We start from the raw sequence: 144,179 nt of genomic DNA on the forward strand, positions 1-144,179 counted from the left end.
ACTCTGCTTTACATATTTTTACCTCTTAAGTAAGTATCTTCCTTTGAAATGCTTCCCATTCAGCTCTTTAAAAATTTCACATGCATCACTTTTCCTAGGACATACATTAAAATAATCATAATGAAAAAAATGGATTCTTTTTTTGCCTTCTAACTGATTTTATTAACCAATGTTTTGGCAGCAGTTATGCCTTTCATTTCTTTTCATGATCTATCTTGCTACTTTGGCAGTCTGATCTCCAGTAGCCCTGACTGAAAGGTAACAAAGAGGCAATGACATTACATATCCTCCTTTTCAAATATTACTACTACTACTATTTCTAGAGCCCTACCAGACGTACGCAGCACTGTACAGAGTCACAACAGAGATAGTCCCTGCTTGAAAGAGCTTACAATCTAAACAGACAGACAGGGGAAATGGTTAATCAGCTGGCTAGGATGTATTGTATTCATTTATTTTGATTTTTCACCTGCTGGATCAGGGGTGTCCAACCTGTGGCCCAAGGGCCGCATGCGGCCCCGTGAAGTATTTTGTGTGGCCCAGGTCGAGGGCGATGCAGTGTTTACCTCTGCTGCCCCCGAGTGTTTACCATCTTGCTGGCTCCCTCCTCTGTCTTGCTGCAGCGTTTGTGCGGCCCCAGAAACATTTTTAAAGCCAGGGAAGCCAAAAGGTTGGACATCCCTGTACTAGATCATCCATATGATACTTCTGGTGAGATAATACACGGTTTCAATTATTTGCGTTTTTTAGCTTGCTGGCTCCTCCCCCTGAATTACATCAGCTTGTATAGAGAAATCGCTGATTCCAAGCGTTTACAGAGAAAATTGCTGATTCCCAGCACTTTCTTCACCGTGTTTTGCCTCTCCTTCAGGAACAGGCCAGGTCTCCCACCATGTTATTCACAGTTTCACCATATTTACAATGGTTTTTAATAGAAAACAGTGAATAACATGTGAAAAAGTTATTCATGGATTTTCTGTATTTGTGGGTCTGTTAATCCCCTATCACAGCGAATACCAAGGGAGAAGTGTAGTACATAAAAGCATCACAATATACATTTAAAATATAGCAACAAATATAATTCTATGACATAATTATTTTGTAGAACACCAGATCATAAAAACCAGATTCATCATTACAGAACATTAACTGGTGGTTACTCTGTAAAGGTCATGAAAATTTTATGTTTTTAATATCATTTTTGTAATTCACATATCACATCATCAATGTTTCTTCTTCTTTTTTTGTTTTGTTTTGTCTTAACCTAAGCTACACATTAGGAAATAATTTCACAAGCACACTATAAACGAGAGTAACCTCTCACACCAGTCAAAATAACCTTTTGCTTTAATCTGGTGTTTCTTTAGGGCACATTGACTTAAGCTATGATTTTCCTATAGTAGACTAGGCTGTTCATATTACATTTTTATAAACATGGCTTTTTAGAAAAGTGCTATTATTCCTATAGAAATGAATTTAATTTATTTACCCTCCCTCCTTTTTCAAAAGCGTAGTGTGGTTTTTAGCACCGGCATAGAATTCCTATGAGCATAGGAGCTGTTACCGCTACAGCTGGGACTAAAAACCGTCCTACACTTTTGTAGAATAAAAAAGGGGGGGATTAGTCATTGGGATTTATTAAGCACTTTTATGAAAAGATTCACTCAAGGTGGAGTATAGCAGGTACAGTATACCATTAAACTTACATTACATACCAGCTGTGAATATTTGGATCCAGTTGATAGTGTTTTGGAGAGATACATCTGCTCCTCTCCTTGCCAAGCGTGCCCCTTGCCTTCCCCCATACATTTTGGGCACTCTGACATCACTACCGGGACCTTTGCCTAGGAAGTGACGTCAAAGGGAGCCGACACCAACGTGGATAGCATACTGCTCATGCCAGAGAAGTTTAAAAGATACGGGTAAAGGGAAGGGGGCATGCATGTAGCAGGGGAGGGGGGCACAGCCCTGGGCACCGCTCACCCTTACTATGCTACTGTATGCATTGCTCATGACATCAGCACACAGTACGGGATCCTTTTACTAAACTGCAGTAAGCACTAATGCACGCTTACTGCAGCTTAAAATAGCGTACCACAGGCATCCTATGATAATTTTTAAATGTGTGTACTTAACTAGGCACTAACCCTCCCTTTTACAAAACCGCACAAGCACTTTCTCTCTAACTGTTATTGGTTTTATCTTTTTATATCCCCAATTTTATTGTAAACTGTTTAGACGTTTCTGATAGATGGTATTTCAAAAACTAGATAAACTTGAAACTTAAGAGGTTAAATAATGAATGGGAATAAAGTTTGTGGACTCAAAAGAATGCGGGGTTGTGAGCTGAGCAGAGCTTAGTCAGAATAACAGAAGTGGATATATACTCTCCACAAGTCCAGAAGGGAGAAGAAATGGTGGAGATAAAAGAGCTAGCTTGCTGAAAAAGAGTCTAGAATCTGAGTTTCCACTATATGGAGTCATGTCTGTGCATTATACCGTACTCATATGAGAGGTAGTTCCCATATTAGTCACTGGCTGACACAGAGCTCTTTTTAGAGCTCGTATGCTGTGTACCAACATAGGTGTATCACTGGTAGCAGGGCCAGATTAAAGGATAGGCCTAGTAGGCAAGTGCCTCAGGCCCAAAAACATCAGGGGGGCCTGCCAGTGTGGTGCTATGACCAGGGCCAATGTTAAGGGAGGACAAACAGTGCAGCTATCCTGGGCTCCGCAGCTCCAGGGGACCCCGCTGTACAGGCATCTCCTCCCCTTGTCGAGCCATCTCTCTTCCTTCCCCTCATCTTCGTGGCACTTTTCCAAACAAGTTTTCTCTCTCAGAGAGGCCCTGATAAGGCAGCTATTCTCATTAGTTTCACGTGCACAGCTGATCTGAAGCTTCTCCTCTGAAATGATTTGGCAGAAACCGGAAGTTGCGTCAGAGGAGAAGCTTTGGGGCAGCCGCATGCAACTAGTGAGAATGGCTTCCCTGTCAGGGCCATCTGAGAAAAAGAACTTTGGTTTTGGAAAGTGTCTGCATAGGTGAGGGGAAGAGCGGGAGATGGCCCGATAAGGGGAAGAGGTTGAGTGGTGCTTTATGTGTCATGTGCGGAGAAAGAAGGGACAGACGCTGAATGGAAGTGAGGGGATGAGAGAGGGGGACAGATGCTGAATGGAAGTGGGGGGTGAGAGAAGGGGACAGATTCTGAATGGAAATGGGGGGTGAGAGAGGGGGACAGACACTGAATGGAAGGGGGTGAGAGAGGGGAGCAGATGCTGGAAGGAAGTGGGGAGGAGAGAGAGAAAAAAGGGCACAAGCTGGATTGAGGGAAGAGGATAGAGTTAGATACTGGAAGGAGTGAGGGGAAAGAGGTGGCATTATAACATTCTTAGTCTTGTTAACCAAGATGATGAAGGGAATGGAACTCCTCTAGTATGAGGAAAGACTAAAAAGGTTAGGGCTCTTCAGCTTGGAAAAGAGATGGCTGAGGGGGAAATATGATTGAAGTCTTCAAAATACTGTGTGACATAGAACAGGTACAAGTGGATCGATTTTTCACTCTGTCAAAAATTACAAAGACTAGGGGACACTCGATGAAGTTACAAGGAAATACTTTTAAAACTAATAGGAGGAATTTATTTTCACTCAGAGAATAGTTAACCTGTGGAATGCATGGCCAGATGTGTTGGTAAGAGCAGATAGTGTAACTAGTTTTAAGAAAGGGTTGGACAAGTTCCTGGAGGAAAAGTCCACAGTCTGTTATTGAGAAAGACATGGGGGAAGCCACTGCTTGCCCTGGATCGGTAGCATGGAATATTGCTACTCCTTGAGTTTTGGCCAGGTACTAGTGACCTGGATTGGCTACCGTGAGAATGGGCTACTGGGCTTGATGGACCATTGGTCTGACCCAGTAAGGCTGAAAATCTCTTCCTCTAGGAAGGAAAGGGGGATTTGTTCAGAAATGTTTGGGGGTTGCATGGAAGAAAAATTGTACACTGGCACTGGTATGGTAATCTTTGTTGTTTGTTTTGAATTTTAAAATAAAAGAAAAAAAGAAATGAAGTGGAAATAAAGAAGTAAATAAGAAAACAGGCAAATAAATGGGAGCGGGGCAGGGGGACCCAGTGTACTTGTGTGCCTAGTGGCCCTTGAAGAATTAATCCTTCTCTGCCAATATGTTTCTTCTCTTGAAGAAACATATTGGCAACCCTTGGGAGCAGAGAGCTCAGAGCAGAAGACCAGCTAGGCTAGGCTCAAGGCAAGCAGCCTTTGGAAGCAGCTCAGGTAGAAGAAAAGGTCCTGTGGAGGCACTTTCAGTGTCTGAGGGCTGAGAAGAGCAGAGGCAGCCTTCTAGAGGGAGCCCTGATTCTGGTGGTCGCCGAGCCCTGTTGAGGGCTAGTAATCTGGACCCCAAGAGGAAACTATCGTAGAAGTTTCTCTTGAAGGAGAGGAAGGCTACCGGAATGCGGATCAGCACTAGTAGCCCAATGTAGGTGCCAGGCCGCTGGGGTGTGATTGGCACCAGTGATCCAACAAGGGAGAAGGCTCCCCAGAGACTAGCGGCAGTGGTGGAGTGCTCTTGGGAGGGCCAGGGCTCTCAGAGCTAAGGGATAACCACCAAGAGGCTGCCATAGAGTCAGGCCCCATCTACCCCCTAAGTGAGGTTACCAGACGTCCGGGAAAACCTGGACATGTCCTCTTTTTAGAGGACTATCCAGGGTCCTGGACGGACTTTCTAAATCTCGGCAGTTTGTCCAAGTTTTGAAAAGCCCCAATGAGCTCCAGATGCATCTGGAGGGCATCTGAGCATGTGCGGATGACGTCAAACACATTTGCCCATGCTCCAGGCCATCCAGATGCGGCTGGAGCTTGTCAGGGAAGAAGAGAGGAGGTTTGTGGGGGCAGGGCTGGAGGCTGAATTGGGGGGGGGGGGGGGCTGGGGCAGAATGGAGCAGAGCTGAAGGTGCAACAGGGTAGGTCCATGGGTCCAAATTTTTGCGGCCAGAAAAATGGTAACGCTAACGCTACCCCGTAAGAGCTTCCAAGGATTGAGTGAGAACTTGGGGACTGGGTGAGGGTGACTTGGAAAGGGAAGGAGGGATCTAAGCTAAGAAGCTTGGGAGGAACTTACACCTATAGTGTTAGCAGTCAGGACTGAAAGAGGCTAAAAAGGTTTTTGGAACTGCTGAATTTGAACTGAGAGTTAAAGGTTCAAGAGACTACAAACCAAAGGTTTTAATATCTGAATAGTATATAAATGCTGTTGAATTAACCGCACTAGTATTGGTTTAAGTGTGAGAGTATTGGGATTGCTATTCCTGACAATTTGTTCTATGATTAGGCCTATGTACATAATTCAAATAAATCAGTTTAATTTATAGCCAACCTTTTTCACAGAAGGTTTATGAAGAGAAGAAGGTGAGCCCACCCACTAACACTTTTTATCCCCAGGTGGAAGCATCGAGCACTAACCATTTTTTGGTTGTTGAGTGGATTCTTTTCTACATGTAAAGCATGTTTTATACACGGAAAATGCTTTGTAAAACAGTTTTCTTTGTGGTGAGACCTGGCATGGAATCTTGCCAGCATGAGGTATTGCTGTCTGCCAAGGACGTAGCAAGAGGCTTGGCTTGTCATCCAAGCTATGTTCTGTGATTCATGATAGCTATTTTGGCTTCAGTGGTTAGTGACATTTAGAATAAAAGTCTACATGCTTTATATACAGCTCCAAATGGGTATTTGGCATGTGACGACTGACCTTTTGCATTTAAGGGTTGAATAGTACAGGCCCTAGATGTTGTGCTTTGAACATTCAGATTGGAAAAGTATCTAGTGTTATGGCATTGTAGGCTGATGATATTGGGGAGGACAGCAATGAACATAATAGGCTGGACTCAGTAAAGGCACCCAAATATGGGTGCCATAAAAAATTGGCTGCCAGGACTATTTTATAAAGGACGCTCTGGGATGAGTGCTCTATATAGAATACCATTGAGCACGGAATTCCATGCCCAGCTTTGGGCACAAGGACTTACACCAACCAAATTCTGGTATGCTAGTTGGGTGTACATTCAAGGTATGGTTACCAGACCCCTCTGCTACAAAATCCGCACCCTCAGGAAGCCCAAGGGTCCATAGCCCAAACTCTCATAGGATCATTATCAACACCCCAACACTGCCGTTTCTCAATCTGCATGTGCATCCCTTAAACTTTTTAAAACCTTCATACTCCGCAAGCTTTTCTTCAATTTCCTCATTTGCATAGCCTCACCTTACCGCATGGATGCCACATCTAACCCCTTTCCCAACAGTCTCACCACCACAATAACCCATCATGCTTTGCAGCACAGACAGCAACTCACAGGAACAATCTAGACTGCCAGAACCTGACATCCCTGAAATCGATGGCATCTCAACCACATCAGCAGCTGCTAGCCTTGGTCTCGTCTCAGCAGCACTCTGACGACCCTTAGCTGGAGTCTTCTGCTTTCCTTTATGAAGAGCCGCTGCACTCTCAGGATCAGGACCCTGCACTCTAACAGCATCATGTGAGGCTTTAGCAATATTGGGGCCCTGGATTTTCCTCTACTGCCTGACTCCAGTTTTCTGGGCCTCTGCCAAAGATCTCCTTTTTCTTGTACTCCTATTACCCCTGCAATCCTCCTAGGCACCATAAAACAAAAATCCAAAACTCTTCTAATCCCCCAACAGCTCCACACAGATAATAATAATAAAATTATTAATAATAATAATAAAAAAAAATAGAGTTACCAGATTTTACTTGCATAAAAACCAGACCCATAAACCCACCCCAGCCCATCCAGGCTCACGCCATCCAGCCCACACCACAGCCCAGCCTTGCCCCGCCCCCCTCAGCCTGTTCTCGTCGGTCAGTCAGGCATGTTTGAATGTGATACAATGACATCATGCGCACGTGCGCGTGACATCACCACACTGTATTCGCGCATGCGGGGGTGTGTGTGTGTGTAAGTGAAGACACATGCGCGGTGGGGGGAGGAGTGGGAAGGAGCGGGGGCAGAGAAGAGGGCAAAGGAGGGGCACTACCACCCCGGGCATGTCTCACCCTCGCAGCGACACTCACTGCAGCAGAATACCTTTGCTGTTCTGGAGTCTGAAAAGAAGTGGTTTCAGGCTCTTCCTCTAGAAATTAAGCCTTGATCATCTGTACTTTTACACCCTTATGCAACAGCCTATTTACACACATATGCGAGCCATGTAGCTGCAAAAAAAAAAAAGACTATGAAATTACCCACAAAATACTGTCCTCTATTTATGGTCAAATCCATTAAATATATATGTTTGCTATAAAAGTGCTTTAAATATTATTTCATATATTTTTTGTAATCCACTTAGAATTGCAAGAGATGGGTAGAGTATAATTTGATTTAAGTAGTTAAATTTAAACATTATCCCCCAAATGGCCCTGAGGTTTACTTCTTAGGAGGAGAGAGAATAGCCGCACATGATAATAAAACACTGCTTCAAAAATATATATGCCATTGTACAAAAGTCACTTTATAGTTAAATGTTGTTTTTGGCTCAGGACACAGTAGAGCTTACATATTATTAAATAAATCAAAACCAAAGTGCACCTGTAATTTCTCTATTGACACTAGATCACACTGTCACCGGAGAAAACCCCAGTGAATTAGTGATTGTCATGTTGCCATGATCTGACTCTTGTTTGGATTTTGCTCTAATTTGATTACTTTACCCTGACCTACTCGCATGAAGAACCTAAACTAACATAGACCAGGTTGCATGTGCTTTGTAAATTCCTGTGGCCTAGCAGCAGTATCTTCTGAGTGGGGAAGCAAAGTGGGAGTGAGGTGGTGGTCCAAAATTCAACAAGTGTCATTAATTTTGCAAACAATTCAAGATCTAGTTGTATGTGCTTATCGGCACACAGAATATGTATTGGATAGATTTTCTTCCAACAGCGATTACAGAAATAACAACTGGTAGATTAATTTTGTTAGTTACAGCACACTACCCTAATAGCATACAATTATATCCTTTATGTCTTCATTATCTACTTTGGGGCTGAGTTATTAAGGCTTTCCTCCCATTTGGGGATAATTTGAAAAGGCATTTCTGTGTCATTGAAATACACATTTATAAAACTATTTGAGGTATAGAAGCCTAAACTTAATGCATGCAAGATGTATGCATGTAAGTTCATCCTACTTGGTTGGATGCTCTCCTGGAGATGGGGTTTTGGTAGAGTTTGCACTTACGAGGGGCTGCTGAAAAGTTCTCAGCCCAACCAACAAAATTGGATCAGTCTTCATTTCTGAAATTGAATGTCCTCTTTCCAAATAGTGCAAAGAACGTGTTTTTCTGTTCATTTCCCATGTCATTGCAAATGACAACCCATCCCTAGTTGTGTTTCTCTATCAGAATGTCCATATGCCCTTTTTTTGATCGTGCCCTTCAAAGACACATTCATTCTAAAAAGCTATGCACTCCCGAGTGACTATTGGCTTTTCCCCACATTCTGTTTTAAAAAACATTATAACAGTACCTCTTTTTTGAACATTAGCATCAGCAGCCTAGATCTATCCTGGTTAAGATGGAGTCCATCTTTTTGGAATAGGCTCATCCTTCCTCAGAATGTTCCCAGCTCTTAACAAATGTAAATCCCTCTTCCCTGCACCATTGTCTCATTCATTCTGGAGTTCTGCCTGCCTACTGGGTCCTGCATGTGGAACAGGAAGCATTTGTAAGAATGCTACTCTACAAGTTCTGCATTTCAACCTTCTACCTAAGAGCCTAAATGTGACTTTCAGAACCTTGCGCCCACTTTTTCCTATGTCATTGGTACTCATATGTTCTAACACACCTGGCTCCTCCTCAGCACTATCTAAATATATCTAGATGCATATATACACCCAATTTTTAATAACTATTTTTTGACATGCAAAATAAGCATTAGCCCCAAGTCTATAAATAGTGCTTTTAGTTGCTTGCACAAATTTGGGCATGCATCCAATTTGCATGTGCAACTTAATTGAATAATAAGCCAATTAGGGCCGATTGACTTCTTAGCAAAAAATTATTAGTGTTAAATTTGCATGCATAAATTTAACCTGTTCTGAGCTCCCGGGAAGATGGGATAGAAATCGACTTAAATAAATACATACAGTGGGATTTGGGTGGATAAGTGTAGTAGTTACAATAGGATATGGGCCTGGATCCCCTTCTCTATAGTTCACTGCACAAACCACTAGGCTACTCCAGGAACCTGCTTGCTCTTTATTAGGACTGACCATAACTTCTGAAGCTATCAGACAGTCAGGTATGTACTGTTTCATTCACATTTTTGAGAGGTGAGAGAGGGTCAGTGACCACTGGAAGAACATGTGTGTGGGGAGTGTCTTGCCTTCATCCCTTTAGTGGTCATCTTGTCAGTTTGGGCATCTTCATGGCACTTATTCGTTGTTAAAACAGGTCTAGCTCCAAACTAGAGAATGACATGGGGACAAATTTTTCCCGTACCCACGGAAACTCATTTTCCTGTCCCGTCCCCATGAGTTATTTTCCTGATCCCATTCCCGCAAGCTCTGTCCTCATCGTAAAGGGGATGGAACTCATAAAGAAGATGGAACTCCTCTCGTATGAGAAAAGACTAAAACGGTTAGTGCTCTTCAGCTTGGAAAATAGACTGCTGAAGAGAGATATGATTGAAGTCTACAAAATCCTGAGTGGAGTAGAACGGGTACAAGTGGATCGATTTTCACTCTGTCAAAAATTACAAAGATTACGGGACATTCAAAGTTACAGAGAAATAATTTTAAAACCAACAGGAGGAATTTTTTTTCACTCAGAGAATAGTTAAGCTCTGGAACGCTTTGCCAGAGGTTGTGGTAAGAGTGGATAACGTAGCTGGTTTTAAGAAAGGTTTGGACAATTTCCTGGAGGAAAAGCCCATAGTCTGTTATTGAGAAAGACATGGGGGAAGCCACTCCTTGCCCTGGATCGGTAGCATGGAATGTTGCTACTTTCTTGAGTTTGTCCAGGTACTAGGAACCTGGATTGGCCACTGTGAGAATGGGCTACTGGGCTTATCTGCACAAGCCTCACACACTTTAAAATCATAAGTGTTCGAGGCTTGTGTGGTTAAGGCAGAGCTTACAGGAATGGGGCAGGGACAGCGACAAAACTCACAGGGACGGGATGGGGAAATTGAGTTCCTCCAGGGATGGGGACAAATTTGTTCTCATGTCATTTTCTACTCCAAACATCCACATTGTGCCCTGGAATATTTTCTAAAATGATCAATTATTGCAGAAAAATGTCCAAATCATAAACACACCTTAGTCCTACTCAAAACCATGCCTCCAACACACCCCCTTCAGATTTAGACACACTGCAGACAACCACCATAGAAATCCATCTAGAAAAGAGAATTTGAAGATTTTGATGATTAAAAACATCCTTCTGCCCCTTTATACTACTTTTTGGACTTTTTCCAAAATGAGCCCCTCACTTGTTTACTATATAACACTGGAGGAAGGTATCACTTTCAAAAGATAATAAAAAATGCATTGTTAGTCCAATAAAAAAAAGATATCAACTTCTTTTCTTTTTTGTTCTATTTTATTTCTATTTGAATGTTTTAATGAGTATCTATTGAGAAGTTTCATTTGAATTGTGCCAACATCATAATATCTGTGTTATATGAATGTTTTTCCTTGCTGCCTATTATGGTATCATTCATATTCTGCTGACATTTACGAGTACCATATTTCTTTCATATGATTGTTTTATAATGCTGTTAAATGTTTATATTTCTGATACCAACGTTTCTAGGATCAAGGCTAATTAATTACTGGGTGATTAAATACATCAGAAAATAAATATAACCCACTGGTCTTTTGACATTTTTGGGTAGTCTGAGAAATTTTACACACAAATGAATAAGTTTTACATTTGACAAATCAGCTGTCACGGAAATGCGATGTAAAGCGGAGGTTAGATGCCGCCAACTTTGAATGAATCTCTGTGGAGCGCAGTATGAATTCAACTTGATAGTAAGTTTTTTTAAATACTTTCCTGTATTAGCGACTTTTATATCAATATGTATACCTTTTAGGCTTTTTTATGGCAATTCCTTTTGGTGTGCCTAAGGGATTCTAAAGCTTATCACCCAGAGAGTGGTGGAGAGCTGGAACGCTCTTCCGGAACCTGTTGTAGGGGAAAACACCCTCCAGGGTTTCAAGACTAAGCTGAACAAGTTCCAGCTAAACTGGGATGTACACAGGTGAGGCTGGACTCATTTTAGAGCACTGGTCTTTGACCTGGGGACCGCCGCATGAGCCGACTGCTGGGCATGATGGACCACTGGTCTGGCAATTCTTATGTTTTTATGTTGCTGGGAGCCTCGACCCTGAAGAAAAAGTTTTGAAACATGATCGTGTCGGTGGAGGCGCTCCTTCAGCATTATTTATAAAAGGTAAGCCTACTGTTTAAATATATTTATAAGGATATTTTCACACAGATAAATTTAAAAAGGATAAAAATGATGATTTAAAACTCAGATCCGCTGAAGATATGGCTCATGCCATGTGGGCATGATCACAAGCATCCAAGAGGTAATACGAGCCTATTGAAGATCCTACAAAACTTGATTATTATGATATGCACTGGGTTATATTTATTTTCTGATATATTTCTGATACTACATCATGTTAGTCCTATTACTAGGATTCAATTTGCCATTTCCCTCATTGATTGTACTGTATTTATGCTTGGATTTGGCTATTTTACTAGTGCTATGCGACTAACAAAATTGCATGTTTTATGCCAACTAAACCTGCTATACACCATCTTGAGTGAATCTGTTCATAAAGGCATTTAATAAATCCATAAATAAATAAAATATCTAACTACTCTCCTCAATATGTCCTCTGTGAAAGCGACACATTGCTTAGTAAGGAATCTTAAGGGTCATTACACTTGCAATTACATTTAGTCGGCATTTAATTTGATTTAAGGAAGATCTATTTAACTGTCAGAACGATTACACCATAAAATCTACTGCTCAATGAAATGGTATATGAAGCATCATTAGCCAAATTCAAGAAATAACAAGGATAGTTTATTAGTACCAGATGTATTAAATGAATGTATTATACAATATGTGATGTCTGGTTGCAAAATCAACCCAAAAAAGACTACATAAGTTGGATAAAGTTGAACCAAATCCTTAGATAAGAGGATATTAGGATAAAACCTACTGGGTAAACTCTCCAATCCTGCAGAGGAATAGGTGGAATAAATAAGCCTTTATTTCTGTTCGTTACGGAATCCCAAGAAGGCTAATCAGTAATCACATGCAACATACCTCAGTATTATGGGGTAAGGCAGGGCACACTGACTTCTGCCCCTGGGTCCTGTGTAGGGATACCAATGTCTTAAGGAGGCATTCCCATGTTAACTCTATATTCGCCAGCTAGCGTGCACTAAGTATAATAAACTAAATTCACTGGGGATGGGCTCAAGGCTCAAGATAATTAAAATCCCTCAATAAAACACTGAATACCTTTACAGAAATGGGGGAAAAAAAGAGAGCAATAACTGAAGAACTTTGTATACCAATGCCAAAAATATGGGGAACAGGACTCTGGCCCTAAAAGCTGTGATGGAAGAGATTGATTTAGTTTTAGTGGCAATCACAGAGATGTGGCTCAAGGAGAACCATGAGAGGGATATCATTATACCAGGCTATATTCTTTTCAGGAAAAAAAAGGGAAGGGGGAAAAGGGTGGAGGAATGGCATTACATGTTAAAGATTAATATTAAGTGACAGAATTACTGGACTTAAAGGGTAAGGAAGAGGCACTGTGGGTTAATCTAGAAAGAGCAAATGGAAAATGTATTTAAATTGGTGTGATATACAGGTTTCCTTCTTAGATAGTAGAAGTAGACTGAGACTTAATTGAAGCTATTCATAAGATTGCAATGAAAGGAGGTGATATTAATAGTTGATTTCAATATGATGGATATACGTAGATTGGGATGTCCCTGTTGCAAGTTCATCTAGAAGTAAAGAGATCTTGGATTTTCTACAGGGAGATCTCTTCTAGCAGCTGGTGAGGGGAGCCATACTGGACCTGATGTTCACAAATGGGAAGTGTGTTTCTGATATTTCAGCTAGGGATCATTTGGCATATAGTGATCAACGGTAGAAATTAAAATGTGTTGAGAGGATTTATTTGAAATTGAAGGTTTTAAACTTTAAACTAATTTTGCCAACATGGCTAATGCCTAGAGAAGCTGCTAGCTGGGAAAGTAGAAAAGCAGTGATAAAAATTGAAAGGAGCTATTTTAGGGGCAACAAGCCTTTTTGTTAGAGAAGCAAACAAAAGTAAGAGAAAAAGAAGGCTGCTTTGGATCTTAAAAGAAGTAGCTGAAAAGGTAAGGGAAAATAGCCTTCCCCTCCCCAGTACATCTTGGGAGTTGGGAGAGCCATAACTCTTCTGACCTCCAACCACCAATTTTTTGGGGGGCCATGACCCCTAGGGCCACTCCCATTCCGATGTCAATGGGCCACATAGAGGGGCATAATAAAAAAATATGTCTAAGTCCATTTGGGGCCTAAGTCACTAGTCACCCAAAGTTGGACTTGTAAAAAGTTCATTCTCGAAAAATATGTCCAAAATATTTCTTTTTTCGAGAATAGTCTACTTCAACGTCCAGCCGTTTGATCATCCAGACCGCTAAGTCATCTATCTTTATACTCCATTCTCGTCCAAAAATTCATTCAAGTCAAAAAACGCCTAGAACAAGACTTTTTGGACTTGGGTGGGGTCAGCAAAGTAATGGACAGGATACCCAGACATGGCAACAGAGTAGTGGGGCACCTTAAAGGGCACTGCTTCACAAAAAGGGTGCCACATAAACATCTCAGCACAACTCTTATAGGTCATGGTGAGTCTCCTAAAACCTACTAGACCCACATGTCTACTACCCCAATAGGCCAAAACAAAAAGAAACTGCAGACGAGCATACAAGATGAAGGCTCTGAGAGACCTTTGGCCAGCGATTATTTTCAGGCTATACAGGCTTATGTTCATTTCTGTTTGCAGTTTAATTTGATACCTTACAAATTAGGGACCCCTGATGAAGGTGTGTTAACCGAAACATGGACCGTGTCATGTTTCCTGGTTTGTAAAAAGGTGGTGATATTAATCGCAATAAATAATTATTTCAATAAACATAGCCTGCATCTTGTACGCTTGTCTGTAGTTTCTTTTTGTTTCGGTTTGTGCTGTTTCACTGCAGACTCTGTTGGATTGTCTTTTTTGTTTTTAGCTTTGGATTTACAACTCCAATAGTCCTTATGGCTGCAGGTGGCACCTATCTGGCAGTACAATAGGGTTTTGGGAGTTGCACATGTTTCACCATGAATGCAGTGGTTAGAGTGGCTTATGGGCTCACTAGCCCATTCCCCAAACTACTTAAGCCACCTCTGTGCAGCTCTACTAGGCTTTCCTATGCCAGGTGCTGATGGTCTGAAAGCGAGTATGTACCTTTTTATTTTTATAGTATTGTCTGTGTGTGTGTGTGTGTGGGGGGGGGGGGGGTGGTCAGTGATCACTGGGGGAGTGTGTGTGTGGGGTCTGTACTTTGTGTCTGAAGTGGTTGTCTGGTCACTTTGGATACTTTCTGGGCATTTAGACCTGTTTTTAGATTACCTAAGTCACTACATACAAGTTCCGTCTAGGCAGTCTCGTTAAACTTTCAGTTATACTTGCAGTACGACTAAGTCTAGGTCAGCCCACATCCCACTCCTAAAATGTCCCTTTCAGCTCTGAGTGTACAGTGGCACTGAAAAGGCCTAAGCTGTTTTTAGATACGTCTAAAACCCATTTCGATTATTGGCACTTGGACGACCTGTCTTTTTGATCGTCCAAGTGCCGATTTCAGCAGGATTTTAGACATATTTCTGTTTCAATTATGAACCCCATAGCCTTTATCTGCTATAATTTTCTTTGTTTCTGTAATGCATTAGTTGGTAAACACTGCTATGTCCATGACACAATCTTTACTGAGGGAGATATAAGGGGGTATCCCTTGACAGAAAGTAATGATTTGGAGAGACTGATCCATATCTTAATGAACCTGGAAAATGTAATAGGGCAAAATGACAAAGAGTAACATACTACCTGGACTGGATGGTATACCTCAGAGTACTGAAAAAACTCAAAAAAGAAAATTCTGATTTAGTATCACTAATTTGTAACCTATCATTAAAATAGTTTATGGTACCTGAAGATTGGAGGGTGACTAATGTAATGCCAATTTTTAAGAGGGTGTCCAGGATTGATCCAACAAACTACAGACCAGTATACGTTAAGCAAAATGTTAGAAATTATTATTAAGAACAATTCAGATTTATCGAGGCTTGTACAGCTGAGGACAGAGCTTGCAGGGACAGAACTCATGGCGGTGGAGATAGATCCCACTAGAACATGGACATATTTGTCCCCATGTCATTTTCTAATCCAAGGGGCTTCAGCCAGCGGGGGTCCAGAAGCCAGAGGGAAACCTGCTCTGTCAGCCCAGGAGTATCAAGCGGTGATTTTGCAGCCTGATGCTCCTGGGCTGCTGAAATAATGCCGGTTGCAAAGTGATTCTCAAGCAATGTTACTCCCTTAAAAATAAGACTCATCAACCTTAGAGAGGAAGAGATAATGGTTACTGTGGATGAGAAGATTAGATGTGCCATTTGGCCTTTATTTGCCATCATGTTTCTAACCTGCGGAACTAAAATACTGAACTGCTGAATCCCATGAGAAATCAAGATGAAGTAAAAGGTGATCTTTTAACACAACTTGACCGCTTCCCCCTAAGACTTGGCTTAGAAAGAGCAAGATATGAAGAACCTTTAAAAATAGGGGTTACACACTAGAATAGATTTCCAAGGTCGATGAGAAAATGCTTGCAATCAGAGATTATTAAAAGCATGATAAACATGGGTAAACTTTTTAAGAGGTTCTGAACCCTACCTTTCTTTAAAAAAAAAATCTTTATTGATTTTCATATATCAACAGTGCAATACATAAGTATATAAACATATAATAAATCAAGAAAAGCACATTCATCTTACAGACATACATGAGCACCCACCCATCTAATAACTAGTCAACAAAAACATAAATACATAGATTTTTTTGATAACCTTTCCCTATTTAAAGTAGTAACGTAATCCCACTCTCCTCCCACCCACCTTTAAGAAAAAATAATTGCAACTATATCCTTGAGTAAATGGTAGAACTCAATTATCACAGAGATTGCAGAAAATCAATATCTAAGTTTATCATCTCTCTGTTTCATGTTGGCACACATTTCTAAGTACTACGTCAATACTGTGCAATCCAGCTATTTAAAAGAAAGGTTAAAATTTAATAAGTTTACATCATCTTTATTTATTTTTAAATGTATTTAACCAGATGATAAATTAGTGCTACCTAATAAAGAAAAGCATATATGATTTTGCAGATTTCAGATGAAGTATTTTAATAAAGTGATAATCTTTGTATCTTTTTGATAGCAGTAGTCTGTACAGCATAGGCAAATGCCTGTAGACTTTGTAACCTAACAATATACAGTGATTGACAATTCCACATATCAAATGTGATCTGTTAACTTGGACCTAATTCACTTCTAGACAAATTTTAAATATCTCATGTGGAAAATTCCCATGCTTCAAAGTCATTCTAAATTGAGTGTCAGAATCATAGGAGGAGAGAATCAGACCATGTCCACTTGGAGCAATTCTATAAAGGTTTTTAAAATGTATAAAATTATTCTAGTGATATGCATAAAAGTACATACAGTACTTTTAATCTAATCTAATAATCCTTTTCTATACTGCATAACCCAAAAGTTCAATGCGGTTTACAAAAATTTAAGAACCATACAAAAATAAAAATGAATTAATTAACAAGATACGTCTTAAGTTGCTTTCTAAAATGATGACTTAGAACTTAGTAATAGGGGTTTCAGTTCCCTATCCCAAAGAGCTGCCTGGTAAAAGAACAAAAGATAATGGTATTTTTTGTAACAACATCCTTTTATTGATGGAAAATTGAAAAAGCCATCAGTATTTTGCGAATGTTTAGATTGAATAATGAAAAATGATTCAAAAAGATAAGTGGGAGTCATGCCAAAGAGAACTTTGTAGCAAAAACTCCCAAACTTAAATTTAGCATGTGCCTCAATTGGCAACCAATGAAGCATTCTATAAAAGGGGCTTACATGATCAAATGCTGCTCCGACGCTCATAGAATTCCTATGAGTGTTGGAGCAGCTTTGGAGCATTTGGTGCTCCGGGCTGCAGTAGAAACCTTTTCCGTAGCTTATAAAAGAGGACCTTATACACCTCACTCATCATTCCAATTACTAGATTATTTATAAAGAAAAGTTAAATAGAATGAAAAGCAAAAATTAAAAAATCAAAAATATTAAAATTAAACATCCATGAAGGTAACGGTTGATGACAGTTTAAGAACTTGTTGGCAGGGGAGGAAAGAATGACAATATTCAAGTTTGCATGTTGGAGGGAATGAAAAGACCATAAACTGAGGAAGACCTGTGACAGAATTAGACAGGCTCAGATGAGCAGGATTTGTGTTGCTTATCTACTTAGAAGTTTTCTTTCTGTTTTTATGCTTTCCACCAACTAGCTCAATTCAAAAACAGCGCTGATACAGATCTAGCTTTATTGCTGTTATCACATATAATTCCAGGAATGTTAGCTAAAACAAAACTTCTGTTGCATTTGGCCTTGGTCTCTTATGAAGGCCATTTAAAAATCAGTATGCCAAAATAATCGCTACCTGTACTGCTTGCGTGGAAGATTGGGTAATAGAACCAATTTAGACAGCTTAGGCAAACAAACTTTGCAAAGTCAGCACATTTCTATAACTTTCAAACAAATGCTTCATAAAATCTTCATACCTTGAAAATAAATATTTTTTTGGAAAGATATAACAGGATTTCAATAACAACATGCGTACAACAAGGTATGGAGGTGTTAGGAGCTGTCCTTGAGCTGGGGGGGGGGTCTGACCTGACCCCCCTCTGACCTTCCTTTGGGGACTTTGGTGGGATGGTGAGTCAGAAGGGGGGGGGGCTTGGATCTTCAGTGTGGTGGTGTGTCAGGGGGAGCCTGGATGCATTAAAATATGCTGCGCCAGGAGAGTGGGCATTCCTCCTGCCATGGATTTTTGTGGGAGAGGGCCGCGATCTTCAGGGTGTGTGGAGGAGTGTGTGTGGGGGGGGTCTGGATGTACTAAAATGTGCTGAGGCAGGTGGGAGTGTGCATCTCTTCTGTCAAGGATCTTAGCAGAGGGAGGGGGGTACGATTTTCGGGTGGGCATGCCCTTCTGGCATTCCAGAGCGTGGGAGCTGTAACAGAAAAGATTGATGATCGATGCATGCTAAGCTGTCGTAATGATGGGATATGTAAGAGGTGTTGGGTGTTAGATCTCAGGGTTCTAGCCTTGGTATAGCGGATCAGGAGTCTGTTTAAGAATTCTGGAAGATTTGTGTTAATAGTAGAATTCTGTATGTAATTCTGTGTGTTACTGGCAGCCAGTGAGCTTTTATTAAGTGGAGTGACAGCAAACCTCCATGAAAATCATTTAAGAACATAAGAAGTGCCTATGCTGGGTCAAACCAGAGGTCCATTGTGCCAAGCAGTCCGCTCGCGCGGTGGTCCAACAGGTCCAGGACCTGTGTAATAGTCCTCTATCTATACCCCTCTATCCCCTTTTCCTTCAGAAAATTGTCGTGGGGAGTGGCCTAAGGAAGATGGCCGCGGGTGTCTGGAGCTAGACGCCACGGACGCCCCAGGACTGCTGTTTCCTCTATGGTGAAACGAAAGTCTAAGCTTCGGGTTTTCCCCGATGAATCCTCACAAGCAGCAACGGGCCCGATGGACGCCTTCCTTCAGCGAGGGACGCCAACGCAGCCGGAGGCTTTCTCGGCTGGGAGAGACACGCTGGCTGAAGCGTTGCAGCTCTCCCTCGAGGCAACATCACTGACCCCGGAAGAGCGGAGTCCTCCGAGTCGCCCGGGGGCGTTTGACCTACCGACGGAAGAGCTAAGTCCTCCGAGTTGTTCGGGGGCGTTTGACCAGTCGGCGGTGGAGGAAATGCCCCAGGGTGTTTGCTCTCCAGACATGCTGAGATCGGGAATCGGCTCAGTAGGAGGAGGGGTGAAGCCAAAATTATTATCATCTGTGCATTCGGAGGAGATGGGACAGAAACTGCCTCAGGATTTCCTGACACTGACTTCATCGCCTGCTGAAGTTCCAGGTACTTTTTCTTCAGAAGTTCTGGGTGCTGAACTGATACCAATGCAGAGGCCCAAGGTTTTCAATATGGAGACAATCTGGGAAGCAATATCCAGTTTGCAAATCTCTTTGGGAACTCAAATGCAGCAAGTTGCCACACGTTATACCTCTGTTGTGTCCGAAAATTTGGAAATGAAGAATAGGATATCTAGCGTTGAAAATAAAGTGGATGGACATGAAACTAGAATAAAAACAGTGGAGTCCCAGGCTTCGGTCTGGGTAAAAGACAGTGGAAACCTTAATTTTAAGGTGGAAATGTTGGAAAATATGACTAGAAGAAGTAATCTTCGGATTATCAACTTTCCAAAATTACCACTTATTTCAGCGCAGGATACATTTAAAAAGTACTTGAAAGAAGTTTTGAAAGTTCCCGAAACCTCCTATCCGCCTCTCACTAAAATATATTATTTACCAACTAGAGTATCTGTTCAAAAACCAAACCAGCAGAATTTGTCTGCTGATAGTTTGGATTTGACAAATTTCCTGGAGAGGTCAGGTGAAGAGATACCGGCAACTGCCACGCTGCTTGTACAATTTGCTATAGATGCTGACAGGGAATGGATGCTTAAATTGTTTTTTAAGTTTAAAGATGTACCATTTATGACTAAAATAGTGAGAATGTATCCAGATGTGTCACGAATGACCCAAAAGAGAAGAAAACAATTTCTTATTTTGAGACCAAGGGTTCTGCAGTTAGGTGCGACGTTTGTACTCAGATGTACCCTGTAAATGTGTAATGACCTATCAAGGGAATAGATATATTTTCTTTGAACCTCAGCAGTTGACAAAATTTATTTCTGCTAAAGAGCAAACTTAAATTCTTGAGAAAATTTCTGTCTCAACCTGCTCAAGTATAAAGTTTTTTTTTGGTTATGTTCTCTCCCGCTACCATTTTCATTTTTCTTGGTAATTATTTGATAAAGATTTTAGCAAAGTTAAAGCTTTCTCCCCCAAGGATTGAGGTCTAATGATACAAACCAGTAAAATTTATTTTGGGTTTAATGTTTTTACCGTATGAGAAAGAAAATTTTGCTTTGTTCTTGTATTTTACTTGTAAATGTTCGTTATTACCTATTGTCTTATTTTACTCTTTGAACTGGTGTTGTATTATTTTCTTGTTTTGACTAATATTATGTCAATACCATAAAATGAAAATAAAGATTAAAAAAAAAAAAGAAAAAAAGAAAATTGTCCAATCCTTTCTTGAACCCTATTACCGTACTCTGTCCTATCACGCCCTCTGGAAGCTCATGCCAGGAGTCCACCATCCGCTGGGTGAAGAAAAACTTCCTAGCATTGGTTTTGAATCTGTCCCCTTTCAGCTTTTCAGAAAGCCCTCTCGTTCTTGTAGTTTTCGAAAGTTTGAAGAATCTGTCCCTCTCCACTTTCTCTAAGCCCTTCATGATCTTGTAAGTCTCTATCATATCCCCTCTAATCCTCCTCTTTTCCAGGAAAGAGAGCCCCAGTTTCTCCAGTCTCTCCGTGTATGAAAGGTTTTCCATACCTTTTATCAAATGTGTCGCTCTCCTCTGAACCCTCTCGAGTATCGCCATATCCTTCTTAAGGTATGGCGACCAATATTGAACGCAGTACTCCAAATGCGGGCGCACCATCGCCCGATACAACGGCAGGATAACTTCTTTCGTTCTGGTTGTAATACCCTTCTTGATTATACCTAGCATTCTATTTGCTCTCTTAGCGGCCGTCGTGCACTGTGCTGACGGCTTCATTGTCTTGTCCACTATTACCCCCAAGTCCCTTTCTTGGGTACTCTCAGTCAATAACATCCCTCCCATCGTATAGCTGTACCTCGGGTTTCTGCTTCCCACATGCAATACTTTACATTTCTCTACATTGAACTTCATCTGCCATCTCGTCACCCACTCCCCTAGCTTATTCAGGTCCCTTTGTAATTCCTTGCAGTCCTCTTTAGTCCGAGCAGCACTAAATAGTTTGGTATCGTCTGCAAATTTTATTATTTCGCACTTCGTCCCTGTTCCTATATCATTTATAAATATATTGAATAGCAGCAGTCCGAGCACCGACCCTTGCGGAACACCACTCGTGACCCTCTTCCAGTCCGAGTAGTGGCCTTTTACTCCTACCCTCTTCTTCCTCCCCGCCAACCAATTTCTGATCCATCTGTGTAAGTCTCCTTCCACAGCAAACAAATCAAAACTGCAGGCTTTATACACAGTACAGGCAAATTTTATTATGACAAATCGATCTTAACTGAAAACCTTTTGTCAGCCTAGAGGCCTCTGGGAGATTATATCAATCTAACTCTGGCATGGGAATGCAGATAGACTCTGTGTGCAGGGAAACTGTTTTAAGTAGCCCTGATTGATATATTTTAAGTTTCAAGTAGCCCTGATTGAATCATGGCTAGCTAAATGAACCTGGGACCTGGCGTTTGTCAGTACGCCTTTCACTTAACCCCTACCACCTAATATTGTGGGGGCCACTTTCAAACTGACACCTTTTACCAGGCAAGGGACCCATCCGGCCCAAAGCTCCGCCTACTGGTGGGGCCTAAGGCGCCTGGGCCAATCAGAATAGGCCCGGGAGCCTTAGGTTCCTCCTGGGGGCGGGGCCTTGGGCACATGGTCGGGTTGGGCCCGTGTGCCTCAGGCCCCGCCCCCAGGTGGGACCTAAGGCTCCTGGGCCTATTCTGATTGGCCCAGGCACCTTAGGCCCCACCAGTAGGCAGAGCTTTGGGACGGATGGGCCAATCCGGCCTCATTCCGTCGTTGGCTGCCTGCCGGACAGGCGGGTTTGGCTCCTGTCTGTCCGGCCAACTACAGAAAGGTACAGGGAAGGGGGGTGGGGGTGTCGTGGGGGTCGACCAGGGGGGTCGCGGGTCGGCTGGGGGGGCGGTCGGAGGTTCTTGGGGGAGCGGTCATTGGGGGGAGGGGGGTTTGCGTCAAGGGCAGGAAGGCCTGGGATCCCTCCTGCCCGTAATGTAGTGCGGGGTGGGGTTAGGGGGTCACCGTGGCCAGGAGGGTTTGGGCTCCCTCCTGGCCCAAAAAACTAGTGGGGGGGGGGGGTCGCCAGGGCCAGGAGGACTTGGGCTCCCTCCTGGCCCGATATTGTCGGGGAGTTGGGGAATCGGCGGGGCAAGAGGGCTTGGGCTCCTTTTTGCCCCGATCGTGTCGGGGAGTCGGGGAGGCAAGAAGGCTTGAGCTCCCTCTTGCCCCGATCGTGTCGGGGAGTCGGCGGTCCTTCGGGGTGGGGGTGCGGGTGCGTGCGAGCGGTCCTGCGGGGGGTGAATCGGACGTCGGGGGGGGAACTATGTAAAAAAAATTTTGTACATCGTGCTCACGCGTATACCGCGCAAGGGTATGCACGGTTTGTAAAAACACGTATAACGCGCGCGTTATATGCGTGAAAATACGGTAGTTCCGCTATATCCTCCTTTAGTTCTTTCAGAACCCTTGGGTGGATTCCGTCCGGGCCTGGCGATTTGTCAGTTTTTAATTTTTCTAACTGCCTGCGTACGTCTTCAAGGCTTACTTCCATGGATGTTAGTTTATCTGTTTGGGCTCCTTTGAAGATTTGCTCAGATTCCGGTATGTTGGATGTTTCCTCTTTTGTAAACCACTCTGCTATGTGATTTTGTATTTTTTGGTATTGTTTCCCCTGTTTTATTCTGTCCTCTTTTTGTAAATACAGACGAAAAGAATATGTTTAGTCTTTCCGCCACTTCTTTCTCCTCTTTCACCACTCCCTTCCTGTCTCCATTATCCAGCGGTCCCACCTCCTCCCTAGCTGGCTGCTTCCCTTTAATGTATCTGAAGAACAGTTTGAAATTTCATGCTTCCTTGGCTAGCCTTTCTTCATATTCTCTTTTGGCTTTTCTAATCACACGGTGACATTCTTTTTGATGCTTCCTGTGTTCTTTCTAGTTCTCCTCAGTTTTGCCCTTTTTCCATTTCCTGAATGAATTCTTCTTATCCCCTATCGCTCTCTTCACTTCTTTGGTTCTTTTGTTCGATTCTTTTTGCATCCTTTCCTGAATCTCGGTATATGTAGATTTTGCGCCTCGATCACCATGTCCTAGAATAAAGACCAGGCTTGCTCTACAGTCTGCCATTTATTTGAGGTATTCCTAAGTTTCTTCCTTACCATTACTCTCATCGCTTTGTAGTTTCCTTTCATGCACACTTGTTGGAAACATTAATCACTGTTTCAGAATCAGCCAAAAAATCGGCCCATAGCAACTATGTATTGTGCATCTAGCCTTAGTCCCTTGCTGCTGCCTGTTACTGCTACTATTGTCCCAGGATCTAGTATGTTTTTTGCTGCCACAGCAACTGCTGCTTACAGGCAGGCTGAGAAGTCAAGAAAGTGATACAAAACAATGAGAATACACATACCGCATGACCCATTTTGGAACCTTATCTACTCCTGCACACAGTTAAACTTTCCAATGTGTCCCAGCCTCCAAAGGATGTGTATATTACAGGTGATTGCACACATCAGAGTTTAACTGCTCTGAAGGCTAGAGGTTCTGTGATGGGCCATACAGCACAGAAACAGAAAAATTACGGTAGATAAAGACCATATGGCCTATCTAGTCTGCCTATCCATGCAGTCTACTATACCTTCCTCATTCTTAGAGATGCAATGAACTTGTTTCAAGCTTTTTTTTAAATTTAACACTCAACACCCTGTGACGGGGAAGCTAGATATTGGGGAGTCCCTGGACATCATGTACCTGGACTTTAGCAAAGCATTTGATAGCGTACCACACCGCAGGTTGCTGAACAAGATGAGTTCTATAGGATTAGGTGACACATTGACGAAATGGGTTGGGAACTGGCTTGGAGGTAGGCTTCAAAGGGTGGTGGTGAACGGCACACCCTCTAAAATGACGGAGGTGATCAGTGGAGTGCCACAGGGCTCGGTCTTGGGCCCAATCCTATTCAACATCTTTATAAGGGACTTGGCAGAAGGGCTTAGGGGTAAAATAACATTATTCGCCGATGACGCCAAACTAAGTAATGTAGTGGGCAAATGCACAATAGATGATGTTTCAATGCCCGACAACATGATGCACGACCTACTCCTACTGGAGCGCTGGTCTAGGTCCTGGCAACTCAGCTTCAATGCCAAAAAATGCAAAGTTATGCACCTGGGCAGCCAAAATCCATGCAAGACTTACACCCTAAATGGCGAGATCCTTACAAGAACTGAAGCAGAACGTGACCTAGGGGTGATCGTCAGTGAGGACATGAAGGCTGCCAATCAAGTGGAGCAAGCTTCATCCAAAGCAAGACAAGTCATGGGTTGCATACGCAGAGGCTTCGTCAGCCGAAAGCCAGAAGTCATTATGCCATTGTATAGATCCATGGTGAGGCCCCACCTGGAATACTGTGTGCAGTTCTGGAGACCGCATTATCGTAAGGATGTGCTGAGACTGGAGTCGGTTCAGAGAATGGCCACTCGGATGGTCTCAGGACTCAAGGATCTCCCATACGAGGAACGGTTAAACAAATTGCAGCTATACTCACTCGAGGAGCGCAGAGAGAGGGGGGACATGATCGAGACGTTCAAGTATCTCTCGGGCCACATAGAGACGGAGGAAGATATCTTCCTCTTCAAGGGTCCCACGACAACAAGAGGGCATCCGTGGAAAATTAGGGGAGGAAACTACGAGCTGACACCAGGAAATTCTTTTTCACAGAAAGGGTGGTTGATCGCTGGAATAGTCTTCCACTACATGTGATCGAGGCCAGCAGCGTGCCTGATTTTAAGGCCAGATGGGATCGTCACGTGGGATCTATTCACAGGGCAAAAGAAGAGGAGGGATCTATTCACAGGGCAATGGTAGGGGAGGGACATTAGGGTGGGCAGACTGGATGGGCCTTGGCCCTTATCTGCCGTCTATTTCTATGTTTCTATGTTTCTATGTTGTAGACTGCATCTCTTTGTTTTCAATAAAATGGTGGAAACAATTATAAAAAAATAAAATTGTAGAACACATAGACAAACATAATTTAATGAGACAGAGTCAGCATGGATTCAGCCAAAGGAGATCTTGCCTCACCGATGTAGTGTATCTAGATTTTCAGAAAGTGTTTGACAAAGTTCATGAGAGGCTCCTGAGAAAATTAAAGAATCATAGGATAGGTGGCAAAGTTCCATTGTAGATTAGGAATTGGTTATTGGATAAAAAACAGAGGGTAGGGTTAAATGGTCAATTTTCTCAATGGAGGAGAGTAAACATTGGAGTGATGCAGGGATTTGTACTGGGACCAGAGCTATTTAACTTATTTATAAATGATCTGGAAATTGGAACGATGAGTGAGATGATTAAATTTGCAGATGACACTAAACTGTTCAAAGTTGTTAAAACACATGCAGAATGTGAAAAATTGCAGGCAGACCTTAAGAAATTAGAAGACTGGGCATCCAAGTGGCAGATGAATTTTAATGTGGACAAATGCAAGTGATGCATATTGGGAAGAATAACCCAAATCACAGTTACCAGATGCTAGGGTCCATCTTGGGGGTTAGCGCCCAAGAAAAGGATCTGGGTGTCATTGTAGACAATACGATGAAACCTATCGCTTAATGTGTGGCGGCGGCCAAAAAAGCAAACAAGATGCTAGGAATTATTTAAGAACGGGATGGTTAACAAGACTAAGAATGTTATAATGCCTCTGTATCGCTCCATGGTGTGACCTCACCTGGAGTATTACGTTCAATTCTGGTCTCCTTATCTCAAGAAAGATAAGCGACCAAGATGATAAAGGGAATGGAACTCCTCTCATATGAGGAAAGACTAAGATGGATAGGGCTCTTCAGCTTGGAAAAGAGACGGCTGAGGGGAGATATGATGAAGTCTACAAATTCCTGAGTGGAGTAGAATGGGTAAAAGTGGATCGATTTTTCACTCCATCAAAAATTACAAAGAATAGGGGACACTCGATGAAGTTACAGGGAAATACTTTTAAAACCGAGGAAATTTTTTCACTCAGAATAGTTAAGCTCTGGAACGTGTTGCCAGAGGATGTGGTAAGAGTGGATAGCATAGCTGGTTTTAAGAAAGGTTTGGACAAGTTCCTGAAGGAAAAGTCCATAGTTTGTTGAGAAAGACATGGGGGAAGCCACTGCTTGCCCTGTATTGGTAGCATGGAATGTTGCTACTCTGGGATTTTGCCAGGAACTAGTGACCTGGATTGGTCACCATGAGAAAGGGCTACTGGGCTTGATGGACCCATTAAGGCTATTCTTATGTTCTTTTGCAGAAGGAACTGTAGCAGGGAGGGAGGTGCTGGGCTGCCTGGATGTGGAGAGATCTAATTGAAGTTGGAGCTATAAGCGGAAGGAATGATGTACCACATTGGGGTGAGGGAGCAGGAATAAGGGAAGATCTTGGATCTCATGGGTAGTAGGGGAAGGGATGGTGGAATGCTGGAGATGGGGTAGAATGGGGAGATGTTAAACATAGGGGGTGGGGGTGAGAATAGATTGGCAGGGAGGAGAATTGGTTGATCAGGGAGAGATATTGGGGGGGTCACGTGATACTCTCAACCTAAGCAGACATGCTTGCTCACCTCTCCCGACCCCACAGCTTGCAACTTGGCATTTTGCCGGCCATACTTTTGTTTTGGATATTTAATTTGGTATCGTATGCTGGTGCAATTCGTGGGCTGCTGGCTCGTATCTTTTTTCAGCTTGGTCCCCAAGGTATGCCGGCTTGAACTTCCAAATTAGCCAAGCTACCGAGAGGCCCTACTACACCCGCAAAGATGGTGGCGTTGACTCTTCCTGCTCGAGCGCTCCCAGATCCGACGGTCACGCTGCAGACAGAGGCGATAGAAGAACATAAGAAACACCTTACCGCCATCCTAGATGATAAGCTGACCTGACTCCAGACCACTGTGGATGGCATAAAAGACACCCTGGAGCAGCAGGCTACCTGGCTTCAGCAGGTAGAGGAGCGGGTGTCTGCTCAGGAGGACCGAACGGGAGCGCTGGAAGCTAGGGCCTTAACTTTGGAAGAGAAATATCGGAGGATGGAGGACCGGGCCGTTGAGAGAAACGCGTCTTCTTAGCTCCGCGGAAACTAAGAAACTGGGGACCGCGCGCCCTTGTCGGGCGGGAAGGCACTCGCGCGTGCGCGGTGCGGCCTGCCAGAACTTTCCAAGTTCTTAGAGTGCAATCACTCTAAAATTGTCCATACCGGGGCTCCGTCGGTGCCGTCACCCATCAGTCAAGAATATGCTGCCTGCTTGTCCTGGGATAAAAATTGCTTTGAATATTGATTCCTTAAGCTTTTAATATATTCTAAACAGTCATGTAGCCCAGTTCTGTGACAGGTGAATTACTCGTCTTCGGGGAACATGTATTTATATTTAAGAATATTTTCTCAAATGTTTTTCTTGGCAAAATGCATCTAGTTCAGTGAGTCACTAGTTACAATGAACTTCCTAAATCTCTTCATTTGCTCTTTTTCCACTTTCCTAATATTCTTAATATGTGGAGTTCAGAACTGCATACCATGATCTAGTTGTGGTATAGCAAATGCTTTACATAATGGCTACTTTTATCATCACTTGATTTCACCTTATTCTCACTTACAGGCTTTAATAACTTGTTGTCCACTACAATTTCCAACTGTTTACCTGTGTTAGCAGAAAATAATGTTTAACCTCATGAAAGCTCAACTCTTAAGTTTTCAGTATGTACTGTAATAATATAATACGTATCCAAGAGTAAAACAGAAATCATATGATGTTGCTCTAAGTTCTTATATTACAGATCTGCTTTAAAATTCTATTCTGAATTCTCGTTCACACGTATTACATAACTTGAATGATAATTCTGGGTTCACAGACATTCTAGAGTATACTGTATATGGAAGAACAATAGACTGCAATAAACTGATCTGTGGAAATGAGGCCATACTGTTTTTTTCAATTTGTTCCATTGCTGGTTGAAAGCATTATCCTTTAACAATATGGCACATATTTTAAAAATCAAAGCCCTGACAAAAGAGGGTTACTTTAGTCGTTGAAGAACCACTGTGTTTAATAAATCAGCTTCTTGTATCGTCTGATTTTCATCTATTAGTTCTAGGTTTGGGAATGTAGTCACAAGAACAAAATCTTCTGTAGCAAATTCAGGCCGTGATTCAATAATAAACTGCCGAATATCCATAATCCTAATAAAAAAAAAAAGTAAAATCAACATATGGAATAAAAGAGAAGAATCAACTTATGTAGTACGGAATTTAAAAAATGCTCCAAAATACGCAGTATTGACATTCGGAAATAAGGCTCTGAATTTGTTATGATCTGATTGGTTTGGGGGGGCAGTGTTATAAAATAAGATAAGAGGTCTGACCATTGTTTTATCATAAAAAGAATTACACATGTAGAACCACAGTGGACTATATACTTCCTAATGTGCAGAATGGAATATTTTATTACGTATGTTATATAACCTCTCTCTGAAACAATCAATATGGATTACCTATTAATTAATGAAAAGCCAAAACAGAATATGCTAATAAAAAAGAAAAATCAGGTGTCAAAAATTTAAATATATTAATCTAGACAACATGGCATTTTTTTAAAAGCAAAAAAGTCTTTTTCATCATACTCCCAGGGAGAACATTGTAAAGCTAAGGCATTTTTATAGCACAGAACTACTGGCAGCAGCAAACTATGAGATAAACAGATTATAAATTTCAACTTTTTCAAACATTGTAAACCACAGAACTGATATAGTAAAGTGTCATATGACATGTAGACGCTGTTTTACATACATATTCAGATGCTAATAAAATATAAATGAAAAATCATATGTGGTAATGCATGTATATTAGTGTACAGAAACTAAAAAAAACCCCACCTAAAAAACCTGAAACACAGAAAAGTGAAAGCAGATAAAGACCATATGGCCTATCTAGTCTGCCTATCCATGTCACTGACTATCCCTTCCTCGCTCCCTTAGAGATCCAATGTATTTATCCCAAGCTTCCTTGAATCCAGATACATTTTTCATTTTCACCACCTGCATTGGGAGGCCATTCCACACATTCACTACCTTTTCTGTGAAAAAGTATTTTCTGATTTACTTCTTAGAATATCCTCTTTCCGTTTCATCCTATGCCTCCTCATTCTAGAGCTTTCTTTCAGTTCAAAGAAACTCTTCTCATGTACATTTATGCCATGTAGGTATTTAAATGTCTCTATCGTAATGCCACTATTGGGCATTTCCTCCAAAGTAGACATATTGAGATCTTTAAGTCTCTCCTCATACGCTTTATGATGAAGACACTAACCATTTTAGTAACCTTCCTCTGGACCGACTCCATTCTGTTTTATATCTTTTTCAAGGTGCAGTCTTCAGATGTACATAATATACAGGGGCATTATTTCCTCATTTTTCCTACTGGTCATTCCTCTCCCTATGCACCCAAGCATCCTAGCTTTTGCTGTCGCCTTTTCTATCTGTTTGGCCACTTTAAGATCATCACTTACGATCATACCTAAGTCCCACTCCTCTTTTGTGCATAGAAGTTCTTCACCCCCTGAGCTGTACTGTTCCCTCGGGTTTTTGCATTATAATTATAACCTGCATTTCTTAGCATTAAATTTTAGCTGCCAAATTTCTGACTATTCAAGTTTTGCCAGGTCCTTCCTCATGTTATCCACCCCATGAGGGATGTCTACTCTATTGAAGATTTTAGTATCATCTGTAAAGAGGCAAACCTTACCAAACAGCCTTTCAGCAATATCACAAAAATGTTAAAAAGAATAGTACCAAGAACTGAATACTGTGGCACACCACTGGTAACATCCGTTTCCTCAAAGTGAGCCCCGTTTACCATTACCCTCTGTCACCTTTCACTCAACCAGTTCCTATCACTTTGGGGCTCATATCGAGAGCACTCAGTTTATTAGACACCTGTCTAATAAACTGAGTTTATTAGACACAGTGTCAAAGGCTTTGCTAAAATCTAGCACCCTCCCTCTATCCAACTCTCTGCTCACTCAAAAAAATTGATCAGATATGGCCGATAAGACTTGCCTCTAATGAAACTATTTCCCGAAGGTGTAGGTAACTGTTTGGCATTAATGTGTAAGGGAGTTACCATAAAGGAATGTTATTTTACTGGTAACCCCAGTTATTAGGTTTTATTGTAAAAAATAAGACCTAAATAACATGTCTTAATGATAAGATCACATTTATATCTATGTCCCTAAGTTACAACATTTTATGTTGGGGTTTTTAAAAAATTCTTTATTCATTTTTAAAACTTTCAATACGTGCAACATAAGATACAATCACTTTACACTTTAACATCACTTAATATTCCATCAAAATCTAATTCACATCAAATACCGTATTTTCACGCATATAACACGCGCGTTATATGCGTTTTTACCTACCGCGCATACCCCTCGCGCGTTATACGCGTGAGCGCGGTATACAAAAATTTTTTTACATAGTTCCCACCCCGCCCGACGCCCGATTCACCCCCCCCAGCAGGACCGCTCGCACCCCCACCCCGAACGACCGCTCGCACGCGCTCCCACCCGCACCCGCATCCACGATCGGAGTAAGAGGGAGCCCAAGCCCTCTTGCCCGGCCGACTCCCCAACTCAAGTTTCAAGTTTCAAGTTTAATACGTTTTTGATGAATCGCTTCTTCTAAATTCGAAGCGATGTACAATATAATAAAATTACAATATAAAAACAAAATCATAAAAGATACTACTAACAAGGTTAAAAAACAAATTTGACAAGACTGGAGACAAAAGGAAAATAAGGGGATGAAGTTACATGTTAAATACAGTAGAATGTACATATAGGGAAGGCACATAAGGGGGGTATAATGATAATAATTTTAAAAAGATAAAATTTGATAAAAGAGTAAAAATCGGAAATAAGACTCGAAAGATTAAATTTATGAGATTCTCATAATTTTTAAAGAGACACTTAGGAGCTAGTTAGTTTATAAATGCGTCATTGAACAGGAATGTTTTTAGTTTACATTTAAATTTTTCTAAGTTAGTTTCTTCCCTTAGAAAGATCGGTAAAGAATTCCATGTCTGAGGTGCAGTGACTGAAAAAATAAACTGACGACGTGTATTAATTATTTTTAGCGATGGAATCGTTAGAAGATGTTGTTCGGCAGATCTTAAAGTTCTATTAGCTGTATAAGGGATTAACAGTTTGTGAATGAAAGCTGGTGTTTTGTAAAGAAGTGATTTAAAGGTGATCAAACTGAGTTTATATATTATTCGATGACCCACCGGAAGCCAATGGGCTTCCTTAAGGAGCGGCGTTACGTGATCAAATTTTTTTGCTTTAAAGATAAGTTTAATGGATGTATTTTGTATTATCTGTAAGCGTTTTATTTCCTTTTGTGCTATACCTTTGAACAGGGCATTACAGTAATCTATCTTTGAAATGACAAGTGAATGAATGAGGATGTTTAGAGAATTGGCATTAAGGAACTGAGATACAGAGCGGATTTGTCGAAGCCGGAAGAATGAAGACTTTATAACATTACTAATATGGTCGTGGAAGGAAAGAGAGTGATCGAAAATAACTCCAAGTATTTTAATATTGTTGACCTCTAGTAAAGGATGACCCTTAATAGAGATTGGGAGGCTTAGTTTGGGGTTGTCCTTCCAGGGAAAAAGTAGTACATTGGATTTCGTGATATTCAATGCAAGTTTATTATTGTTTAACCAGTTATGTATTTGATCTAATTTTGTGTTGATTACTGATATGTCAGAAGGATTATTGGTATCGATGGGATGCAGAAGTTGGATATCGTCGGCATAAGCGAAAACATTAAAGCCGATAGATTGACATAAAGTCAACAGAGGTGCAAGAAATATATTGAATAGCAGTGGAGAAAGTATAGAACCTTGAGGGACACCATTTGTAGAGGGGAAAGTTTTGGAAGTAGAATTATTGAAAAAAACAGATGAAGAACGATCAGAAAAATAAGAGTGAAACCAAGATAGAACTTGGTCAGTGATACCAATTGACTGGAGCCTAGATAGTAATAGCTCGTGATCAATTGTATCGAAAGCCGACGAAAGATCCAAAGAGACTAAGAGAACTGATTGATGATGATCTAGAAAGTAGTGAATAATGGTAGTCATGCCTATTAGTGAATGTTCTGTAGAATGATGCTGCCTAAAGCCAGTCTGATTGGGGTGAAGAATATTAGTTTTTTCGATGAAATCTGAAATCTGGTTAAACACCACCTTCTCAGTTAGTTTAGATAAAAATGGAATATTGGCTATAGGTCTGTAGTTCGACATATCTTCAGGACTAATTTTATGGTTTTTAATGATTGGATGAATGATTGAGTGTTTCCAAACCGTAGGAATGATACCTTTTTTTAGACTGTCACTAACCAGGGTAAGAATTGCTGGTCCGAAAATCTTAAAGAATCGCTTAAGAAGGAAGGGAGGAATAGAGTCAGTTTGGGAACCTTTTAAATTAATAGTTTTTAAAGTAGCTTCAATCTCTGCTAAAGTAGGAATATTAAACAAAGAACATTTTGAAGAAAAAAACTCCCCGACAATATCGGGCCAGGAGGGAGCCCAAACCCTCCTGGCCACGGCGACCCCCTACCCCCACCCCGCACTACATTACGGGCAGGAGGGATCCCAGGCCCTCCTGCCCTCGACGCAAACCCCCCTCCCTCCAACGACCGCCCCCCCCCAAGAACCTCCGACTGCCCCCCCAGCCGACCCGTGACCCCCCTGGCCGACCCCCACGACACCCCCACCCCCCTTCCCCGTACCTTTGGTAGTTGGCCGGACGGGAGCCAAACCCGCCTGTCCGGCAGACAGCCAACGACGGAATGAGGCCCAACCCGACCATGTGCCTCAGGCCGCGCCCCCAGGTGGGACCTAAGGCTCCAGGGCCTATTCTGATTGGCCCACGCGCCTTAGGCCCCACCAGTAGGGCGCGGGGAGGCGGGGCAGTGCACGGAAAGTCAGGGAGGGTGAACGGAGAGTCGGGACAGCGCACGGAGAGGCGGGGCAGTGCACGGAAAGTCAGGGAGGGTGAACGGATAGTCGGGACAGCGCACGGAGAGTCGGGGAGGGCGAAAGGAGAGTCGGGGTGGCCAGAGGAGAGTCGGGGCGGGCGAAAGGACAGTCGGGCTGCATGCGCGGTATACCCGTGAGCGCGGTATACAAAAGTTTTTGTACATAAATTTGTGGTTTCTGCGCGCTATACCCGTGTGCACGTTTTACACGGGTGCGCGTTATCTGCGTGAAAATACGGTATCCCTCCCCACCTTATACCCAACAATTGTTCTTAAAAATAAGAAAACAAAGTATACCCATCCCCCATCCCCCATCCCGGACATGTATGAACAAAGGGAAAAAATAATATTCATTCTGTACAATATTTTGTTAATGGCTCCAAACATCCCTAAATTTCTTAAAATACCCCTGCTGTATGGCTATTACCCGCTCCATTTTAAAGATTTGGCATTACGAATTCCACCAAAAATTATAATTCAGCCGATCCCAATTTTTCCAGTTTTTCATAATCTGCTGTATGGCAACCCCTGTCATAATAAGCAAAAATATATTATTATCAGAAGAGATTTGACTCTTAGCTCTCATTGCAGTACCAAATAACATAGTGTCATAAGATAATGCCACTGGATTTTCCAGCAGATTGTTCACTTGGCCCCAAATGGATTTCCAAAAGTGAAGTATCAATGGACAATAGAATAATAAATGATCTAATGTTCCAGCTCCGAGATGACAGTGCCAGCATCTATCAGACTTAGAGCTATCTAGTTTCTGTAAACGAACTAGGGTCTAAACTGCTCTATGTAACAAAAAAAACCAAGTTTGTCTCATAGATGCCGACGCCATACATCTCATCCTCCAAGCCCAAATTCGTGGCCATTGAGACGCAGTAATTTGATGCTTTATCTCAATGCTCCAAATGTCACGCAGACCAGTCTTGGTCATTTTATGTTTTTTAATGCACATAGGGGGGTCTTTTACTAAAGCGCGCTAGCCGATTTAGTACGTGCTAATATTTAGCGCATACTAAATCAGCTAACGTGCCTTAGTAAAAGACCCCCATAATTTGTTGCCATCTAGGCAACTGGAATATTTTTGTATCCCATTACATCAGAACAGCTTTCATGTTAACATGAACTGAAATCATTTGCACATTTAAAATGTGCTAAACACTTGCGATAGCATAGACATTTAGGCCCGGATTCTGTATAGGACGCCCAGGAGGGGCGTCCTATACAGAATTGGGTCTACACCGGCCTAAAATAAACCCGATTCTGTAACTGGCGTCCATTTTACAAGAGATCTCCCTGCTGCGATAGGTATAGCGGCCGCCGTAGTTTCCCTCTCTCATGGCTGTTGGGTAGGCACAGGTCCTGCAGGGCTGAGTGCTATCTCGCTCCCGAGCGCCGAGACTTTCCTCTGACTCGGCGTTGCCGGATCGCCCCAAGGTGAAGATGTAAAAAAGCTCAAAATCATCTCCTGCCTTCCCGGGGTAAGCTCACTCTGCTGGGCTGTAGCAGCTGCTCTTCCCCTTCTTTTAGGCATAGTGTATTAAGCAATAACCCTGAAATTTGAGGAAACAGTTTCGGCAGGAGAACTTATTGTGAGCATCCTCACTACACCGCGGCCATCTTGCTTCTCCAGGTTCCACTCATTCTTGATGCACTGACATTTTAATAAAGAAGATCTCCTAAATTCCTAATTTTCAGGCCACATAAGACAGCCCAGCCACCAGAAATTCTGACCCAGAAATTTAATGCCAGGGCCATAACCGGTGACCAGCATTGACTTTCTGGTATATTTTCAGGCAAGTTTGACATAGCCAGCAAAATCGATATTCATCAGCTGACCTACCAAGCTATAGCAGCCAAAGATAGATCTGTTATTTAGCTGGGTCTATCTGGCCATTAACTTACCAGTCAGCCAATGAACATTGGCGCTGACTGGCTGGTGACTGAGATATTCAGTAGGAAATAGCCAGCTATCTCCCACTGAATATTAGCGCTTAGCCTGCTAAATAGCACTGAATATCAGACGGGTTGTCTTTAAGTGATCCTTTCTGATACATGGTAAAGAAAGAAACATCTGCTTCTGTTAACATTGGAAGTTATTTTACTCTCTTGCTGAACAGGCAGTCTTGATGCTTGGCTCCTTTCTTCATTTCACCAAATCAGTTTAGTTAGAACTGTAACAGCACTAGTGGTACCAGATAAAGAATGTGGCTTCCAAGTACCGTGGAAATGCTTGTGTTTGTCTCTAGTACCATTTGTTTTTTTGTGCTAACACTATGGCATCCTTAGGCTTTTCTTTTCAGAACCTACTGTTTTCTAATGCTTAGAAAATCCCTTTTTGGATGCCCATAATATTTGGTGCCATGAAGGACAACTTCCTTCATTCCTCCATTCTGGAGTCTTCCACTATCCTACGGTGGATATCTGGGCAAGTCACTGCATGAGAGGTTTTTTTCTGTTTAATGGAGGTGACTTCATATCAAGCCTACTTATGACTTTAGGAGCTGACAACAGAAATCCATTTGATTCTAAATGTTTGCTTACCATTGCTACTTTCTCCTCAATCTGGCATGGTGAAATGGCATGCCTGACTCAGAGCTAGGACAACTCTCTTAGACTCATTACTTACTCTATGAGACATTTTAGCCCATGCTAAAGAATATCATATGATGGATCCCAAAACATTAAAATAGTATATGCCTTTTTACTACTGCTATTCATGTAACATCTCTGTAAATGTAACAACACTATAATATGTATCATCGCTGTAAATGTACAGTCTCTTCTATTGTTAACCGCATTGAACTTCCATGGTATTGCGGTATACAAGAATAAAGTTATTATTATTATTATTATTATTATTATCATGGAAATATACTCATATTCCTCCTACATTATGAATATCTTTTAAAACTACTTGTGGGTTTTTCTTCCAATACAAATACAGAAGGGATAAAATTGAATTCCATTTTGAAGGCAGGAGAGGAAGAAGATAGAAAACAGAAAAGTGAAGAGAGCTTATTTTTAAACTTTGCAGAGGTGGGTAGACAAGAAATTGAGTGGAAGAAGCAGCAAACAAAAAGGTTCCCTCTAAGCTGAGCAGGTGTCCTCCAGCTGCATTGCTACCACTAGGGGGTGGAATATTTTCAGTCGCTAAGGACAGGTATGTTCCCTGGAGTCCTGCAGAACTTGCCTGTCCCTCACAATTGAAAAATGTGACAGTAAAACAGCACCCTCTATTGGTGAGACTGTGGGTGGAGGACTCCTGCTCAGCTTAGAGGGAACAGTTATCCAAATGTTGGTACAGACAAAAAGTAACGGAAGCAACTCACACAGGAGCTGCTTTGATGAGAGCTCCTGTGCATATCCAGAAATTTTCTAGTGGTCTCTCAGCTCTGCAGAGCTACCCACTTTCAGCAGATGATATCAGTTACAAAAGGAAATATAAGATAAATATATTATTATAATTTCACAAATTTAGTCAATGAGCTCCAAACTTTATTAAATACAGCACTAAGTCCCTTACACTCTGCATTAATTCTTTCATATCTGTACGTAGTGCATACGTTCACCTACCAAAAAGTGTAACTTATTCTATCATGGTTCTTCCAATTACTTGTGATCAATTGCATGGCTACACCTGTCATGATCATAAATAGACGACTCTTATATTTATCTAGAGTGGGTTTTATATGTAAAATTGTTCCACAAATTATAGCCTCAAATGATAGTTGAATATCTGAATCCAAAATTAGATTTATTTGTCCCCAGATTGACTTCCAAAATATAAATATAAACGGACAAAAATATAGCAGATGATCCAAAGTCCCTATATCAATATGACAAATGCCAGCATCTATTAGACTTAGAACTACTTATTTTATTTAATCGAACTGGGGTCCAGAATATCCTATGTAACAAAAATATCCATGGGGGGGGTTGGAGGGAGGGGAATAAATATTGATGGGGACATTTGGGTAACTTTATTCTTTATTTATAATATATATTATGTTATATTATGTTATTATTATATATAAAATAACTATAAATCTTGAATGTTGTATATGTTACCTGTACAGATATTAGTGTAATTTATGTAATACCTACTGTTTGTTCAATTGTATGACACTATTTTAGTTTAAAAATCAATAAATTTAAAAAACAGATGATATCAGTTACTCATGTGGTTGATTTCAACCTGGCTGTTGACAGAGGAATATATGGAATTAAACTTGCACATGTGCCCTGGGGTCTCTCTATGTCAAAGGGAAAGAGGTTCTGGCAAGGCACAAACTAAACTTAAAGAACATTACTATATGGGAACATTAGCAACCAATCAAACTACAGGGACATATATCAGAACAAGAAATAGATGATGATGACCTGCTGTTTCACAAGCATGCCTCAAGTATGGCATTTTCTCTTTACATGTACCTACCTGTGAGTAAGATTAAATCTCTGTATTAAACGACTCCCATCTGCTAGTCTTATTAGAATTTTAGTTGTGGGAACGAATTCATCAACCATAACCTCTGCATTAAGAAATGGCTTGTGCTCTTCTTCTGGAGAGGAAGGTGTACTGACAATTTCAGGGGTCAGACTGCCAAAAAAGAATTAAATCCAATTACAAGGATGAAAAATACTTCAAAAACAAATTATGGATTTATGTACCAGTAAAATACTTATATTTTTGCAAACTACGAACCTGAGGCCCCAGTAAGGTGTGGCATCACAGACAATTGTTAAATTTGCTAAGAATTTGCAGGTTTGTTATGCATACAATAGCATATCTGTACCAGAGGTATATTCATTACCTTGGGCCTTAAGAATTGCAAGGATGCCTAGTTTTCATGATTCCTACAATAAATATTCATCACACAGTGGAGCAGTTTCAAGAAAGGGTGCCAAAAATATGGGCACTAAGCACCAATTCTATAATGTTAATTGGACACAAAATTGCTGTTATAGAATAGAGCATATAAATAAATTGGAGAAATAAACTATAATAATAAATTCACCAATCTGAAATAATGTTAAAATAAAGTGAATTGAATAATATATTACTTAATTAAATAAAGCATACTAAAATTTGAATTAGAGTGCTCAGTGTGATATCTTATTCAAAACCAGCAGGTTTGTAGAATAAAGATGGATTGTGGCTACATCATTGCACTCACCTACCTACCAACCCTTAAGCTCTTGTTAAATCTGGACTATTATAGTTAACTTGTACAAATAAAACAATGTAAAAAGTACTTAGCTGAATCCAGATGAAGATGATTGTCAAATGAAAGGTACAAAGTCCAAGATCAATAAACACGTCTTCTCAAAATGGAAATAGAAGTATGCATCCTTTTAACTGTTGTAGGTGCTGACAATCGTGCAATGAGTTACTCCAAATTTATGTTGCTGGTTTTGATGCAATAATAAAATAAAAGTGAGGCCCCAAGACAAAAAAAACTGCTAGAACATAACAAAAGTCACCATATAACCAAAACTCCTCAACGTGAAATGGTAAAATATCCAAAATTTCCTCAACACCGATCGTGTTTCACCAAGAGTTGCTTCATCAGGAGGAAAAAATGAAAACTTCGGATCTCCTAATAGAGGGAACATGCCACCAGAGAATCTCAACGCAGAGATTCATCTTCATCTGGATTCAGCTAAGTACTTTTTACATTGTTTTATTTGTACAAGTTAACTATAATAGTCCAGATTTAACAAGAGCTTAAGAGTTGGTAGATAGGTGAGTGCAATGATGTAGCCACAATCCATCTTTATTCTACAAACCTGCTGGTTTTGAATAAGATATCACACTGAGCACTCTAATTCAAATTTTAGTATGCTTTATTTAATTAAGTAATATATTATTCAATTCACTTTATTTTAAATAGAATAGAGCATGTCAGCATACGCATGCCTACAAGCACTGACACTATAAATGCAGGCATTTAAAGTTGCAAGTTCTACTCATAAATGTTAGTATTCTATAACTCAGACAAGATATGCCCCTGAACTATTCATGCATATACCCTCTTGTAGTTGTATGCTATAGCACTTGGGCACCAAATTTATTGAATAGTGCCTAGATGCAGTTATGTGCATAGCAACAAATTAGTACCAATCAGAAGCAATAAATGCCACTTAAGGGCTATTGGTACTTAAGGCCAATTGGTGCCTAATTTAACAATTAAGGGCTAAATACACTAAAGCAGTGTTTCCCAACCTGTTGTACACGTACCCCAGGGGGTAAGTGGGCCGTCTGTTGGGAGTACGCGGGCTGGCTGCCACCTGGGTTCTCTCCCTGCCTGCCCCCCCTTGAAGCCAACCCTGCCACCAAACATGCTCCATTTCCTGTTGCAACAGGGACGGGCAAGGTGCGTGCAACTGCATGAAGCCAGCCCACAAGCCTTCCCCTGAAGCCAATTCTGATGTCGGAGAGAAGGTTCCAGGCCAGCCAATATGCCTGGCTCATCCCTGTTGCTGCTGTGGTGGTGGTGGGGGAGGTGGAGTGGGGATGGAGCGTGTCAGGTGGCGGGGTCGGCTTCGGTGGTGGGGCATAAGAACATAAGAAGTTGCCTCCGCTGGGTCAGACCAGAGGTCCATCGCGCCCAGCAGTCCGCTCCCGCGGCGGCCCATCAGGTCCATGACCTGTAAGGTGACTGGCGTCTAAGTCCTTTTAATCCCCTTAGCCTTATCTCTACCTCTATCTGTATCCCAATCCTTCCTTGAAGCCCGGTAGGATACTTTGTCCTATTACAACCTCTGGAAGCACAGGGAGGAATCTGCGGTGGCGATGACTTCAGCGGGGGGACAGGCAAGGAGAAAGGAAGAAAAAGTTGGGGGGGGGGGGGAATAGAGTGTGTCAGATGGCAGGGTCGGCTTCAGGGGTGGGACAGGGAGACAGGGAGAAATCAGTGGCTTCAGTGAAGGGGAGGGGTGGCAAGCAGGGAGAGAGGCCCAGCAAGAAGAGGAAGCTGATCTTCGGGCACCGGCACCAACGCACAGGACATGCCGGTGCCCAGATGACAGTAAGCAGCGGCGGGGGGGTGCCCAAACGCGGCGGGTGGGGGCCCGATCGCGGCGGGGGGGGGGTGCAGTTCACGGGGGGGGGAGGGTGCCGGATCGCAGGTGTGGCCTTCGGGGGGAGCAATGCCGGTTCTCGTGGGGGGGATGGGGGGGGAACGTATCAAAGCGAGTTTCCATTATTTCCTATGGGGAAACTCGCTTTGATAAACGAGCATTTTGGATTACGAGAATGCTCCTGGAACGGATTATGCTCGTAATCCAAGGTACCACTGTATTTGTCTATTTTCCTATAATTGTTACCGAGGTGACATTGCATATTTTAAAGTCATCTGCCTTGACCTCTTTGAAAACCCCCCGAATATAAATGAGAATTAACATTTTCTCTGCGTACAATGTGCTTTGTGTTTTTGTGTGCTTTGTGTTTTTTTTTAATTTTGTGGTTACCATTATGTATTAATAAGATTATATTGTGTATATGAAAATGGATAGAAGAAATTGGATTACAATTAGTACTATTATAATGGGGATGGAGTCTGAAGCGGAGTTTGGGCGGGTCTGGGGTGGAGCTTGGTTGGGGGTACTCAGTTGGTATTTGTTAGTCTTGGCTTAAAAAGGTTGAGAAACGCTGCACTACAGATACCGACTCGATCGCTGTTGGCCGATTCTCCAGCAGCGATCGATGTGCTATCAAGTTTGCATGCAAATGATTTTTAAGCAGGTACAACCGATCAATCACTCAGTGAGCGACTGCCAAATGCGCAGAGCCTTAACAGCAGTGACAGGGGAAGCAGCCTTCTGTCACTGCTGTTAGGGCTTTTTTTTTTTATTAATGGCACAGATGTGTGTGTGTGTGTTACACACGCACAATCTGTTCTATTAAAAAAAAAAGAAAAAAGCCCCCTCCCCCTGTGCCAGGCACACCCCAGCTACCATCCCCCCCATGAATCATAAAAAAAGGCAGGAGAGATGCCCATTCCCTCCTGCCACCGGATAACCCCCCCACCCCAAACCTCCCCCGTATCTTTTTAAAACATTGGAAGCAGGAAGCACGCTCTCTGGATCCAACTCCCCTAAGCAGCAGGAGAGTCGCCCATGCTCTCCTGCCACCATGCAACCCCCTCCCCATGCCTCCGACAACTCCCCTCTTACCTTATTTTCAGATGGATGGCTGGAGAGATGCCTACTCCCTCTGGCCAGCTGGCCCGCCTCTTCAAAATGGTGGGCCTTCCCCTCCCCAGTGCATCTTGGGGCTCTGATTGGCTCAGGTTGTTTAAGGCCCCTCCAATGGGTGTGGCCTTATGCACCTGGGCCTGAGTCTTAGGCTCCTCCCCAAATATCCGATTGGGCATCTCTTCCGATGCCGAGAGGAGTTGAGGGGGTATTGTTTGGCAGTGGGAAACATTGAGCATCTCTCCTGCTGCCGAGAGGAGTTGGGGGGTGTTGTTTGGTTGGTGTTGTGTTTTTTTCATTTATTCTGCGCATGTGCCCATCACTGTAACCAGCGATGGGCACATGCAAATTTAGCAAGTTTTTGCTACTCTCCGCAACCTCATTTGCATGAGCATTTTTTGGAGAATGCTTTTTCACAATTGCTTTTTTACAATTGCTACTATAACGTCTGCGATAGCAGCTTGTCGGGTTTTTAGCGGTTTTTAAAAAATCTGGCCCTAGCTTTTTCTGCTGAACAATGGCTGAGATCTCATTCTTCCTTCACCCAGGGGCTATGAATGCTGTCTCATCAGCAGATAACTAGGAAATAGAAGCCAAATCTGCATGAGAGTACTTGCCACATAGCATTTTTCAGTGCATTACCATGTCTTCAATACCTGTTATATACTGCTGTAACATTCAAACCTGATAAAGCATGGAATAGAATGGTAACAAGGCACAAGTAAAACAATTAGATGTGTTTAGAGCAAGTGAGAATAAAAGGAAGTGATGAGAAAGCAAGAAGATTGGCTGGAGATATCTTATAAAAAATTGTTCAGTTTCAAAAGGTTATTTATGATCTTGCATAAATATCACATAATGTAGCTATAACACACACTATCACAGAGGATTAATAATAAACTGGCATGACTATAAAATGGAAATGATGAAATTCTAATGAGATGGTCTAGAATAAAACGTACTCTTCAATTTTTACCTTCCAAGTTTTTGTCCTTCTCCACTAAATGCTTTGCATTTCAATTTAGGCTTTATATACTCCTGATCCTGATGGTCTTCCATATCTAAGTTAACCTGACCATGATGGACCAATCGCTGAAGTTCCAAAGGGATTTCTCTTCATGGTAAAAATAAAATAAATCATTTTTTAAGTAAATTATTCCCATCTTTACTTCAGCAAACAAGAAGCTTATGATCTACAGTAAGCAAATTTTTAATAGAAATTTTAAAACAGTTATATCATTTTCATCTTATTTCCTTTTTTTTACACTGCAATTTGTTTATTTTTCCAAACTGCCTTCCAGCTAGGTTCATATAAACCTTGTAATTAATTGACAAAGAGAAATCACTCAAATAGTTTCTCTTTGAAAATTAGCTTCAATTTGCCCCTGATATTTCTGTAGGCAAACAACTGGGGTCAAAATAGTATATATCGAAAGATTAGGTTCTTACCTGGATAATCTTGTTTCTTTTAATATACACAGGAGTCTGTACATTATGAGGTGATCAATCCATGCTCGTGAACCATCTGCAGAAGGTGTCAATCACATCTTTCAGCTCCTCCTCCTTCACCAGTGGAGTATAGCTTCCTCTTCAGTTTGTACCAAAGCAATCAAGCTCCACTTTAACAGAAGAAAAGAGAAGGACGGGCATATAGAACTTCCCCCAAAATAACATTCATTTCTGTTCTGCTCTGTAACTCATGAAAAATAATAATTATTAGCATGAACTTGAAACACAGATCTCGAGATCTCGGAGAGAACGAGAGCCAGAAGGCCTTGAGCATGCGCAGATGCTCAAGGCCCAGCCCAGGCAAGAGGCGGGAGATTTCTTTCAGTCACACAACCGGCAGATGGGGTAAGGAGCATGTTTGGGAGGAAGGGCGCCAGGACGGACTAGGACAGAATAAGGGTGGAGTCAGAAGTTATCTGAGCACTACAGATGCCAGTGCCTTGATAACTAACTGGGCATACTGAATTGCATATAATGCTGTCCTAACTACACCTGGTTAGCTATTTGGGTAAAGCACCATACTTGTGTAACTTCCAGGTGCCGCCAAATATGTGGATAGTCAATGCTAGAACCCAGAGAGGGGCTGGCACTGAATATTTGGGGCTAATTTAGTGAGTGTGGTCAGCGTTTAAACAAACATTGACTGTTGCTAGCTGAATATTGCCCTGCAAGGTCCTCGTAATTAAAACAATAACATTTCAACAACCTATAACAACTGTGCTCTATTCTCTACTAGCACTAACCTTTTGGAATCTTCTGCCAGAAGTAAACGTCAGTTTATAGTTTTACAAGGAAAGCTGCTGCATTTCAGGTAAGAGATATGCACTGAGTCATCCTGTCAACAATAAGCAAGGTAGGGGCTTAATCGAATAGGAAAGGAAATGCATCAGAGTTTTGTAAGCCGCCATGGAATCAGGGCAGATCTTGAAAAAGTAATAATAATACAAAAATTCTAACCTAAGGGTCTGTATGTCAGGATTCCCATTTGCTTGCTTTTTTGAAGGTGGGGTGGGGGTAGGGGAGCAATTCAGAGAAGAGGGATTCTTTAATTAGAATTGTTCAGAGTTCAAAACAAATGAGTTCAAATTCCACTGCATTTTTTTTTTAACTGCAATTCTGTACTTAAAGAGCTAGATTCAGTAAATGGCGCACAAAAATAGGTGCCAAAAAAAATCAGCACTTAATGCTATTCTATAATGGGAACTCAAAATAAGCACACATAACAGAATAGCATTAAGTGCCAATTTTGGCATCCAAATTTGAGTGCCAAGACTTACGTCTACTGAAACAAAGTGTAATTCCAGGTGCCAATTTGGGTGCACATACCCAGTGTTGTAGAACACTTTGTGCAATTTTAGAAATGCTCCTGGCCTGCCCATGCACCTCCCATGGCCATACTCCCTTTTGGGACGTGCACTATAGGATTTAAGGAAACCTTGTTATAGATTAGCACACAGCAAGATAATAATAATAGCTTTATTTATATCCCGTCATACCTTTCAGTTCAAGATGGTTACAACATGAAAGGCTGCAGGAATGCAGCGAAGTTACATCATGAACATGAAGCAGGAGTAAACAAACAGGCGTGAAACATAATTACCGTATTTTCACACATATAACGCGCGCGTTATACACGATTTTACAAACCGAGCATAACCATGCGTGTTATATGTGTGAGCGCGTTATACAATTTTTTTTTTCATTGCGATCCGGCATCCCCCCTGCGAACCGGCATCCTCCCCCCCCGCTCGCGTCACCCCCCCTCCCCCACGATCCTACATCCCCCCCCAGCACCACAAAGACATCGCTTACCCGATTGGGCACCGGCACCAGCACCAATGCACAGGACGTGCCAGTGCCCGAAGATCCTCCCTCTTCCCTGTGCTGGGCTGGGCTGGGCTTTGAGCATGCTCAAAGCCTTCTGGTCTCGCTCTCTCTGAGATTCTGAATCTGAGAATCTCGGAGAGAGCGAGACCAGAAGACTTTGAGTATGCGCAAATGCTCAAAGCCCAGCCCAGCCCAGCACAGGGAAGAGGGAGGATCTCCTTCGCACCGCCCAGCCCAGCCCAGGCGAGGGAGGATCTTCGGGCACTGGCACTGGCACGTCCTGTGCATTGGTACTGGTGCCGGTGCCCAATCAGGTAAGCGATGTCTTTGCGGTGCTGGGGGGGATGTAGGATCGCGGGGGGGAGGATGCTGGTTCGCAGGCCAGAAGAGGAAGTAAGCGGGGGTGGCGGAAGAGGTTTTAGCAGCATGCGCGGTATACGCGTGTGCGTGCTATATAAAAATTTTTTACAGAAATGCTTTGTTCCCGCGCTATACGCGTATGCGTGTTATACACGTATGCGCGTTATATGCATGAAAATACGGTATATATATCAGAAGGCAAGCGCATGCATGTAGACATAGAGGAAATTGTTTGAGGAAGTTTAAACGAATTTGTCAAATAAATGAGTTTTAGTGACAATTAGCACTCAATTATTGGCACTAATTGACTCATTAGCCAATTTAGTTAAGTGCACATCCTGGATTGTTGCCCAAATACTGGCACCCAAATTTGGGCAACATATAGAATCTGGAAGAAAATGTACATATATTTCATGCTCTATCCATATTTTTTCAATATATATGGAAGTTAGTAATAAATGTTGCACCCTATCAATAAAGGGGAAACAATCACTGAGGTCAGCTGGTTGAAGTCCAAACAACAAGATAGAAGTGTAATAAATTATGAAAATGGATTTAGATTTCTATCAATCAGTCTGGTTCATATTACGGATATGAGAACAGGCAGTTGTCAGCATTAACATTCAGCATTACATTGTGTTGGCATATCCAGAATGTCAGCAAAGGCTTATGGGATATTATATTAACCAATCAGACACTTGGGAATGTCTGAAGAGAGACTGAATGGCCCCTATTTTACATATCTTAAAGCCCAATGCTTTCAAACAAAATGATAAAGACAGGTGCTTAGGTATAACAAAAACTCAGACAGGATGGCTCTATCCATAAGGGTCACACCTCCTTGTCAATTGAGGGCCACTTTTTCAAACAAATACCAAATTGTGATGCAGAAAGATACTGAACAATACTAGAAATTCAAGAGACTGGCTTCAGCCCCCTGGGTCTCTTCTATCTCGTTTCTACAAACCCACCCATTCAGACACATGCATCATTCAAATTCAAATCTATAGAGATAACTAAAACCCTTACACTTCTCCTCCACTTCACACTTTCACATGTACTCATTCAGACACACAGGACATCCATTCATAAATATCCTTCCTGCTCCCCAGATCCAGATCAGCCATTTTCAGGCAGGTATATTTGTTCCTTATACAAACACAAAAGCAGGTCTGTAACCAAATTTTTTTTCTGTACATCTGTATTAAGCCTATTTGTATATACAGTATATAATATACTTTTTCAAAATCATTCCTGGCTATTGTCTCATTATTTTACTTCCCATTGCCTCCTAGGCCTGAACCTGGGACTTAAGAAAACACTAGGCAACCCTCCCCCGTCCCCGTCCCCCCAAAAAAAAAAAAAAAGATTACAGTAATTTGAAATTTTGTGTTTTATGAAGATTTCATTCCTTAAAATACCTGGAGGTTGTATAGTCAGATAACTTCACCTATCCCATACTCACTGTAGCAGGTGTTCTCAGGACAGCAAGCATGTACTCTCATATATGGGTGACATCATCCATAGTCAAAAAGTATATTATTATGTTAAAACTTTAAGACATCCCATATCTATCCATCTATCCATCACCCAAATCTTGTCGTTATACAAGATTTTTTGATCAAACGTTTGCATTCCAGGCTAGTAAAATGAATACATGGTGGAGCACTCTAATTCCTCAAGCTCAATCTTATCATTCTTTTAGACAAGTATTGAAAACCTATTTGTTTGATAAATGTATATCTTGATTGTTTAGTATGGTATTTATGACATGTATATGATTTGCTGACTGTCCAGCTTTTTGTTGATGTGAACTGCCTAGAACTCATTGGTATGGCGATATACAAAAATAAAGTTTATTATTACCATGTGCATGCTGGTGCCTTCCCGTCCAACGTCACTTCATAGGACCTGCAGTTCACTAAGATAGCTGAGAAGCCAACTAGGGGAGGTGGGAGGGTTGTGAGAATATATGCCTGCTATCCTCAGAGAACACCTGCTACAGGTGAGTAACTTTGCTGTATGGAATAGGTGAAGTTATCTGACTATACAACCTCCAGCTATTTTAAGGAATGAAATCTAAAAGCTAAAATAGCTCCCCCTTATTTTCAGTTCCTGAACCAGTTGTTCCAAGAAGCAGTCATTTATGGCACCTAGGAATTTTACCTCCTTAGCACTCCCTGATGTAATATTTGTCTAGTCAATGTTGGGGTAATTGAAATCACGGTTTATTATAAACAGTGACATACCTCTAAATATAGAAACAGGAACCTAGTCAACTCCCACGAAAAATTGAAATCACCCATTATTATACTGTTGCTCAATTTGCCAGTTTTCTTAATCTCTGAAAACATTTCTTCATCTGTCTGCTCATTCTGTCCCGGGGTATGGTAGTATAACCCTACCTGTATATTCTTTCCTCTCAAAGGTCGTCTTGGAATTTCATCTGAACCAGTCTATAGTTCCCCCTGCCTTCTTTCTAAGATCACATTCTCACCTTGGTGAAGCTGCACTCCACACATTGGACTGTAAACGTGCTCTAGCTTACTACTTGGATCAGACAAAACTTCATGAAATTTCCACTCAACTGTTCCTGTCATTTGATCTTAACAGACTAGGAAATCCTTTCACCAGGAGAACTATCTCCTCATGGCTGGTGGACTGTTATCTCCTTTTGCTATGCTTGGGCTGGGCTGACTCTTGAAAGCTGTGTTACTGCACATAAAGTTCAAGCAATGGCGACTTCAGTAGCTCATTTAAGTTCCACTCCCATCAAGGACATCTGTAAAGCAGCCACCTGGTCCTCAATTCACACTTTCACATGCCACTATTGTTTAGAGAATCATTCCAGATGGGATAGTCGGTTTGGCCAAGCAGATCGTCAAAATTTATTCTCCACTTAAGATGCCAACTTCCTTCCAACCCTTTTGGTTTCATCAGGCTTATGGTAGTTCAATAACCCTCTTCTCAGAGACATGATCCTGGCAGCTAGGGAGTCATATGCATAGAAAAGACTGCCCGAGTCATTATGTGAGGTTCCATCTCTTACATTATTCAAATCCAAGCTAAAAGCCCACTTTTTTGAGGCTGCTTTTGACTCCCATTCACCGTAAAATTACCTATATCTTTCCTATCATTCTCTCTGCAAGGAACTCCCCTACCCCTATATGTCCTGTCTGTCTCTCCAAAGTAGTTTGCAAGCTCTTCAGAGCAGGGACCATCTGTTACATGTCAAATGTACAGCACTGTGTACGCCTTTCAGCGCTACAGAAATGTTATATAGTAGTTAATAGTAGTAGTAGTGGGCAGAGCTACAGCCAGCCAGAAGGCACCATTCAGAGGCAGAAAGGGACAGGACTACAGGCAGCAAGAGAGGTGGGGGCAGCAGAGGATGACTAGAAGCAGGAAAAGGATGGTATCCAGTACAGAGGAATATCAATGTAAAAAACAAAAGTCTGCAAGTATAAAGCACAACATATTCTGAAGATATTTGAGATTGTTTCTAATATTGTAGCCAGTGAAATATTTATAGCAAACACCATATAGCAAAATATGTAAATGGCAGTTATCAAAACAATCTCAATAACTGTCTGCAACTTTCCATAAGCTTACCCTCTTTTAATGGATTCCAGAAATTGAGAATTCCTTGGGTCTGTGTAAGATCTCAACTCTCCATCATCTAGACTGAAACCATTTTTCCAAAGCTTAAGAACAATTTGAACCTATTGGAAGAAAATAGGCTAATATAAAGACATATTATAAATATATGGTAACCGCAAAACCTTTGAGGTTTCCCATTCACCAATGAAGGAGAAATATTATTTCTGTATATTACTTACATTCAGATAGCACAATGGAGCTAACTATACTTACTAAGGTGGCATTGTCACATTAATAGTTAACATGTACTAACTATTTCCATGTTAATTGTAAGGCATAATCCCCACAGATTCACTAGCCTTCTCCACCCAATTTAACATTATTTTCTGATTAAATCCCACTGGCTCCCAATTAACCACTGTATTACCTTCAAAGGTTTACTTTTAGTATTCAAAACCCTTTCTACTAATGAACCTCAATTTGCGTACAGCACTTCGCGTTCTCTCCGGTCTACTAATCAAAAGCTCATAGTAGTCCCCTCTTTGAAAGTTATTGGAACACGACAACATAATATATTTTCAGTGATGGCACCGCAGCCTCAGCATTTAAGAGAGGAAAACAACTTGAGTCGTTTTAAAAGTAATTTAAAAAGTTTTCTTTTTAAAGACGCTTTTAATCTTTAAATTATGCCTAAATCTTATATTAGTTTTCTTCTTTGATTGCACTTTTCCCTCCCTATCGTTTTCTCCATATATGGTTCTCCTCTGTACTTCCCTCTTACCTTCTGTATTAGTCGGTCTGTAAGTCTATTTGTCTAACCCATTATTTTAAATTTTAAATTGTATGTTTAAATATATGTTTATACTTTTATCAATTTTGTACCTCGCTTAGCAAAACTAAATAAGCGATTCATCAAACTACCAATGTATGCTAATTAAATTTTCTATGTAATTAAAAATTGTGATCGTGATTAATCAAAAGACGGGTCCAGCACCTCCTCCTTCAACTTCCCCCGCCACCCTCTCGGCTGTCCGGCAGTTCTCCCTCTCTGGCTGTTTTCTAAACTTGCCTGGGTCATAGGCAGTATCTGCAATGCAAGCATACTTCCTCCGCTTGCCCCGATAGCCTTCCTACAGCCACATCCCACTCTCTTGGAAATAGGAAGTTACATCAGAGGTAGCAGGAAGGCTCCCAGGGTTGGCCTAGGAAGCCTCCTTGTATTGTAGATGCTGCCCATGACTCATGCCAAGAATAACGGCCAGAAGAGTAGAGGGAAGCAGAGAGATGTCAGACCTCTGGGAGAAGGGGGGGGGGGGGTCAGAGGTACAGTTAATTTTTTTTAAAATTTGAGATTGATCATGACTAAACATTTTAATCATCCAACAGTCCTAATTAATTACCTCATTAACAGTTCAGGCAGCTTAACAAATATGCCTCTTAATAAAGTTAAAGAAAACAAAAGACTAGGTTCTTATCTTTGCTAATCTTCTTTCTTGTAAATCCAAACTATTCCTGGACAAGTGAGTTATGCATCTGTAGTCGCTAGACAGCTTGTAGGTAGCATCATTTGCATATTATTTTTGGTCCTTCCTCTCCTACTTTAGGACTGCCCCCAGGACTCCAGTGCGTGCAAAAGCAGACAATAAGACATGTAGAGGACATAGAGAAAAGAAAGAGGTACAGGGACACTCCCCGACAAATAAGTCTAATCTGCTCATAATATGAAAGGCATAAGAACCATAAACAATTGAAACAGGTCATTTCCTTTAGATTGAGCCATGTAGTCTCTATAAAATAAAGTCAGAGTTTTTTTAAGATGATTGTTAAATTAAACTTAATGATTTTTAACATATAATTCGTTCTTTGTTCTAGAGACTTCACCTCCAGCTTTAAATCGTAATTGTTTGTCGGTTCCCTGAAGCAGTACCGAAACGTGGCACGTCGGAACCAGCCATTTATTCAAAGCTAAGTTCTAACACCTTTTGAATTATTAAATTACTTGAAAGAAGCTCTGGCATAGCTGTAGTGGCTAGCAATGTAATAACAAACGTATGCAACCTGGAGTAACTTTGCATTGAACACTGCAATGATTGGGTGGTGAGGCGGAGAGATTAGCCTTCATGTCTCTGAGCAGAGTTCTATTCGGATATGCAAACTGATTAATATTGAATTGAAATCCATGCCGATTATATATATTTTTTATATGTAGTGACTTTTTTGATCATCATCTCTAAGCTTTCACATAGGCAGCCACAGTTAACTTCTTCTTGTTGAGGAGACGAGTAGCAATCACGACAGAAGAATAGCCTCTTCAGACTAAAGTCACGTACTCAATAACCAGGCTATAAGACCAAAACGATCTGGATCCTGAACTGCAAATCAGGCCCTGCGTGAGCATATGAGGATGACAGGGGGCGGAGTCCAAAAACAGGCCCCAAGGAGCCTTAGGAAGATCTGGAGAGAAAGATTAAGAGCAAGGTAAAAACAACAGTCTAAAAACAACTTAAAACACAAGCTTAAAATAATAATATAAAAGTAGAGAGAGCAGTGCAGAGTGAGCAGTGCTTCAGGTGCAGAGTGGACCTGATGGAAGAATGCAGTCGGCCCTGATCCTGGACATGCTTCCATGGAGCTACGCAGCCTGCGCTCAAGCCCACTCTCCAGGGAACAGTCCCTAAGCCCTGATTTAAAAAGTGCAGGCTATCCAGAGGGTGCATTACCAGGCAGCCAACCCCTTGAAAACAGATTTTCAACAAAGTCTGTGATCTTCCGCAGTGAGAGCTGTACTCGCAGCACGCAAAGTTGCAAAGCGTGACCAAAATGACTGCGTTTAAATAAAAATAAACATGAGCAGATGAGACAAACTCCTACTGTCAAGCTTATAGGAATGCACCTGGAATCCTGGGGGCAGTCCTGAGGTAGGAGGGGAGGGACTGAAAACGTTATGTAAATGATGCTACCTACAAGCTGTCTAGCGACTATAGATGCAAAACCCACTTGTTCAGGAATAGAGCTGGATTGTATAAAAACAATTTATGTTTTGCATCTTAACAGATCATTATACTACAGTGTAATAAGTCAGTATCTTAAAAGCAAAAAAAGCAGATAGAAAGTGCAATAATATTGTAAAACAAGGGAGAAGGGATAGTGCAAATGAACACTGTTTTTTGTTGGTTTTGCACTTTCTCAAATTCCCCAGAAAGATGGAATGGTTCAAGGACACTGACTAATATCAGCTGAGCTACAAAGGGATTACCAACTCAACGGCCTTGAGACAAACTACTGCTCTTGAAATGAACAATTAGCCTTGACTATATAATCAATAGCATGGCTCAATGCAGCAAAAATAAAAGAGAAAACAGAAAATACACAAGTTAGAACAGCATTAGCACAAGGTTAAAGTATGAAGTAATGCATTTTAATTTATATAAATTTGGATTTAAAAGTACTAATTTTAAAAGCAGTTTTAAAATCAGATACTTTTAAAAGCAGTTTTGAAATCTTTTGGGCACAAAGTACCCACTGAACTGCAAGTGGATTTTGATAAGGAAAATACTTCACAGACTTTCTCTTTGAAAATTCAGGTGGTATGCAAAATGGGCCTGATTCTGTATAGTCAAACAAAGCAGAAGCAAACAAGGCATGCAAATGGGATAGAGGAGAATAAGCTCTTTATTAAGTAGAAATGGGACAATACTGGCAGTGTTTCAGCAAAAACCTTCATCATGAGTCCAAACACAAACAATAAATCCCTTTACAGGGTTCTAGACTGGAAATAAGAGCTAAGTGTGAAAATTAAGCTCATTCAGAGCAGAAAAAGTAGAATATACTCTCAAACTGACGTTTTTGATCTCTTTTTTTTGTGGACCTGTTTCTGTATAGTACAATCAAAGTTGACTGCACAAATCTGTATGCATTGCTGATTTGCATGCACAACTTGTTTAAAAACTAATCAGTGCTGATAATTAGCTATTAATAACTCATTAATTGGCACTACTTAGAAGTTACACACACAGCTTTCTATGCATCAATAATAATAAAAAGCTAAGCGCGCATGCGCACTCACGTTGCGTGTTCCCTGATCTGTCGTGGCAGCACGAGTGCGCATGCGCGCGTATTACGTCACCACAGCCTCCCTGCTCTCCACCTCGCGCCGCTGCTTTCAAAATTCCCTGCTGGGAGGGCATGGATGTGGAAGTGTGAGCTACTGGAGGGCCCGGTAGAGGTCGGAGTCGCTCCGGGGGAGGCGGCGGCTGCCGAAGAAACAAGATGAAGCGGTCGTGCTTTCCTTGAATGCGCGGCTTGCGCCTCTTTCCCTCTGTCGATGGCGCAGAAGCCCCGGGTCGACGAGAGCCCCGTGCGCGTGGCGGTGCGCGTCCGAACCTTGCTGCCCAAGGAGGTGTCTACACGGCTACCATTCGTGCCTGCGGGCGGACCCCCAGGGCCGACGGGTTGAGCCTACCATCCAACCCTCCCACCGCGAGATGAACACAAACCTCCGGCCTGCAGCAGCTCCACAGCACTCTAAACATTCTGCTTCCAGCCTTCTACTGTCTTGATTTTCACTGCCGAGGAAATCAGGACAGTAGAGTGCTGTGGAGCTGCTGCAGGCCGGAGGTTTGTGTTCGTCTCACGATGGGAGGGTCAGTGGGGTCAGCTGCATGGTAGCGGTAGTGGGGGGGGGGGGTGGGGGGTAGATAGAAACATGCTGCAAATGCCGAATTCTACTGTATGGGAGAATGGGGGGGGTAGAAATTAAAGGTTCTACTGCACAGGGGGATGGGAGGCAGGCAGGCTGGCTTTGGGGGGAGGGTATGGGTGGAACAAAGTCTAAAAGGCATTGAGGGGGGCATTGGAAGGAGGCACTGGGGGCACTAAAGACATAGGAAAGGGCACTAAGGACACAGGAAGGAGGCACTGGGGGCACTGAGGGCACTAAGGGAAGACAGAAATGGCCATGGAGAGACAGTTAGGGAAAGGGGGCTGCTTTGGGGGGAGGTCTGTGCTGGGGGCAAACAGCTTTGCTCTGGGGTGAATACAGAAGGGGGCCACGGATAGACAGTCAGGGAGAGGGAAAGGAGGCTGCTTTGGGTGGAGGGGTGTGCTGGGGGCAGACAGTTTTGCTTGGGGAGGGGGGAAGATAGAAGGACACAGACAGTGGACAAGGAGAGAGAGAGAAAGAAACACAGACAGACAAACACATCTATTCTAGCACCCGTTAATGTAACGTGCTTAAAGACTAGTAATCTATAAAATGGTGCACATAAATTCTAGTACATGGATCTCAAAAGGAGGCATGGGCAGGTCATGGGAGTTCCTAACATTTTAGATCAAGGGTGCCCAAAAGGTCGATCGCGATCGACCAAGTAGATGCTTCCAAGACATCAGGCCAGGCGCATACAAGCGCCAGGCTCACAGCCTTCCTCCCTCCCACCTCCCCGTCAATTCTGATGTCAGAAAGGAAGTTCTGGGCCAGAACTTCCTCTCCGACATCAGAATTGATGTTGGGGGAGGGATGGCTGTGGGCCCGGTGTCGGGAAAGCAGGGAGAAATTGGCGGTGGTGGCTTGGGAGGGGGCAGGGAGAAAGACAGACAGAAAGAAAGGGGGGCAGGGAGAGAGAGAAAGAAAGGGGGCAGGGAGAAAGAAAAAGAAAGAAAGAGAGGGAAGGGGAAATTTTGGGTTGGATAGTATGGCCTTATATTGAAGAATACCAGTATGATTGTTTATGTTTTGGGACTGGGATTTGGCTATCTGGTACATTTGCCATTGTGAAAATTCAATAAAACTTGTTAAAATAAAAATTAAAAAAAGAAAGAAAGGGGAGGGGGCAGGGAGAAAGAAAGAAAGGGAGCAGAGAGAGAGAGAGAAAGAAAGAGGGCTGAGAGAGAAAGAAAGAAAGAAAGAGGGCAGAGAGAGAGAGAGAAAAAATAAAGAAAGGGGAGGGGCAGGGAGAGAGGAAAAAAAAAGTTGGACTCATGGAGGGACAGAGAAAGATGTTGGTTGGGGAATGGAATGAAGTCTGGAGGCAGAAAGAAAGAAATATTGGATTTACAGTCAGAAGAAGGAAGTGCAACCAGAGACTCATGAAATCACCAGACAGCAAAGGTAGGAAAAATGATTTTATTTTAAATGTAGTGATCAAAATGTGTCCGAATTTATATCTGCTGTCTATATTTTGCACTACGGCCCCCTTTTACTAAACCGCAATAGCAGTTTTCAGCGCAGGAAGCCTATGAGCGTAGGGAACATCACGAGGCATTCAGTGCAGCTCCCTGTGCTAAAATCCTCTATCGCAGTTTAGTAAAAGGGAAGGGGGTATTTTTGTATAGTTGTTACTGAAGTGACATTGCATATTTTAAAGTCATCTGCCTTGATCTCTTTGGAAAAAACCCCAAATATAAATGATAATTAACATTTTCTCTGCGTACGGTGTGCTTTGTGTTTTTTAAAAATTTTATTGTTGGTAGATCTTTTTGACTTGGTCATTTTAAAAGTAGCTTGCAAGCCAAGAAGGTGTGGGCACCCCTGCGTTTGATGCACTGTAACAGAATATGCCCAATTTGCATACATCTTAGGCATGGGTATTTAGGCCTAGTTTTCATTGGCCTAAATGGGTGCACCTAAATATTAGTTGTGGGTATGGATACTAAGGGCTCCTTTTACTAAGCTGCATTAGGGCATTAAGATGCAGAATAGTGCGCGCTACAATGCTGTGAGTGCTAGACGCTAACACCAGCATTGAGCTGGCGTTAGTTCTAGCCACGTAGCACGGGGTTAGCGCGTGCTAATCTGCTGCTTGCGCTATAAACGCTAGTGCACCTTAGTAAAAGGAGCCCTAAGTGTGATTCTATAAACTGCGCTTACCTACAGAGGCATTTTAAAGAATTGTACTATGTTCTTTTTAGTGCTGATTTTTTAGGTTTCATAGAAAATGGCCCAATATGGGCAAAGCTTGAGAGTTGGTGTAAAAAATTTACCAGAAAGCAAGCAGGGTAATTTGAAAATACAGTCATCACGTGTACTTTTCCTCTCTCTTTTAACCTGGCTCATTTTCATGTAAGTAAAAATACATGTGCTTAATTCCACCCAGATAAAGAGGAAGACTAGGCAATTTTCATACCATATGCTCACCCATAACTTTTGAATATTGACTTCTTTGTGTTCTTCAGAATGTGCAATAAAACAGAACAAATAAGCAACTCTCAATATAGCAGTTAAAATATTAAAGAAATACATACATGTGAACCATTTAGCAGCATAAAAGTATACATTACCTGTCAATGAGTGGGAGAAAACCAGATAGGAGAGAGACTAGCGCATGAACCCGTACCACCTCGCATGATAATCTTTTTTAATGGCCATGGCAAAATTAGTGCGTGACCATTAATTGAAAAAATATGAAAATAGGCCATCTCACTGCAGCGGCACAGATCCCAGGCACTATCAACCAAAGAAGAAGTGAAATTAGCAGCTCAGGTGTAGGCTGTAAGAGGGAAGACGACTGAGAAGCAGAGGAAAAAGAAAAAGGGAAAAGCAGTAGTAAAGGAGTAAAAGAAGAAAGGAGGAGGAGGGCATCTAAGCTCCGCTGTAATTGAAATGGAATCAGGTTCTGATGCTAACATTTAAAAAAAGATAGAATAGCTTTTAAACTAAAACTGGAGCAAAGCCAACAGTTGCTCAGGAGCGCATGGTTCAGGGTGAGGTATCTTTGAAGGATACTATCAAAACAGCAACGCTGGGGCCTTCTGTTAGAGAGCTTGTAATAAAGGCAAAGAAGTCAGGAGCTTTTTAAACACAGTAAAGAAAACAAATTATCCTTGTCACCTGCTAAGTAGTTTGTGAATACAAACAAAAAGCACAGTTTGAAATGTCTATATACTACTGCTAGAAGCCTAAAAAAGAAGAGTCGTCAAGAATATATAACACTAAATGAAGTAGATGTAATAGGCAACTTGGAGACCTGATAGAAGGAAGATAACCAATGGAAAACTATTACCAGATTATAAATTATATTGCAAAGATAGAGTGGATAAAATTGATGGGGGTGCTATATGTTAAAGAAGAAACAGACAAACAGTGGAATCCTTAAGGATAGAAGTTCCATGTAAGAAGGAATAGAGAATACTAATAGGGCCATACTATTATACATCAAGCCAGAATGAACAGAGATAAGATTAAATGGCTGTGCTGCTCCTTGTGACCCTGGGCAAGTCACTTAATCATTCACTGCCCCAGTTACATTAGACAGACTGTGAGCCTGCCAGGACAGATAGGGAAAATGCCTGAGTACCCGATATGTAACCCATTCTGAGCTCCCTTGGAAGGATGGGCTAAAAAAAATCGAATGAATGAATGAATAATGGTTTTTTTCCCTTTATTTATTTATCAATTTTACATTTATCAAAATCGAACATTTTGTACAGAAAGATTGTTTGTTAACATAACATTAAAAGAAAAAGAAAATAGAAAAAAAATAATTTTCCTACAAGAATAATTTTACTTCAAACAATCTCAAGTCCACGTTTCGATCCAAGAATTTTATGAGTGAACATTAAAGAAATTCAATAGATATATAGGCATAAACAAGGTATCTATGACTGGTTCGAGGAGCTAAACTCTAATTAACTAATTGATGTTCCTTCCTTTTCCAGACGTTTCAGTGTCAGGAAGGTTGTAAGTTGGGCCGGTTCAAAAAAGACATATTTATTATCTCAATACCTTACAATGCACTTACATGGGAAACGTAAGAAAAAAATACCACCCAACTGAGTGACATCTGGTTTCAATAAAAGAAATTGTCGTCTGCGGTTTTGAGTTTCTTTACTAACATCTGGGAAAACTTGGATTTTCAAACCTAGAAACTCCTTATCTTTATTTTTGAAGAACATTTTTAGTATCCATTCTTTATCTGGCAATAATGCCATAGATAATAGAAGAGTAGCTGGTTTAGCCAAATCCTTATCAGATACTTCCAAAATTGCTGTCAAATCTAATTGAAGGTCCTGCTCCTGATTCTGATCTTCTGCTTGCTGTTGCAATACTTTACTAGGGAGATATTGAGTACTCAGGAATTTTCAAAATCTCCATGAAGTACCTTTTCACCATTTCCCTTGGACTTATAGAGGGAACTTTTGGAAAGTTTAGCAAGCGTAAGTTATTAGCTCTATAACTATTTTCCATTGTCTCTAATTTCCTTCTGATAAACTGATTATCTTTTATTATTGTTAATTGAACTTGTTTAATCGTGGTCACTTCTTTTTCAATATCTCCTACATTAATTTTAACATTGGAAATTTCTTGTCTATTTTCCTCTATTTCTTGTTTCTGAGTTTTTAAGTTCTTTTCACCTTCTTTAATCTGTTTAGACAAAGAGTCTTCTAGTTTGGAAACCAAGTCCCATATTGAATCCAGGGTAACTTCTGCTGGCTTCTCTAAATGAAAGGAAATTCCATGTAATGTTTGTTCCGGCTCACCTTGTCTGCCGAACCTGGAAATCTCCTACCGATGGTAATCTAGCCGGTTTTTTTAAAATGAATTTTTATCAAGTTTTCAAGGCTATTAAAAAGTGCATAAAATTGTATATACATTAATAATCATAATCAGCACTTACAAACCAACAGTAACAATACAAAATGAATTACCCCCCCCATCCAGTACATTCAATCAAGTACTAAAATAAAGGAGATAACCCCCCTTCTCTGGATGTGTGTATAATCTAGAGGAAATTAAGGTAAGAGACAACTATAACGAAGTAACAAAAGACGTCAATGGACCCCAAACTAATCCAAATAACTTATTATATCCCAACATGTCAGCGTTCATGTTTTCATACTTGTAGCATAAACATATAGTCGCCCACCAAAAGGTAAAACTAAGGTAATCCCAATTTTCCAATTGCGAGTTACCATTTGCATGGCTATCCCGGTTATGATTAGGAAAAGCCAGCATTTATATCTATCAAATGGGGATGTAATATGCAAAAGTGTCCCACAGATAACTACATCATAGGTTAATGAAATCGATGAATCCAATATGGTATTAATATGTCCCCATATCAACTTGGATGAATGAATGAATAAATTAATAAATAAAATGCTCACCCTTCTCTGTACCTTTTCTAATTCTGCTATATCCTTTTTGAGTTGTGACGACCAGAATTGCACACAGTATTCGAGGTGTGACTGCACTATGGAGCGATAGAGATGTTTAAATACCTAAGTAATATAAATGTGCATGAGTCGAGTCTCTTTCATTTGAAAGGAAACTCTGCAATGCGAGGGCATAGGATGAAGTTAAGAGGTGATAGGTTCTGGCGTAATCTGAGGAAATATTTTTTTACAGAAAAGGTGGTAGATGCGTGGAACAGTCTCCCGGAAGAGGTGGTGGAAACAGAGACTGTGTCTGAATTCATGAGGGCCTGGGATAGGCACGTGGGATCTCTAGTAGAGAGAAAGAGATAATGGTTACTGCGGATGGGCAGACCAGATGGGCCATTTGGCCTTTATCTGCCGTCATGTTTCTATGTTGCACACTGAGCAGAGGGTTTCAATGTAACTTCAATGATGACACCTAGATCCTTTTCCTGGGCATTGACTCCCAACGTGGAACCGTAAATCACATAGCTATAGTTCAGGTTCCTCTTTCTCACATGCACAACTTTGCATTTGCTACTACTATTTATCATTTCTATAGAGCAGGAGTGAACACTTTTTGGGCTTGTGAGCAACTTTTAAAATGACCAAGTCAAAATGATCTATCAACAATAAAATTTAAAAAAACACAAAAGCACACTATGCAGAGAAAATGTTAATTATCATTGCGCTGAATGCCCTGCGCTGCTCTTGATGCTCATAGGCTCCCTGCGCTAAAAACCGCTATTGCGGTTTAGTAAAAGGGTGTTCATAGTGAAAAATATAGACAGCAGATATAAATTCTCAGTATGGACACATTTTGATCACTAAATTGAAAAATCATTTTTCCTACCTTTGTTGTCTGGTGATTTCATGAGTCTCTGGTTGCACTTTCTTCTTCTGACTGTGCATCCAATATTTCTTCCCTTCTTTCAGCCTCCTGTATGCTTCCTCTCCTCTAGACCTCAATCCCTCCCCCAACTTTTTCTTCCTCTCTCCCTGCCCCCTCCCCTCCCCTTTCTTTCTTTCTCCCTGCCCCCTTTCTTTCTATCTGTCTTTCTTTCTGTCTCCCTGCCCCTTTCTTTCCGTCTTTCTCTCTCCATGCCCCTTTCTTTCTTTCTGTCTCTCTCTCCATGCCCTTTCTGCCCGTCTCTCTCCATGCCTCCTTATTTTCTGTTTCTCTTTTTTCTTTCTGTCTCCCTGCCTGCCCCCTTTCTTTCTTTGTCTTTCTTTCTCCCTGCCCTCCCCCAAGCCACCACTCTTGGGGAACAGCACCCCAAGCCACTGCCGCCAAATTCTGAGATCTCCCTGATGCCAAAAAGAGGATGCAGAAGCGCCAGGCCGACCAGCCTTCCCCTAACGTTGGAGAGGAAGTTCTGGGCCAGCCAGGCAAAGAATGGGGAAGGCTGGTCGGCCCGGCACTTCTGCGTCCTCTTTACAGCGTCGGGAAGCAGGTAGAATTTGAAGGCAATGTGAGTCTATCATGGAGCCAGGGATGGGCTCTGCGATCAACTCGCGTTGCCTTCGCGATCTACTGGTTGATCGCGATCGACCTTTTGGACACCTCTGCTATAGAGCTACTAGACACACGCAGCACTGCACATAAAATATGCAAGAAAGAGTCCTTGCTCAAAAGAACTTACAATGACAGACAAACAGGACAAAAGGGTGAGTCCATATATGCTGCTCAGGTAGGAATCTACAAGGGAATGATAAGGGAACTAAAGGGAACTAAAGGGGGAATGACAAACAGATATGGGTGCTTTACAAGTGGGTTGGACTTAGGACTTAAAAGCATCTTCAAAAAAGTTTTTTTGGGGGTTTTTTTTTCATGGATTTGAATACTGTCAGAGACAGAGCCTGACATACCAAGTCAGGCAGTTTGTTCCAGACGAACGGTGCAGCAAAGTAGAAGGAACAGTCTTGAGATCTGGCAGTAGAGGAGAAGGGTACAGACAGGAATAAATTAGGTCTTACCAATAATTTTATTTCCAATAGTCCCAACAGATCAATCCAGAAACTTGTGGGTTGTGTCCATCTACCAGCAGGTGGAAACAGAGCGAATGCCTGAGCTCTGCCCTTATAGCCCTCTGTGCAGCAGCCTTACTTCCAGTATTCTACATAGCAGAGAAGTACACATAATGTGAGACAGTAAAACTTCTGCCACTGAAACTGAAGAAGGGGGGAAAAAAAGGAATGTGCTAGCCCATGCGTCCCCCTAAAGGAATATTATGGCCACCAGACTGACCAGACTAGAGATGCAGAAAAGCTAAACTGCCTAAACCCTGGATTATGCTACTTTTTTGTTTTTACTTCTCTTTGCAACTCCAACCAATTTGTGAGGACAACTGTTCGCTGTTACCTCACTAAAATCAGAGAACTCACAACAGGGTGTGCCTCTGGATTGATCTGTTGGGACTAATGGGAAAAAAAATTATCAGGTATAACCTAATTTATCCTTCCATTGCGACCCACAGATCAATCCAAAGACTTGTGGGAGGGCCCCAGAAACCCCAGCTACTAGAACTGAGGCCCTGAAGGCCGAGTCCCTCCTAGCTGACATCAATCTGGTAATGCTTTGAAAAGGTGTGCAGCAAGGACCAAGTTGCTAACTGGCAATGTCCTCAACTGACACTGTCTGAGATTTCACCGCATGTGCCCTGGTAGAGTGAGGTTTAACTGTCAAGGGTAAGGAGCATCCCCTTAACACATAAGGAGACAAGATGGAATCCCTAAGCTACCTCACTTGATCACCCTTCTTGTGTCCCGTGAACACCATAAACAAATGATCTGAGTGTCGGAATTCATTGGTGACCTCTAAGTAATTGACCAAAACACAGCACTCATCCAGAAATCGCAAAATCCAGAAAATCTCCAAGTAATCTTCCCTGTGAAAAGATGGCAAGAAAATCAGCTGATTCAAATAAAAATATGAGACTACCTTGGGCTGAAAAATAAAACTGAAGAAAGGGGTGCCGACAGGAGAGCACTTGCAACTCCAATGCCCTCTTGGCCAGGTAACAGCTATCTGAAACACTGTCTTCAAAGTAAGATCCTTCCAAGTGACCTGACCCAAAGGCTCAAAAGGAAGGCACTGCATTGCTCAAAGCACTAGATTAAGGCTCCATGGAAGACAAAGTGCCCATCGAGGAGGTCAAAGATGCTGTACTCCCCTTAGGAAGCGCACTACATCCGGGTGCGCCAACAAGAACCCTGGATGCATCCCCCAAAACACAATAAGGCAGTTACCTGACCTTCAAAGAACTGCAGACCAAACCTCTTTTTAAACCGTCCTGCAAAAAGGTGAGAATATGAGACAAGGAGGCCCCTAAAAGCTTAACTGCTCTCTTTGAGCACCAGGCCTCAAAAGTCCTCCACACCCTGGCATATACTGCGGACATGGACCTCTGGCATATACTAGCATATACTGGCATGGACCTCTTCCTGGCCTGCAGCAGTGTAGAAATCACTTCTTCTGAAAAACCTTTCTTCAAACACACCCTCTCAAGAACCAGGCCGTAACTCCAAAAGAGGAGGAATCCTTCATTAGAACCAGCTCATTGTGTGGCGGCTGCTAAGAAAGCAAATAGAATGTTAAGAATTATCAGGAAAGGAATGGGAAACAAAGATGAAAATGTTATAATGCCCTTGTATCGATCTATGGTACAGCCACACCTCGAATACTGTGTGCAGTTCTGGTTGCCTTATCTCAAAAAAGATAAAGCAGAATTAGAAAAGGTACAGAGAAGGGTGACAAAAATGATAAAAGGGATGGGACGACTTCCCTATGAGGAGAGGCTAAAACGGCTAGGGCTTTTCAGCTTGGAGAAGAGACGGTTCAGGGGTGATATGATAGAGGTCTATAAAATAATGAGTACACTTCTCCCTCGTCATTCGCGGGGGATACGGGCAAAGCCGGACTGCGAATGGCAAAAAAACCGTGATTATCCGGCTCTGACCCACCCCCACCTCCCTGACACCTTCCCGGCCTTACCTGGTGGTCTAGAGGGCTTTCGGGGCAGGAGCTATCTTCCTACACTCCTGCCCTGTGCAGATTGCCATGAGGAAATGGCTGTAGGGAGTTCCCGACGTAGTCTTGAGAGACTACGGAAACTCACAGCAGCCATTTCCTCATGGCGATCTGCACGGGGCAGAAGCGTAGGAAGATCGCTCCTGCCCCGAAAGCCCTCTAGACCATCAGGTAAGGATGGGAAGGCTGCAGGGAGGAAAAAATATGGGTTATTTTAAAATTAAGACTGCTTTTTTAAATTTTCCCCCTCCCCAGAAAAAATTGCAATTATATGAAACCACAACTGGAGAAACCGCGAATGGGGAGGGGGAAGTGTAGAGTAGAAAGGGTAGATGTGTTCACTCTTTCCAAAAATACAAGGACATGCGATGAAGCTATTAAGTAGTAGATTTAAAACAAACCGAAGAAAATATTTCTTCACACAACATGTAATTAAATACTAGAATTTGTTGCCAGAGAATGTCGTGAAATCAGCTTAGTGGAGTTTAAAAAAAGGTTTGGATAATTTCCTAAAAGAGAAGTCCACGGGCTATTATTGAGATGGCTTGGGGAAATCCACTGCTTATTCCTAGGATAAGCAGAATAAAAATCTGTTTTACTATTTGGGATCTAGCTAGGTGCTTGGGACCTGCTTTGGCCACTGTTGGAAACAGGATACTGGGCTTGACCCAGTATGGCAATTCTTATGTTCTTACCAGCCCTTGTCACAAAAGCCCGTAATGCCTGAGGTAGTGGGTCAGCTACTAGCAACCGGATGAAATCCTCAGACCAACTAACACCATTCTCATCAGGTGACGGCTGTTACATTTGAGAATTCTACTCACCATGGGTCAAGGTGGGAAAACTTACAGACGAACCACTACTGGTCAGGGCAGGAACAGCGTTTCTCAAGATTCTGCCCCCAAATTTTTCTTCTGCTAAAAAACCACAGAACTTTTGCGTTGTATGCCATTGCCATTAGATCCATGCCTGGCCTCCCCCAGCGCTCAATAATTTACTGAAAGGCCCCCCTCGAGAGCATCCACTTTCCCGGATCTAATAATTGCTGGCTAAAGAAATCCGTTTGAACATTCAGCTTTTCTGCAATATGTGTGGCTGAAAAAGTAGACAGCTGGGTTTCTGCCTACTGACAGAGGAGTTGTGATTCCCGCAGCAGAGAAGAACTCTTGGTGCCCCCTGCCTGTTGACATATGCCACTGTTGTCGCATTGTCCGAAAGAATCAGACAGCTCTGCCCCTAACAGCAGGAAAGCCTCCAGGGCTCTGCAAATAGCCCTCAGCTTCAAGCGGCTGATCAACCACAACACCTCTGTGGTTGACCAAAGGTCCTGCGCTGTCCTGTCCCTGCAGTGGGCACCCCAGCCTGCTAGACTGGCATCTGTGACAACCACTAGCCAATCTGGCATTGACAAGGGAACTCCCTTGCCCAAGTTGTCCGACTGTAGCCACCACCAACCATGGCAGTCTCCTCTTGTAGTTCTCTGAAAGCACGGACCACGGACTAAGCAGGGACATCTGCAAGGCCCTCATGTGAAATTGTGCCCATGGTACAACCTTCAGCATAGATGCCAGTGTCCCAAAGACTTGCACATAATCCCAGGCTCTGGGAGCCAGAAGCTGAAGCAGAGAGGACAGCTAAGAGCAAAGCTTTAGCTACCTATCATTTGGCAGGAAAACCTCCCCAAGGCATATGTTGAATTGCACCCTTAAATATTTCAGGGACTGGGAAGAAATTTTGCTGCTTTCCTCCAGATTTATGACCCAGCCGAGGAAACGAAGGTTGACCATTCTGTTCATGGCCTTCAGACCTGAATCAACCAGTCGTCTAGGTAAGGATGCATTCTGATTCCTTTCTTGCGAAGGAAGGCCACCACCACCACCATAACCTTTGACAATGTTCAGGGAGCCATGGCGAGCATAAAGGGCAAGGCCTGGAACTGAAAATGGTCACCTAGTACTGCAAAGCGGAGGAAACGCTGATGAGGTGGCCAGATGGGAATATGCAGGTATGCTTCTTTCAAATCTAATGCTGTGAGAAACTCCCCAGGATGCACCAAAGCAATGACGGACCTCACGGTCTCCACACAGAAATGGTGCACCTTGAGTGCCTTGTTGACGTGTTTGAGGTTAAGAATAGGTCGAAAGAACCACAAAGTAGATGGAATAGTGACCTTGACTCCACTCTTCAAGCGGGACAGAATGCACTGTCTTAAGCTGCTGTAGATCTGCAAGTCTCTTGCACTGCCTTGACTGGCAGCTTACATGGGGAGTCTAGATAAAAGTCTTGTAGAGGATCAGGGAACTCGAGCTTGTAACCATCTTGGATTATCTTGAGCACCCCTTGGTCTGTGGTAATCCTGGCCCATTCCTCTAAAAATAGGAACAAGCGCCCCCCCCCCCCCAAATGATGATTTTGGATTAGGCATGGAAGGCATCATTGTGAAGTCTGAGAGGTCACCAAGGATCTGGAAGCTGAGGCGACAGCTCGCTTGTCACCACAAAAAAACTGCTGTTTCTGCCGAACTCGTGGTCTCTGGAATGACTCAGATTTCCCTGGTCTCTAGCACCTTGACTCCCGAAACCATGACTTTGCTTGAGCATTGTGGAAGGAGGATTTAGACTTATCTTCCGGCAAGCACTGGCCTTTGGAATCTCCCAGATCCATCACAATCTTCTCCAGGTCTGCTCCTAACAGGAGCTTTCCCCGAAAGAGAAGACGAGCCATCCTGGACTTAGAAGCCAGATCTGCGGCCCAATGCCACAGCCAAAGTCACCACCTAGCAGAGACCAATAATGAGATCTCCTTAGAAGTCACGTGCAACAGATCATAAAGCAAATCTGCTGCATAAGCCAATCCAGTCTCCAAGGTGGGAAGGACACAAATCAGATCCTCTGCCATACTTGCTTGCTGTACCCAGGAGAGGCCATATAAACCACCTACAGTGGCCCGCAGGCACAATGCCACCACCTCAAACACCACTTTCAGGAACTCCTCTATATGTCTATCGTGGATATCTTCACTGGTAACATGGTCTTATTCATGACCACTGAGATCAAGGCATCCACCTTTGGCAGCCTAAGATGCTCTAGTTCCTCCCCCAGGGGTGGATACAATTTTCCCATAGCTCACACTACCCGTAGATCTACTTCAGGCGTGTCCCATTGAGCTGAAATTAAAAGATTCAAGGCCGTATGGATGTGAAAGGACCTAGAGGGCCACTTAATGCCCAACATAATGAAGTGAGTCTGAAGGAAGGGGGTCTGGAGAGGAAATGTTCAGCATTCCAGAGCCTGGACAATAAAGGAGGGTAATCCATCCTTCCCAAACAAATGGGCCATCGTAGGGTCATCCCAGTTCTCTACTGGGAACTCTCCATCTTCCAGGACTTCTCCCTGCGAGCCCCTAGAAACAGTGACCTCCAGAAGGTCCTCCAAATCATAATATGAGACCACTGAAGCCTCATCCTGATCCCTCTATACCTTTACTCAAGACCTATTCACTGGGAGGGCACCAGCAGGCTGTTTCAACAAAAAAGTCTGGTGAGAAGAATGGAATTGAGGGAATCCTCTGCTCCAGAGATACTGCAGTACCCCCCCCCCCCCTTTCCCTCAGAACTCACTCCTGAAGATGCTGAACTCATTGCTGCCCTCGTGGTAGGAAATCCCTGTGTAGGTGCAACAAAAATGGCAGCCACTGATATGTGGCTCGAGAGGGAAGTCCCTGAGTCTGCCAAAATCTCTGCCAATGTCTGTTTGCTGCCCTGCATGGCTTGCGCTGCCATTGACATATAGCCATGGTTGCAAGACAAACAGCCACCTAATGTGCTCCTCCTGCTCCCACAACGTGAACATCATTTGGTGAACTCCATAGCAGCAGTCTTCACTGTTCAAGAAACTTGGCTAAGAAGGGGAGGAGGGAAACAGGATGAAAGTTGGGGGGGGGGGGGGTTGGTAGAGTCCAGTGATAGTTTTTTTTGAGGAGCAGTGTAACTCCAATATTGTTTGAAGGCGTTGGGCACAGTTGAAGTGGAGAGCAGTAGGTTAAGGATATAGCAAATAGAGGGGATGACAGTAGGAAAGATAGTGATAAGTACTGTATTTTTTGCTTCATAAGACGCACCTGACCATAAGACGTATCCTAGATTTAGAGGTGGAAAACAAGAAAAAAAAAACCAAACATTCTTACACAAATTCTCCCTGCCAGGCTCTGGACCCAAACCCATACTCCTTGCCAAGCTCTGCACCCTGTCCCCCCTTCCCTGCCAGGCTCAGTACCTTGTCCACCCTCTGGTGGTTTACTGGTAGGCCGGGCACAGGGCAGGCAGACATGCAGGGCCCTCTCTGTATCTTTTTTTAAATCCTGGAAGATGTGTCAAGATTGAGGACTGCAAGGTATTCACAGTGCCTGCAGGAAGCCTCCCTTACAGAAACAGGAGTCTCGGGCCATTTGATGTCCATACACTGGCTTCAGACTGTAGCAGACTGTGTGAAGCGAAGTGCAGCTGGAATCAAGCCGCCGTCCATGGAGTCTTCGCGGTGTCGGCCGTCAGGAGCAAGCTCTCTGCGCTACTGCCTGGGCTGCGCTGCTTTCTGAATGGCTGCCATCAGTTCTCGCGGTACTCACGAGAACTGGGCAGCCATTCAGAAAGCAGCGTAGCCCAGTCAGGAGTGCAGAGAACCCGCTCCTGACGGCCGACACACCACTGCCCACCAGGCTATTAGCTGAATTTTAAAAGGTACATCGGGTGGGCAGGGGGAAAGGGGGTTCATTTAAAAAAAGTGGTTTATAAAGGTATGGGGAATCCATGGATCCGTTTTAAAAAGCTACAACAGGGGGAAATTTTAAAAAGGTACAGGGAGTTTTCAAAATTTATATCTTCATTCCATAAGACGCACTGACATTTCCACCCACTTTTGGATGGAAATAAAGTGCGCCTTAAGGAGCGAAAAATACGGTAGATTGGTGGGGATGGGATCAGAGGAACAAGTAGCGAGTCTGGAGGAGGAAAGAAAATGCATTCACATTAAACATCATCTGCAATTTTGAGGCCCAGTCTCCCAGTGTCATTTTGTGATTTAGCAACTTTGTGTTATCAGTAAATTTAATTATCTCACTAGTTATTTCCATCTCTAGATCATTGATAAAACATTTTAAAAAGTGTTCCCAACACAGACCTTTGGGGAACCCCACTATTTACCCTTTTCCATCTTTTAAGCAGTTCTAAATCCGTAATAGGATATTACCTCCTATTCCATGACTTTCTGATTTCTTCAGCAGTACCTTGTTACCTTGTCAAATGCCTTTTGAAAATCCAAATACACAATATCGACTGACCTTTATCCACATGTTTATTTACACCTTTGAAGAAATGTAGTAGAGTGATATGCCTTGACTAAATCTATGTTAATCTTTGTCTCATTAATCCATACTTTTGTATATGCTCTCTAATTTTGTTCTTTATAATGGTCTCTACCATTGTGCCTAGCACTGACATCAGACTCAACAGTCTATAGTTTCCCGGATTATCTCTGGAACCCTTTTTAAAAATTGGTGTTATGTGGGCCATCCTCCAGGCTTCCAGTACCATGCTGGATTTCACAGATAAATTACAAATTATTAACAACTAGTCTTATAGCCCGTTACATTAACGGGTGCTAGAATATATGTGTGTGTGTCTGTCTTTATTTTTTTTTCTCTCTCCTTAGCTGCTTTCTGTATTTCTGTCTGTCTTTCTTTCTTTTTTTTTTTTTTTCCTTGGCTGCCCACTACCACCCCTTGCCTGCTCCCCCTGTCCATTCTCCCTTCATTTTACCTCCCCTGTGTCCTCCACCACCCCATCACTGCTCACCTTATCCAGCAGCAGCCCTTCTCCCTTTGTTTTACCTCACCCTATCCATCATCACCTCCTTCCTGCTCCCCCTGTCCAGCAGTAGGCCTGCCTTCATTTTTCTGCCCCCCCCTGTCCATCAGCACCTCTTCCCCTGTCCATCAACCCCTTTTTCCTGCTCCCCCTGCCTTCCTTCCTTTTTCTGCCCCTCCATTTCTGTGTGCTGCAGCATTTCCCTCCCACCCCACTTCTCTGTGCAGTATTTTCCTCCCCCCCATACCTTTCTCCTTAACTCCATGCCCTACCATTCGAAGCCGGCAACAGCAGCGAATTTTAAATACTGCTGCTGCCCGAAGAAGCCAGGCCTTAACCACAAAGCTGGGGGGGAGGGTTTTAAAAGATATTGTGTCGGCGGTGGTGGTGGGGGTTTTGAAAAGCCAACTTGCCTGTTTTATTGTAAAATGCCGTCCGGGTTCGGCCGCCACGGCCTGCAGCCGCCGACAGCCGCCACGGCCGACATCCGCCTCGTGCCACCGAGGCCGACATCCACCTCGGGGGGAGGGAGAGAGAGAGCTTCGCGCGCATGCGCACTCCTACCTGCAGTGCCCTACAGCTCACAGAAAACGGGCACACGCAGGTGGGAGTGCGCATGCGCAGCTTACAGTTTTATTATATTAGATAGCTCTATAAACTGAGTTTTCAATTTAATCAGAACTCTTTAATTTGTCAAATTGTCTCATATCTTCCAGTGTTACAGAGATATGTTTCAGTTTCTCTGACTTATCAGCAATGAATACCATTTCTGACACTGGTATCTCCCCCACATCTTCCTCGGTAAAGACTGAAACAAAGAATTAATTTAATCTCTCTTCTATGGCCTTGTCTTCCCTGAGCACCCCCTTTTACTCCTCAGTCATCTAGCAGTCCAACCAATCCAATTAATTTCCCAGCTTCTTGTTTTCAAAATAGCTAAAAAAAGCTTTACTATGTGTTTTTGCTTGCCATGCAATCTTCTTTTCAAGGTTTCTCTTTGTCTTCCTTATTACAGATAGTGCATTGCACATATTTATGAGTAGCAAGTGGAATGTGTTGTTCTTTAGCAATATTCCAGAGTAGATGTTACTTCATTATTGAAAAGTGAGTTCTGATCCTCTACACCAGGGGTGTCCAACCTTTTGACTTCCAACCTTTTGACACATTGGCTGAAAAAAATGTTTCTGGGGCAGCACAAACGCGTAAATGCTGCAGCAAGACAGAGGAGGGAGCGGGCAAGACAGTAAACACCTAGGGGCAGCAGAGGAAAATACTGCATTGCCCTCGACCGGGGCCACACAAAATACTTCACGGGGCCACAGGTTGGACACCCTTGCTCTACACCTTCTAATTTTTTTTAGCATTTTTAATATATTTATATATGACCCAGAAATGGGAACAATACTTGAGGTGATCAAATTTGCAGAGGACATAAAACTATGCATAGCTGAGAAATAATTTGCAGATTGCACAAAATTGCAAGTGAACCTTGAGAGGCAGGATGACAAGGCATCAAAATGACAAATGAAAATTAATGTGGACAAGTATAAAGTGATGCACATTGGGAAGAATAACACAAATTATAGCCAAATGATGCTGGGTTGCAAATTAGGAATCACTGCCAAAGAAAAGGATTTAGGGGTCACTGTGGACAACCTCCCTTTTATAAAATCATAGCATGTTTTTTAGCGCTGACCGCGGTGGTAACAGCTCCAACACTCATAGGAATTTGATAAGCACTGGATTTGTTACCTCCGAATCGGTGGTGCTAAAAACCATGCTACTGTTTTGTAAAAAAAGGAGGGGGTGGGGGTCAATTTTCTTCTCAGTGTGAGGCAGTGGCCAAGAAAGCAAAGCAGAATGTTAGGCGTTATTAGGAAAGGAATAAAGAATAAATCCAAGAATAACATAATGCCTATCATTCCATGGTGAGACCACACCTTGAATATTGTGTGCAATTCTGATCACCACATCTCAAAAAAGCTATAGTAGAGAAGGAAAGGTACAAAAAAGGGTGACAAAAATGATTAAGGAGATGGAAGGCCTGTCATATGAGGAAAGGCTAAGAGGTTAGGGCTCTTCAGTTTGAAGAGACGAGATGGCGAAAGATGATATGATTTGAGGTATACAAAATCCTGAATGAAGTGGAATGAGTAAATGAGAATCGATTGTTTATTCTTCAAAAAACTAGAGGACACTCTATGAAGTTACTTAGTACATTAGTACAACATTTAAAACAAACAGGATAAAATATTTTTTCACTCAAGAATATACATTTAAGCTCTGGAACTCTTTGCCAGAGCAAGTATAAAAGCAGTTAATGTAGCTCAGTTTAAAGAAAGTTGAGAAACTTATGTATTTCTCCACGGAAACAGTGAAGAACTTTGCCAAATACTGGCACCCACAGAGTTGGCTCCTGTGCCTTCAAAGATATTATCTCCCTTGCAGGGTATGCCAGCACAGCATCTGAAATCCAAAGTTCACTTTTATGAGATCTTGTAGGTGCCAATACCCTTGGCAGAAGCTTTCAAACATCATACTGTAGGTGAACCTGACCATGCATTTTCCACACTTGCTCAGTGTCCTAGGATCAACATAGTTGTCTTGAGGGGGGGAAAAAAATCTGACATCTTCTACCCTGCCCAAATGTTTCATATATTAGTTGAGGAGCTGTTAAGAAGTCTTGTAAGAATTGCTTTGGGGAATTTTTTATCACTGTTTATTGGTTAAAAACTAAATCAGAAGCTCCTAATTATATATGATAGAATTATACAAAATCATACAAGCAGATGTATTTATGAACTGAAGCATGGAAATAACTAAGCATTTGTGGCAATTAGTATTATTTAGTCTTCCATGCACTGTTCTATTATTACTACTTACATCATGTGCATGCCCCAGTTGCTGTTCTCCATATACATATTCTGATCGAGTCTGGAATGAATCACCCAGTTTGTATCCACCACCAGAAAAGGACTGCCAAAATAAGAGACCTACAACATTAGAAATTCCACTTATACTACAATTTTCTTTTTTTCATACAAAGTCAAAGAACGATTAGGTTTTTATCTTTTCCAGTAGATAGGGATGGTATGCTGAACAAAGGGTCTTCCATCCACTCCCGTGAGTCCATTGCAGAAGATATTGACCACTGTTTTCAGTATCTCCACCTTCTATCTGCTGCCCCTAGTCAGTTGGTTTCAAAACCAGTGACAACCCTACAGGAGAGAATAGGAGAAGAACAGGGAGCCCCCCCCAACAAGACTTTGATGTCATAAATTCAAACACATAGCTCAGAAACATGCCATGGAGAGGAAAGGATCAAACAAACTAATTTTATTAACCAGAAGCCATAATAAACTGTGGAATTCAGGGGAAGCCTTTATGGAACTATATACATCCTATATAAAATGTCTTCCAATAGCTGGCAGAAAGATCAGAGATGCAGCCTTCAGGCAGTAGGCAGTCCAGGCAGGCACACTGACAATGAAGAGTGGGGGGTTCAGCATACCAACCCTATCTACTAGAAAAGATGTTACCAAGGTAAGAACATAATCTCTTTTTCCAGTGCAATAGGGATGGTTTGTGGAACCAAGGGATGTACCTAAGCAGTCCCAAAACTGCGGGTGGGAGAGATAAGCCTGTCCTCAAAATTGAGGTTAAAATGAGGAGTCCTCCTGAGCTGCCATGTTCACTCTATAAAATTTGGTGAAAGTATGAAGGGAAGATCAAGTCATCACCCAGCAAATCTCTTGGTCGAATGTGCGCGAAGAGCGAAAGGAGACTGCTTTGTGCAGACAATAAAGGTAGGATAAAATAGCAGACCTAATCAATCTTGAAATGGTAGTTTTGGAAGCCAGCCTCCCTTTCTTCACTGGGTTTGTCAGAACAAAGAGATGGTCTGAAAGATGAAAGTCATTCATGACTTCCAGGTAACGTAGGATAACCCTCCAGATATCCAGCACCTTCAAGACTGTCCTTCATAGATCCAGAGGGCTGGAATGCAGGAAGTCAAACTTCCTGGTTGATGTGAAACACCAAAACCACCTTTGGCAAAAAGGAGGGAACGGTCCTCAAGGAAACCCCTGCCTCTATGATACACAGGTAACGGTCCCTGCAGGATAAGGCTTGAAATTCAGAGACATGCCTCGCAGAAGTAATGGCAACCAGAAACATCGTCTTGATAGTCAGGTCATTGAGGGAGGCATCTTGCAAGGGATCAAACAGAGACAGCCCTTCCAGCACGATGTTCAGATTCCAGGATGGACAGGGCTGTCAAACTGGAATCTGTAGCCTCAGAGCCCCTTTAAAGAATCTGAGAATATCTGGGTGCGAAGAGAGAGAACATCTGGCTCCCTGCGACCTGAAACAGGAAACTCCTGCAACCTGGACCTTCAGGGAAGAAATCATCAGCCCAAAAAAATCTAAGGAAGGACATACAAAACTCCTAAAACTAATGAATTATGCCCTATTGGAAACCATAGGAGGGACCTACCTAGACACTACCAGGTCTACCCACTGCACTCATACAAAGACCTAATCATTCACTTAACACACAAACAACAAGAAAAAAGAAAAAAAGTGGCTGCGAGGCCAGACAGGCTTGCACTTTTTGGATGCATGGAAGACAGCCTGGACACTGTCTGCAGCTAAGTGTTTTGTTTGTTTGTTCCTGCTTACCATTGACTGTGTTTGAGACTCATATATGTGCTGCTTGCTTTACTCACATTTTTTGAAGTTTTGTTATTTGGCGTGCTAGATTTTTTTTTGAGGTGGTTCCTACGAAGGCTACTATAGTGTTTCTCACTGCTGAGTGAACTGATACGTTTTGGACCTTGCTTAATGATTGTTTATAAGTGGAGTTTTTTGCCATATGAAGATGAACTGAGGCTTTTTCTCCACTTTTTTCTTGTTGTTTGTGTGTTAACTGAATGAGCGGGTCTTTGTATGAGTGCAGTAGGTAGACCTGGTAGTGTCTAGGTAGGTCCCTCCTATGGTTTCCAATAGGGCATAATTCATTAGTTTTAGAAGAAATCATCAGCCCCATATCCAGACCTTCTTGAAGAAAAGACAGGACAGCTGACACCAAAAACGTGACAGGGTCCAGCTATTCCTTGTGGCAACAACGTTGGAATGTATCCTATGCTTTGACGTATGCCACAAACGTGGCAAGCTTCCTGGCTTTCAGAAGGGTGCACACTAACAGATCAGAGTAGCCCTTCTGGCTCAAAGATGAGTGCTTAAGAGCCATGCCATGAGACCAAAGCACTCTGGATCTTGCAGGATGATCGGACTTGAGAGAGGAGTCCCTGGAGGAGCTGAAACCTCAGAGAGGTTCTGATCTGAAGACGGACCAGATCCATATAGCATGGATGCCGGGGCCAATCCGGAGTCACTATGATAACTTGTCCCTGAAGCCTGGCCACATCTCAGGACTCTTCCCATCATAGGCCAGGGAGGGAACACGTACATGAGTTTGTCTATTATCCAAGGCTGAACCACTGCATTGATCCCGGGACTTCCTTACTCGTATCTGCGGCTGAAGAAACAACTGCCTTTTTGTTTCTTGCTGTCACTAGGAAGTTGAATGTTGGGCTGCCCCAAATGGTTGACAGTGGACTGAAATGCCTGAAGCGAGAGAGTCCCACTCCCCCAGGCCCAAAGTCTGTCTGCTGAGAAAGCCTGCCTGCACATTTTGCACTCCGGTGATATGAGCCGCAGTAATGGCTAGAAGATGAGTTTCCGTCCAACATAAGAGAGTTTGCATCTCCTTCTATAGGCAGACACTCCTGATGTCCCCCTGCTTGTTGATGTAAGCCACCTCTGTTGCGTTGTTGACCCTGACCGTCTTGTTTGACAACCAGGGCTAAAACCGATTCAGCACTAATTTGATGGTTCCCAGCTCCAGCCTATTGATGGACCATAGCCCCTGGGTTGAGCGATCCTCGCAATGTGCTCCCAAGCCCAGTAGGTTGGCATCTTTTGTCAGCGTTGTTCAGGAGTCTATCCTTAGAGGCATCCATAAGTCAACAACTGGGGACGAAGCCACCATGCCATGCTGCAGTGGGCCACTGACAGGCAGGCAAACATGCAGAGAGCCCTCTGCAGAGACCAAAGAGAAAGAAGGGAATGCTGCAAGGGGCGCATAAGTGCTCTCGCCTAAGGAACCACTTCTATCATAGCTACCATCAACCCCAGGACTTGAAGACAATCCAAGACCGATAGAGACTGCTGAGTTATCGGAACTCGACAACATGATATGTTTTCAGTGATGGCTCCACAACTTTGGAACACTTTGCCTCAGCATGTAAGAGAGGAAAATGATCTTAGCCGTTTTAAAAGTAACTTAAAGAGTTTCTTTTTTAAAGATGATTTTAATCTTTAAATTATGTTCAAATTTTACACTAGTTTCCCTTCAGGTTTCTACTTTTCCCTCCCTAATGTTCTTTCGATCTATGGTTCTTTTCTGTACTTTAAAGCATTGAATTGTAGTTCTATCCCTCATTACCTTGTGTATTGATTAGTCTGTAAGTCTGTTGGTCTAACCCATCATTTTTAAATTTTAAATGGTATGTCTAAATATATGTTTATATTTTTATTACTGTTGTAAATCACTTAGTAAATCTAAATAAGCGACTCATCAAATTTAAAAAAAAACTTGAAAACTTGAAACTTGAGAGCTGATTTGGTTCCCAAGTTTTGACCAGCATGCCTCTGGAAGAAACAGCCAGCCTACCTCTGTGTTAAAGCAGACACCCAGGTTCGCCAGGGACCGAACAGGCTGCAGTTGACTCTTTTTCAAGTTAACAATCGATCCCATACTCTGAAGGGTTGCCAAGATGGTTTATACCGCTCTCTCCACTTCCTCCTGCAAGGAAGCTCTGATGAACCAGTGGTCCAAGTAAGATTGGATAAGCCAACCCAATTTGCGGAGGTGAGCCACCACCACAACAATCACCTTGGTGATGGTCCGCAGAACTGTGGCAAGACCGAAGAGCAGAGATATGAATTGAAAATGTTGTTCCAGGACATGAAATCTAAGAAAATGCCTGTGATCCAGAAATATAGGGGTATGGAGATATTCCTCTGTCAAATCCAGCACCGCCAAGTCCAGCATTGCCAGGAACTGCCGGCTACAACTAGGCAGTGACCAACCAAACGGTTTCCATATGAAAATGAGGCACCTTGAGAGCCACACTGATGTACTTGAGGTCCAGAAACGGCCTCTAATCGTCTGAGCCTTTCTTGGGCATGACAAAGTATATGGAGTATCTGCTGGAGCCTAAATCTGAGTCTGGAACCTCTGCAGGGTCGCCTGGACTTGGACTGCTTTTTCCAGTCTGCCTGCCAGCGAGTGTTGTGATTGTATCCTATGCTTCCAGAAAGTCTCACAGGCCTGTCTCCAATCTTGCATGGAGAGCCTAGAGACTTGGCATCATTGCGACTTCTAGGGCTGCCCATCAGGACGGGAGGTGGAGCCCTGATATTTTCTATTTCTGGAGAATTTCTCCTGTGGGCTCTGAAAGGATCTCTGGAACGAGGACCCAGAGAAGAAAAGGTGCGAACTTGAACAGAAGCCTGCTGAGAGTGGCCTTGGATGTGGAATCCCCAGCCCAATGTATGATGCATAAAATTCTTCAAGTTGACACAGAATAAGCCAAAACCTTGCCTACTACTCTCAGCAGATCATAAAGAGCATCAGCCACATAGTGCACTCCCACCAGCAACAGCTGGGAAGGAGGATCAGAAGGCGCACCTCCTAGGATAAGCAATTTAGAATGGCACGCTCAAGCCACAAAGGAGGCTGCCACAGCAGCCCTCACTATCAGAGACAAGGTCTCAAACTGCCTTTTCAGCAACATGTCCAGCCTTTTGATCCTTAAGCACTACCCCCCCCCCACACACACACACACACTGGAAAGGGACATGCACTTGGTCACCTGAGCCACCAGAGAGTCCACATTAGACACAGCAAACATCTACTGGAACTCCTGGTACTTAGAATACAACTTGGACATAGCTGTAGCCACCTTAAGGGAGCCCTCAGGGTTCTCAGTGCTCAGAAATAAGAACTTTCATATCTGGATGCCACAGAAAGGCGGTTGGCTGAGAGCGTATCCCGCTCAGCAGAGAACATTGTGTACTAGGCTGAGGAGAATCAATTTTGAGCTCCTTCAGCGATTCAATGAGAAGATCCATCAGTGCAGTAGACTTGAACAGCCTGCGCAGAGAGAGGTCCTCATCCTGGTCCATAGCAGCACTCAGACCCTGATCCACTTCACCCAGTGTCGCACTGTCTCTAATTGAAGCTTCACTCTGAGAAAGAGGGTAAGCATCCAGATCATTATCTTTAGTGACCCAGTCCGACCAACTCTCAAGAGTCAGGGGGAGACATGAGTCTCTGTGGAGGAACAGATGCTGAAGCCTGGGGAGGCTGTGCAGAAGATCGTGCCTGCACCACTGACAGGCTTGCCAGAGCAAGTTCACAAAGTCAGATGTAAAGGGCATAGAGGACTGAGAACCCCCTTCAAGAGGAGGGTTAGAGCGTTTTTTTTTTTCCATTTGGGGCTATCAGTGCCTTTACTTGGTACTGCCGCCACACTATGGGACCATGAGAGAGATCATCTTAACCATCCCAACAATCTTTTGGAAGATTAATAAGATGGTCAGAGGCTGAACATGAGGTACCCGCCTCCCCAGCATGCGCGGCAGAACACAAGGCACAAGAGCATTCTTCCGGTGCCCTTCTGGCACAAACTCTATATGAATACATGTTATTGGGGCATGAGGACTCCCCCTCTGGTGGTTAAACTCCAAAATAAGGCTTTTTGAAGAAGTTGGAGAACTTAGAATTTAAATCAGGAAAAATCCAAGGCAACCACCAGGATTTTTCGCTAATAAAAACATCTATATCTCCACTGGAGAACGGCAAAAAACAGCGATTTTTAGGGTGGGGGAACAAGGTTATAACAAGTTATAACCACAAAAACCTCCAATTCAGATCCCCCCCAATCTACCCCGCAGGCTACTCACAGACTAGACGCTGGAAAGATGTGCTGCAGCTTGCCACAGCTCCTCTCAGGATAGCTGGAAATCAGAGGACCTCTGCCACCAGGAAAACTGCCTCTTCTGCCTCTTTAGCTGCCAGTCAGGCCACAGCCAGACCAAGGCTCAATCCCTAGGATTAGAACACAAATACCACGAGGAGAGGGAGAGGAAAGTGCAGCCAACACTGTGTGTGCTCTGAAGAAATGCAACTGGTGCCCGTAAAGCCTGCACTAGCACTCCTGATCAAGTCAAGGAGTGAGCTAACAGAATGAGAAAACCCCGAGCCCCACAGTTCAAGAAGGCTGGCTGAGCATGTCCCGCAGGATCCACCTGCCAGCAGCAGACCAAAGTCTGCTCCCCTCACACAGGCTAGGCAGTCACTGGAGAACATATGAACATAAGAAATGCCTTACTGGGTCAGACCAATGGTCCATCAAGCCCAGTAGCCCATTCTCATGGTGGCCAATCCAGGTCACTAGTACCTGGCCAAAACACAAGGTGTAGCTTCCCCCATGTCTTCCTCAATAACAGACTATGGACTTTTCCTCCAGGAACCTATCCAAACGCTTCTTAAAACCAGCTATCCGCTCTTACCATATCCTTTGGCAACGCGTTCCAGAGCTTAACTATTCTCTGAGTGAAAAAATATTTCTTCCAATTGGTTTTAAAAGTATTTCCCTGTAACTTCATCGAATGTCCCCTAGTCTTTGTAATTTTTGATGGAGTGAAAAATTGATCCACTTGTACATGTTCTACTCCACTCAGGAGCTGAAGGAAGCAAGAAAAACGAACAAAAAAAGCAAAAAATACTTGAAAAACAAAAAAGAAGACTGAGCAGATCAAAGTTTATTTATTTATTAAAAAATTTATATACCTCATACAACTATGCGGTTTACATATCACATACATGCTCCTGCAGGCTCATTTGCAGAAGAAATAACTGACTGGTGGAAGCAGAGTGCAGCGAAAAGGAGGAGGTACTGAAAACAGTGATCAGTATCTCTTTCAATGAACTCACAGAAGTGGATGGAAGACCCTTCATTCAGCATACCATCCCTATTCCACTGGAAAGTGCAATTGTTTGAGAGCGATATGAAAGTGCACATACTTAAGAGAAAACAATACTTAGCATGCAATGGCAGTTATCAATGTGCACTATATATAGCCCAATCATGATGAAGAGCTGTATAGAAAATTTGTGTCCACCATATATTGAGCAACATTTCAAGATTCACAAAGGTACAATATGCCTTATGTGTTATACTACAGGTGACATTTTCAGTAAGGTCTATTCAATAATGAAATACATTTGGACATGTTAATGTTTAATGCATCTTAAAGTCTCAATAGTGGTTTTCAAAATTAATTGTTGAAGTGATCATTCCATGGTATAGGAGGTAACACCAATATTAACTGTAATTCAGTCCTTATACTGTATATTACCTCATATTTAATAATAATAATAACTTTATTCTTCTATACCGCCACAATCATGCGACTTCTAGGCGGTTTACAACTGAAGAGAGCTGGACAATCAGCAAGTTACAATATGCAAATAATTAATGAAATTACAGTATACAGAATCATGGAAAAGCAGCAATTACAATATACAGTTTGTTTAGAAATTCAGAGGGGTCCTTTTAGATAAAGAGGCAAAATACATAGTACACTTTGTTTAGAATTTTTTTTTTTTTAGCCTTTAGTGTTGCTAAAGAGAAACTTCTCACATAAATTTTCATCGATGGAGGAAAAAAGCTTCAAACTAACATGTTAGCTTTGAATGTATATAAACTCCACACTGCTATCTTCAGTATTATCATTGCCATAAAAACTCCAACAGTTTGTACTCAAATAGGAGGTTCTCAATAAACAGCACCCAACAGTGCACCCGTTCTTATAGTCCATCTGTGGTCCAATGCTCTTCAATTTAAAAGAGTAGGCTGAATTCCATTATCAGATAACCTAGTAGAATTGGCTAAAATCCAATATCATATGCTTGACAAAGATCTTTATTTCACCGGCCTCTGCCAGCTGCTTCAGGGGATCCAAATGTTCCACAATGCAACATATTCTCAACATGTTTTATAATGAACAACCCCCTTCCCCCCCAAAAAAAAAAAAAGAAAAGAAAATGCTTTTAACGCAGTTTTGGGTTTCTGCTTGCTTTTCTAAAGAAAAAGCAATTCTGTCAGCTTGAAAACAGCACTTTAATGGATAGGATGCATGTCTAAGCAATTCAGTACATTTAAATGTCTATTTCTGCCCCTTACTCTGGAATACTATAGCAGCAGAACTTGCTTTTGACATCTGAATACAAATAACTTATCAAATGCTCTTGTGTTTTGCTTTCCTCTCATGAACTCATCTGCTTCTGCTCAGTGAGCACTATCCTTCATATGTGCTGGGCTCAAGCTATATAGCACAGATACTTACTGTAACAGGTGCTATCCAGGGACAGCAGGCAGCTATTCTCACATGTGGATGATGTCATGCACGGAGCCTGGATGCAGACAGACAATAATGAGAGGTGAAAGTATGAACCGAGGACCAAGTGGCAGCTTTGCAAATTTCCTCAATAGGAGTAGATCTGAGGAAAGCTACAGATACCGCCATGGCTCTGACCTTGTGGGCTGTGACTCGATTCTGTAGATGCAGTCCAGCCTGGGCATAGCAGAAAGAAATGCAAGCAGCCATCCAGTTGGAGAGAGTGCGCTTAGAAATGGGATCTCCCAACTTGTTGGGATCGAAGGAGACGAAAAGTTGAGGAGCAGATCTATGCGGTTTGGTGCGTTCCAAGTAGAAGGCCAAAGCACGCTTGCAGTCCAGAGTATGAAGAGCTGATTCTCCAGGATGAGAATGAGGTCTTGGAAAAATCACTGTTAGTACAATTAATTGATTGAGATGAAATTCTGAAACCACTTTACGTAAGAATTTAGGATGAGTACGGAGGACCACCTTGTCATGATGGAATACTGTGAAAGGTGGATCAGCAACTAAAACTTGTAGCTCACTAACTCGTCTAGCAGAAGTGAGTGCAATGAGAAAAGCCACTTTCCAAGTGAGATAATTAAGATGAGCCGTATCCATTGGTTCAAAAGGAGGCTTCATCAATTGAGCAAGAACAACATTAAGATCCCAAACCACTGGAGGAGGTTTAATAGGTGGTTTGACATTTAAAAATCCATTCATAAATTTGGAAACCACAGGATGAGCGGTGCAGCAGTCGCGAAACTTCTAAGGTTTCTACAAGCAAGTCTGCTTGTGAGGCTGTCCGCATCCGGGCTCCGTAGATGATGTCACCCACACGTGAGAATAGGCTGCCTGCTTGTCCTGGAATAATTTTGTTTTCCCTGGATCAATTTTGGGTGAGCACCAGCCTTCCCAGCTGTTTATTTCCTGATCAACTTCTAATGCAACACTGGCTCTTAAGCAACGTTAATCCTGTACCATCATATACTCCCCCTAAACACAAATAACCATGGGAGCAATTAAATACTAATGGAAGATTAGGTTTTTACTTTTGGTAATCTTCTTTCTGCTAATCCACAACAGATTCTGTATGATAGGTGTTCAATCCAAACCCTCAAATCAGATCTTGCAGAAAGCCACACTTTTTTGCCTTTGGCTCCTCCCACATAGCAGAGGACATAGAGCTCCAGAGCAATCGAACATCGCTGGAACAAAGCATAGCTAGAAGAAGGAGACATGGAGAACTTTTCCACAAACATAAAAGTACTCTGTCCTGCTGTGCAAAATATAATAGAACAATTAATAAACAGGAAACATGAATAAAAAGGTATGCACAAACATAGCAGCAACAAGCACAGACATTAAAGTAGTCAAAGGCTACATTAGACACTTACATATACAGGATGAGTCCCCACACCAAGACAGAAAGAATCAGAGTAGACAAAGGGCGGGCCATTCAGAATCCGTCGTGGATTAACAGAAAGATTGGTAAGAACCCAATCTTCTATTCTGTTACATCCACTCTGAATTCTGTACAATAGGTGATGTACCAGAGCAATGGTATAGTCTATGGTGGGAGAGAAGCACCTGCTCGCAACACCGAGGCTCATCGGCAGTATCAGATCGAGCCGCCACATCCACTCTTTAAACTCATGTAAAGATATTAAGGGAAGTCCAAGCAGCCGCTCTACAAATTTCAGCCAGATGAACCGCTCGAGACTGTCCACGAAGTCACAACACTTCTGGTCGAGTGGGCTTTGAGAGAAACTGGTGGCTCCTTACCACAGGCAATGTATGTCGATGAAAAGGCCATGCAGATTTACCTGGCAATAGAGGCCTTGGACGCTGGCCTACCATAAATGCTGTAAGATGCACATATAGTAATGGTAGAAGTGAAAGCTTTAATGCACAATAAAAACATTGCCCAACATGGCCACGTTTTCAACTATAAGACTGCGTCCAGGGCAGCTAGAGGGGGAAGGAACAAAATATGCTTCCCTCTAGCAAAACATGAAAGGGCAAACAGCTTGCAGTTGTGCACAAGGATTAGATCTTTATCAAAAGTCTTAAAACCAGAAGCTCTTAACATTCTCATTCATTCTTTAATCATTTCTAGGCTTGATTATTGCAACATATTGTATCATGGTATAACCCAGAAAAAATAAGAAGACTACAAATTATACAAAATACAGCAATAAAAATTATTACTAATTCAAGAAAATATGATCATGTCATACCTCTTCTTTAAAAAGCACACTTATCAATCTCGCATAGAATAACTTATAAAATCGCACTGATAGCCTTTAAAATCCGTCAAATTAACGCACCAATATTTCTGGATTGTCTTCTGACACCATATTCTCCATTTAGGACACTTAGATCAACAGAACAGCATTTGCTGACTATCCCTTCTTTAAAAGTAATAGGTACTAGGAGATCTACTATTTTTTCGGTTATAGCACCCCAGCTCTGGAACAACCTACCAATTTACTTACGTGATGAATCCTCACTAGAAAAATTCAAAAGCTCTTTAAAAAGTTTAAGTATAAGGACGTATTTGAGACATAGATAGGATAATTCATTTATCATTAATGTTTATGCTCTAATACCTAATATTAATCAGACCTTATGTATATGAAATCTTCTTTATCTTCTTTACCATGATTATTTTTTGTTACCCTCCAGATGTTCTTTCCCTAAATGTTTCTGTATTTTCTTTAAAGATTGTAGTTCATTCCCCTCGCCTTTTTTTTTTTTTTAATTCTTTATTCATTTTTAAAACTACAATTGTGCACAAAAGATACATTTACATAAAATATAAACATTTTGTATCGGTAATTATTTGTACGTAAATATTGTTTGTTTATTTGTATGAAATTGTTTTATTTTTGTCTCTTTTTTAAATTGTCATACGCATTGAAATATTTGGCATTGCATGTACAACAAATTTTTTATAAACTTGAAACTTCGAACAGGCATTGATTTTAATGTGTATTAAAGCTTCCACTTCCACCATTGCTTTCAGTGTATTTTGGTGGTCTACTGCTGTCGTGCTGATGACAGTATCACAGATCCCTGCCTCTCATTTGAGGAATCTTATTATTTCCCTATCCCTTTTTCTTTGTTGTTAATTTTACTGTGAAAATTACTTCAATTAAAACACCACTTCCTTTTCATCTGTGCATGGCCCACCCACACTGTATCTACAGAGCCCTGTACAGTTCAAACAGATTGCAATTGAACTGTGCATAAGAGAGAAAGAAGCAATGAAGTACCAACCCCATGCAAAAGGAATGGCCAGTGACAATAAGCAGACAGTGATGAGGGTTACAAGAGGCAAGGGCAGCTCATGGGCCCATTGCTAAAACACTTTTGGGCCCATACGCCCATTGCTAATGACTAGAGAATGACAAGGGGACAAATATGTCCCCGTCCCGCAGGAACTATATTTTCCCCATGAGTTTTGTTGCTGTCCCTGTCCCATTCCTGTAAGCTCTTCCTTAACTGCAAAAGCCTCGAACACTTCTGATTTTAAAGTGAAGCTTGTGCAGATAAGGATAGAGCTTTCAGGAATGGGGCAGGGACAGGAAAATAACTTGTAGGGATGGGATGGGGAAATGAGTTCCCACGGGGATGGGGTAAAATTTGTCCAGTGTCATTCTCTACTAATGACACTTTTGGTCAGTGGCACTATCCCTTGTGGCAGTGTACCTACAGCTGCACTGTCAAGTACAGCAAGATTCTTCAAAACTTGCAGTCGACAAGATTACCATATGGTTTTCCTTTTACCAAGGATCCTGGAAGACATATAATTTTTTATGTCCCTCAAGGTATGTCCTCCCAGGACTCTCAGCTAGTAAAAATACAAATCAGATTGTAAGTGGGATCAGATGAGAAAGAAAGCCCTCTAAAATTGATGGGAACAAATGACCTGGCTAGTAGCAACAGATGTGTACTATAGAAAGATATTCAGATTAAGCACCCAGTAAAAACTTCTTAGCATTTTTGGATTATTATCTATTTGTAGACAGGAAAGGCTAGACTGCATAGCCAACTTCAGTTGATGATGTAATGATATAACTTCTATTTTTGCAACTTACTTTGAGTAGAGACAAGTGAATACCGCTGAATAAATGCCACAATGTGTTCCAACCGAAAGAGAAATTGTTAGGCTATTTCAAAAATTTCATTTCACTTTTATTAGTACTTAACAGGTAATGTCAAAGAGAAGAAAAATTGAATTAAGTAGATAACAACTGCAGTGTGCTCATACCACCTTCCATGGTATATTACAAATTATTCTAACAAGTCACAAAAGAAGCAGCAAAATCAGTTGATCTTTTTTTTTTTTTTAAACCATTTACATGAAAACTAATGTAGAACACTTACTTTAGCTTTATCCAAATCATCTGACGTTCTTAAGGCTTCATCTGAAGGAACTGCTCCAAGTTCTCTTGCCTGCTTGAAAAGCTCATTTACAATTTTCTCAGGACCGCTGTTCTTTGAATGGGCAGCAGCCATCGGCAGGCCAATGGAGTTTGCTGTGTAAAATCTTCAAAAAATGGTATTCATGAGCAATGCACCCTTCAAGAAATAACAAAAGGAATTAATTACCTTTTAAATAAATAATCCTTGCATAGCTTGTAAAATGTTTTCTCTCATTCCGTGCCAATAGCAATAATGCTTACAAAAATAATTCACAGGAAGATCAAAAGTGTTTTGTTTTTTGCCTATGAAACAGCATTTTAGAAGATATATTTCCCAAGCATGGTCTAGAATAGTGAGATATAAATTATCTACTGTGTTTTAATATACTGAATCCTTACTCAACTATTAACCAAAACAAATCACTCGTAGTCCTGTTGTATTTTTTCAGATTTTTGTATCAGTCACTAACCTCCAGGATTCCATAAGGGTAGCTCAAATTTTGATGTGGTCCTGAATTGTGTGCACAACTAACTTACCCCCCCCCCCCCACCTTTTTATTAAGCCATGGTAGAGATTTCTACCGCAGCCCAGAGCATTTACCACTGTAGAAACCTCTACTAGGGCTTAGTAAAAGAGGGCCTTAGTTAATGAGCCAGGAATCCGCCCTAAGTACACTTCTCTCTCCCTATTTGCGGGGGTTAGGGGCAGAACCGGCCCGCGAATAGGGAAAAATTGCAAATAACTTTTGGCCAGCTCTGACCCACCCCCTGACCTTATCTGGTGGTCTAGCGGTGAAGCGGGGCAGGAGCGATCTTCCTACACTCCTGCCCCGTGCAAAGCCGTGATGCTGAGTTCCCATGGTCTCACGAGACCACGGGAACTCACAGCACGGCTCTGCACGGGGCAGGAGTGTAGGAAGATCGCTCCTGCCCCGCGTCACCATTAGACCATCAGGTAAGGTCCATGCTCCGATTGCTCCCATGCCAACTCCAATTGCCCCCCTCCGCCTCCGATCACCCACCCCACCGCCTCTGATCGCTTCCCTCCAAGTCCCAGGGCCGGTTTTTTTTTTTTGCAATGACAACAAGCGATTCTTGGGGGGGGAGGGCCTGGGGAAAAAACTGTGGATAATCGAAACCACAAACATTGAAACCGCGAATAAGGAGGGGGAAGTGTACTGTCCTATAAAAGAGCACTCAGCCTGGAGTCTATTTTTTTCAGCGCCATTTCATAAATCCAAACCTAATAGCCAACACAATAATTCCTTTCTCACTGTATCAAAGGAATACTTGTATTTCTTAATCTTAAACAAATTTACAATCTAAATACAGGCAAAAGGTAATTAGGTACTGTATATACTCGAATATAAGCAGGCAGTCATTCAGCTAGCAGATCTGCGCCAAGCAAGAGTATGGGAAGATCGCTCCTGCTTGGTTCACCACTGGATCATCAGGGAATTGAAAGGTACACGGGAGGAGGTGGGAGGGAGGTAAAAATCATCACAGTCGGCTGGGAAGGATCCCTCCTGAGACCGCCAGGGAATTCAAAAGATATGCGGGAGAGGTGGGAGGGAAGTAAAAGTTTTTAGAGTCGGCGGGAGGGCTCCCTCCTGTCCTGGGCCACCCCTGGACCATGTGGTTTTATAGCAGGCCTGGTGGAGGCCTGCAAGGCAACGGGAGGGAGATGATACAGAGCAGGGAGGGAGGGGGGACAGGGTGTAGAGCCTGGCAGGAAAGGAAGGGAGGGGGGGCTGGTGGAGAGCCTATAAGGGCAGAGCACTTGAATATTAACTACCCCCCTCCCCATGCTTATATTCGAGTCAACCCTTTTTCCTCTTTTGTGGGGGAAAGGGTTACCTCAGCTTATATTCGAGTATACAGTATACATCAATTATTCATTGGATTCATACTAATAAATTACATGCTATGCTGGGTGGACTTAAGATATATCTACTCCAGTCAACTTACAATGGGGTTTATGTTTTTGAACAAAAAATACAACATCCTTGGTTGATACTGAAAATTCAATAAAAATCTATTTAATATATTTCTAAAGAAAAACAAGTAATAAAACAATGATCACATAAACCTATAATTATCTTCTAATCTAATCTATCTCTAATCTAATCTTCCATTTGTGAGTTGCACAAACCTATACAAGCTTAAGGGACAGATCAAAGAGAAAGAGGGAAAAGAAGTAGCATGTCTCAAAGTAGAAGCACCTCCTTCCTGGATAAATGCTGCAGCCTGTTGTTAATTTGCAGTATTCCGAGTGTAAGTTGTAAAATGGCAGATATACACATGTAAGTGCCAAGACTTACACATGTATGTTGTGAAATGTGAAACAATTGCTGTTGTTCTGAAAATTTCAATCACTATCTTTTGTAAAATGCCCACTCCCATTGCACTTTACTGGCAAAATACACCTGGCACATCTGACTGTATTTTAGAAATGGTTCAGTGACAGTGCTCCGACTTGGAAGTATCTATCAATTCACATTGGCATGATCTAGCAAGCTAAAACGGGCTGATAAAATTCAATATTTATTTCCACTTTTTTTTTTTTTTTTTTCGATAAAAAAAATTTGGAGGGCGGACAGCTTACAATAACCATAATATATAAAATAAAGGGCAAAAATAACGTTTATAATCAGACACAAAACCAGCACAAATCTTAAAATATATGATTAGGTTTATGAATGAGTTGAGATATTAAGACACACGCATTCGGCCGCCCTCACAATCTCACGCGCATCCGCAGACTAGAGGACCGGCTTCCCCTCCCCATAATCTGCCATCTCTCCCCGGTTCTAATTTGTCCCCCCCCCCCCTCCCTCGGTCCACGTTCCAACACCTCCTCCTCCCACCGTCAAAGTGATACCTTGGAATCGTTCACCACCAATCCCGCTGCAGCTTTTCTACACCCTCTGACACCACCTCTCTCCCTCGGAAGCGTCTCAAGACACAACCTCGCTCCTTGCGTCCCGCCTTGGCGAAAAAAACAGGGATTTGCGTCAGAGGAGGGCAGGACTACTTGCGCATGCGTTTGGCGACATTACAGCTAGGTAGTTGCACGTGGAGATCTGCATGCCCGCGTGCTAGCAGAAGAGGGGATGACTTTTGATGTCTGGTTATTGACAAAAAAAAAAACCCACCAGGCCTCCGACGAAGAGAATGACATGGTGACAGATCCCCGTCCCCGCGGACAACCACGGGAAACCATCCCATGTCATTCTAATGTCTATCTCAACCTCAGTCCTTCTACACCAGCGTTCTTTAATGCAAAGCTTACTCTCATTCTTCCCTCTCCTTAAAGAATATGGGAATGGTTTCCTGCCTTTATCCGCGGGGACAGGAACGGTGATGAATTGGTTTTGATCCACAGTGCTAGTTAACTGCTGGTCTATTTTTTTGTATTTGCTTTGGTTTTGTAAAAAAAAAAAAAAAAAATTGCATAAAATACAAGCATAGACAGGAGGCGAAATTAAGGGCAGATTGGAAGCCAGCCTAGGTTACATGTAGAGCATGAAATTAAGGTAATTTGAATATAACTTAATCCAACTAAATAAAAGCTCTACCTTATATAAATGAATGATGACACCGTTACTGCTTATAGTAACATAATAAATGATGGCAGATCAAAGACCTATATGGTCCATCCAGTCTGCCTACAGTCACATTCATTCTCAAGGCAAAAAAACAGGAATTATTTGTTTTACTTAAGATTCAGTTTAGGATGTCTTCCCCTTCCCTCTGTCTCCCCACCCCCTCCCCAAGATAAGTAAAGCCTGTATTCAGATGATTTGAAAGTGATTTAAAATACATATAATTGCTCTTCATCCATCTTGCCGCATATAGGACTCAGACCATGGAGGTCTGTCTGCCATTGGCTACACCGCCTCACACTGCCCCTCTGCCATCACAGCTAACTGCCCCATTACCATCACAACTAACTTTAGTATCCCCCGCTCCCCCCCCCTCGCTCCGTCTTGCCATATACTGGACACAGACTGTAGAAGTCCGTCTGGTCCCTGCTGCTGGGCTTCAATTTATGTACTATTCCTGCGCATCATAAATGAAGTAAGTTAATCTGATAAAAAAGGTATTACACAATTCTTTCTTGCTTGTTTATATTTATTAATATATTTTTCCATGAGAGACTAATGGGCAATTGCACCACTTTATCCATGATTCCTGTGCAAACAGCATACAATTCCTTAAGATTAAGCATCCCAATTCATTTTCTTCTCTCTGCACCTTGTCTCTCTGGGCAGCTCCTCATCTCTTCAGTTTTAATTCAGCAATCAAGTTGAGATGCCTTTTCATCTGCTCTGCACTATATTTTTTTTATTTTTGGGTCTTAATCTGATCTTTATCAAGGCTTCCCTATTCTAAGAAGTTCCCAGTAGTCCTAGGACAGCTCTTCTTGGGAAAAGGGTCAGACGTTGGGTTCTGTAGCCAGGAGGACCACACTTTTAAGAGTACATGCCTGGCTGATCTGCTTAACTTTTGGGAGCTCAGGAGCAGGCAGTGGTGTAACTAGGGTAGGAGGCACTAGGGGCAGTAATGCCCCTCCCTTCTCCGCCGCGCATGTGCACACCTCTTTCCACCCCCCATACCTCTTTAACTTCACCGGTGCGAGCAATATCTCTAACCTTCTGCTCGTGCTGGCCTCGGCTCTTTCTCTGACATCATTTCCTGCTCCCATGACCAGGAAGTGACTTCAGAGGGAAAACCGAGACCAGCACGAGCAGCAGGCTGGAGCTGCTGCATGTACCGGCGAAGACTTAGAGGCACGGGGAGAGGGAAGGCATGTGGGGGAAGGACGGGTGTGGAGAGAAGGAAAGGTGCTGCCACACCCACCAAGGTGGCACCACTGGGGTCAGGTCCCCTGGGAGTGATGCTCGCCCCTGCAGAGTCAGGGGCTTGAGCTCAGACTGACTTGATCCCACGACTGGCCAGGAGGCTTGATGGAAGTTGGCTGCATCACCCCAACTGAAGAATCGTGTGGAAGAGTGAGGGGTTGAGGGTTTCAGGTTTTTGGAACCTAATTAAAAGGCAGCCTGAAGACACAAGCTGCTGGAGCCACTCTTTGCTAGTATGAGGCAAAAAGTCCCTTCTCCATTTCCAGCTGCAGTGAGAAGTTGGCGCAGGCTCAGCAAATGGCAGGTCTGTGAATACAGCTCATTACTATCTATGGAAAAATCGGGGTAGGTCTGATTTTATCAAAACTAAGTGTTCCCCAACTCTAAAATCCTATTTTGAGTAATTTTGGTCTTTTTGTTTTGCTCCCATGGGCTGTTTTCTAGCACCAGCCAGTTGGAAGCTTCCTGCACGTAGCACTGCTCCGGGAACCTTTTTGCCACCGAGTCCCTCCTTCCAATGTAACCTTGTTTTTTTGTTTTGTTTTTTGGCTGCTCTGACTGTTTTTTGGCTGCTCTGACTGTTTTGGAGAACATTGGAGCAGGAGATTCCTGAGGAAGCCGGTTGGCGAAACAAGGATCATCCTGTTGAATCTCTGCTTTGCCTCTGTAGGACAAATATAGCAGCAGTTTCAGACGCTGCGGGAAACAGCCTGTGAATGATCAACAGAGGACGGTTTGGAGCCAGAGCAAGCTAAGTGTTTTGTTTCACATTTTTTGGTTTTTGTGCTTGGCTTTGAGGATGATTAGTCTGCACCATGCTGCTTTGTGCACCTGCATTCTTGGAAACTTTAATGAAGAATAGTTCAAAATATAAGAGCATAAGAATTGCCACTGCTGAGTCAGACCAGTGGTCCATCATGCCCAGCAGTCCGCTCACGCGGCGGCCCTCTGGTCTAAGATCAGCACCCTAACTGAGACTAGCCCTACCAGCGCACGTTCTTGTTCAGCAGAAACTTTTCTAACTTTGTCTTGAATCCTTGGAGGGTGTTTTCCCCCTATAACAGCCTCTGGAAGAGCGTTCCAGCTTTCTACCACTCTCTGGGTGAAGAAGAACTTCCTTACATTTGTACGGAATCTATCCCCTTTCAACTTTAGAGAGTGCCCTCTTGTTCTCCCTACCTTGGAGAGGGTGAACAACCTGTCCTTATCTACTAAGTCTATCCCCTTCAATACCTTGAATGTTTCGATCATGTCCCCTCTCGATCTCCTCTGTTCGAGAGAGAAGAGGCCCTGTTTCTCTAATCTTTCGCTGTACGGCAGCTCCTCCAGCCCCTTAACCATCTTAGTTGCTCTTCTCTGGACCCTACTGGGAGTTATTTTGGCCTATGAAGCCTATCTGCGACCTTTTTCTCCCAACTTTTTTGAGTCTGTAAGAAAGTTGCATACGAGTCTTGGGCAGGCTTGAAGCAGTGTCATAGTGCTTGACTGATTTCCTGAATCGATACTTAAATATTTTGATGTTTGAAACTTATCTATCCTCTAGTATAATATAGGGTAGTTGAAATCACCCATTATTATACTGTTGCCCAATTTGCCAGCTTTCCTAATCTCTGAAAACATTTCTTCATTTGTCTGCTAATTCTGTCCTGGGGGATGGTAGTATAACCCTACCTTTATATTCCTTCCCTTCACACATGGAATTTCTATCCATATGGATTCCATACTGCTATCTATGTCATGCAGAATGTTTATTTTATTTGATTCAATTCCCTCTTTAACATATAGCGCAACCCCTCCTCCAATTTGATCTATTTTATCCTTGCGATATAATTTGTACCCAGGCAATACAGAGTCCCATTGATTGTCCTCCTTCCATCAGGTCTCTGAGATGCCTATTATATATACCTGCCTGCTGCCTGCCTGGGAGGGAGAGGCCGGGGCCTATCTGCCTGCCCACCCTGCTGAATTAAAAATAGAGAGGGAGGAGGGAGAGGTCGGGGCTTTCCTTCTGCCTGCCTGGGAGGGGAGAGGCCTGCCTGCCTTCCTACCTACCTACCCGCCCTGTCCCCTGTCCCTATCTGCCTACCCTATCATAGAAACATAGAAAATGACGGCAGAAAAGGGCCACGGCCCATCAAGTCTGCCCACTCTAATGACCCACCCCCCTAACTTATTCCACTAAGAGATCCCACATGCCTTTCCCATTTTTTCTTAAAATCTGGCACGCTGCTGGCCTCAGTTATCTGCAGTTGAAGATCATTCCAATGAAGAAATACTTCCTGGTGTCACCATGAAATTTCCCGCCCCTGATTTTCAGCAGATGCCCTCTTGTGGCCGTGGGTCCTTTAAGAAAAAAGATATCATCTTCCACCTCGATACGGCCCATGATATATTTGAACGTCTCAATCATGTCTCCCCTCTCTCTACGTTCCTCGAGTGAGTATAGCTGCAATTTATTCAGCCGTTCCTCATACGGGAGATCCTTGAGTCCTGAGACCATCCTGGTGGCCATTCGCTGAACCGATTCAGCTCTCAGCACATCTTTTTAGTAATGTGGCCTCCAGAATTGTACACAATATTCCAGATGAGGTCTCACCATGGATCTGTACAACGGCATTATGATTTCAGGCTTCCAGCTGACGAAACTTCTACGGATACAACCCATCATTTGTCTAGCCTTGGATGAAGCTTTCTGTACTTTATTGGCAGTTTTCATGTTTTCACTAATGATCACTCCTAAGTCTCGTTCTGCTGCAGTCCTAGCTAAGGTCCCACCATTTAGGGTGGAAGTTCTGCATGGATTTCTGCTGCCAAGGTGCATGACCTTACACTTTTTGGCATTGAAGCTTAGTTGCCAAGTCGAGGACCAATGTTCCAGTAAGAGTAGGTCCCGTGTCATACTGTCGGGCAATGTGCTCTTGCCTACTATGTTGCATAGTTTGGTGTCATCGGCGAATAATGTTATTTTATCTTGAAGCCCCTTAGACAGGTCTCTTATGAAAATGTTAAATAGGATCGGGCCCAAGACCGAGCCCTGCGGCACTACACTGATCACCTCCGATGTTTCGGAGAGGGTACCATTAATCACCACCCTCTGACGTCTACTACGTAGCCAGTCTTTGATCCATGCAGTTAATGTTTCACCTAGTCCCATCGAAATCATCTTGCTCAATAACCTGCGATGTGGGACGCTTTCAAAAGCTTTACTGAAGTCCAAATACATGACGTCCAGGGACTCCCCCCATATCCAGCTTTCTTGTTACTCAGTCAAAGAAGCCGATTAGATTAGATTGGCAGGACCTTCCCTTTGTAAATCCATGTTGATGGGGATCACGTAGATTCTCCTCGTTTAGGATCGTATCTAATTTATGTTTAATTAGTGTTTCCATAAGTTTACTCACTATTGATGTGAGACTCAACGGTCTGTAATTCGCAGCCTCCGTCCTGCATCCCTTTTTGTGGAGTAGAATGGCGTTAGCTGTTTTCCAGTCCAACGGGACTCTTCCTGTACTTAGGGAAAGATTGAAGAGCACGGATAACAGTTCCGCCAGGACATCACTCAACTCTCTAAGCACCCTGGGGTGTAGATTGTCTGGTCCCATGGCTTTGTTCACTTTGAGTCTTGATAGTTCATAGTAGATGCTGCTGGGTGTAAACTCAAAATTCCGAAATGGGTCTTCCGAGATTTCCCTTGTCTGCAACTGTGGACCGGACCCCGGCGCCTCGCAGGTAAAGACTGAGCAGAAGTATTCATTTAGTACAGATAAGAGTAGAGGTAGATTATAGGGATGGGATTAGAGGTAAGTTACAAAATTAATCAGGGACCACTGTTCAGGCACTAGGCCTGATGGGCCGCCACGGGAGCGGACCGCTGAGCAAGATGGACCTCTGGTCTGCCTCAGAGGGGGCAACTTCTTATGTTCTTAGTAGTTCGGCTTTATCGGAATCCGATTCTACATAATTCCCGTCTGGTTTCCTAAGGCGTACTATCCCATCTGTGTTTCTTTTTCTGTCACTAATATACCCTTCTTAATGTTCTTTGCTAGATTCTCTTCCATTCGGAGTTTGTCCTCTCTGACTGCTGTTTTGACAGCTTTAGACTTGGCCAGATAGTCTTCTTTTGTCTCCCTTTTTCCTGATTGTTTGCATGAGATAAATGCTTTTTTCTTCTTTTTGACTAGGTCCGAGATCTCCGCAGTGAACCACTGAGGTTTATTGTTTCTCCACCGTTTGCTTACTGTTTTTATATAGCGGTTAGTTGCTTTGTGTAGGGTAGATTTCAGAGTTGACCATATAACCTCTACATTATCGGTGTCAGCTTGGTTTTGCAGCACCTGATGGACGAAATCTCCCATGCGTTTGAAGTCAGTGCCCCAAAAGTTGAGGACCTTTGTTGCTGTGTTTGATCTAGTGAAACCTTTCCTGAGGTTGAACCATACCATGTTGTGGTCACTGGAGGCCAACGTATCGCCTACCGAAACCCCTGTGACGCTTTCTCCGTTGGTGAGTACCAGGTCTAGTATCGCCTGATCCCTAGTGGGCTCCAATACCATTTGTTTGAGTCGTGCTCCCTTTATGGAGGTTAATAGCCTTCTGCTGCCGCTGGTCGTAGCGGAAAGTTTGTTCCAATCTGCATCAGACATATTGAAGCCCCCTAACAATACTATGTCCCCACGCAAAGTGATGTTCTCTATGTCTTCGATTAATTCTATATCCTTGTCTTCCTGTTGTCTTGGAGGTCTGTATACTACACCAAGATACAGGCATTTGTCATTTCTCCTGGCCAGGTTCTGCGATTCTGGTAACTTTGATGTCCTCTTTAGTGTATAGTGCTACCCCTCCTCCTAATTTGCCCTCTCTGTCTCGACGAAGTAAATTCTATCCCGGTATAGCCATATCCCACCCATGTGAATCCGTGAACCAAGTCTCAGATATCGCCACCACATCTAGGTTTGCGTTCCTTATTTCCATCTCTAAGTCCAGAATTTTATTGCCTAAACTGTGTGCATTAACTTACATAGCCCTCCATACCTTATGTTTGCTAAGTCCCTGTGGAGAATTTCCCGCCTGAGTTAGTGTGACTCCTATAGTATTGTTTTCAATGTGTGTACTTACCTCGGACTCAGAAATGGAGTTGCAACTTTCTTACCGTGCCGGTACGTGAGTGAGCACCCTCCCCCAACTTACCTAGTTTAAAGCCCTACGAAGCAGGTGGGCTAGTCGGTGTCCCTACCTGCCTGCCAGCCAATAGGCCTGCCTGCCCTGTCCCTGCCTACCACTAAACCACCAGAGGTGGGACAGGGTACAGAGCCTGGCAGGGAGAATTTGGTTCAGAATGGATTTTTTTTCTTGTTTTCCTCTAAATCTAGGGTGCGTCTTATAGTCAGGTGCGTCTAATGGAGCAAAAAATATGGTAATTGTCCCAAAAAGAGATACACCAGTGCAACTTCAGACTTAAGCTAGGAAACTTTTATTCAGGTCCTTATTTGTCCACAGTTCAGATCATTCAATAAATGAAAAAAAGAAAAACATACAGCCAAAACATTCTTCACAGCCTTGGTTTGTAAAGCCATTTGATTTGCACAAGAGCCTTGATAAACATTTATTCTCCTTGATAGCACAAGACAAGGTTTTAATTCAAAAATTTAAAAAAACAACAACACATTTTCTTTTTTATCTTTCTGGCATTCTTCACCCGCAAGGTCCAGGTTGCACACAGCCCATGATTATAACACAGTCTCTCAGGTTGTCAAAGGAGAATCAGTTCACTGGCCTGAGCCATCTCTCTCTTGAAGGGAAAATTTTGGAGAGACAAAAGCAAAAACCATACCACCAACTGTTAAAGCAAAGTTCATTGTTCCTAAGTATTAGGGACCCACCTCCATGCTTTCTTCCACCAGTCCTGACTCAGCAGGCCCTTCCATAGTGTCTTATCATTTCCACTCCTTCTGGACTCTGTGGGTTCAAGCTGACAATCTTCATTTTCCTTCAGCAAGGTTCAAGCTGACAATCTTCATTTTCCTCCAATATATCTATTTCGTTCCCTTGCCATGGCTCCAGTGGAATGTGCCATGCTCAGGCCCTCCTGACTCTGGCTTCAAAGTTTTCTCATACCTCCTGGAACCACGCCCTAACCTACTGAGAAGGGGGATGGGTTCTAGCACTCTAGGGCTCTGTGAGCTGTCTTAAAGGGATAAAGTTCTCCCTATAAAATGAAACCCACCAAAGACTGATGCTTGATGCAACTGGAACCTTAAGTGGGGTTTCCCAATTTTTCAAGAGAGCCTCTTTCATAAGACTGTGGAGAGGAATTTTTATGCTATCTTTAGGCCACTCCTTATAGTAAAGTGCATCCATGAGGTCTGCTCAAGGCTACACAGTGGATTTCATAGTTAGCAGCAGTACTTGCCCCATCTGCTTGATGAACATCGTGAAGAAAAGAGCTTTAGGAAGCAACTCCCGATGTAATAATGGGGGGAGATGGGTCCGGCAGCATACTGGATGACTCATCCCTTGAGAGCTCTGGATAGCCACTGGAGGAGTGAAGAAAAAGATCAGAATCATAGCCCCTAGTGGTAGGTTGTCGAGGAGGATGCCCTGGAGAGCCTGGTGGTGAGCGTCCTAATCAGCACCGAGGAGAGCGATAGGATGATCGTCGCCGTGAGGAATACTGTGGATAAGTTGAAGAAAGAGACATCATGCAATCCTGCACAAGACTCACCCTAGAAATGGACCAGGGAGAGAGATAAGAGAAGGAGCAATGCTTGACTGGGGGGTGAAGGGTTTGAAGAGAGATGGAGTGAAGGATGTAAGATTGTTAGTTTTGGTGCCAATCTTTCCAAATTTATATCCTGGATACACCACTAGAAAACCTCACTTATTAGGCTTCATTCTCACTGTGGTGGTGAATCTCACTTTTTACAGTTGGCCACCCTTGGCATCTCTGTTAGTACTTCTTTTGTAGGAGCATTGCAGTGTGTGTGCAGGCTGGAGGGGAGCTGCAGGAGGGAGCTTGTAGTTCAAATTCCTGAGGAGAGACACACAAGAATGGGTAAGTGTGGTAACAGCGAGGTCCCATCACTGCAGGGCTTCAGTTATCTGAAGCTCAGGGACTGGAAGTTGTTAAGTGACTGACAGAAGGTAGTTATACTGGGAGTGACTGGCAATAACTGGCTACCTTTAAACAATTACTAAGAAGAGCCGCCCCTGGAGAACTTTCATTGCACAGAAACCACAGAGTGAAACACAGGCAGAACCGGCTGACTGATTGATTGACTGATTCTCCTGAGCGCCTTAGTGCTATTAACTCTTCACCACACCTGATGGGATAGCCACACACACACAGTTCTCCAGAACTGATCCACTCTGGACTCTCCAGAACTGAATCAGTCCTGGTGACAAAACAAACACCTTCTCTAGGCTGCAGCGAGCACTCTGCTGCTGGTTAACCTTCCTTTTATCACAGGGAAAAAGCAAGCCAGGAAAGCTCCCAGTAACCGTAGCTTTCCTGGCTTGCTGTGTGACTACCTCCTATTGGCCAACTTTAATATAGCACAGGGAAAGGAGAAGCCAACTCATCTCCTTGCAAACAATCTTTTCCTTCCTTATGAGTTATTGACTGGTAAACCTTAATCTGTCACAGAGAAAAAGGAAGCCAACCATCTCCCAGCTATAACCCTTTCCTTCCTTATGAGTTTTCTGCCAGCCAACCAGGGCTGGCTCAAGAGGTTGTGGCATCATTCTCCTGAGCGCCTTAGTGCTATTAACTCTTCACCACACCTGATGGGATAGCCACACACACACAGTTCTCCAGAACTGATCCACTCTGGACTCTCCAGAACTGAATCAGTCCTGGTGACAAAACAAACACCTTCTCTAGGCTGCAGCGAGCACTCTGCTGCTGGTTAACCTTCCTTTTATCACAGGGAAAAAGCAAGCCAGGAAAGCTCCCAGTAACCGTAGCTTTCCTGGCTTGCTGTGTGACTACCTCCTATTGGCCAACTTTAATATAGCACAGGGAAAGGAGAAGCCAACTCATCTCCTTGCAAACAATCTTTTCCTTCCTTATGAGTTATTGACTGGTAAACCTTAATCTGTCACAGAGAAAAAGGAAGCCAACCATCTCCCAGCTATAACCCTTTCCTTCCTTATGAGTTTTCTGCCAGCCAACCAGGGCTGGCTCAAGAGGTTGTGGCATCATTCTCCTGAGCGCCTTAGTGCTATTAACTCTTCACCACACCTGATGGGATAGCCACACACACACAGTTCTCCAGAACTGATCCACTCTGGACTCTCCAGAACTGAATCAGTCCTGGTGACAAAACAAACACCTTCTCTAGGCTGCAGCGAGCACTCTGCTGCTGGTTAACCTTCCTTTTATCACAGGGAAAAAGCAAGCCAGGAAAGCTCCCAGTAACCGTAGCTTTCCTGGCTTGCTGTGTGACTACCTCCTATTGGCCAACTTTAATATAGCACAGGGAAAGGAGAAGCCAACTCATCTCCTTGCAAACAATCTTTTCCTTCCTTATGAGTTATTGACTGGTAAACCTTAATCTATCACAGAGAAAAAGGAAGCCAACCATCTCCCAGCTATAACCCTTTCCTTCCTTATGAGTTTTCTGCCAGCCAACCAGGGCTGGCTCAAGAGGTTGTGGCACTCCGGACCAAGTTCCTGAACTGGCTCCACAGTCCTAAATGGCAGCTGTGAACTTTCACGAGACTGCTGCAAGAAGTCGCAACCACCATTATGAGCCTTGGAGTTGGTATGGGAGGCAGCAACTAGGGATGATCACTGCTGTTCAACCTACCGTGGACCACAGGACATTGTTCAGGTAGGTCTAGGGATATGACAAAATCCTGGGAGTCCTTCAGGAAGAGGAGGTGGTAATTGGGTAAGATTCCATTGGGTGAGAGGGTAGTTATGTATCCTCATGCTTGAGTGGGGGGTTGGCTGTCCATATATCATGCTCAGAGGGGTAGGGGATTGGCCTGTCTCCATTTATCCATTTGCTCAGGAGGGAGAGATGCTGACATGTTGGGAGGTGGTCATAGGGACACAGAAGATTATGATGGATGGGGCAAGAATAGAGCCACAGAGGAGGGAGATGCTCAAATGGTGGCAAGATAGGGGCAAGGAGACAGGTTATGCTGGGTATAGTGGACATGGAGAGAAAAGAAGTGCCAAAAGGACAAGGAGACCCCAGCAAGACAGTTAAGAGAAGACAGAGGAAAGAAAAAAACAGAAACTGAGACCAACATGATTACAAAAGTAAAATTACCAGACAGCAAAGATTTTTGCAATGTACACATACTAGAGCTGGCTTCAAACATGGCAGGGCCCGTGAGATAAATCTCACTCATTGGCCTTAAATCTCCAGCATTGCAGTGGTAAATCTCCAGCACTGGGATGGGCTACCCTTGGTGTTTCTCATTAGTAATGCTCTGTAACAAGGAATTTCTAACAGGCTGACAGGGCGCACTACATGTATATAGCAGGAGGTGGCAGAGTGCAGCCACCTTTGCAAGCGGGAAGGTCTTATACCGGATACTGAAGGATGCTATACACACACATGAGAGCACCCATAGCCTTTCCCTGAACCTATCAAACTGATACCACCACACATGCACAGTATGATTGACCCCTTGCACCTGTGCAATAATGTTCTGATTATTACACAGGTGCAAGAGGTCAATGATATTGCACATGTGTGGTATCAGTCCAATAGGTTCAGGGATAGGCTATGGGTGATCTCATGTTTGTGTACAGCATTCTTCAGTACCCGGCATGAGAACGCACTGTTTGCAAAGACAGCTGCACCCTGCCACCTCCTGCTTTACATGTGCAGTGTGCCCAGTAAGCCTTTTCTGTTCTGTATTCACTTGTAGTTTCTGGATTTATTTAATTTTACCCCCCCCCCCCACCCTTACACACACTTCTCTGCAGGCATTGAATGAGCATCGGCCACACATTCCTCACCTGTACATCCAGCACAGCTGGGTGCTGCACAGATTCATCTCCTTCCTCTCCATCATACAACCAGGGGTCCAGACCTTTCCACCGACTGCTATCCATTTTCTGACTCCCTATCATGTGCCATCTTCTACCAGGAGCTTCAGTGCAAAGGGAGTAAAAGGTCTATGAGTGAGCACCGAGGCCCAAGTACTTCCAGTAACCAGGTATCAGTTACCATAGCAACAGGAGGCAACGATGTGGGAGTGGACGCATGATGGCCTTGGATTTGGAAGGTGCTCTTGGATTTGGAAGGTGGAAGAGATGCTCTCATTTTTGAATTTGTGTCTGTTTTTTTTTGTGAGTGGGGGTTTGTGGTGTTTCAGGCAATGAAATGAAAACTTGCCATTAGAACTTTATGGTAGAGTGCAGTCCTGGTCTCTGTGATGAATTGTAGGCTTGTTTTGCTTGCCAACATAATGGTTAATTAAAGTGCCTCACTGCTTTGGCTGAGCTTTCAGAGCTGTGCTCAGCATTAAAATCAAATCAGTAAAATGCAAACACTGTTTTCAAAGTTAAAAGGGGGGGGGGGGTGGAATATGTCTAGAAAAGGAGCTTACTCATTAATTTGAATACATATTTATAGTGGCTTATAAAGGCACACATGTTACTTTCTGCTGGCTAAAAAATACAATTCAAAATGCCTTAAAGAAGTTTATTTTATTGAGCTACTCAACATATTCTTTGTTTTCAGTATGAAATATTCAAAGAGTAACTGAGAATTCAAAACCAAAAAGGCTTGATTATATAAATTCCCAGCCTGAGTCATAGCAAATGCAAATTAGCTCTGTTGCCAAAAATGAACCAGGCCTGGAATTAGGGGGATGGTATTAGGGCAATTGTCCTGGGCCCCCATACTATAGGGGGGCCTCAAAACTTGCTTAAACCTGAAATTTCTGCCCCATCATGACTAACACTGGCCTTAACTAGACTCAATAATAAATGGAGCCCACATAAGTCTAATCTCTGTAATTGAGCTGATTCAATTACTCCCATACTGTAATTGAGCTGATTCAATTACTCCCATACTCTTATACTCTCATACTCTCTTATACTCTCTCTCATTTACTCTCTCTCTCTCTCTCCCTTTTTGTTTTGTTTTGTTATGGCAGGGCGGACAAGGAGTGTGAAACATACAAGCAAGGTCGGCATCCCCTGCACTGAGGTGATCCGGGAGATGGCCTCAGCCTACGCGCAGACGGAGGAGAACACAGCACCGGGAAAGGACGTCTCCATGCAGACTGAGCCCATCATACAGCAGTACATTACAGCCTCTACACAGACAGAGGAGGTCGGCCAGCAGGATGATGACATCATACAGGAACTAAGGAGCCTCAGGGAGGAGGTGAAACGTCTGAGAGGCATTAGAGAGGATGAGGCCTATAATCGATGGGATAGTGCAGGAGCTATCCCAAATCACAGAACGGGCTTGTGATGGATCTCCCATGATGACACCAGGGCCATCGATAAAGAAACCAACTGTTGCTGTTCAGGAGATGGATGGAGACACTGACTCCTGGCAGTTAGTGACCTCCTCCACAGGTAAACGTAGGAGACCCCCCCCCCCCCCCCCCCCATTTACAATCTCTTCACCTTCTCACTCTTTCTCTCACCAGGGCAGCTCCACATCGACTCCACATCTGAACCTGAAGAACAGATTCCAGGTCTTGCAGGAAGAGACTACTGATGTGGACATGGAACAGGATCAACACACATCTCCATCTCCAGGGACAATGGATCGACACCCCCAAAAGAAGCGTAGAGTGATAGCCATTGGGGACTCCATGTTGAGGGGCACTGAGGGACCAATATGCAGACCGGATATGCAGTCGAGGGAGGTCTGCTGTCTGCCCGGAGCCAGAATACGAGATGTGACCACCTGTCTTGATAGACTTCTCAGGCCCCAGGACCACTTCCCCATGCTGTTCATCCACGTCGGGATGAACAACACTGCCAAGAACACCCTGGAGGACATAGCTAGAGACTTCGGAGCTCTGGGAAAGAGGCTAAAGCAGACAGGAGCACAGGTAGTATTCTCTTCAATTCTTCCTGTTAGGGGCAGAGGAAGGGACAGGGACGAACGTATCCTGAAGACGAATGAGTGGCTACAACGATGGTGCCAGGAAATGAACTTCGGATTCCTGAATCACGGAGAGGCACTACAGGGACTACAGGGACCAGACGGTCTCCACCTGACCAACAGAGGTAAGAATGTCTTCGGACACAGGCTAGCCCGCCTACTTCGAAGGGCTTTAAACTAGGTAAGTCAGGGGTGGGTACCCAGTTTTACACCGGAGTAGTAAGTAACAATCCTGATGGGGCGAACCAAAACTCCGCTTCTAAGTCTGAGGTAAGTACCCTTATTGCAAAAGAATCACTAGGTGACACTTTAATTCAAATGGATGGCTCACTACAGGAGCTTAGTAAACAGAAAGAGTGGAGAGCTATGTATGTTAACGCACACAGCCTAGGGAATAAATTTCTAGAACTAGAAACAGAAATAATTAATGCAGACCTAGACGTAGTAGCAATATCCAAAACATGGTTCACAGACTCTCATGGTTGGGATATAACTATACCAGGATACAACCTGCTTCGACAAGACAGAGAGGGTAAGTTAGGAGGAGGGGTAGCACTTTACATCAAAGAGAACATCAAGACAACCAGGATCACGGATGTCAAGTATACTGGGGAATCCATCTGGGTGAACCTGGCCAGAGGCAGAGAAAAATGCCTGTACCTTGGTGTGGTATACAGACCTCCAAGACAATCGGAGGACAAGGACGCAGAATTAATTGAAGACATCGAGAATATCACCTTACGGGGGGACGTCATTCTGTTAGGAGACTTCAACATGCCTGATGTAGACTGGAACACACTCTCAGCGACAACTTGTGATAGCAGGAAGATATTAACGTCCATGAAGGGAGTACGGCTCAAACAAATGGTACTAGAGCCAACTAGGGCCCAGGCCATCCTGGACCTGGTACTTACGAACGGGGAAAGTGTCTCGGAGGTCTCGGTGGGAGAAACGCTAGCCACCAGTGACCATAACATGGTATAGTTTAATCTTAAGAAAGGCTTCCCTAGGTCACAAACAAAAACAAGGGTACTCAATTTCTGGGGCACTGACTTCGCACGCATGGGAGATTTCGTCCATCAGACGCTGAGGTACAAGAAGTAACTGATAATGTGGAAGCTATGTGGTCAACCTTGAAATCGACCCTTCATGAGGCAACTAAACGCTACATAAAATCGGTAACCAAACAGCAAAAAAAAAAGAAACCCCAATGGTTCACTGATGAGGTCTTGTACCTCGTCAAAGAGAAGAAAAGAGCATTTCTCTCATACAAACACACGGGGGGAAAAGAAGCAAACATTGAATACAGGACAAAGTCTGCAGCGGTCAAAACAGCAGTCAGGGAGGCAAAATTTCGAATGGAAGAAACTCTGGCGAAGAACATTAAGAAAGGGGACAAATCCTTCTTCAGGTACATTAGCGACAGGAAAAAGAACGCAAACGGGATAGTATGCCTTAGAACGCCAGAAGGGAACTATGTGGAAACAGATTCCAATAAGGCCAAACTACTGAATGATTTCTTCTGTTCAGTCTTCACCTGCGAGGCACCAGGGCACGGGCCACGGCTGGAAGCAAAGCAAAGCATGGAAGACCCATTTCAGAAGTTTGAGTTCACACCAGCTGATGTTTACAGAGAACTGTCAAGACTCAAGGTGAACAAAGCCATGGGACCGGACAATTTGCACCCAAGAGTGCTCAGAGAGCTATGCGATGTTCTGGCGAAACCGTTAGCCATGCTCTTCAATCTCTCCCTAAGTACGGGGAGAGTCCCCCTGGACTGGAAAACAGCCAACGTTGTTCCTCTGCACAAAAAGGGTTGCAGAGCAGAGGCTGCGAATTACAGGCCAGTGAGTCTCACATCAATAGTGTGTAAACTCATGGAAACTCTACTTAAAGGTAAATTAGACACGATATTGGATGAGAGAAATCTGAGGGATCCCTGTCAACATGGATTCACTAGGGGCAGGTCATGCCAATCCAATCTTATCAGCTTCTTTGACTGGGTGACAGGAAAGATAGACTCGGGAGAGTCTCTGGACATAGTGTACTTGGATTTCAGTAAAGCTTTTGACAGTGTCCCGCACCGTAGACTATTAAACAAGATGAAATCGATGGGGTTGGGTGAGAAACTAACTGCATGAGTCAATGATTGGCTAAGTGGAAGACTTCAGAGGGTGGTGGTCAACGGCACCCTTTCTGAGACATCGGAGGTGACTAGCGGAGTGCCGCAGGGATCAGTCCTGGGACCATCCCTTTTCAACATATTCATAAGGGACTTGACCCGGGGGCTTCAGGGTAAAGTAGCACTGTTCGCCGACGACACCAAACTGTGTAATATAGTAAGTGAAAGCAATCTCAAGGATAGTATGACGCAGGATCTGATCACATTGGAAAACTGGTCCTCGACATGGCAGCTGGGCTTCAACGCTAAGAAGTGTAAGGTCATGCATCTCGGCAGCAGAAATCCATGCAGAACATACACCTTGAATGGAGAAGCACTAGCTAGGACTTCAGAAGAACGGGACTTGGGAGTAATCATCAGTGCAGACATGAAGGCTGCCAAACAAGTAGAGAAGGCCTCATCCAAGGCAAGGCAAATGATGGGATGTATCAAGAGAAGCTTCGTCAGCCGCAAACCTGAAGTCATAATGCCACTTTACAGAACCATGGTGAGACCTCATCTGGAATACTGTGTGCAATTCTGGAGGCCACATTACCGTAAAGATGTGCTTCGAGCCAAGTCGGTCCAGCGGATGGCCACTAGAATGGTCTCCGGACTCAAGGGTCTCTCATACGAAGAAAGACTGGGCAAATTGCAGCTCTATACTCTAGAGGAGCGCAGGGAAAGGGGTGACATGATTGAGACATTTAAATACGTCACAGGTCGTGTCGAGGTGGAAAACGACATATTCGTTCCCAAGGGACCCTCGGTCACAAGGGGGCACCCGCTTAAACTCAGAGGAGGGAAATTTAGTGGTGACACCAGGAAGTACTTCTTCACAGAGAGGGTGGTGGATCATTGGAACAAACTTCCGGTACAGGTGATCAAGGCCACCAGCGTGCTCGACTTTAAGAATAGATGGGACATCCACGTGGGATCCCTGCGAGGGTCGAGCTAGGGAACTAAGTCATCAGCACTCAAACTTAATGGGGTGGGTCAGTAGAGTGGGCAGACTTGATGGGCTATAGCCCTTTTCTGCCGTCATTTTTCTATGTTTCTAGATAAAGAATTAAGCTGTTTTTGTTATATGAAGTAAACTTGAAGCAAAGGTATTAACTCATAACTGTGCTGCTATGTAGTAAAGACCAAAGTTGGATACTCCCATTCCTCCCTTGATCTTTGGTTGGCACAGTACATCTCTACACACTCTGGATGGGCATTTCCTTCATTTATGAGGGTCATTTCATAAATAATGCACACTATTTTTAAAAAAATTTACATGTTTTATTTTTTTTGCAAGTATTTCTTTACAATCCTTCAGTCTAGTCTCCCTGCTTTGCAATGACCGAGTCCCAACGTCCAAGAAGCTTCATTATTCCATCCAAAACACCGTTTTTGTTCAGTTGCTGAATGGCTCGGATACCAGCAGAAGAAAGCTGTTCCAGAGATGCAAAACGATATCCACGCATAGGTTGTTTCAACTTTGGAAAAAGGTCGAAATCTGGTGGCCTCATGTCTGGACTGTATTCGCCATATTCGCGTAGTCTTTCAATGACGACATTCCCTATGTACGGGCGAGCGTTGTCAGGAAGAATGAGTGGCCCAGCCAAGAGCAACTGAGGTCGAGTTTTGTACATTTTTTCAGCACATTTTTTGCAAAAAATGACGATAATACATTGCTGTGACATTTCTTCCACATGGACCTTTGTCTGCGATGATGATGCCTTCATGATCATAAGCAAAAATCATCATTTGTTTGACTTTTGATTGAGCTCGTCAAACTTTTTTTGGTCGTGGGGAAGATGAAGCTCTCCACTCATAATTGAAAAACTACGCAAATACGACTGGGAGGTGTTACCTCATGCTCCCTACAGTCCAGACATGGAGGCAAAAACAAGGGGCGAACCCCAAGAATGTCACCTCACCACCCAATCATCGCATATTCAATATATTTCAGTTGATATCAAAAACTATTAAATATGTTGTGTACCCACAGTCTATCACATTCTCATAAAGTTGGAAGTTCCAAAATGTTACATCTGTAAATGATTTGGAACTTTTTGAGACAACACCACCTTTGATATAACGTTTTGAACTAAGGATTTGGTTCCCTGACGCAGGATTGAAATGGGCCACATCGGAACCTGCAATTTAAGATAAATTTGTTATTTTGGAACTTCTAACTTTGAGAACGTGATAGACTGTGGGTACACAGCATATTGAATACTTTTTGATATCAACTGAAATATATTGAATATGCGATGATTGGGTGGTGAAGCGACATTCTTAAGGTTCGCCCCTTGTTTTTGCCTCCATGTCTCTGAGCACATGTTTCATAAGTTTTTTGGTTTTTTTTATTGTAATTTTCAAAATCATCATTTTACACAAAGTACAGGAATGGAATTTTAATAAAACAAAATATGAGATAGCAATTTTACAACATTATTTTTCATCAAGCCCCCATATAAGGGGGATTATCATCATACATAAAGGAAAATTTACAATCAGTAATTAAGAAATTCAATAATAGTAATAAATCTTAATCTGATAATTTATAAATTATTTTTAAATTTTAAATTCCTCAAATTTGCTGGTATCATTCAATTGACTCCCAAAAAGAAAGCAGTTATTATCTTTCAACTTTATGAGTTTCTTGAACTATCAAAAATTGCTCCAGTTGTAAAGGATTCCAGAAAGTTTAATCCTTATCCTGATATTTTATTAGACATTTACATGGGAATTTTAAATAGAAGGATCCTTCAATTGCCAAGACTCGTGATTTTAATGACAGAAATGCTTTTCTTTTAAACTGGGTTGCCCTAGCAAAATCTGGGAATACTGAGGGCTCCTTTTATCAAGCCGCGCTAGCGGGGTTAACGCGCGTGACTTTTCATCACGCGCTAACCCCTGTGCAGGCCTAAAAACTACCGCCTGCTCAAGAGGAGGCGGTAGCGGCTAGCGCGGCCGGCGGTTTAATGCTCACTATTACGCGCTTTAAACCGCTAGCGCGGCTTGATAAAAGGAGTCCTATAAGTTGATATGATTTCTAAAAGTAACATCTGAACACAGCAGAGTGATTTTGTATCAGATTTGTAGTTATCCTATGAGCAACAAAATCAATCAAGGCTTTGTTACCATTTGGACCTTATCTTTGCGAACTTGGATTTTCAGCTCTGACAGAATTTAAATAACAAAAAAAAAGAGAACTGCAGATGGTGAATGATGAAATGCGTGTTTGCTTGTCGACTATCGAGCCACGTTTTGAGTTAATTTACATTCAACAACAAACATATCCATCACATTGATTAGCAATTCTATTCTATCTACTTTAGTTTCACCATTGTTACAATTATCCATACATAGCTTTAAGAATTTTTAAATAAATAACTCTCAGATTTAATTTTTTGTTGGTTTTTGCCATTTTTTAAAATTTCAATTATAATGTGCCGTGAAAAACATTTGCTCCATTTAGTGTGCCGGAGCTAAAAAAAAGTTTGAGAGACACTGTCTTAAAAATACCAATCCAAACAAGGAGATACATAATTTGTTATTTTAATATTTGGATTCACCAAATGTGCATCATAAATTAATAATGTAGAATTAATAAACATGGGCACACTTCCATTTTACAGTTTAATAGTTGATTGATAGCCTAGCTTAAGCTGTAGACTGTCACTTAGCATGAAGACTACAGAGCAAAAAAATCCACTTATAACAAAAGACTCATTAAAGCTAATGTTAGAACTGGCTAGAATTAATTGTGTTGTACATCATTTGGCTCATTGTGACCAACAGGATTAGAGTGAATAATTGTAAAACTAATCAGCTTGCACTTAAAGAATTTCTTCTTGCAAATTCTTGTCTGCAAAACACATAAATGCAGTTGTAGTTGACAGAATGGGCACAAGGTGGCGCTCACAAGATGTCAAAAAGAGGTGCCTTAAATAATCTGGTCCAGATTTTAAATCCACTTGGATACTTAAGAAATTAAAGCCATACAAGTTGTGATAACATTTTATTGGAGCAAATATAGTATATTTGTGATTGCCTGTCAAGAGCTATGCTCATTTCCTAAGGCCAGTGTTGGTCAACTGTTATATACAGTACAGTAGATTATGGATTAGTAGGTAGGTAGAAGCATGCTAAAACTAAATTAAATAAAACTAATCACAAATCTTTTAAGTTAGTCCAAGAAAAAGGCATCACCTATGTTAGCCTTTATTTCTATGTAGTCTTAAACTAGGAAATGAGACTAGAGTTTGCTTTCCCACAACTTTTTTGGTGTTGTTCTGTAGTCAAGACAGATTTCTCATAATAGTGCTGCATGTGTCTGCCACAGGATGCTAAGATTCAGCATGTGTCAGTGCGATTGAGAAGAGGTGACAGATGGCAGGAACAATTATCCTGCCCATAGATCCAGGTGCTTTTTCCCCAGCAGCTTGCAAAGCATATGGGACCTTTTATCCAGATCTGAAATATGGGTGAAATGAAGATGAGAGCCCCATGTATAATATGCAGTAAGTATTTTCTGTCTTCAATGCAAATGCACTCAGTAGAACTTTTACCTCGGCTGACTGGAGAGTTTAATTTCTTTTGTTTAATTTTAAAACCGAGGGTAACAAAATTCTAAATTCTTGTAATTTTGTAATCTAGCAAGAATATAAAGCTCTGAAAATATCTTTGCCATTGTGATTGTTGAGAGTTTTGATACTGATACATATGACTTTTGAATAAACTGGTGACATTCCCAGAACTGATTTTTCTTTTGAAGGGTGGGGGATACATGGTAGATATGGGTGGACATTAGGCATATAAGACTGAATTTACAAATAATACCTTCTTAGTCGAGAGGACAGAAGAGGTGGCGGTATTGCCATCAAATTACAAGAGAATTTTAATTTTAAAGTACAGGACTGGAAATTATTTCCTGTACCCTTAATAGAATAGATCTTTAAATTGCATCTTGTTTTATACACCACCAGGTTCATTGGTCCAAGCTACGGAGCATTTTTATGAATTTGTTTTTAATAAATCACTTATCACGCCACAGTGTTTTATTACTGGGCAATATTAATTTACACTTGGAGGCTGAATCTGATCAGAATGGTATTGACCTTATGACATTTTTTAATCCTCTTTGGATTTTTCTTCCCCACAACCATCACAAACGCATGTAGGAGGTCATCAATTAGATTGAGCGCTACAATGCCACGCTAGAGCTTGCATTAGCATTTTCCATGTAGCACGGGGTTTGTGCGTGCTAATCTTCAGCACACACTAAAAATGCTGGCGCACCTTAGTGAAAGGAGCCCTTAGTATCATTAACGACTAAGTCAGGGACCATACCTTCAATTTTGCTAAAGGAGGGTAAATGGCTGCCAATACTTTGGTCAGACCATTTTATCTACTATTTTTCTTTGGGATGGACAAAAAAATTGAACGCTAAACCTAAGTCTCAAAAACCAGAAATTTCTGTCAGAAAACCACCTAACGCAGCTGAATTTTGGCAGAGGGCTGAATTATTACCGGATGGCAATATTCATAATTTTCCACTGGATTGGAAAAACTTTTGTAACAACATCTTAGATGATATTGCCCCTAAACGTACTATAAAAAGACGAGTGGATGACACAAAAAAATGATATGACACAGAATTACTAGAGACGAAGCATACTGTGGGTCGTTTTGAAAGAAAATGGATAAAAACCAAAGCAGTAATAGGCAAAGAACATTGGAGGAAGGAAGTTAGAAATTACAAGAAACTATTAAGGGAGAAACGAAAAGCCTGTTATTCAGCAAAAGTTGGTACTCCAAGCATTGATGTAAAGAAATTATTCTAATTAGTTAATACAGTGTTTAATGTGACTCAAAAGACGCAGTCCGAGATCTTGCTTACCTTGAATAGGAAATTATGAGCCTCATTTAAATATGAATGAAATTGAGGTCCATGCAGATTTGTACTGGTCTATATTTGAAGACCCAGATTGGGAGGATTTCTCTAAATTATTCTGTAGTTACGCTAAGGGCTCCTTTTACTAAGCTGTGATAGCGGTTTTAGTACACCCTGAATTGCCCTGCGCACTAGACCTTAACGCCAGCATTGAGCTGGCGTTAGTTCTAGCCGCATAGCGTGGGTTTAGCGCACTAAAATCCTATGTGCGCTAAAAGTGCTATTGCAGCTTAGTAAAAGGAGCCCTAAATCAGGCTGTATGTTAGATCCTTGCCCTTCAGATCTTGTGACAGTGGCACCTTTAAGTTTTAAACTAAAATTACTGGATTGGCTATCTGATTCTCTGAAGGCAGGAAAATTTCCACCTGAGGAAGGTAATATAATTATTACTCCAATAATCAAAAATAAGAATTAATTTATTTCATCACCAGTCAACTATAGACCTGAGGCATCGATACCCTTTATCGTAAAGATTATGGAGGGTTTAGTCCAAATTCAGTTGATGAAATGTCTTGAGCAACATTCCTTGCTTCATGATTCTCAATCTGGCTTTAGAACTTACTATAGTACAGAAATGGTAATAGCTACAATGTTAGATCATCTAAATGCTCTGTTGAGCAAGGGTAGTAGTGCATTAGTTCTTCAGTTTGATCTGAATAGTGCCTTTGACGTGGTGGATCACACCAAGTTGCTGGCCTGCCTAGATGCCCTCGGGCTGCAAGGTAATGGCTCTCATAGTTCAAAGGGTTCCTCAGATCGAGACTCAGGTTGTCCCCCTTGTGGGGTCCCTCAGGGTTCCCCACTTCCCCCCACATAATTTAATCTTACCCTTCCTCTACAAACCACCTTCAAAAAGATATATAAAGGATGGAGTCGGTCCAGAGGAAGGCTACTAAAATAGTACGTGGTCGTCGTCATAAGGTGTATGGAAACAGACTTAAAGATCTCAATCTGTGTACGCTGGAGGAAAGGCAAGAGAGGGGAGATATTATAGAGACGTTTAACTACCTACAGGGCGTCAATGTGCATAAGTCAAGTCTCTTTCATTTGAAAAGGAGTTCTAGAGTGAGAGGGCATAGGATGAAGTTAAGATGTGATATATATTTATGATTTTGTGGGCAAAATTTGTGATGGTAGGAGTCAGGCTCCAAGGATGTTTTAAAAATAGTTTTATGGTTGCCAGAGGGTGATGGGTTCAAGAGAAACTGGGCTGAGGTGGTTTTGAGTCTGGCAAAGTGTATTTTATGGGTTAAAAATGCATTTTTTTTAAACAGGTAAAAACACTTTCTGGTTGGTAGTATGAAACTTGAGCTTTGTATTACATTTTGGAATAGACATCAAGGGGTTTGGAATAGTATCCTATCCGCCTCATCATTCCCCTGGAAAGTCCCTATCTGAGCTGTGTGTATAGATTCACCCTTTTTGTCCTGTGTGTCCGTCATAATTAGATTGTACGAGCAGGGACTGTCTCTTGCATGTTTAATGTACAGCATCTGGTAACACTGTAGAAATAAATAGTAGTAGTATGTTTTGGGTGATTTTTGTGTAAAAATGTGAATATTCTGTACTTAAAGATAGAAAAAATAATGTATGAATAGAACAGGTTTAATACAGGCTTAAAATTAATTTATAGGGAAATATTTAGTGGGTTTTGTAAAAAACCAAAAACAACAACCTGAAAATCCTTTATTTATAGTGTGGGTTACATTACAAATTGCATTTATAATCCACCAGTACCACAAAGTTCAAGGTGGCTTACCAAAAGAAAACAAACTGAGCATTTTCAGGAATGTGACAAATCATAAGTCATCAGACATAACAATTCAACATTATTTTATAACCCCAACATGAATTTTCAACATAGGATAGCTTTTAAACCTTTATGAAAATGTTTATAACTGGTTATACTGTACGTTTCAAAGTCAAGGGTAATGCATTCCAATTTTGTACAGCTTAAAAAGGCCAGGAATGTGGGAAACAACTTATATCTAACCTGTGTCATACTAAAATATAATCACGCTATTACACTGTTTGATTCTCCAAGGTTGCTTGAACTATATGACCCCACAGTTTAGCTAGAATTACTATTTCTAGCCAAATTAGCAACCTATATTTCATAGACCCTCAGCGCCATCACTCAGAACTCAGTATTTCTCATAGTTCTAAGCTTTATGTGGTCACAGTTGCTGGCGGCAGGGAAGAGGGGTTAAGCCTTGAAAAAGCTGTTCAAGCGAAACATGTCGGCTGTGACATCCCTAGCGGCATTGATATCCCTAGCAGACCACTAGATTACAAGCTAAGTACTAGTTTACTAACAAATCAAAAAATTGAAGAAATTAAATGAGAAATTAAAAATTAAACTTAAGCTCTTTATAAGAGATAGTAAAACAACAGACCCAGTGACGAAGAGACGCGTAAAGCTTAGAACTATGAGAAATATTGAGTTCTGAGTGGTGGCGCTGAGGGTCTATGAAAGGTTGTTATAGGTTGCTAATTTGGCTAGAAATAGTAATTCTAGCTATACTGCGGGGATACTAAAATACAAAGCATTAATGTGTTTGGAAAGGGGGCAAGATGGTACCCTAGTGTATGGACACAAGGATAGCAGCTCTGTTTACCTCCAGTATGCCCAAGAAATGCCATGGGAGAGTTGGAGTTCAGGCTGTTTCTGAACTTTCTTCTTCAGCTTTGAAGTTGTTTCAGACTACAATGGAGTCTTATGCAGTCCAACCAGCTACCGGGAGGTCCATTGAGAGCAGGAAAGGGTGAATTGTAATTAACCCTGCTCTTGGACAACAACATTTTGCTGTTCCCTGAGAAGCCAGAGATGCCAGGGGACCCAGCTGGCCAGCAAGAGAGAGACACCACTGGAACTGCAGTGTGAGCAAATGACTTCAATGGTGCAGAGCCACAGCATGCGACCGGAGTAGTTGCAGGGCCTGTGGCTCAAACAGTTGCAGAGGTTGCAGCTCACAAACAGTGCAGTTAAACAACAGAGGGGATTTCTCACAGCATTGGAATCCTTAGTCAAAATACCGGTTCAATTGATGGTTATGCTGGTACAGCTTTGTATGTGGGTGAAGCTCTGCCAACAGTTTCAACTATTTTTTCCCCTGGTAAGGCCAGTTATTTTTACTCTAGAAGGAATTTGGAAGACAATAGTTGCACTGAGGCAATCTGCAACTGCTTGGATGGCTTGATTCTCTTAAGGTTGCTAAAATAGAGCAGCAATTAGACTCTTATGAGTCTCAATTGACTATGGTCCAGCATTCTATTCAAACTTGATGTAAATCTACGGAAGCTTTGAGGCTCAATTTCAAAAAATAAAAACACTCAAAACATGGGATAAAGGGGCAGATGAATGCTGTTCTTGTAAGACTGTTATTTACAAAATGCATTTTGAAGATGGATTTCTATGGTGGTTTTCTGAAGTGCATCTAAATCTGAAGGGAGCGTGTTGGAGGCATAATTTGGGCAGGACTAGGGCAGGTTTATGATTTTAATATTTTTCTAGAAACAAGGAGAAAAGCTAAAACTTGCTTCGAGAAACACAAGAAAAAACACCCAAAGAAGCAAGCGAGATATAATCCAACCAAATACAAAAGTATTTATGAGCCCATAAAACAATCCAAAAGAAGAATTCTCTTCTGTTATGTTCTTTTTAACATTTTTATAAGCTATATTGCTGAATGGCTGTTGGGTAAGAGTTGCCTCTTTGCGGATGGTACCGAAATCTGCAATAGAGTAAACATCCTGGATAGTGTGAATAACATGAATAAAGACCTAGCGAAGCTTGAAGAATGGTCTGAAATTTGACAGCTAAAATTTAATGCTAAGAAATACAAGGTCATGAATTTGGGCTGCAAAAACCCAAAGGAACAGTACAGTTTAGGAGATGAAGAACATATGTGCACAACAGAAGAGCGAGACTTGGGAATGATTGTACGTGATGATATTAAGGTGGCCAAACAGGTTGAAAAGGTGACGACAAAAGCTAAAAGGATGCTAGGGTGCATAGGAAGAGGTATGGCTAGTAGGAAAAAGGAAATATTGATGCACCTGTATATGACTCTGATGAGACCTCATTTAGAATATTGTGCACAATTCTGGAGACCGCATCTTCAAAAAGATATAAAAATGATGGAGTCAATCCAGAGGAAAGCTACTAAAATGGTGCGTGGTCTTCATCATAAGGCATATGGGGATAGACTTAAAGATCTTAATATGTATACTTTGGAGGAAAGGCGGGAGAGTGGAGACATTTAAATACGTACGTGGCATAAATGTGCATGAGTCGAGTCTCTTTCATTTGAAAGGAAGCTCTGGAATGAGAGGGCTTAGGATGAAGTTAAGAGGTGATAGGCTCCGGAGTAATCTAAGGAAATACTTTTTTACAGAAAGGATGGTAGATGCATAGAACAGTCTCCTAGAAGAGGTGGTGGAGACAGAGACTGAATTCAAGAAAACATGGGATAAGCATGTGGGATCTCTTACAGAGAGGAAGAGATAATGGTTACTGCAGATGGGCAGACTGGATGAGTTATTTGGCCTTTATCTGCCATCATGTTTCTATGTAGGAAATTTGAGGGGGCACTATATGTGATTAATTGCATGATTAAAAATTTTAACTACGATTAATCGTGCGATTCAAAAATTTAATCAAGGTTATAGCCCTAATTGTAAGAAATTATCCAAACTATTTTAAACCCTGCTAAGCTAGATGCTTTTACCGTATTCTCAGGCAATGAATTACAGAGTTTAATTACACATTGATTAAATAAATATTTTCTCCGGTTTGTTTTAAATCTACTTAGTAGCTTCACTGCATGCCCCCTAGTCCTAGTATGTTTGGAAAGCGTAAGCAAGCGATTCATATCTACCCATTCCTCTCCACTCAGTATTTTATAGATCTCTATCATATCTCCCCTGAGCCGTCTCTTCTCCAGGCTAGCCGCTTTAGCTTATCCTCAAAGGGAAGTCGTTCCATCCCTTTTATCATTTTTGTTGCCTTTCTCTGTACCTTTTTTACTACTACTACTATTAATTATTTCTATAGCGCTACGAGACATACGCAGCACTGTACAGAGTCACAAAGAAGAAAACAGTCACTGCTGAAAAGAGCTTACAATCTAAACAGCCAAGACAGACAAACAGGATGTCATGAAAAAGTTAAGGGGAATGGTTAATCAGCTGGCTGGGATAGTGGGCAGATGAGCAGGGTGAAGGATATATCAAAAAGATGGGTTTTCAGTGCTTTTAAACAAGGGAAGGGAAGGGGTTTGGTGGACAAACTCAGGTTATTTATTCCAGGCATAGGGGGCAAGTAGAGGAAAGGAACAAAGCTTGGTTTGCAACAAAGATAAATACATTGGGGGGGTAATTTTAAAAGCACATAAATTGCAGGTTTGTGTATGGAAATGGCTTTTTTCAAAATCACCTATAAATATATGGATATATGGATAAAAATACTCATGATGAGCAGAGACATTTTTGGGGGTGGAGTTGGGATGGGGTTTGGATTTAACACACACATTTTTGGATTTTCAAAGGTAAAGGAGGGAGGGAAGGGTGGTGGTGGAAAGGAATAGAACAGACACTGAAGGAGGGTGGAGAGGAACAGACCCTGAAGGGAAATGTGGAAGACAGAGTGGGGAGAAGATGCTGGAAAGGAAGAAGACAGATGCCAGACTATGGGGGAGCGGAGGGAAGAAGATGGGTGCTAGACCAATTGGGGGGGGGGTGAAGGGAGAGGCACAGTAACAGCAAATGGAAGATGCAGAGAGAAGATACACAGTGGATGGAAGGAATTGAATGAGAAGATGTGGAAAGCAGAAACCAGACAACAAAGGTAGAAAAAAAAATTCTATTTATTTATTTTTTGCTTTAGGATAAAGTAGTATATCAGTTGTGTTGATAAAAATTTATAAACAAAGCCCTGCCAGCTGAACATCTCTTTCTCTAGTTCAGCAGCAGAAACTTTGATTTATAAGAAAGGAATAAGCTAAATATTACAGTACTAAGGCTTATATGGATGCTGCGGGGACGGTGACGGGGCAGTGAATGGGATGGCAGTGGCGGAGACAGGGCGGTGAAAGGGATGGCGGTGACGGTGACGGGGCGGTGAAGGGAACGGCGGTGATGGGGCGGTACAGAGGATGGTGGGACGGGGACGGGGCGGTGACGGGGACAGATTTTTTCCCCGTGTCATTCTCTAATGGGTACAGCTAAGAGTGGCTTATCTAAGGAATGGAGTTGCTATGTCTTTTATGAGATATGGAGACCAGAATTGTATACAGTATTCAAATTGCAGCATCACCATGGAGCAATACAAGGGTATTATAACATTCTCATCTTTGTTTTCCATTCCTTTTCAAATGATTCCTAACATTCTATTCTAAGGGCTATTGGTGTGGTATACAGTTGGGTATAGTGGGTTTTAGAGTGTAACATTTCCACTCCCCGAGACGGTCATGTCGAGTGGAAGAAATTCTGGCAAAAAACATTAAAAAGGGGGACAAATCCTTCTTCAGGTATATTAGTGACAGAAAAAGGAACACAGGCGGGATAGTACGCCTTAGAAGACCGGACGGAAGTTACGTGGAAGCAGATTCCGATAAAGCCGAACTACTGAATGAATACTTCTGCTCAGTCTTCACCTGTGAGGCACCGGGACACGGTCCCCAGTTGAAGGCAACACAAAGCACAGAAGACCCGTTTCAGAATTTTGAGTTCACACCAGGTGAAGTTTACAGTGAACTGGCAAGACTCAAGGTGAACAAAGCCATGGGACCAGACAATTTGCACCCAAGAATGCTCAGAGAATTGAGCGATGTCCTGGCGAAACCGTTGGATGAGCTATTCAATCTCTCCCTAAGTAAGGGGAAAGTTCCCCTGGACTGGAAATTAGCTAATGTCGTTCCTCTGCATAAAAAGGGTTGCAGGGCAGAGGCTGCGAATTATAGACCGGTGAGTCTCACATCAATAGTGTGCAAACTCATGGAAACACTAATTAAAAGCAAATTGGACACGATCTTGAATGAAGGGAATCTTCGGGATCCCAGTCAGCATGGATTCACCAAGGGTAGGTCCTGCCAATCCAATCTCATCAGCTTCTTTGACTGGGTAACAAGAAAGTTGGACTTGGGAGAGTCTTTGGACGTCGTGTACCTGGACTTCAGGAAAGCTTTTGACAGTGTCCCACACCGCAGGCTGCTAAGCAAGATGGAATTGATGGGGTTAGGAGAGACACTAACTGCATGGGTCAATGATTGGCTGAGTGGCAGACTTCAGAGGGTGGTGGTTAATGGTACCCTCTCTAAAACATCGGAGGTGACCAGTGGAGTGCCGCAGGGCTCGGTCCTGGGTCCACTCCTTTTCAACATATTCATAGGGGATCTGACTCAAGGGCTTCAAGGTAAAATAACACTATTCGCCGATGACGCCAAACTATGTAATATAGTAAGTGAATGCAGTTTACAGAATTATATGGCGCAGGACTTGCATACATTGGAAAGTTGGTCCTCAACCTGGCAGCTAGGCTTCAATGCTAAGAAATGTAAGGTCATGCACCTCGGAAGCGGAAATCCATGCAGGACGTACTTCTTGAACGGAGAAACTTTAACTAGGACTTCAGCAGAACGAGATTTAGGAGTAATCATCAGTGCAGACATGAAAACTGCCAATCAAGTGGAGAAGGCTTCATCTAAGGCAAGGCAGATATTGGGTTGTATCAATAGAAGTTTCGTCAGCCGAAAGCCTGAAGTCATAATGGTGAGACCTCATCTGGAGTACTGTGTGCAATTCTGGAGGCCACATTACAGTAAAGATGTGCACAGAATTGAATCGGTTCAACGGACGGCCACCAGGATGATCTCGGGGCTCAAGGGTCTCTCGTACGAAGAGAGACTGAACAAATTGCAGCTCTACACTCTTGAGGAACGTAGGAAGAGGGGAAACATGATCGAAACATTTAAGTACCTCACGGGACGTGTCGAAGTGGAAGATTATATTTTCTTTCTCAAGGGACCCTCGGCCACAAGAGGGCACCCACTCAAACTCAGGGGCGGAAAATTTCATGGCGACACCAGAAAGTATTTCTTCACAGAGAGAGTGGTTGATCATTGGAACAAGCTTCCAGTGCAGGTGATCGAGGCAGACAGCGTGCCAGACTTTAAGAATAAATGGGATACCCATGTGGGATCCCTACGAGGGTCAAGATAAGGAAATTGGGTCATTAGGGCATAGACAGGGGGTGGGTAAGCAGAGTGGGCAGACTTGATGGGCTGTAGCCCTTTTCTGCCGTCATCTTCTATGTTTCTATGAGTGAAACCCCAGCCTAAATCCTGTGCCCGAGACCAGAGACTGGCCGAGAATGATCAGACAGGGGATACTGAAAGCAGAGCTGCCTATCCTGAGCCATCTGAACCTGAACAAAAACCAGAATCCAAGTTAGCTCCACGGCCCAGTAAAAACCCCAGCTACATTAAGAGGTTTAATCAGGCTCCCCGTTGTATTCTGCCCAGCAACCTGGGGGGGGGGGGAGCCCAAGAGCACGAAAGCTAGGCACACACACACCTAGTACAGGGTGTGGCCCAAAGACTCTTAAGCAGCTCTCCAAGGCAGTAAGACAGGCTGCACACGAGGACCTGGCAGAGAAGGTTCTCCGGGCCAGGCAAAGGCCAGACCTTGCTCAAGAACCCATGGAGTGTGAGGATGCCATTGCTCAGGAACCAGCAGAGCAGCTGGGTATTCCAGAAAATATGGACATGGATGAATGGTCAATGCCTGAAGCTGACATCGAGGAAGCCAACTTGATAATGAAGCTTGGCAGCTTCTCACTAAATACTGCAGGTACGGAGGTGTATAATAATATAGTGGTGAAGATTGATAGAAACTATTTTTGTTTGGTGTGTAAAGCCAAGCTCAGAGCAGTGCTGCACCAGCTTGATTACGTTGCTGCACTCCAGCTGTGCAAAAGCCCAGAGAAACTGAAGAAAGTTTTCTGGCTTGTGAAGCAGTTGCCCTGTTAGCTATCTAAGTTCCAAGGACTTACAGAATTGGGGTAGGAGCCCAGAAGATCTGAGGGTTGGGATTCAGAGGGAGCTTGTTAAAGCTAATTAATAGAAGGGGAACCAGCAATTCTGTAGCCCAACAGTGGGAAGGACTGGAAACTGTTTATTGCTGGAATAACAAGAACCTGCAGTAAGGCTTTATTTTTTTTCTTTTCATGATTGAAGTTTGCTTTACAATGTGAAATGTGAGTGCCTGGTGAAGAAACCGGATTTTTGGATTGAAAGTCCAGGACTCAAGAGTATTCTTGAGGACTTCTTTTTGGGACTAGTGTTGTGTGCTCTTACTGAGACTGTGGTTCAGGGCAGGGTGAAACCCTAGAACCTTGACTGTGAACTTACCTAACCTAAACACTGCTGTTCTTTCATTGAACTGTTTGAAAGATAAAAATCTGTTTTTTTTTTCTTTGGGGAAAAAGGAAGCTTATGCGCCAGTGCTTCTTTATATGATTTTTGGTTTTCTAATCATTGGGTTTTGGAGACAAATTAAACTTTGGACATTGTTTTTGATTTGACTTGGCTCGCTGTGCTTTATTGTTGCGAAGCCCAAAGTATTGGGACACCAGTGAGGTCTTCCACTTTGGGAGCCACGCCAGGGTAGTGCTGCCGCCTGTCGGTGGTCTTTCTCAAGCTTCTAGAGACCCCGGCAGGTGACAAGAGGGCTCATCATACAATATAATGGGGCTATGGTGAAATATGTACCTGGGATATTTTATCTGAGGTTCACTAATTTTAGTTTGTGATTACTTATTACATTCTAGATGAAAATGTATCTGTGTTCTACGTGAATGAAAAAGACATGGATGTTAGCATTGACTGCAGAACTGATCTGTACTAATCTGGCTTGTTTAGTTTTACATTGGGTGTTTAAGATGCTGTCTTTTCCTAGTTACATCCTTATTATGTGACTCGTGGAATATTATTAAAAATAAATTTTTCATATAAAGGAGAGGGTATTAAAAAATGATCGACCCTGGGTGTCTAATATTCTAGGTCAGCCACTGATAGTCTTATTGAATTTGAAAAAAATGTATAATTAATGTTCAGACACAAAGAATAGATACAAAGCCTTTTTTATTTTTATTTTTCTGGATTGAAATGGAATTTGTAACCTGTTGGAAAGTGCATCTCTTTTCATATTTTACACAGTACAGAGAAAATGCATTTGTCCAGTGTTCTACTGCATAGAAGATTTATTCTTCCCGAGGTTCAAGTTTTGTCTGCATACTTGTATTTCTAATTTTTAGTTACTTATTCTGTATTTGTTGAAAATCTATTTTGGTAGCAGTGTAGCTTATGCTGTTTTCCCCATAGGAGGCGATAGTGTATTGGTATTCTAGATCTCAGTGTGATAATTGAAGTGCTGCCTCTTCATAGACAGGATCGCTGTTTGAGCTCTTTCAGTTCTGTAATAGCACAACAATCTTGATTTATAGGTTCTAAGTTTGTTTTGGCAGGATACTGTTGCTGTAAACAACAGTATGATTTCTATGGTATCATCCCAGTTGGAGGTGAGCTCTCCATACCTTCAAGTTCAACAAAATATAAAACTATTTCTTTTTTGGTGGTGGCCGGGGAGGGAGGATATTGGGCACCCCCAATAATTTTGAAGAGTTGGCTTCTATGGTTTTCACTATGCTGACCTTTCACTCTGGCTCTGAGAATTGTCAAAAGCTTAAACTCATTTAACCTTTAGTCTATAATATTATCAGACTGGACTCTGTATTCCTTAAGTAAACTTCTTTAATACAAACTTAAAAAAAAGACATATATATATACACACTCACAGTTCAGTTGATCTCAAGGAATTTCTTCTTCTACAAAATCCACATTCTACCAGCATGTCCCAGAGATAGGAATGGCCGCAGCGCACATGGAACACGGCTGTGCATCTGACAGCCTTTCACCACAAATGGGGTATGAATCCATCCCATCCTGCCCTGAGGAAGCCAGGAAATCAATTAAAACCTATCTCTTTGATAAATTTCTCTGACTCCCTCCCTGCCCTGTATCCCTGCCTTGTATCTCTGATATGCCTCTGGATATATCTGACTAATCCCGACTTGCCAAGCTAATCTGAATGTCTTGTATGTAACATCGCTGACTGTGTACAGTCTCTTCCTCTGTAAACCGCTCTGAACTCTTGTGGTACTGCGGTATACAAAAATAAAGTTATTATTATTATTATTATCTTTGTACTGTCCAAATATATACCACTGTGAATGTTTGCTTGTAGGCCATTCTAAACTACTGGGAGAACGGGATATAAATCTAAATAAATAAATAAATAAAATACTGGAGGCATCAATTCCATTGACGTATGAGATAGTTATATGAGAATGTTATTGCATATTAAGCCCCCCTGGACAGCTATAAATGCCGGCTTTTGTTAATTATGACCGGGATAGCCATGTAAATGATTACTCGCAATTGGAAGAATTGGGATTGCCTTAGTTTTCCTTTCTGGTGGGCAAGCTTCTTCTTAACTTATAAGTATGAGAAAATGAATACTGACTTGCTGGGGGCATAATAAGATCTTCAAATTGGTTTGGGGTCCATTGACGTCTTTTGTAGATTTGGTATGGGAGGGTGGGAGCGGGAGGGGGGTATATCTTTTGTTTTGGTATTATTCCTGATGGTAATGATGGATGAGAGAGGGAATTTGTATCTTTTGTATAGATTTTGATTGTTTATATGTGCTTATTTGATTATTATTAATTGTATGTAAATTGTATTGCGCTTTTTGTTGGCATTAAAAACTAAATAAATAAAGTTAAAAAAAACCACACCATAATGATGGATTTGCTATGATGATTTGCATAAAAAAGCCCTGCCACTTAGATAATATTCAGTATTTCCTTTTAATCTTGCAGCAAGCTCTAATTTTAAGTATTGGCAGAATCTGAAAATTTCTCTGTGTATTACAGAATCATCACCAGATGGATTAGACCTGGCAACCAACCTAGAACAAAAAAAGAAAAAAAAAGCAACAGTGCCTGATTACAGATTATCCTTTTGCTTATTATATGATAGCTAGAAAATGAATCATTTGAGTTTAATTTGCTATGCTCAAATTGTTAAGTAATCATTGTTTGAATATGAAGTGTAGAGCATACTGTATGATTTTATACAAAGTATAGAAAACGTATAACCATTATGTGGACAGCAATGAGGAAAAAGCAGAGGTGCTCAATAAATACTTCTGCTCTGTCTTCACCAAAGAATATTCTGGGTTAGGACCTCTGTCAGCTTATAAAGGGGCATCCAAAAAATGAAGTTAATATTACACCGTTTATGGAAGAAAGTGCTTATGAACACCTTGAAAAACTGAAAGTAGCAGATGTAGTCCCTCTCCACAAAAGTGGAGACAGAGAACTAGGTGGGAAACCTTGCTTCAATAGTTGGAAAAGTAATGGAGGTGCTGCTTAAGGAAAGGATAGTGTGTTTTCAGGTATCCAATGGGTTACAAGAGATGTTTAAATACCTATGTGCATGAGTTGAGTCTCTTTCATTTGAAAGGAAGCTCTGGAATGAGGGCGCATAGGATGAAGTTAAGAGGTGAGAGGCTCAGGAGTAATCTAAGGAAATACTTTTTTACAGATAGGGTGGTAGATGCGTGGAATAGTCTCCCAGAAGAGGTGGTGGAGATGGAGACTGTGTCTAAATTAAAGAGAGCGTGTTTCTATGAATATATCATAAGTTTTCATTGCTCTCTATGGCTCACACCCATAGGGCAGGATACTGCCTTGATCTAGTGGAAGGTAGAGATCTATCCACTTCTTCTTCTTTACAGTTACTCCCTATATCTTGGCTGACCACTTTCTGGTCTCTTTCTTTTGTTCTTTCACCTCTGTCAGATTCTCTTTGCCATCACTATCCCAACCCTGTCCCCTTCACTCTCTTGATCGTGACTTGTTTATTTATTGTTTGTCTATTCAGTATAGTCTCTTTCCTCTTCCACTTCAAAGATCAAAGAAAAAGTTTATTTTTCTACCCGTGTTCAAACTTGTCCCTCAGCAGCAAATCTCTAGCTGGCTCTCCACAAGATCTTAGTTTACCCTAGCTCTCAGAAGTGCTCATTCTAATCTGTAGAGGGCAGAACATCAGTAGAGGAGATGAATCATTATCAAGTTTTTATTTTTGAGAATGGGCAAAAATGGTAGACATCCGGAAGACCAAAACTTATACCTATCTCATTTTCAAAAATAAAAGATATACATTTGGAAGCTTTGAAAATGGACATTTTTCCTGCTGGGTCTGTGGACATCTTGCACAAAACATCCAACCTCAGATTTAAGTACACTTTTGATTATGCCCCTCTATGTAATTTAAGCGGGTATTATTAGGCAGAATTTTTGCATTTATGCTACTACTACTAATCATTTACGTGCACGCTGTCACCTGCCGGGGTCCTTGGAAGCTTGTGGAGGACCACCGACAGGCGGCAGCACGACCCTGGCGTGACTCCCAATGTGGGAGACCTTACTGATGTCCAATACCTTGTTTTTGCTATAATAAACACCAGCGAAAGCCAATTCAAACCAAAAACTCAAAGATTTAACTGGTTATCAAAACAAAAATAGAAAACCAAAAATAATACAGTCCAGAGAGGAACAGTTCTCAACACTATCCTTGAGTCCTGGACTTCAAATCATACAGTTTTGTTTCTTCACCAGGCATTGTCATATACTGCATTGCAAAACAAATTTCAAACATGAAGAGAATGAAAATGCAGTATTGCAGTCTTTTGATATTTTCCAGCAATGGCACCTCTGCAGTCCTTTCCCCTGTTGGGTAACAGAATTGCTGGTTCCCCTTTCTTAAATTGCTTTAACAAGCTCTCGCAGAATCCCAACCCTTAGATCTTTGGGGATCCTACCCCAATTCTGTAAGTCCCTTGGAGTTTAGCAGCTAACACGGACAATACTACACAAGCTGAAAGGCAAACTTCCTTCAGCCTTCCCAGGCTTGTGCACAGCTGAGGTGTAGCAACTCAATTAATGCTGCTGCAGCACTGCTCTCAGCCCGGTTCCACAGAAGAACTAAACTTCTTCAGCAACAGAAAACAAATAGTCTTTCAGCAAACAATCCAACACACTTATCCTGGTAGAGAACAGTACCTTCTGTCCTTAGTGAGAGACTGCCAAGCTGACATCCATGTCTTCCACGTTTTCAGCTTCAGGCACATTCTCTTCAGCTGTGTCCATACTTTCTGGAGCCCCCAACTGCTCTGCTGACTCTTGGGCAATGGAATCCTCCCATTCCATAGGCTCCTGTGCGAGGTCTGGCCTTTGCCTGGCCCGGAGAACCTTCTCTGCCAGGTCCTCATGTGCAGCCTGCCTTACTGCCTTGGAGAGTTGCTTAAGAGTGTTTGTGCCACTCCCTGTTCTAGGTGTCTGTGTTCCTAGCTTTTGTGCTCTTTGGCTCCCCCCTCAGGTTGCTGGGCAGAATGCAACTGGGAGCCTGATTAAACCTCTTAAGGGAGCTGGGTTTTTTACTGGGACGTGGAGCTAACCTGTATTCTGGCTCCTGCTCAGGTTCAGATGGCTCAGGATAGGCAGCTCTGCTTTCAGGATCTCCTGCCTGATCATCCTCAGTCAGTCTCTGATCTCGGTCAAAGGATTTACTATGGGGTTTCACTCTGACATGATCGTCTCGGGGAGCGGAAATGTCACAACGCATACACATGTAAATGCCATCATGCTAAACATTTGTATGTATAATATGTGCATAAAAGTGGATATCTAGGTTGCAGAATTGCCCTTTACATGCCAGTGCTTAATCTTCTGTAAATATTTGAATATCTGACTCAAAGACCCTAATGTATTTATTCTACATTTTCTTATTACTATTTTATTTTCTACTAGCTTGCTGTCTCTCTCTGTGAGCTGCTTCAGTCTTTCAACCAGTCTATGATTCTAAACCCAGATTGTTAAGGCTGATATCATCCTAGGTAAGAAATATTACATACTTATAATCTAATAGAGAGTTATTACATGTCTCTCCCTGCTGTTATTCATATTTATTTATTTATTCAATTTTCTATACTGTTCTCCCAGGAGAGCTCAGAATGGTTTACATGAATTTATTCAAGTACTCAAGCATTTTTCCCTGTCTGTCCCGGCGGGCTCACATTTTATCTAATGTACCTGGGGCAATGGGGGGCTTAAGTGACTTGCCCAGGGTCACAAGGAGCAGGGAAGGTTTGAACCCACAACCTCAGGGTGCTGAGGCTGTAGCTTTAACCACTGCCACACACACACACACACACTGGTTTCCACAGCATTTAAGCTTTCAGTTTTTATTTTACATTTTACATATATACATCTGAATTTTGATAGATAAAAATAAATACTGATAAAATTGAGGTTTAAGCCTGTAATTATCTGAATTTATCCATAAAAATGGAAAAATTGGAAACTTATTTATAAACTACACATGCTGCTGTACTAATCATTTTTAGAACCCCCATGGAAACCAAAATGTTCCTTTGGCACACAGGGGCCATGACAGACGAGCTTCTGAGCGTGTTCAAGCACACAACTTGGATTTTGTATGGAACAACTGCTAAAATGGCAAAAGTATGAAGGTTTCTTGCAAATACAGACTGGCTTTTAGAAAAGACAATATCTATACATAAATGAAAGTCCAAAAAAAATGGATGCAAAATTAAATATTTAATTTCAGATGCTAATAAACCAGACTAGAATAAATTTAAAACAACAAAAGAATGTCACCTGTTTTTCACCATCAAAGCTGATGCCCATATATTTCAACTAATTCTCTGTTCTTGCTGTAAGCAGGATTTACTTGCCTTGCTTGAATCTGTGACTGTGCCTATGAATACATACTATACTTGTATGCATGCACTGGCTTTGCCATAATAAAAATGGAGACAGGGCAAGAAGGAGAAGGAGTTGCTGTAGCACATAACATTAGAGTCGTGAGGCAAAGATGTCATCAACCACAAAAGATAAAATGAGCAGATGACACTAAACTGTTCAAAATTGTTAAAACGCGTGCAAATTGTGAAAAATTGCAGGCAGACCTTAAGAAATTGGAAGACTAGGCGTCCAACTGCCAGATGAAATTTAATGTGGACAAATGCAAAGTGATGCACATTGGGAAAAATAACCTGAATCACATTTACCGGATGCTAGGGTCCACCTTGGGGGTTAGCGCCCATGAAAAAGATCTGGGTGTCATCGTAGACAATACAATAAAACCTTCTGCCCAATGTGTGGCGGTGGCCAAAAAAGCAAAACAGGATGCTAGGAATTATTCAAAAAGGGATGGCTAACAAGACTAAGAATGTCATAATGCCCCTGTATCGCTCCATGGTGCGACCTCATCTGGGGTATTGCGTTCAATTCTGGTCTCCTTATCTCAAGAAAGATATAACGGCACTAGAAAAGGTTCAAAGAAGAGCGACCAAGATGATAAAGAGGATGGAACTCTTCTTGTATGAGGAAAGACGAAAAAGGTTAGGGCTCTTCAGCTTAGAAAAGAGAAGGCTGAGGGGAGATATGATTGAAGTCTACAAAATCCTGAGTGGAGTAGAACGGGTGCAAGTGGATCGATTTTTCACTCTGTCAAAAATTACAAAGACGAGGGGACACTCCCAGTTCCCACCCCTTTGCAAATACAGTTATGCATGAGGGTTACATTTTGTTTAAATTATATTGTAATATATGAAAAATGAAAATAATGCTTGAAACTTGCTACATGTATTTATTTTTCTACAGTCACCACCATTTGCCACATATTTCTGCCAATGAAAGTCATCATGAAAGAAAAGCACATCTTTTCGCTTCGAGTTTATTGATTTCTTGATATACCGTCTATCATATATAGCTAAACGGTTTACAATAAAATACTGTAAATAAGCAAAAACTATATACAAAAGTATTAAAGGGATTAATAAACAATAAATAAATAACTGGCATGATACAAGGGGGATCAGAGCGAGTGGAGTCCTTGATTACAGTGAGTTAAGTTTTAAAAGAAAAAGGAGATAGGATTATGAAAGGGTATAGAAAGAAGGATAAAGGGGACTGAAGGGTTTTGGACAAAGGATCACCTTACTGGTCATGGACCTGATGGGCCGCCGCGGGAGCGGACTGCTGGGTGCAATGGACCTCTGGTCTGACCCAGCGGAGGCAACTTCTTATGTTCTTAGGAGGGGAAAGGGAAAAATGTGAGGTAAGAAGAGGTAGGGGAAAAGGAAGAGACTGTTAGCCTCCAAAAAAGAGGAAGATTTTCACGCCTCAAATGCATCTTTGAATAGGAATGTTTTGAGCTTAGATTTAAAGTTTATCATGGAAGATTCTTTTTTTTTTTTTTTTTTTTAATCATATATTTATTGAAAATGGAAAGGGTCACAGAGAGTACAATATAAGGCAATAAAGAAAACACATGATTGTTTCTGTGTTTTCTTTATCATGGAAGATTCTAGCCTGAGATCTTGAGGCATGGCTCACAGTTCTTTCTACGTTTTCATCTGAGTTGAGTAGATGCCTCTTAAGGTAGCCCTTCATTTATGGGGAAAAATGGAAATTGCATGGAGCTATATCTGGGCTGTACAGAAGATAGGATAAGACAGACCCATCTTCACAATTGCCTCTGTGGTGAGGCCTAGCATTGACATTCTGCAACAAAATGCTCTTCTGTGCTTCTGAACTCTTTCAATCATTCTTTTGTAGGGATTATCCCTGCTTTACAATTTAGGCCAAGAACCATCTTTTTTCTCCTGGAGCATTATGGACTTTTTTTTTTTTTTTTTTTTTACAAGATGTGCGTACAGCAAGTTCATTTACCAGCACTGGTCATCTTTTGCTGTGAGAAGATGTGGAGGAGAGACTGCTTTGTAGGCACTGCCATGAACTGTTTCTTGTTCTCTTATCATCTTGGCAAGACATGCTGGCTGCCCAGTGGACTCTATAAGAAGTCTAGTCACTATTCTTTTAGGTGACCAAAAATCCCTGCTGACCAGGTCCCTAAATATCACCTGTGCACGATGAGAGACAAAGCCTGTGCAGACTGGACTCGGACAAATTTGGATTTGGAGGAGTTTAGATCTGAACTTGTGGAGTTCTCTTGTGCATACTGGAGAAACAATCCTCTGGATGTCATGCCTACCCTCAGCTGAGGGGCAGAGACAGTCAGTGTTTTGATACCAATGAACTTTATCTCTAAATTATGACCTGTACCTCAAAGGATTTGCAGCTGAGTGCTGGAATTTTATCTGGCTGAGAGACCTTGTACTGTGGCTGAGCTGTGATTTTATATCTACCCATCTGAATGTCGAAGCTCACTGATAAGGACTTGTAGCTCTGAAGGGAAATTCTCTCCACCATCTTTTGCTGACCAGAAACTGAACTGAATGACTGAGAAACAGAGATTTTCCTCTTCAGTTCGCTGGGTTAGACAATATATCTTTTGATTGCTAAGGAAAGGTTATTTTGGGTCCCTTGGTAATTAGCCAACTCATATATCTTAGCTGCTGCTTGTTCTCTAATAAGGAAATTCTTAGTTTTTAAGAATATATGTATTGTACGGTAAAATAAGTATTTGCTTATCACTGAGAGCATTTACATATTTGCATTTACAGAAATATTTATGCATAATCATTAGTTTATTATTCTATACAGCTAGCCAGTGGCGTACCTAGGGTATATGGCACCCGGGGCCCATCATTTTTTGACACCCCCCCCCCAATGTAAAAAAATATTTTTTTGTAATGACCATGAAACGGAATAAATGGTCAGAATAGAAACAGGCAGTGAAAATTTTCTTATATTCCAAACATAACATAACATAAATTATGTCTGAATTGTCATGACATCAGAAGTACATATGGAGTAGTTGCAGGTGATGCTTGGGACAGTTCTGATTGTGTTAGTTCGGTTTTATGTGTTTTTTGAATAGAAGGGTTTTTATTTCTTTTTGAAGGTTTTGCAGTCTGTGGTTGATGTCAATTGGTTGTAGAGTGGGGGGTCGAGTGTTGCAGCTCGAATGGCTAGGAGGTTGTCGAACAGTTTTTTTCTTTTGACGTTTTTGGTTGGAGGGTGTGTGAATGGTGCGTGAGTTCTCCTATGTCTGTTTGAGGTGGATTGAATTATTTAGCTGAAGAAATTAGTTACCCCCTCATCCCACACACATTAATTCTCTTCCATTTTTGTTCCCATTATAAAAAACACTGATAAGTTCCCAGAAAAAAAATACATTAAAATAAGAAGTGAAAACAAAGGCCCCTACAGATGTGAACATAACATAAGAATAGCCTAACTGGGTCAGACCAATGGTCCATCATGCCCAGTAGCCCATTCTCATGGTAGCCAATCCAGGACACTAATACCTGGTCAAAACCCAAAGAGTAGCAACATTCCATGCTACCGATCCAGGGCAAGCAGACACTTCCCCCATGTCTTAATAACAGATTATGGACTTTTCCTCCAGGAATTTGTCCAAATCTTTCTTAAAACCAGCTACACTATCTGCTTTTACCATAACTTCTGGCCACTTCATTTTTAAGTTTAGATCTTTCCTTTCAAACAGAGACCTTGCTAGATGTCAAATACAGCACAAGGTAACTTCACATGGACTTAGCTGTGCAGGAAATGTGAATCTCCTCATACACCCACCATAGAGTGCAAAAATGTGCAAAGGTCTGTTTTTTTCTTTCGATCACTACATAGCCTAATGCCACACAAGCAGCGCTGTTTCAAACATATTCTGTAGGTCAATGCTAAGGATAACAAAGTTTCCTTCCTTGGACCAGAAGGAGATACTGATAAACCACTGGAAGAGATCCCAAAACAACACACAAAGACCCACTCAGTGTGTGATCCAGTTGAGTGGAGTGGACTAACTGGGGGGTGGAAATGGGCCCGGAGTTTGCTCAGCAGAATTTCCCAGACCACCTCTTCCTCTCAACACATTGACACGCTGCCACCACCACCACTAGGAACACCTCACTGGGTAGGCCAGCTATGCTATAAACTTTATAAAACACATTATTATATTTTCTTATAAAGCACATATTTTAACTGAACTCTCTGACATCCTCAGCCTTTCCATTCACAAAAATAGAAGTAAGAAAAGTTCCCATTTCCTGCTGTCTCATGTCCCCGGCCTATACAATATTTTTTTTCTGCAGACCCTTCAAAAGTCTGACCAAATCCTCGTTTCACTTGCATTATAAAGTACTGAGGATGCCATCTCTCCCCAATCCCAGGTCCTAAAGTCTAAGACAGTAGCGCAAACTAATGCTGCCAGATTCAGGAAAAAAAATTTCGATTCGATTCAGCCTATTGAATTGGTTTTTCAATTCGATTTTCCTGCCCAGTTGGGTGATTTTTTTTCAAAACTCCTGGGGTTTTATAGCTTTTTCACCCCCTTTGGCTTCTCCTAATCACACTGGCGCTGTGGTGTAAATAAAATAAAGAAACAAAAAGGACTTTTCCTCTCTCTGTTATGTTTAAATTTGTTTTATTATCAGCGATAAACAGCAAACATAAGATACAAGTCAAACATAGTGCAATACACAAGAAATATGTCCTCCCCTTCCATACCCTCCCCCCCTCCCCCCCCAAAAAGGGAACAGCCACTGTCATACATGCCTGAATATATTCACTCCAATAATCGAGCTTTCGCTACGGGAGACAAAGTAGAACAAAAAGGTCTCCAACAACGAAGAAATAGAACCCCTTTTTTGGAATGTATATCAAAAACATCTTGTCTTTCATAACCAGCCCAATAAATCATCTGAGTCCGCCAATGTGAGACAGTAGGCGTTTGCGGGGACAACCAGCATTGTAAAATAATCTTTATGCCCACCAGGATAGCCCTTTGAGCAAATGCATTCACCCCTGGCTTAACTGGGTCCAGTGAGAATTTCAATGTAAAGAGAAAAGTCGACGTCTGTGTCCAGGAGCAGTTCCATATGGACTTTATTATGAGCCCTATGCGCCGCCAGTAGGCTTGAATACCGGGGCATAGCCAAAACATGTGTCCAAGAGTAGCTCTGGCAGCCGCGCATCTGGGGCATCTAGCTGAAGTACTGATGTGAGCTTGGTATGCTCTTGTGGGTGCCATGTAAGCGCGAACCAAAAATTTATAGTATCGTTCCCTTTCAATTGCTGCCACCAGGATATTTGATCTCAATTTAAAGCTCCTCTTTAACATGGATTCTGTGATTGTGGTTTGTAAGTCCAAGGACCAGGATTCAGCCAAGGTTCTATAGTCAAGGTCCCCAGCCAACCCTTGCAGATAACGATGGTAAACACTGAGTGGGGTGGGGTCTTGTGTTGTTAGACAGAGGGCTTCAGATAATGTATCTTGGACAGTGTCCGATAATGCCTGTCTAGGTAAGGAGTTCACATAGTATAACAGTTGCCCGTAACTCAGCCAGTCATTTGCAGTTAAGATATGAGCATCTAACAATTTCTGAAATGAATAAAGGGTACCATCCGCGTTTAATACCTGAGACAGATAAAACACCCCTCCCTGGGCCCACCTAGAAGGGGCCCTTAGACCTATTCCAGGAGCAAAAGCAACATTGCCATGTATTGGTAAATAAGGTGTCACGTCCGGTCTAATGTGCAGTTGTTTGCACAGTTTCTTCCAAGTTTTCCTCAACGGAACCAGTAATAAATCCCCATAATGCTGTGTACGCACAGGCAATGTGGAAGCATGTAGTAAATAGCTGCAATGAAAGGGGGTAAATGCAAGGCATTCAACCTCAGCCACTGAAAAATGGGAGGTCCCACAGAGCCAATCATTTAGATGTCGAAGTTGGCATGCCATATTCATTCTCCCCAGATGTAATAGTCCAAGGCCTCCCTGGGATACAGGTAAGAAAAGTGTACGGAGGGGTATACGCGAACGCCTGCCACCCCACAGATACCCATTTAATGACTTGTGAAGAACACAAAGGTGACGTTGTTGTAACAACAAGGGTAATGTCTGTAACAAATACAACCATTGGGGGATAATCATCATGTTGTACAGGGCTATTCGTCCTAATAGAGATAAAGGGTAAGAGCGCCAGGCTCGAAGTCTCTGTCCCGTTTGTTGGAGCCAGGGGAGAACATTGAGCTTATATAATTGAGTTAAGTCTTGCGGGATCCAAATCCCCAGATAACGTAAGGACTTCGAGGCCCATTCCAATTGAAAGGGCCCCTGCCAGGAAGTTCAGACTTCATCTTGCAAAGGCATGACTAAGGATTTCTGTTTGTTTAAGATTAGGCCAGAGAATATATGGAACTCGTCCAATAATTCAAGAGCTCTAGTCAGGGATTGCTGGGGGCAAGCCAGGGTCAGCAAGATGTCGTCAGCAAATGCTAATACCCGTAATTGGGATGTTCCCTCCATTAATCCGACTAAAATGTCATCTCTTTGAATTGTTCTAAGGAGAGGTTCCAGGTATAGTATGAATAGTAACGGCGACAATGGGCAACCCTGGCGTGCCCCCCTGCCCACCTCAAAGGACGGTGTGAAGACTCCGTTTACCAATATGGATGCAGTGGGGGATGTGTATAATGCTCGCAATGCGGCTAGAAAATGCCCGCCTATACCTACATATTCAAGAACTGAAAACAAGTAGGGCCAGAGGACCTGATCGAATGCTTTGGCCGCATCCAGGCTCACCAAAATGCCCCCAACGCGCGATTCCTGCGCCCTAGCCATCGCCAAAAGAGTGCGTCGTACGTTGAGGACAGAGTGGCGACCCTGAACAAAGCCCACCTGTGCGGATGATATGATGTGAGATAAAAGCGGAGTCAATCGATTTGCCAACAAACGGGATAGAATTTTTATGTCCACATTGAGCAGGGATATAGGTCTGTAGGAGTCAACCTCCTCCCTGGGTTTATTTGGTTTAGGGATCAGTGTAATAGTGGCTGAATTAGCGTAAGCCGGGAAAGCTCCAGTCTCCGTCACCTCCTCGTAGTAAGACATCAATGACTCACAGAGCTGGGGTGACATCATCTTATAGAATTCCGCCGAGAACCCGTCAGGGCCCGGGGCTGTGCAGGAATGCAAGGTCTTAATGGCTGCTCTGGCAGGATACACATTTCAAATCTGACATATTATAATCACAAAACAGAAAATAAAATTAATTTTTCTACCTTTTGTTGTCTGGTTATATTTCAAATCTTGTTGGTCCAAGGCTCTGGTTTTCTTCTGATAACTTGGGGTCTCCTTCTTTCTTCTTTCTGCATGCTAACCATCCATCTGCCAACTCTGTCCTCCCTTTCCATTTCCCTTCCCTCCCCAGGAAGTCTGGTATCTTTCCTTTTTTTCATCTCCCTCCACAGATCCACCTTTTCTTAACTACCCTTTCATCCGGCATCTCTCCCTCCTTCCCCACCACCCGAGTCCACAATCTCTCCCTTTCTTTTCCCAATTACCCTCCTATCCAGTATCTCTATCCCTCCTCCACACCATCCCTTGTGTCCAATTTCTCTCCCTTTCTGTTCCTTCCCTCCCTAAATCCCATGGTCCATCATCTCTCTCCCTCTCCTCTATTTTCAGACCCATTATTTCTTCCTCCCCCCCAAAGTTTGGCATATGCACGTCTCTTTGAACACCCCCTTCCCTCCGTGTATTTCTAAACCAGGGTCCCCCCCAAAGGCCTGTCCCCCCTTAAAGGTCTGCCTGCACCCCCCTTGTAGGCCTGTCCCCCCCTTGAAGGCCTGCCTGCCTGTCCCCCCCTTGAAGGCCTGTCCCCCCCTTGAAGGTCTGCACCCCCCCCCGAAGGCCTGCACCCCCCGAAGGCCTGTCCTCCCCCCCTTGTAGGCCTGTCCCCCCCTTGAAGGCCTGCACCCCCCTTGAAGGCCTGCACCCCCCCCGAAGGCCTGTTCCCCCCTTGAAGGCCTGTCCCACCCCCTTGTAGGCCTGTCCCACCCCCTTGTAGACCTGTCCCCCCCTTGAAGGCCTGCCTGCCCCCCCTTGAAGGCCTGTCCCTCCCCCTTGAAGGTCTGCACACCCCCCCAAAGGCCTGTCCCCCCCTTGAAGGCCTGCCTGTCCCCCCCCCTTGAAGGCCTGTCCCCCCTTGAAGGCCTTCCTGCCTGTCTGTCACCCCCCTCCTCCTTGAAAGCCTGCCTGCCTGCCCGCCCGCCCCACCCCGAAGGACCGCTCGCCCCCTGGCCTCCCCGCACCACTATGAAGCAGCACTACCTATGCTCCCGGCCTTGCCGTTCAGTCCCCCCACCACCACCCCCGAAGGACCGCTCGCCCCACTGACCTTCCTGCACCACCTATGAAGCAGCCGCAGCAAGATCCCGACGTCAGCGATCTCTGCGCTGCTTAGGCGCTGCTTCCTGCGCCGTGTTCCCGCCCCTCCTCTGACGTCAGAGGAGGGGCGGGACCGCGGCGCAGGAAGCAGCGCCCAAGCAGCTCAGGTATCGCTGAAGTCACGATCCTGCTGCGGCTGCTTCATAGGTGGTACAGGAAGGTCAGTGGGGCGAGCGGTCCTTCGGGGGTGGTGGTGGGGGGGAATGAACGGCAAGGTCGGGAACACCCCCTCATGGCTGGCACCCGGGGCGGACCGCCCCTCCCGCCCCCCCCCTTAGTACGCCACTGCTGAGCTAGCTCTATATTTTTCAATGACTTGCATTTATTTTCATAATAAATAAGCTTCAGATATTCTTTGGTCTCATACATTTCATTAGGAAGAACCACTGGGACATTGTGCTTGGTGATGTTGTTTAAATTGTCCTGAGTTCTCACTGCATGCTTCCATTTCACAAGTTATAGCAAAACAGCCTCTGCATGTGGACATTTTTCACTAACTGAGGTGAAAGAAAAGATTTCAAATAGAGAATGACATGGGGAAATAATTTGCCCCGTCTTCAGCCCCATCCACGCGAGTTCAGTCCCCATCAACGCCGCGTCCCCACAAGCTCGGTCCCCATCACCGCCCTGTCCCCGCAAACCATCTGATCCCATTCACACAAGCCTCAAATAGTTTTATACTGAACTTATTTTATTAAAGTATAAAAAGAACAATATTCTGTACAATTGTCATTTTATAAATCAAAGTTCTGGCTGCTAAACTACAGAAAGAGATGTTCAGCTGGTAGGGCTTTGTTTATAAATGTTTATCAACACAACTAAAATACTACTTTTTCATAAAGAAAAAATAAATAAATAAATAGAAATTTTTTTTCTACCTTTATTGTCTGGTTTCTGCTTTCCTCATTTTCTCTTCATTCAGTTCCGTCCACCCATTGTCTGCCTTCTCTCTGCTTCTTCCATATGCTCTGTTACTGTGCCTCTCCCTTCCATCTCTCCCTCCCTACCCCCTCATTGGTTTGGCATCCATCTTCTTCACTTCACCCCCCCACCATAGTCTGGCATCTCTCTTCCCTATTTCCTTCAGCGTCTTCTCCCCACTCTCTCTTGCCCATTTCCCTTCAGCGTCTTCTTCCCACTCTCCACTTCTCTTCCCCATTTCCCTTCAGCATCTTCTCCCCACTCTCTCTTGCCTATATCCCTTCAGTGTCTTCTCCCCACTCTCCACTTCTCTTCCCCATTTACCTTCAACTTCTTCTCCCCACTCTCCCTTGCCCATTTCCCTTCAGCGTCTTCTACCCACTCTCCACTTCTCTTGCCCATTTCCCTTCAGCGTCTTCTCCCCACTCTCCACTTCTCTTGCCCATTTCCCTTCAGCGTCTTCTCCCCACTCTCCACTTCTCTTGCCCATTTCCCTTCAGCGTCTTCTCCCCACTCTCCACTTCTCTTGCCCATTTCCCTTCAGCGTCTTCTCCCCACTCTCCACTTCTCTTGCCCATTTCCCTTCAGCGTCTTCTCCCCACTCTCCACTTCTCTTGCCCATTTCCCTTCAGCGCCTTCTCCCCACTCTCCACTTCTCTTGCCCATTTCCCTTCAGCGTCTTCCCCCACTCTCCACTTCTCTTGCCCATTTCCCTTCAGCGTCTTATCCCCACTCTCCACTTTTCTTGCCCATTTCCCTTCAGCGTCTTCCCCCACTCTCCACTTTTCTTGCCCATTTCCCTTCAGCGTCTTCCCCCACTCTCCACTTCTCTTGCCCATTTCCCTTCAGTGTCTACTCCCCACTCTCTACTTCTCTTGCCCATTTCCCTTCAGTACTTTCTCCCCACTCTCCACTTCTTTTGCTCATTTCCCTTCAGCGTCTTCTCCCCACTCTCAACTTCTCTTGCCCATTTCCCTTCAGCGTCTTATCCCCACTCTCCACTTCTCTTGCCCATTTCCCTTCAGCGTCTTCTCCTCACTCTCCACTTATCTTCCCCATTTCCCTTCAATGTTTGTTCCTCTCACCCCCCCCCCCTCCATTTCCCTTCAGCATGTGTGGTCCAGCAGCCTCCCTCCCTCCCAATTACCATGAATTTTAACAACATCCATTAAAATAAAAACATCTTGGGCATGATCCAAGATGGCGTTATTACCTGACATAATCTGAAAGCTCTTTCCTCTCCCATAGACAGGGTGTAGCAGCTCACTACTGAACACTTCCTCCCTTCCCCTCACCTTACTGTGACGACCCTCCGGCTCCTCCTCATCTCCCAGCTGCCCAAGCTGACCCCCATCAAGTCACATGCGGCCGCCGAAACCTCTCCCCCGACAACCAGAAACACTGAACACTCCATTCCTTCCCCTCACCTTACCGTGGTGACCCTCTGGCTCCTCCTCATCTCCCAACTGCCCGAGCCGGCCCCCATCAAGTCAAGCAGGGTCGCTGAAACCTCTCTCCTGACACAACCAGAAACAGGAAGTTGTGTCAGAGGAGAAGTTTCAGCAGCCACATGTGAGCAGACGAAAGCTGGCTGTGACAGTTGGGAGACGGAAAAAAAACATAAAATCGCCATGGTAAGGTGAGGAGAAGATAGGAAAAGTGAGAGAGGGGAAGGAAGGTAGATGCCCGATAGGTGACCGCACAAGTTCTCTCCCATAACTGCAGAGACAAGGCCATTTACCGCTCCACAGGGCGGTGAATGGCCTTGTCCCTGTACCCGTGGCGACGATGACTTTTTCTCCCACCATTTCATTCTCTAGTTTCAAAGAATAAGTGAACATGTGTAGCACATCAGTGCTGCCATCTGTTGATGAATTATGGAGGTGGCAGCCTTACTTTTCATTTAACCCTTGTACAAGGAGGAAATGGGTTTAGAGGAAGATGCATATGTGGAATATAGTACAGACTCATCTTAACTTTGCTATACTAGAAAATGCTCAGCACTTCCAGGAACCAGAGAACATTCCCCCAATTTTTTAAAAAGTGGCAAATCAACAACTGATGGTGTAAAAAATTACATGGTTCATTATCAAATAAACAAATTTCTGCTAAACACCATCATCAACAAATGGCAGTTGCTTCAAACACATTGGTTTCAAGGTTATTTAATTTTCATATATTGCAGATCAGGTAATCTCAGCAGTTTTATAATTATATTAATTGATACAATAAAGAATGGAGAAGAAAGGAAAGCCTGCCTTTCTGTGTTTAAGTTTAATCCAAAAGGAGTACGGTACATGTCTGGCGATTCTAAATGTATTGCTTTTCTCATTGTAATAATATCCAAGAAGTTTCCCCTTTGTAAAACTCTATTATTTGACTGCAGATTTAAATCATTTATCATATATGAAATATATGCTTCCTCCGTATCGATTTGTGTTACAGAATATTGTTCAATAATCCAAGTTTCACTTTTTTTCTGCATTTCCAAATATAAATCAAATTGCATGGACAAATGTGGGCATAAATAGTATCATTAGTTTCACAGTCAGTAAAGCCAATTAACTCCAAATGTGAATGAACAAATCTTTGAATTTCTGTAGTATATGAGCGCACGATACACATCCCTCATTTACAAAGCCTCTTCATTAATGATATTGAAACTACGCCTGGTAATGGAGATATGCTTAACACTGTCAGGTGATCTTTCAAGCTGCTTTATGTTACCGAATGTAAAATATAGTGTATTTTCAAGTGGTCTCTGGAGATGTTATGTTTCTCATTAAGATCATTACAGGCAATGTGAAAGGCATTCAAAAGGACATAGACTACTTTTTGACAACTGATCTCATGAGGCTTTTGAATCACAATGTAATCATTTTTAGATACGGTGTATTCCATTATGAGATTAAAGGCAATACGTATATAGAAATACAATAGAACAAAGGGAAAAAGGAGATACCTTTAAAAGCTAATCAAAAAATGCATTAAGTTAGTCCAATAAAAGAAAACAGCTAATGACATTTTTATGTTTTCTTTTATTTCTATTTATTGATTTTAAAAGTGTACATGGTACTACACCATTTTACACATAATAAAATCAAGAAATTCAAAAGACAAAAGTACCACAGAGATGAAGCGGATTATAGAAAAGGACATGCTTATCCATGGATGTATTAAAAATAAGGGTTTTACTAAATCTAACTAGGTCTCATTTGATCAGTCCTCTGAAGAGTCTCTTGACAATGCATCTTGTGAATCTATTTTACAAGCGAGACACCAGCATCAGCAGCAAAGAGATGTAATGGTACAAGCTGCGGGTGGAACGCCAAATTCCATATGAACAGTCATACTGTTCATATGTTCAAAGGTCCATCTAGCTCAATTTCCTGTTTACAACAGTGGCCAATCCAGATTACAGTAACCCAAATAGTAACTTAATATATAGGGCTAAAGGATAATCATTAACTTATTCATTATTTTAAAAAATATGGTACAAAGTGTACCCTAACATTCATTTTTCTTTTTGTAATTGTACTGTTATTTGTTATTTTTACAAAACCCTCTAACCAATTTTTGTACCCTCATATAGTAATAATAAACTAGGAGGATGGTATATCATATGATGTAAACAGATTTCAGTGCATAAGACCTCTCATAACATACGTTATCCCAAGTTCGTATTCTGTTCATTTAAATAATCATTTATACCATAACCTCCTTCCCTTTCCTTAAATAATTAATCACTACCTTTATTTTATTTAATTGTATAATCAATGAATACAACTTTTCTAAATTGGTATTATATAGTTCATCAGTTTAATTGCAGTATTTTAAAATTTATCAAGAATTCATAGTAAAGCCTAAATATCATATAATATATGTCAGCAACACTTATCTTGAGCAGCAAACTTAGTCTAATGTTGGCTTAGTCCAATGTTGGCTTTTGAAGGGCAGTTGTAGTTCAAAAGCCAACGTTGAGTTTGCTTCAATATTGTTTTTCACATACAACACTATACCTCCACCTTTTTGACAATCATTATCCTTCCTAAAAAAATAGCCCATTATGATTGTATCCCATTCATAGGATTAATAGAATCAGGTCTCTGTGACAGAGGTAGACTTAGCCATTGTTTCAAACATCAGGGCTTGCAGATCCTGAAATTTGTTGCAAAGGCTGCAGACATTTGTGCTCATTGCTTTCCAGGAATACTTATTGATTCTCTCATCTTCCTTTCTATTTTGTTGCTAAGATGGTTTATTATTACTTTTATACACATTTGATTTTGCTGAACTCAGTTGCTTCCATTTCCCACCTCTATTCTCTAGTTTAAACTCCTAGAAATGTAGAGGGGCATAATAAAAAGTGTGCCTAAGTCTGAGGTTGGATGTTTTGTGCAAGACATCCACAAACAAAGCAGGAAAAATGTCCATTTTCAAAGCTGCCAAATGTCTATCTTTTATTTTTAAAAATGAGCTAGGCAGTAGCATACCTAGGGTATGTGGCACCCAGGGCCCATCATTTTTTGACACCCCCCACCCCCCTTTAAAAAATATTTTTTGTAATAACCATGAAACGGAATAAATGGTCAGAATAGAAACAGGCAGTGAAAATTTTATTTTATTGAACCTCATATATGTAATCATTATTCCTAACATAACATAAATTATGTCTGAATTGTCATGACATCAGAAGTACATATGGAGTAATTGCAGGTGATGCTTGGGGCATTTCTGATTGAGTTAGTTCAGTTTTATGTGTTTTTTTTGAATAGAATGGTTTTTATTTCTTTTTTGAAGATTTTGTAGTCTGTGGTCGAGGTGAATAGGTTGTAGAGTTGGGGGTCGAGTGTTGCAGCTCGAGTGGCTAGGAGGTTGTCATACAGTTTTTTTCTTTTGACGTTTTTGGTTGGAGGGTGTGTGAATGGTGTGTGGGTTCTCCTATGTCTGGTTGAGGTGGATTGAACTAGTTGATTATTCAAATAGGCTGGGCTGTCTCCGTTTATTGCTTTAAATAGTAGGCAGGAAAATTTGAAGTGTATTCTCGCTTGTATTGGGAGCCAATGTGAGTCGTGGTATGCCTCTGTGATGTGGTCGAATTTCTTCAGTGAGTAGACCAGTCTTAGGACTGTGTTTTGTATTGTTTGTAGTTGTTTTATCATGGTTGTGGAATCTTGACTGTTTTTCCTCCATTTTCTTTCTAGTTGTCTGCATTGTCTTTTTAGTAGGAGTAGTTCATTGCTCTGGGAGTTGGTAAGTATGAGAGAGAAAGATGAATGTAGGCAAATTTGTTGGAGACAAAAGACTTTTCACAGGGTATATCAGAAAGAGAGGAGGAATAGGAATAAGATTGAAAAGGTGGCAATTTGAACCAGTGGGATAAGAGTTAGGATTGGGACCGATAGCCCAAGCAGAGGAGAGCAAACAAGAGAGAGAGTATGGAGAACAGAATGGAGATGGCTGAATGAAAAGACCAGTAAAAGCCATCACATTGTTTCAGATCAACTGTGAAAAATATGATCTACCCTTTGGTATTTGCCAGTTACTTATGATGCAGACTGCCCAAGGAACGTGGCTTGACATAGCATGGCTTATCTTAAGAACATGTGAGGATACTGGGAGGGGTGAAAGAGGAAGATAGGTAAAAAAAAAAAAAAGGAGACATTAAAAAGTTTGGGAACCTCTATTCTAGGAATCCTATACTGTTAGTATATCCATTTTTAATGGCCTGGCTTCTGAACACTGAAGTAAACTTATTTAGCTGAAGAAATTATTTACCCCCCCCCCCCCATTCCACACAATTTAATTATCTTCCATTTTTGTTCCCATTATAAAAAACACTGATAAGTTCCCAGAAAAAGAAATACATTAAAATAAGAAGTGAAAACAAAGGCCCCTACAGATGAGAACATAACATAAGAATAGCCTAACTGGGTCAGACCAATGGTCCATCATGCTCAGTAGCCCATTCTCATGGTAGCCAATCCAGGTCACTAGTACCTGGTCAAAACCCAAAGAGTAGCAACATTCCATGCTACCGATCCAGGGCAAGCAAACACTTCCCCCATGTCTTAATAACAGACTATGGACTCTTCCTCCAGGAATTTGTCCAAACCTTTCTTAAAACCAGCAATGCTATCTGCTTTTACCATAACTTCTGGCCACTTCATTTTTAAGTTTAGATCTTTTCTTCCAAACAGAGACGTTGCTAGATGTCAAATACAGAACAAGGTAACTTCACACGGACTTAGCTGTGCAGGAAATGTGAATCTCCTCATACACCCACCATATAGTGCAAAAATGTGCAAAGGTCTGCTTTTTTCTTTCGATCACTACATAGCCTAATACCACATAAGCAGCACTGTTACAAACATATTCTGAAGGTCAATGCTAAGGTTAACAAAGTTTCCTTCCTTGGACCACAAGGAGATACTGACAAACCACTGGAAGAGATCCCAAAACAACTACCCAGGCACAATACCCAAAGACCCACTCAGTGTGTGAACCAGTTGAGTGGAGTGGATTAACTGGGGGGTGGAAATGGGCCCGGAGGTTGCTCAGCAGAATTTCCCAGACCACCTCTTTCTCTCAACACATTGACACCTCACCGGGTAGGACAGCAATGCTTATAAACTATATTTTCTTATAAAGCACATATTTTAACTGAACTCTCTGACATCCTCAGCCTTGCCATTCACAAAAACAGAAGGAAGAAAAGTTCCCATTTCCTGCTGTCTCATGTCCCCGGCCTATACAATATTTTTATTCTGCAGACCCTTCAAAAGTCTGAACAAATCCTCGTTTCACTTGCATTATAAAGTACTGAGGATGCCATCTCTCCCCATTCCCAGGTCCTAAAGTCTTAAGATATTAGCGCAAACTAGTGCTGCCCGATTCAGAAAAAAAAAATTTGATTCAATTCAGCCTATTGAATTGATTTTTCGATTTGATTCGATTTTCCTGTCCAATTGGTGTTTTTTCAAACATCCTGGTGGGTTTATTTTATAGCTTTTTCACCCCTTTGGCTTCTCCTAACCACATTGGTGCAGTAGTGTAAACAAAATAAAAAACAAAAGGACTTTTCCTCTCTCTGTTAAATCCTAGCTCACGTTTGCGGTCTAACACCAGCTCTGGCAGGATACACTTTTCAAATCTGACATATTGTAATCACAAAACAGAAAATAAAATTATTTTTTCTACCTTTTGTTGTCTGGTCAATATTCAAATCTTGTTGGTCCCAGGCTCTTGTTGGTCCTAGGCTCTGGTTGTCTTGCTTGCCAGGGTCTCCTTCTTTCTTCTTTTTCCGTGCTAACCATCCATCTGCCATCTCTGTCCTCCACTTCCGTTTCCCTTCCCTCCCCTGGAGGTCTGGCATCTTTCCTTTTATTCATCTCCATCCACAGATTCACCTTTTCTCAACTACCCTTTCATCCAGCATCTCTCCCTCCTTCCCCACCACCCCAGGGTCCACCATCTCTCCCTTTCTCTTTCCAACTATCCAACTATCCTCCTATCCAGTATCTCTATCCCCCCTCCACACCATCCCTTGTGTCCAACTTCTCTCCCTTTCTGTTCCTTTCCTCCCTAAATCCCATTGTCCATCATCTTTCTCCCACTCCTCTGTTTTTAGACCCATTATTTCTTTCCCCCAAAGTCCGGCATATGCACGTATTTTTGAACCCCCCCCCCTTCCCTCCCTCCGTGTACTTCTACACCAGGACCTCCTCCCCTGGAGGTTTGTCCCTCCCCTCCCGAAGGTCTGTCCCCCCTGAAGGCCTTCACCCCACCCCTAAAGGCCTGTACCTCCCCCAGAAGGTCTGCACCCACCCCTGAAGGCCTGCACCCCCAAAGGACTGCACCTCCCCCAAAGGTCTGTCCCCCCTGAAGGCCTGCATCCCCCCTGAAGGCCTGCACCCCCTGAAGGTCTGTCCCCCCTGAAGGCCTGCACCTGCCCTGAAGGCCTACACCCATCCCTGAAGGCCTATACCCCATTCCTGAAGGCCTGCACCCCCACCTGAAGGCCTGTCCCCGCCCCCGAAGGACTGCACCTCCTCCCCGAAGGTCTGTCCCCCCTGCACCCTTGAAGGCCTGCACCTGAAGGACTGTCTCCCCCCGAAGGACTGTTCCCCCCCCCCCGAAGGACTGTTCACCCCCTCCCGGGAAGGCCTGTGTGTTCCCCTCTGGCCTCCCTTTACCCGACTGCAGCAGAAAGCAATCTGCAGAGAGGATCGCGAGTACTTTAGCGATCCTTGCAGGTTGCCATAGGCCTACGGAATTGTCGCCCCTCTGCCGCGGTCCCACCCCTTCTCTGAAATCAGAGGCAGGATCGCGGCAGAGGGAGACAACTCCGGAGGCCTATGGCAACCTGCAAGGATCGCTAAAGAACTCGTAATACTTTTTGCAGGTTGCTTTCTGCTGCAGTCGGGTAAGTGAGGGTCGGGCCATGAGAAGGAAGTTCCCAGGCCATGACTCTAAGGCCGGGAGCACCCCCTTCATGGCTTGCACCCAGGGTGGACTTCCCCCCCTTGGTACGCCACTGGAGCTAGGTATAAGTTTTTGGTCCTTAGGACATTGTAATTGTAATTTATTTCTTATTTCTTATTTCTTACATCTACCTTTTTTGCCCATTTTGTAAAATAAAAACGTCCACGTGAAAAACATACAAAAGCAAGTTTTGTAAACATACCCATCAACTGCCTTCTCTGATCACAGCAGAAGGAATCCCCATCAGCTGAGTCAGTTATGGGGATTCCTGGTGGCTTAACTGATGGGGATTCCCCTTGCCAGGATCAGCTGAGCTGCGGAGCCCTACACCCCTACCCATGACATCCCCAACATTCTCCTGACATCTTCGATATCCCGCTGACAACCCCCACATCCTCCTGACATCCTGGACCTCCCCCAACGTGCCCTGACATCTCTGCCCCCCCCATT

At 42.6% G+C, this 144,179-nt stretch overlaps 1 protein-coding gene across 3 annotated transcripts; it reads right to left on the minus strand.

Moving 5' to 3' along the window:
* Positions 1-27,796: 27,796 nt before the first annotated feature.
* Positions 27,797-87,905, minus strand: UBXN2B (UBX domain protein 2B). Of its 3 annotated transcripts, none has more exons than XM_033933948.1 (7): positions 87,776-87,905; positions 84,857-85,051; positions 71,834-71,926; positions 48,942-49,051; positions 42,610-42,747; positions 37,873-38,034; positions 27,797-28,560 (listed from the first exon to the last, which is right to left on the minus strand). In XM_033933948.1, the coding sequence occupies exons 2-7, from the start codon at positions 84,986-84,988 to the stop codon at positions 28,398-28,400; spliced, it is 798 nt and encodes a 265-aa protein (XP_033789839.1). In that variant the 5' UTR covers positions 84,989-85,051; positions 87,776-87,905; the 3' UTR covers positions 27,797-28,397. The 3 variants fall into 3 exon arrangements, with proteins under 3 accessions (XP_033789839.1, XP_033789840.1, XP_033789841.1); XM_033933949.1 differs by lacking the exon at positions 87,776-87,905 and adding an exon at positions 87,117-87,222; XM_033933950.1 differs by lacking the exon at positions 42,610-42,747.
* Between the last annotated feature and the right edge of the window lie 56,274 nt (positions 87,906-144,179).

Source organism: Geotrypetes seraphini, chromosome 2 (assembly GCF_902459505.1).
Source record: "Geotrypetes seraphini chromosome 2, aGeoSer1.1, whole genome shotgun sequence".
NCBI classification, from domain to species: domain Eukaryota; kingdom Metazoa; phylum Chordata; class Amphibia; order Gymnophiona; family Dermophiidae; genus Geotrypetes; species Geotrypetes seraphini.

Coding starts and splice junctions, on each gene's coding strand:
- UBXN2B (XM_033933948.1), bottom strand. CDS start 84,988: ATGGCTGCTGCCCATTCAAAGAACAGCGGTCCTGAGAAAATTGTAAAT. Junction 49,052..71,833: donor AACTGGGGCATGCACATGAT/GTAAGTAGTAAT, acceptor TTCTTCCAATAG/GTTCAAATTGTTCTTAAGCT. Junction 28,561..37,872: donor AGATTTAATCTTACTCACAG/GTAGGTACATGT, acceptor TTTTTTTATTAG/GATTATGGATATTCGGCAGT.